At 47.4% G+C, this 141,777-nt stretch overlaps 3 protein-coding genes across 12 annotated transcripts; 2 read left to right on the forward strand and 1 right to left on the reverse strand.

Moving 5' to 3' along the window:
• Positions 1-4,448: 4,448 nt before the first annotated feature.
• On the forward strand, positions 4,449-47,536 carry CNOT6 (CCR4-NOT transcription complex subunit 6). Of its 3 annotated transcripts, none has more exons than XM_060197361.1 (13): positions 4,449-5,007; positions 16,245-16,368; positions 23,947-24,060; positions 29,429-29,615; positions 32,022-32,107; positions 33,500-33,589; positions 33,684-33,752; positions 34,725-34,882; positions 35,907-36,061; positions 36,633-36,787; positions 37,880-38,110; positions 41,178-41,380; positions 43,401-47,536. In XM_060197361.1, exons 1-13 carry the CDS (start codon positions 4,924-4,926, stop codon positions 43,611-43,613), a joined length of 1,869 nt encoding a protein of 622 aa, XP_060053344.1. In that variant the 5' UTR covers positions 4,449-4,923; the 3' UTR covers positions 43,614-47,536. The 3 variants fall into 3 exon arrangements, with proteins under 3 accessions (XP_060053344.1, XP_060053343.1, XP_060053345.1); XM_060197360.1 differs by having other exon boundaries at positions 4,454-5,007; positions 33,500-33,604; XM_060197362.1 differs by lacking the exon at positions 16,245-16,368 and having other exon boundaries at positions 4,457-5,007; positions 33,500-33,604.
• A 10,208-nt stretch (positions 47,537-57,744) lies between these two features.
• On the reverse strand, positions 57,745-104,762 carry FLT4 (fms related receptor tyrosine kinase 4). 8 transcript variants are annotated; one of them, XM_060197365.1, is made up of 33 exons: positions 104,645-104,762; positions 93,621-93,717; positions 92,946-93,190; positions 92,186-92,298; positions 91,905-92,064; positions 91,654-91,793; positions 91,151-91,319; positions 90,820-90,937; positions 88,474-88,628; positions 88,222-88,384; positions 87,101-87,227; positions 85,974-86,082; positions 84,180-84,548; positions 83,915-84,061; positions 83,678-83,809; positions 83,399-83,523; positions 83,021-83,156; positions 82,576-82,680; positions 81,476-81,589; positions 81,306-81,394; positions 81,083-81,230; positions 79,289-79,383; positions 78,964-79,086; positions 78,007-78,118; positions 76,725-76,824; positions 76,360-76,465; positions 75,812-75,960; positions 75,149-75,269; positions 73,235-73,320; positions 69,842-69,951; positions 59,326-59,428; positions 58,301-58,521; positions 57,745-57,870 (listed from the first exon to the last, which is right to left on the reverse strand). In XM_060197365.1, the coding sequence occupies exons 1-32, from the start codon at positions 104,700-104,702 to the stop codon at positions 58,341-58,343; spliced, it is 4,305 nt and encodes a 1,434-aa protein (XP_060053348.1). In that variant the 5' UTR covers positions 104,703-104,762; the 3' UTR covers positions 57,745-57,870; positions 58,301-58,340. The 8 variants fall into 8 exon arrangements, 7 of the variants coding, with proteins under 7 accessions (XP_060053348.1, XP_060053347.1, XP_060053349.1 ...); XM_060197364.1 differs by having other exon boundaries at positions 87,101-87,224; positions 91,905-92,067; XM_060197366.1 differs by having other exon boundaries at positions 83,417-83,523; positions 91,905-92,067.
• Positions 104,763-128,716: 23,954 nt separating this feature from the next.
• On the forward strand, positions 128,717-132,737 carry LOC132540278 (nuclear envelope pore membrane protein POM 121-like). The gene is made up of 2 exons (XM_060197047.1): positions 128,717-129,882; positions 132,559-132,737. The coding sequence occupies exons 1-2, from the start codon at positions 128,717-128,719 to the stop codon at positions 132,560-132,562; spliced, it is 1,170 nt and encodes a 389-aa protein (XP_060053030.1). The 3' UTR covers positions 132,563-132,737.
• Positions 132,738-141,777: the final 9,040 nt, after the last annotated feature.

Genomic DNA, 141,777 nt, shown 5'->3' on the forward strand with positions numbered 1-141,777 from the left:
TAAAAAAAAAAAAAGAGTCTAAGGTTAATGACTGCAAGATTCAAATCTTCTCCTACCCTGCCCAGGCCTTTGAGCATTTACCAGAATACTAGAGCAGTGCAGAATTATAATCTTTTCACAAGGGGTCATTTTTAAAAGAAGAAACACAAAAGCTCTTTTTGGTTACTTGTCCTGGGAACACAGCGCCCCTCCTTCCTTGGGACCGTTTGTTCTTAGGGCTTGGAAAGTTCCTCAGTGGGTAGAATACATGCCTTACCTTGTGTGAGGGCCTGGGTTAGATACCCAGCACTTCTTCTTCTTCTTCTTCTAGCGTTTGCCCATCTTCCATAGCCAGTCAACAGCGTCAGGTTGAGCCTGATGTAAAGTTTTGAATCTGGAGAGGTGGCAGTCGTTGACTATGTGGGTCATAGTCTGTCTGTAGCCGCAGGGGCAGTTCGGGTCGTCTCTGGCTTCCCGGCGATGGAACATAGCGGCACACCGGCCATGGCCTGTTCGATAGCGATTGAGGAGGGCCCAATCATAACATGCTAGGTCAAAGCCGGGTTGACGCTTGCAGGGGTCTGTGATGAGGTGTTTGTTCTTTACCTCAGCTGACTGCCAACTCTGTTTCCAAGAGTCTGCACTACATGAGAGTATCATAGATGACACTGACCTAGCTCCCAGGATGGTGGATAGTGCTTTGGTGTCTCTATTTCCCTTTGTAAAATTATAGAATAAAAATTGGGCTGGGGAGGATGGATGGCTTAGCAGAATCATGAATGGTTGGCACTGTGGGTTCTTCCCCTGATGTTGGAGAGAAAAGAAACAAAAATCTTCATGTTCATAATAAAAGTCTTTCTCAAACTTGAAGAAAAAAATCATGTACAAGTTCGTCAAGGAGTTCAAACCCACAATGCTCAAGGCTGACTTGTACTGCAATTCCCCACTCCCCCCTACACTTATGCAGGAATGAGAAAGTTTAATTGTATAAGAGGCAGGACAAGAGACCAGTAACAAAGACTTGTCATGTGGTCCGGGAGGTGATGCATTGGACTCTCAGGCATGAGGTCGAGTTCAGTCCCTAGCAACACATATACCAAAGTGTTGGATAGTATGCCAGCTCCCCCTGGCTTCTGCTTAACCAAGCACCGGTATGCCTATATAGGGATTGGTTTGATCCCATTCAAAGCGGTCTATTTACATAAATCACTTTTACATTTACATAAAGCACCACACTCCCTCCAGGGCATTAGTGGTTTAGTGGTAAAATTCTCACCTGCTCCGCCCCCTCTCCTTGTCACACCCTGATCCTCTCCTTGTTACACCCTGATCTTCTACCAGTCACTTTTCGCTCTACCCTCTCTATGTCACATCCTACTTGGAGAGTATAAAAACAGCTGCTCTTCTGATTAAAGACACTTGGAAATTGCTTTCCGGCTCCGAGGGTTCCAGAGTGTATCTCCTGCGAAGTTAGTGTGGCACGAGTTCCTGATCCCTCTCCCACGCAGCAGCCTAGATCCGCTCCAGTTGAGTTCTCTCCAACCCAGAGAGCACTAGCTTGGGAAGAAGCACCCTCAGGCTATCCCAGCACCAAAGTGATATCTGGTTCTTTTTCTTTCTCCTCCTATCTTTCTCATTAATATATAAATTAAATATTAAAGAAACACAAATATTGTCATAAGATAGAATAAAGATAACAGTGTACTGTCATTAAAGTTATGTGAAATCAAGATACCCCACAGTTTGTAATGTCCATTTCTTTTTACGATTTTTATGAAAACTAGAGGGAGAACAGAGCATCACTCTGGTATGATGTCAGGAATCTTCCCCTTGGGAGAGCCTGCATGGATCTTTCACTGTGCGTACTCAGGCCTCACACAGGTTCAGTCTCTTCCAAATACACTTTGGCATCTACTTCATTTGGCAGCCTCCCAAGCACCTTGTTACTATGGTCAGTCTGACCAGCCCTGCTTATTTCCCAGGACCTGGACTATTCTAGCAGCTGGATTCAGTGCGTTATGGACCACATCCTACACTGGCCCTGCAGGACCCCCAGTGAGACTGTCTAGTCATGCATCAGTGCCATGAGATGGAATACAGCTATTGTCTTACACCATGAAGCACTTGGTTATGTGGCTGGATGTCTCCTCATCCAGACACATGATGCTGATCATTCAAGGTCAGGAGCTCTTCTTTCTTTCTTTCTTTCTTTCTTTCTTTCTTTCTTTCTTTTTATTGTGGGGGCTCAGTGCCTGTACTATGAATCCACTGCTCCTGGAGGCCATTTTTTCCATTTTGTTGCCTTTGTTATTGTTGTCGGATAGGACAGAGAAAAATTGAGAGAGAAGGGGATGACGGGGGGGGGGGGGGAATAAGACACCTTCACTGCTTGTGAAGTGACCCCACTGAAGGTGGGGAACTGGGGGTTCGAACCAGGATTCTTACCCTGGTCCTTGTGCTTGGCATCATGTGTGCTTAACCCACTGTGCTACTGCCCAGCCCCTGGAGCTCTGTTTTCTATGCTTGGCATAGGTTTAGGCTCCTACCAGGGAAAGCTCCAGTGCCATGGGGTCTTTCCATCTCTCTTTCTCTGAAACTGTTTAAGTGAGGAACACTGAGGATAACAGTAAAAAAAGAAAAAGAAAAGAAAAGAAGGAAGAGGAAGAAGTAGAGGAGGAAAAGGAGAAGGGGAGAAAAGTAGATCATCCCTGAGCACATGAATTAAAATGTAACTCTTCAAATCACACTAAGTAAAATAAGCCAGAAGGAGGAAGAATACTGGATGATCTCACTTACAGATGGAATTTAAGAAACAAGGACAGAAAAGGGTAACAGGTCAAACTTGGGACTGGGTGGAGTATGTTGCACCCAAGCAAAGGACTCTGGGTTGGGGGGAGGAGATGGGAAGGGGTAGAGGAAGTGTTGAGGACCCAGCACACTAAGGTGAAGGACTTCAGATGGTAGGAGTGGTGTAGAGACATCTGTCTGGGGAGCTAAGAAATTGTGCCCATGCACATGGAGCTGGGTTCATGCCCCTGGTCCCCACCTGAAGGTGGAAAGTTTCAAAAGTGGTAAAGTAGTGCTGCATATGTGTCTCTCTCCCCCCTCCCTTTTTTTCCTTTTGCCTCCAGGGTTATCAATGGGGCTCAGTGCCTGCACTAGGAGTCTATTGCTCCTGGAGGCCATTTTCCCCCTTTTGTTGACCTTGTTTATCGTGGTAGTTGTTGTTGTTATTGCTGTCATTGTTGCTGGATAGGACAGACAGAAATCGAGAGAGATGGGAGGATAGAGAGGGGAAGAGAAAGACACCTGCAGACCTGCTTCACTGCTTGTGAATCTGGGGGCTCCAACTGGAATCCTTGATCTAGTCCTTGCGCTTTGCTGCCATGTGCGCTTAACCCGCCTAGCTACCGCCGTCCCCCCGTCTTTTTTTATTTCCCTCCCTCCTCTCACTTTTTCTCTGTCCTATCAAGTAAGATAAATATTTTTTTAAAAGTTGTGCCCATTTGTCAACAACTGTCTTGTAAAGCATTATTTCCCCAATAAAATGAATTGGGAAATAATTACCCAAAATGTAGTAGAAAACAAGCCCATTTCTGTAAAGGCTCAGCACAGGCTGCAGGGAATAGCACTCAAGGTGGTGGTGGTGGAGGAGGGGGGACAGAGGGACCAGGCCCCTCGGGCAGGTGGCACTTTGCAGAGCCACAGGCTGTCCAGCCCCAGTCCCCAGGCACTCAGTGTTGTAGGATGATGCCCCAGGCTAGTCTGTCTGTACGTGTCATCTCACAGCTCCTTTCCCCTGGGGGCGGTCTGTGCTGCCCTGACCCCCCTTTGCAGTGTCCTCTGCCTTGCAAAACTGGGCTGTCACTGCTGGCTTCTCGGCAAGTGGAAGCACCCGCCAAACAGCTTCTGCTCCTCAGTCTTTTCCTTGCTCTAAGGACTCTCCTGTCCCAGCAACAGCCACCCTTTCTCAGGCTCTCCAGTCCAAGAGAGAGGAGGTGTGTCTCGCTGGGTTACATTAATTGGTTCTGGCCCCAGGTCCGGACGCCGGCCTTGTCCAGCAGCCTGGTCCTTCTGAGCTCACCTCCAGTCTCCACCTGACCTCTGCACTCAGCTCGGGTCTCAGCACCACCGCTGTCCCTTAGGTAACCTGCCTGAATGACCGTGCGTGGCCCCGATACGGGGCAGCTAGTCCGTCGGTCTGCAGGCCGGTGGCTGGGAGCTGCCGGGTCCTGGGGCTGAGGTCAAGTCCAGAGCTAGCTGCGCTTCCACGTGATTGACAGGCGAGACGAGGGGGGAGGAAGAACTCGGGGGTGGGGTGGGGTGGAAAAGCGGGAAGAGAGGCGACATAACTCAACCGCCTGAAGGAGGAGAAAATAAATAAATAAATGAACGGAGGGGTGAGAAGAAAAGGGTGGGACAGAAGCGACCCGGCGGGAGCCGCGCTTGGAGAGCGGGAAGCGGGGCGGGAGGGCGCCGGGCGGGCTCAAGACCCGTGGGCGCGGAGGCGAGGGGGCGCGGCCGGCGAGGGGGCGTGGCCGGCAGGCGGCGTGCGGGGCGCCCCCCTGACGCCAAATGGTCGCGCCCGGCGGCGACGGCCAATGGGAGGCCGGGATGTTGGAGCGGCGGTGGCGGTCGGGGCGCTCGCTGGCTGGGGGGTGGGGGGGGACGGCGGTCGCCGCCATGATGCTTGTTTGCTTTCAATGAAAACGAGGGGGGCGCGGAGGAAGAGGCGGCGGCGTCGGTGGCGGCGGCGTCCGCGGCGCAGCAGCGAAGGCGGCGGTGGGCGCTGCGAGGAGAGCGAGGCCCGGGGCCCAGCGGGCGGGAGGGTGTAGCGGCGGCCCGTCGGGGCGGCTGAGGCGGGCGGCTGACAAGGTGGCGCTCGGAGGGGAAACAAAGAGCGGCGGCTGAGGCGGCGGCGCTGCAGCAGCGGGCGGGACTGGTATGGTGGTTCCACAGGTCAGACCCCGCTGCACTCACTGGCAGGAGGCGGCGGCAGCGGCGGAGGAAGGCGACGCACCCCGAGAGGTGAGCGAGGCTTCTCTTTCCCCGCACGGGCCCCGCTCGCCGTGGGCCCGGGACCGGGGCGCGCGGGTGTTCGGGCGAAAGCTACTTGGGTTTGGGGGGCGGCGGGCCCCGCAGCTCCGTCGGCCCGGCTGTTGGAGGTCCCTCCCGCCGCGGCGTCCTGGCACCCGGGGGCTGCGTCCCCGCGCGGGGTCCCGGGGGCGGGGGGCGTTGATTGACGTCGGGGCGGCGGCGCGCCGGGGGCGGGCGCCTGGCCCCAAGGACCCGGCTCTCTGGTGCCCGGAGGAGGCGAGTGGACGGCGGGACTCGCGGCCGGGACGGGTGGCAACTTGGGCGGCGCGGCTGCGGGGGATTGCGCGCCGGGTAGCGCGGAGGGAACTTCGCGGTTGCCGCCGAGCGGGAAACCAACTGCTCACCCCCACCCCCCGGGCTCCCCGTGTCCGTCCTGTCTAGTTGGTAGCGGGGTTTGAGGGTTGGGTGGGGTGACAGGGCCACAGGAGCACTTGGCACCGAGGAAGAGACATTTCGGATCTTACGGAGGGCCGGGAGGTGGTCCCTAACTTCTGGAAGCACTTTCCCTCCCGATTTCCCCGATTCACAATCTCTTCCTTTGTTATTTTGGAACAACAGGAGTTGGAATTTTCTTGGGAAATTCTTCCTCCTTCTTCTCTTTCCCCCTCCTCCGCCTCTTCTTTTCCCCTCCTCATGACTCTTTCCCTCTCTCATCTTTTCTCTAAAGAGCCTGCGAACTACTACCCCCCCCCCCCCCCGTAGCCTTTTCCTTAACAGTTCCTGCCAGTGCCAACATCGCGCCGGATCATCTCCCTTGACCTCCTTGGACTTGTTAATTGTGTTAAGCCGAGGTTTAGGTTTAAGTAATCTGCTTGAAGCCGAGTTGCTTCACTCCTGAGTACTAATAGTGCTGAGTCTCAGTTTCTCCTCCGTGTTTGGAGCTGTAATTTTTTTTTTAAGCCATTTATTAAAAAAAAAAAAACTGGTTTGTCAAATCGCATACACGAGCAGATACACAACTACGAAAGTGGCCCTGTAATAGACACCAGTGGAGCATTCACCACACAGTACCCGAAAATACAGCTAAAAGAAGGAGTCTGTTGATTGAGTACTTAATCTCAGCATCCTACTTGACTCCTTGTTGAATGACTTTAAATTAGCATATAAGTGAGTGAGAGGTAGAGTCCCAAGTATAAAGGCTGATGCTTCAGGGCACCATTTTAAAGAATAAAACTAAAAAAACCATTTCCCCCTCAGCATAAGGGAAACCTATCCTATTCTTTATTTTCTTTGTGAAAACAGAAGCCAAGTTTCTCTTCTTAAGTGGTTTAGCATTCCCAATCGAAGTGTTGTTGTGCAGTGAGTTAGGTATTGTGCTTCTTGCTTGAAATCTTCTTGCTTGCATCTAGTTTTCCTCCCCTTCTGATTCAGATTCTTCTTTGCATTCTGTAACCATTCAGCAGATTTCTTCATTTGGTCCAGAAAAACACTTTTGCCCTTGGCAACATGTGTTTCTTTGTACCACTTCAGTATTGCTTCTTAGAAATTATATCAGCTTTGAAATTTTGAAAAGAGAGAGTGGCTAGGAATAAAAAAGAAAATGCTGTGTGAGAACACTCAGCGCTTTCACAGGGCACTAGAATTAATTGCCTGTGCTAGAAAGAGTTTGTAAAGCTGCTGGAGCTGATGTGGCTATCGATCTAAAGATTTTGAAGGTGTTTTATGATCGGTATCAGAGCAAGTTCACGGTTTTGAGAATGTGACTTATTGAATAAAATTTGGTGTTTTTAGGCCAGTGATTGACCCGTTGACTTGCCTCTGACTTGCCTCAAACAAAATAGCTGGATAGCTGCTGGTGAGGAAACAAGACTAAGAAACCTGTTTACTTTGTAGGTAATTTCAGGTTTCTTATGCCTTGGTGGCAAATAAAACTAGTTACTGGGGGAATTTCACACTGTTTTCTTTAGGTTATAGAACCTGGTTGTACACTAAAGGGCTTGTGGAAATTTGCCTCCTGTACTTGCAGTTTGTAAGTAGCATTTTGGTTAATGCTTGGGTAGTGGAATGTATGCCTAGTGTTGTTAGATTAACTTTCTTATATTCTTTAAAGCATAAGCTGTTTTCTTAATCATAGGAAAGTAGACAGGGATGACATGCAAGGCAGGGACAATAAATAATAAGTGGTCAAGGCTGCTCACAGCTGTAGCCTTTGGTGCAAGAACAATGAGAAGATCAGTATCTTCAGTAACTTTCCCATTTGCAAGGCACATTGGTGGGGAAGCTCTGCTTTAAGGAAATGTCCAAACAGTTGCAATTCAAACACACATTTTAGTGGGCAGAACTCTTGGTTTTCTGGGCATGCAACACTGTTTAAGCTTTTGTTGTGATTGGTAATTTCAAATCCCTAGCTTCTAGAAACTCTTCTGTTTTACACACACACACACACACACACACACACACACACTCTATTGGATAGAGACCAAGAGAACTTGAGGGGGAGGGAAAAATGGAGAGATACCTGCAGCCCACTCTGAAGCTTTCCCCCTGCAGGTGGGGACCAGAGGCTTGAACTTGGGTCCTGTGCTCTAATGTGAGCGCTTAACCAGGTGTGCCACTGCTTGGCCCCTGATTCTTCTATTTTTCTTTAACGTTACCTGCTATGCACTTTTTCTTGTGAGGGTAGACATTTTAAGACTTAGTGTGACTAATAAAATGCTATGCATGTGAAATTAAATGTTGGATCGACTAAGTTTAAGTTAATTAAAATGAGTGTACCATATTTTGGTATTTGAACAAATAAAGAGGTTATTTAGATGTAAGCTGGAGACTTATTTAGGCTGCCTGCCCTTACCCTTCTTTTAGCTTTATTTTTTTTTCCTGCGTTGTTTTATTGATCACTACAACAGAGTTGGACCTTGAGCAGTCAGGGTCAGTTTCTGCCTTGGTGGTTGGTAGGCATAGTAGGTGTACAAGTACAGCAGAAGAATAAAAGCGAGAATGAGTAAATTTGTGGAAGGTGTAGGGGCAGTTTTCAGATTATCACACCAAGTAAGATTTTGCCAAATGGGGAGTGGGAAGTCATTTCAGAGAGGAGGACTTCGGGGTACCTGGAGACCCCAGGTGTTTATGGTAAAGCCTGTGGAGAGATGATAGTGAATTGGGAAGAACTGAGCTTACAAAGGTGCTTCTGGCAGAGAGAGTTTGAGGGACTAAGTTTGCTAAGCTAAAAGTGAATGAAGTTTATATCTTGCCTCGTAGCAGAAGGAAGAGCCAGAGTGGTAGGGGATTGGAGGAATTTTGGGGCCACTTTGGCTCGGTATGGAGGACAGAGAGGCTGTAAGTGTAAAAATCAAGTTCGTCAAGTTTGAGGTAGTTTGAAGTTAGTGACTGAGTCTGTTTTCAACTTGGCTATAGTGTCTCTTGTGTCTGTGGGCGTGAGAAGACTGCCATTTGCTGTATAATACAAGGTAATTTAAAAGTCAAATGTCAGGATGTTTTGGAACAAGTTAAAAGCAGTCGCAACAATGAAAGCCACAAAGTGGTACACAAGAAAGTTCAGACAGTGAGAACTTGTCTGCTCAGCTAGACTTGGGCAGGCTGTGGAGCAGAAGGTGGAACAAAAATCAGCCCTGTGCTCACCAGGAGAGTCACTAAGCTCAAAGATTATGAATGTTGATGGACTGTTGGGACATGGGCTGTAAACATTTTGTGACCCATGGAGGGGCAGCTGGTGGTGAACAGAAAGTTTTCTCTACAATAAACTACAGGAATCGGACTACTGAAACTTTATAATTCCAAGAGCTCCTCACACATCTATTAATGTATACGGTCAGTGCTACAAAGCAGCATATGGGGTTCTCAAATCGTGTTGAAGTATCAGCATACTAGGAAAACCTGTGCAGCAAAGCTATTGTGTAGGCTTTATGGGAAAAATGGGAGAGAAGCACAATACTCCTGACTTGTTTTTAAGGAATCTGACACAAATGACAGCTCAGGTTTATACATGTTAAATGGTTAATCATATAAATACTACAATAAATGAGGCACTTTGTCTTGAAAGGGATCTGGTTTGCTTGTGGAAATAGGCACTTGAAGAGTTGCTGACTTTGAGTTACTGTGAAGGTGGGGGGAAGTTGTAATGATACCAGATGTGGGTGGGTGTGGCATACACCCACACACCCCACCTGGTGAACTTGCTGAGCTGGAGATGTTTGAGTCTTGTGTACTTTCACTTGGTGTCTTTTTGTGGAAAATTAATTTAAGCAAATGGAAATTGCGTGTTCTTTTCAAATCCTGTACCTAATACATCAGTGACATTGGAACAAATTCACATTTTCAAAACAAGTGATGGTAGCCGAATTGGTTTGATTTGAATATAGCATTTGAAAAATACTGGGTTGTCTGAAAAGGTATGGAGTGTTTTTGCTGGGAACATAAAATGTGGTGTGATTTTTTTTCTGACAATCCAGTAGTTCTAGAACTCAGTTCCAAAACTTTTCCCCTCCTCCCAAATAACCATGTGTCAGCCACTTTGTTGAGATTTGCAACCTTTATGGGGCTTAGAGTGTTTTGACCCAAGTCTATTTGTAGTGGTGGATAGAGAAAAGCACTCATTAGGTTATACAATAATTAGGAATTACAGAGCATTTTTAGCATACTCAGGAAGTAGCAAGTACTCTGATGGGGAAAATGAGGGACTTAATACACACAGGACTTAAAACAAATTAGCCAGTGATCTTTGTATCCAAAATGAGTATTGATTTTTACTAGGTAGACATTTTGAGTTGAATATTATACATGTTGGTCAAAATTTCAGTTTTCAAACATTTCACTATTTTAGGAAAAGACATTTATCTGCTGCCCATAAGCAGAACTCCTTTGAACACTGTTGCTTTAGATTATTTTTCTCCCCCAGAATTTTCTGAAACATTCAGTGTCATTAGAGTTAATTTTTGATGATTTGGGGAGTCGGGCGTTAGTGCAGCGGGCTAAGTGCATGTGGCGCAAAGCGCAAGGACCAGCGTAAGGATCCCTGTTCCAGCCCCAGGATCCCCACCTGCGGGGGAGTCGCTTCACAAGTGGTGAAGCAGGTCTGCAGGTGTCTTTCTCTCCCCCTCTTTGTCTTCCCCTCCTCTCTCCATTTCTCTCTGTCCTATCCAACAACGACTACAACAATAAAATAATAAGGGCAACAAAAGGGTATAAATAAATAAAAATAAAAAATAAAAAAGTCAGCCTGGAGCAGTGAAGCACAGGCAGTGGCAATTAAATAAATAAATAAATATGTTAAAAATATCTGACGATTTGTAAACATTTCATAAGTCCTTTTAGGTTTTTTGGGGGGAGGGGTTTGGGGAGGAGTGGCATAGTGAGTCAGAACTGATTGCTAGTGCATTAGAACTTCCCAAATGATTGTGTCTGTGAATTTGCAGCTTGAACAAATGCTGTCTGCTCATTCCCACTAGGTAATGGTAAGTAGAATATTACGATTCATTGTAATAAAGGAAGGAACATGTAGATTTTAGAGGATCTGGCAAAAGATTTAAGACTTAGATTTCTCTTGGCAGCCATCATTCAGTGCTAAAGCTGAATGTATAATTGCCTCGTGTAAAGACACAGATTTAGGATTGATGACTCCCCTATGTTTACATTTTTTAATCTTTGAGAGATTTGCCACATGAATCGTGATTTTGCCTTAATACTCTGAATACTAGTAGGTATGGAGCTTTTGCTGATTTGACTATAAATGGTTTTTGTCTTGATATGTTCTTTTGTCCTCTCCATTTTACTTGACTTCTGGGCATTATTATTCCTAGGCTGGTATTTGTATTTGTTTTGATGTGGGGTTAGTGATTGGCCTATGTTTGGTATCCCTCTATAAGTTCTTTACAGTTGTACTTGTAGATGTTTGGTCATCTTGAGTAGTTTTATGTGATTATTGCAATACACTTTGAAGTTTTCACTGACTATTCACTTTTATGTTAGTTGGGCACATATACATGGTTTAGAATTGCATTTTATTTATTTTTTTGCTGCCAGGGTTATGGATGGGGCTCTGTGCCTGTAGGATTCCACTGGGTTTTCTAGAGTCTGGTGGGATGATGTGTAACATCTGAGTGGGTTGACATAAGCACAGATGCATGAATCTAGCTGTCTTGTAGCATGCCAAACATTAACCAGCTTTACAGACATTTAAGACAACCTCACTCTGCTTGATTAATTTTACTGCTTTTGAAAATAGTAACTTTTCACAAAAATGTTATTTGTTTGCATGTAGTGGGATAGACTTATTGTCTTCTGTGGGTTAATACTTTTAAATTTCTTAGTTCTCTAGTGTGGTAAATATTGACAGATATAGTCCACAGAATGAGAGTTCTTTGAGGTGCTTGTTAATTTTTAAAAGTGTTTGAGGCTCCCCAGCCAGTGTTGGAGTTCTTGACAGTTTAGTAGAGTTTGAGAGTGCAGACTACAGGCAGAGAGATTAGCTGGTAAAGGATCCATTTGAGAAGGAAACCAGAGGACTCACGATCTCAGCAACATAATATCCAGAGAAGGAACTGGTTCTACTTTCATCAGTGACTGAATTCTGGAGAGTTGTGTGTGATGTTGATGTGATAGACGACAGCTTTGCAGCTAGATTATTGCAGGTTCAGATCCCAGCCTTACTGTTTGTGAGGAGTGGGTGACCTTAGTCATGTTATTTAAACCCCGAGTCTCAGGGAGTGTACCAGCTTTGCCATGTGCTTAGTAGCCCAGCCCTGACTCCAAAGCTTCAGTGACTATCCGAATAGGTCAGTCGGGAGCTGACATTTTCAAAATAAGCCCTGAGTGTCAGTTTTCTCCTCTAAATCAAAACGAGTAGAACATCTGCCTTATGGATTGCTGTTTAAAGATGATATTGGTAAATTGCTGTGTGTCAGTTGAAAGCACAGAGTTTTGGATCAAACTGGATTGATATCATCTTCAATAGTTGTGCCACTAGTACCTCAAGCAGGTTACTCATTTGGACTTTTTTTTTTTTTTTTTTGTAAGGAGAACAATCTCTTTGAAAGGAGTCCCACAGGTTAAATAAGGCAATACATGTAAGTTAGTCAGGTGGTGAGTGAACGCTGTGCCAAGGCTTGCTGTTACATGCCTGGTGCAAGCATGGCAGGTGGACACAGAACACAGCTTTGCCTTCACCCATATCTGTGTGAGGTTTGCTCTTATTTTCTCATTGCATGTCACCAATAGGACACTTATACTACTTCAACCTTTAAGATAGTCCTTTTCTTATTTCAGACTATGCTGGAACCAGAATTCTCAGTCTTTGACCTTTAAGGTCTTCTTTGACTGGTTCCTCTAGATTTAGCTGCTAAGATTAGAAACCCAGATCTAACAGTTGCTCTACTTCTTTAGTACGCACTTAGGATATGTTTGCTTTTTATTATTATTACCACAGCTTCTTTCCTTGAACTCCTAAACTCATCAAGTCATCAAGTGGTTTTTTTTTTTTTTTTTGCCAGGCTCTCATGATTATTTAGGGTATAATGAGATTATATTATAGTTGGTGAGAAATGTTGAAGTATTATGGTAGGGTTAAGGAATCCAAAAGCAGAAATATTTTCAGAGCTCAAAATAACTCAAAGCAGGTAACAATAAACCTCTGTTTGAAAGGGATAGAGGAGGACAGGTTTGAAGCCCAAGTTCACAACTAGACTTTTTAGTAAGATGTTTTTGACACCTTACTTTCACTGGCTGTTGATTTTATCCCTCCTTTGTAGTCCATGAACCTTAATTTGAGATATCATATGAGTTGTAAGATACCTGCCATGGTATCTTTGGCTATTTTAATGGTAACTTTGAAATCCACAAACCCACAGTTTAGGACTCAAGTTTTGCCATTTATCAATAGATAAGAAGAGTCATCTTTTTTTTTTTTAATTTTTATTTATAAAAAGGAAACACTGACAAAAACCATAGGCTAAGAGGGGTACAACTCCACACAGTCCCCACCACCAGAACTCCATATCCTGTCCCCTCCCCTGATAGCTTTCCTGTTCTTCAACCTTCTGGGAGTATGGACCCAGCGTCATTATGGGATGCTGAAGGTGGAAGGTCTGGCTTCTGTAATTGTTTCCCTGCCAAACATGGGCGTTGGCAGGTTGATCCATACTCCTAGCCTGTCTCTCTTTCCCTAGTGGGGTGGGACTCTGGGGAAGCAGACTTGCTCCAGGACACATTGATGGGATCATCTACCCAAGGAAGTCCAGTTGGCATCATGGTAGCATCTGGAACCTGGTGGCTGAAAAGAGTTAACATATGAAGCCAAACAAATTGTTGACTAATCATGAACCTAAAGGCTGGAATGTTGCAGATGAAGATTTGGGGTCTCTGTTTTGAGGATAGCTAGTAGGCCTATTTTAGTCATATTCCAAAGGGCCCATGACTATACTAGAGTCATCTTTTGCAGTTTTAAAGTTCTTGTTTGTCCTGCCAGAAAGATATTCATATTGGTATCTTGTTGCTAAGGACAGTGCCTGTAAGAGCTTCACCATTTGTGTAAACTTTTAACTAGCAGTTTTGGGTAAGTTTGGAGAGAAAAAGAAGGACATGTGATGACATTAAAAGTCAGGGTTGGGACTGGGCACTGGTGCACTTGGTTGAGCACACATGTAGCCATGTATAAGTATCCCTGGCTTTGAGCCGCGCTTCTCACCTGCAGGGGGAGAGCTTCACTGCTGCACACCCACAGCCCCCCCCCCCCCACTCCTCTCAAAGTTATGGTGATTTGAGTTTAACGTGGGATGTGGAAGTACCTTAACTGACTTAAGACTGTAAAAAAGACCAAGGAATGTAGTTCAAGGGAGCCAACTGGGTTTACTTACAGTACAGCCACATTTCTTGCTTCCTTTCCTCCCTTCCTTTTTTATTTTTATTTATTATTATTTTTTATTTTATTTACTTACTAACAAGAGATAGAAGAGTGTGAAAGAGAATCAGATGTCACTCTGGTACATGCAAATCCGGGGATCAAACTCAGAACCTCATGCTTGAGAGCTTGATGCTCTAGCCACTGCACCAATTTCCAGACTGCCAGGCACATTGTTTTTCACCTTAGAATTCACCCACTACACAGGTGAATAATTTAAAGAACATTGCCTCATCTATAATTACCTCAGATTTAAAATTCTAGCCTGTTTCTATAAAATATGATTATTGTGTTTATGCCATATTTTGAATGTCTTGGTAGAAATGCAAGCTAAATTAGTATTTATTATTACACATATTTTTTTTGATGTACCTGTTAATGAAAATAGTTATTAGGATTGCATTCCTAAAAGGATGATTTTTTTTGTGACTATACTACTGAGTTAGTGTTTTTGTAATAATTGGAAATAAGTTATTTTTATTTAGCCTTCAGTTTCTTTTCTTTTTTTTTTAAAGTTATATATTTATTTATTTATTCCTTTTGTTGCCCTTGTTGTTTTTTTATTGTTGTAGTTATTATTGTTGTTGTCATTGTTGGATAGGACAGAGAGAAATGGAGAGAGGACATGAAGACAGAGAGGAGGAGAGAAAGATAGACACCTGCAGACCTGCTTCACCGCCTGTGAAGCGACTCCCTTGCAGGTGGGGAGCCGGGGTTCGAACCGGGATCCTTGTGCTTTGCGCCACCTGCGCTTAACCCGCTGCGCTACAGCCCGACTCCCTTCAGTTTCTTTTCTTTGGCTATGTCTTTGTCCATTTAAACTATTAGGAATGGGGAGCTGACACAGCAGTAGCACAGCATGGGCTGTGGTGAATTGAACATTATTGGAAATGTGCTATCTTGTATTTTAGTCTCAGAAGTTGTGGATTTCATATGCTCTGAAGAAAGACATTCAACAAGCTACTATTTATCTAGTCTGGTTGGTAGGCACTCATGGTTCTAGGGCAGTGGGGGGTTGCATGTGAGTGGCTTGAATCACCATGGAGGCTGGGGTGGGGGGGTCGGGGATAGGTAGGGTGTGGGTTGAGTAATAATTAAAACTAGCTTTGCAGAATGGATAGAATCTCAGTGTGGAAGTGGTATTACTGATGGTGTGGTGAGTGGGAAGCGTGGGGCATATTTTGAAGGATATCTGTGCTAGTTACATAGGAAAATTCAGAGAAAGTTTTGAGTTCTAAAATAAGGGATTTGAAATAAGGGATTTTGCTTCTAAGCAGAAGAGATCTTAAAGTTTAAGTAGGTTCACTATAAGTACTTTAGGACTTCATAAGGTGGTGTATAGGTGACTGGAGATGAGTGAAAAAATAGTTGACCAAGTCCAGTTTATAAAGAACTTTGTCTTTAGTAGGTAGACAAGAAGGGCTATCTTGGGTTTTTTTCTTAAGAGGGCAGCTGACGGTTGAAGCTTCTAAATGAAGTTGGTCTAAATTAACTTCACTAACTGAAATTGGAGAAGACAAATCACGAGGTGGCGTGCCCAATAGAGCACTCAGCTTACCACTCACAGAGCTTTGAATTTGAACCTCTGCACCATGTGGTAACACTAGACAGCAACAGGGGAGCTCCATGCATGTTGGAGCAGTGCTGTGGTGTCTCTGTCTCTCCTCTCTGGTTTTATTACTGAATATTGCTTTACAAAGCAAAGATCTTGAGAAGATAAAAAGCAGTAGGATTTAGTGAACAATTGAATAAGACTTAGTAAAAACTTGTATTGGATAAAGTATAATAAATTGGCATTATGCTTAGGTAGTGTTACTGCCTTTTCAAATGTGCCCTGATTTGTTGCTCAAAGAAACCTGATAAAATACCAGAACGGGTCTCTCAGAGCTCATGAATTAATTTCTCTCTGCTTCCCTTCATTTCTTCTGACCTCCCTCACCCTTTATGTTTGGGAGGAAGTAAAGCACAAAGAATGGAGAAGAAAATGTAAAAAAAAAAAAAAAAAGATGTACATACAAAGGAAATGAGACATCACAATTATTATAGTATTCTGTCTTGTTAATTAAAATTGACTATCATTCTGATATAATGAAAATACATTTTTTTAACTTCAGAGTACCTTTTAATAACAGTGACAGAATTTTTGGGTGTATGGTCAAAATAACATGACCCCATAATTACTCGTTACAATTGTAGCTAGGAACCAGGTATTATTTCTCCAAGCATCCACAAAATGGCCATTATTACTGATGTGTGGGTCCTGTATAAGGGCCAGTCATTGCATCTGTTTACATCCCATAATTCTCTTCTAATCTAGAATAGTCCTGACACCTGTTTGTTGAAGGCAGCAGACCAGTTATCCTGCAGGAAGTCCCGCATTCTTATTTTGTCCGATTGCTTCTTTGGTGTCATCTGGCCACGTCCTCTAGTGCTTAATCAAGGTAACCATTGTTGATGTGTACTTTCTGCTCCTTCACATCAGGTTTTTTTTTTTTCTTTTCCCATTTGTGTTGTTAACATTGAAGAAGATAACAGCTTTTTTCCTTCCTGGAATAATTCTCTACATTATGGACAGAAAACAATCTGGGTGGTGGTGTTTCTGTAGTATTATACCAGCTCCAATGATTGATCTAATGGTTTTAAGTTTGACTGTTAGGAATTAGAAAATCATGTTAACTTTTTTTTTCCTCTTTTCATTCTTCATTAGCTGTCAATCTTGTGAAGTAGGACTTTCTTCAATTGGGGCTGTTTGAAACACAGTTGCTATTGAAAGGATAAACACTTAAAACTTTTTATTTAGTTGCTAATTTTCATAGTTGAGTAGCTGGCAAATAGTGACTGACTTTTTACCTCCTGTAGTCTTCTCTACACTCTCTTTCACTGTCTCTCTTCCTTGATTCCTGCGTGCAGTTGCCCACTTTTTTTTTTTTGCTACCAGGGTAATTTATGGGGGCTTCATGCTAGTATAACTTAATAACTCTTGGTGGCCACCCTACACCCCTTCCTTCCTTCCTTCCTTCCTTTCTTCCTTCCTTCCTCCATTCTTTCCTTCCTTTCCTTCTTTCTTTCTAGAGAAGGTGAGGCACCTGCAACACTCCACTACTTACGATGCTTCCCCCATGGGTAGGGACCAAGGCCTTAATTTTTATTTTTTTAAATATTTTATTTATTAATGAAAGCAATAGGAGAGAGAAAGAACCAGACATTTTTCTAGTATATATGCTGCTGGGGATTAAACTCAGGACTTCACTCCTGAGAGTCCAATGCGTTATCCACTGTGCCACCTCCCAGACCACGTGTGTGTACTGAGGGAGCCATCACCTGATTCTCACTCATCCTTTTACATCACAGCCTGCTTTTTTTCTGAGCATAAGTAACTGTCATGTTCTGTGTATTTAATTCCATTATAATTAATGCTTCTTTTTACTCAAGTGGTTAAAACCTTGGCTAGTGGGGGTGCTTTCTGGCTCACTCCAGTGTTATGTTGATGCAACCTAATGACTCCATTGTACTTAGCTTTCTGATGCTAAGAGTCAGATAAAGGGCCAGATGGTGGCATGGCGCACGTGGTTAAGTGCACATATTACAGTGTGCAAGGACCCAGGTTCAAAGCCCTGGCCCCCACCTGCAGGGGTAAAAACCTCACAGGTGATGAAGTAGAGCTGCCGGTGACTCTTTCCCTCTCTACCTGTCTACCTCTCCTTACTCTCTCAATTTCTGTCTGTCTCTATCCAATAGTAGGTAAAATTTTAAAAAGAGAGATAAAAACATTTCCTAGGGGCTGAGTGAGGATCCAGGTTCAAGCATCTAGTCCCCCCAACTGCTGGGGGGAAGCTTGAGTTCATGAGCAGGTATCTCTACTTGTCTCCCTTTCTTATCTCTTTGTCTCTTGCTCTCTAGCAGAAAGAAAGAAAAAAAAGGGGGACAGGGAATGCCACTGGGAATGATGGAGCTGTGCAGGCATTGAGCCCCCAGGAGTAACCCTGGTGCCAAACAAAAACCAATAACAAACCTCCTTTCCCAAACTTGTTACTGACCACTTTAAAAAGAGCTTTGTTTTCTAGGTATTAGAGATCAAAACTGAGGGTTAGAATACTTTCTTATTCTAGAGGTAACATTACTGCTAGAACACTTAAGTGGATAGTTAGAAATAACTTTAAAAATTTGAGTTTCTGGGAGTTGGTGGTAGTGCAGCGGGTTAAGCGCATGTGGCACAAAGCACAAGGACCTGTGTGAGAATCCTGGTTCAAGCTTCTGGCTCCCCATCTGCAGGGGAGTTGCTTCACAAGTGGTGAAGCAGGTCTATCTGTAGGTGTCTATCTTTCTCTTCCCCTCTCTGTCTTCCCCTCTTCTCTCCATTTCTCTCTGTCCTATCCAGCAACAACAACAATAAAACAACAAGGGCAACAAAAGGGAATAAATAAATAAATAAATAAATATAAATTAAAAAAATTTTTGAGTTTCTATTAGTACTTTAAGTCACTTCTAGCATTTGTGCTTTTATTTCATTGACTTATAAATATATTCTTATCCTGAAAAATCTTTTTTTAAACATGGTTAACATTAGTACTTATTTGCTTGACCTTTATACAAACCAATAGCTAACTTGACATTATTTTCACAGCTGCTTGATTTTCTGTAGTATAGCTGTAGAATAACTTGCTTAACCATATGTTCACATTGATGGTTAACTAGGTTGTTTGCATTAATTGAATTGAACAATGCTACAGTATAGTCTTTAGAAAAAGCACATGGCTTAATACTTTTTTCTTGTTAACTGCTAGTCTGAAAATACCTATTTCACATTTGACCAAATGTTTGAAAATAGAATATTTTCAGTTGAGCTAAAATTTACAGAAAAAGAAATGTGTAGACTTTAAATCCTGTTTAAGACCGTATTTTCATTACTTTGTGTAAGTACAACCATTTTTGTCACCATAAATTCCTGTAAGTGGAGTATCTGGGGTTATTTTCATTCAGTACTTTGAAATTCATCCATGTATGTGTATATATTGCCAGTCCTTTTTAATTGCTGACTTATATGGCTGTATCACAACTTGATTATCCTTTTCATTAACAGACATAGTGTTTTGGCTTTTGGCAGTTATGAAAAGCTGTTAAGAACCTTTACATAGTGGTTTTGTAGTCCTATATTTTAGTTGTTATTGGGTAAATACCTAAGTGTAGATTTCCTAAGTTATAGGTTAGATAATTATTATCTTAATTGTTATATTGATCATTTGTTTGCTTTTATTTTGTTTTTCCATAAAAATATATTTTTAAATTCTGCCCAGCTTAGCTATTTGTGTGGTTGGAATTGTGTCCATGTATTCTTCTGTGACTCATCTTTTTTTTTTTTTTGCCTCAACCCTATTTTAGAGATTCTAATAGTTGGAAAAGTATTTTTCCTATTAGGTTTACACTCTACCTTTTAAAAACTCTCTGTCTTGTCCAATACTTCTTTCTTTATAGATTTTGATTGCATGCATACCTTTGATTTCTTTAAGCATGAAAAGGACTCCCCCCCATTTTTGTCTTTTTTCTCACCCCCCTCTTCACAGTAGTGATTTTGTATAGTTAGGCTGTGTGTGTGTGTGTGTGTCTGTCTCAGAGAGTGTGATTTGTTTGACATTGACTTCTCTGCTGATTCTGTCTGTTCAGTAATGCAGAGGGTAGGTTCTTTGGCACTCCTTGCTTTTCCCCTCAGAGATTGATTTTGAAGGTTAGTTAACTCTCCTGGGGTTGTGAGAGAGGCAGGCTGGAGCACATCTGCTGGGCTGTGACTAGTTAATGATTGGTGAATTTCAGCTCTGGGAGCATTTAGGTAATTGATTGTTCCCAATTTTGGTTCCTGACAGAACAATAGCTTAAGAGCTCTTATCCCTAACTAAAGAATGTTCCTATTCTAACAGCTGCTTTTTTGCAGTCACTCTTAGCCAGAGGAAGGTTAAAATAGGCTTAAATTAAGAGCTGTAACTAGGAACTGTTAATCTGTTGGGGGCCAGAAGTAGGAAGGGAGGATCAGTGTTTCTAGCCATGACCACAGAATGCAGTCTCAGACCTACAGGGATGCAGAGGTTACATAGGCTCCTGTGCTGAATATGGGCCCCAGATTAAATTGGTGGGGTTTACAGTTAGCAATATTTATACCCTTTCACCATATTTGGGAGCTACTCTCTTCTGTAATCCAGCTTTCTAGTCCTTTTTACAACTATGACACCATCTCTGCAGACAATAACTTGGGTCCACCTGCATATTAGATGTTAGGCGCAAGCAAAAACTAGTAAAGTCATGGGCCCCCTTGGAATATACCTAAAATAGACCTATTAGCTTTTTCCAAAACAGAGATCCCAAATCTTCTGCAATATTCCAGCCTTTAGGTTCATGATTAGTCAGCAGTGTGTTTGGCTTTATATGTTAGCTCTTTTTCGGCCACTAGGTTCCAGATGATACTATGATGCCAACCGGACTTTCCTGGGCAGACAACCCCACCAGCGTGTCCTGGCGGCCTCCCCAGACCCCTGCCCCACTAGGGAAAAAGAGTGACAGGCTGGGAGTATGGATCAACCTGCCAGCGCCCAGGTCCAGCAGGGAGGCAGTCACAGAAGCCAGACCTTCCACTTTCTGTACCCCATAATGACCCTGGGTCCATACTCCCAGAGGAATAAAGAATAGGAACGCTACTGGGATTGGGATGGGATATGGAGTTCTGGTGGTGGGAACTGTGTGGAATTGTACCCCTCTTATCCTGTGGTCTTGTCAATATTTCCATTTTTAAAAAAAATATTCCCTTTTGTTGTCCTTGTTTTATTGTAGTTATTATTGTTGTTATTGATGTTGTCATTGTTGGATAAGACAGAGAGAAATGGAGAGAGGGGGAAAGAGAGATAGACACCTGCAGACCTTCTTCACCACCTGTGAAGCAACTCCCCTGCAGGTGGGGAGCTAGGGGCTCAAACAATATTTCTATTTTATAAATAAAAATAAAAAATTTAAAAAAAAAACAGCAAAAGGAAGGGAGGATCAAACTTTCCACAGTATGTTTTAGTGGATTTCTTCATTCTCCTCTACTTTTCTAGTTGTTGTTTTGCTTGCTTTTTCACTCTAGATTCCGATAAACCCTTCCTGTCACCCCTGTGCCAGCCCTTTCCCTTCACTACACACGCGCACGCGCGTGCACACACACACACACACACGCACACACAGTATTTCTGGAACTATGGAGAGTAGATGAGGTGGATTCCTAAAGTTTTTTTTAGATAGCGTTTATTTGAAGTTTGTGGTGTGGAGTTAGGCCAACCTTGGTCAAGGGTGGGGAATGCCTGGCCCAGGGTTGTGTTTGGTTAAGGCAACTGCCAGCTGGACTGAAAATTTAATGAACCTAGAAGCTTTTTTCATAGCACTATTAAGTTCTAATGTTTACGTTGGTAATTTTATATGGCCATGGAGATATTATAAATACCCAAATGGCCCTTGGCAGAGAAATGGTATGCCTGTTCCTCTCCTGTCCTGTCTCCCCCCACCCCCACCCCATCCCTGTTTAAATGCTCCAGGATGGACTTTTATCTGTTGTTACAGTTTTTGATCCTGCTTTGTGCCACTGACTTTGCCTGCATGGTCTTAGTTCTGTCTCCTTAAGACATTTTCTAAAATACTTTATTAAAAATACATATTTTGGATAAAATTGGTAAAAAACAAAATGCCCTGTATTTTAAAGGTAAATCATTATTTAGCCACGAAAAACTGTTACTCAGATATAGAACAAGGACAGATCTTTTACTGCCAGGATCAGTAGTGACTGAAAGAACAGGAGACTTGACTAGTCAGGTGCTGTGTAGCTGCTAGCTGTGACCTTGCTACTACCTTGTAATTCTCTTCAACAGTTTTCAAGTCTGCTTTAGAAACCTTTAGTTCTTCTAAAGTAATCTTGCAGTAATATGCTGGGATGTCTTTTTAGAAAGCAAGATCTGCTTGTTGAATTCGAAACCACAGGCAGTTCCTAAATTGTTGGCGATTTTCTGTCTTGTCTCCTCTTCACCTAAGTCTCCACTGCTGTGTTTTGTCTGACTCCCAGTGAAGTGGGCAGATCTGTTCACCTTGCTGCCATGTATTTTATTGTGTTCTTGTTTTTATCCTACCTCCTAGTCCTCACTTAAGAGATTCAGGAAAAAGAACTCTTCATTGCATCTGCGTTTAGAGTAATGAGATGTCTCAAATTTTAAGACAACCCACTTCATCTCATCAAGAAACAATAGAGAATTATGCTTAGTTGCTTAGGCAGAAAATGTGATTCCTTGATAGAAATGACCTCAAGGTCCAGGGCCTGCTTTTCAGACTTGTTTGTTCAGTAACACTTTTATCAGTGCTTTGAGGTGTGATTAAATTGTTAAATGAGTAACTCACCTGAGATTGGCAAATCATCACTGAGAAATTAGGTGCTTAATAATAGGACCAAAAGCTCTTCTGGGCTAGACAAATGGATTCTTGGTATTATTAAATCCTATTTGGAAAAGCCAAATAAAGAGCAGATGATTATTTATAAAGTAGAATCTGGTCAGAATAATGACATTTGGGTGATCATAAGGAATGCCATCAAACTCATGCAGCATTTTTATTTGATAGCTTCTTACTGGTATATTCACATCTTTTCAGAAAGGGCACTTTCTCAGATTGTCCTTTTTACTGTGTAGCTCTCTGTTGGGGGGTATTTTGGATTAGTCTAAGAAATTTAGGCTTAATAATCTTTTAAAAAATATTTATTTCCCCTTTTGTTGCCCTTGCTGTTTTTTTAATTGTTATAGTTATTGTTATTGTTACAGATGTCATTGTTGGATAGGACTGAGAAATGGAGAGAGGAGGGGAAGACAGAGAGGAGAAGAGATAGATAGACACCTGCAGACCTGCTTCACCACCTGTGAAGGGACTCCCCTGCAGGTGGGAAGCCGGGGTCTTGAACCAGGATCCTTGAGCTGGTCCTTGTGCTTGGCGCCTCGTGCACTTAACCATTGAGCTACCGCCCGACTCCCTACTCTTAATATTCTGTACTAAAGAAAGTAACATAAAAGGGAACAGCTTGTTTTATCAATAATACTTAACAAAGCTATAAAAGTAGATGTACTGTTTTGTGCAAATGATCTTTGTTTATTATTGGATAGATAGAGACAGAGAGACACTTGCTCTGCTTCAGTACTTGTGAAGCTTTCCCCCTTGCAGGTGGGAACCAGGGGCTTGAACCCCGGTCCGTGGGCCACTGCCTCCCCTCCCCCCATTTCTATTTTTAAATTAGGCAACTCTTTTAGTTTTGTCGATTTCTGTAGACCTGAAATCCTACATTTCTCCAAAGAGCCCCTAATTCTCTTTAGTAGAAAATGATATTTAGAAATCATAATATGGGTGTTTGCTCTTTCAGAAGGTTTTGTGGGGTGCCTGGGAGATAACTCACTTGGTAGAGCACACACTTTCCCACGCATGAGGATCCAGGCTTCAGTCTCATATGGGGCACCGTGCATGGCACCAGGGGAAGCTTTATGAACAGCGAGTGCAGTGGCGCTGTGGTATTTGGTTCTCCCCGCTTCCCAATGTTCTTTTCCCATCTTTGTTTCTGTTTGAAATTAAAAGGAAAAAAAAATGTCTGCTGGGAATAGTGGATCCACTCAGGCAGGAAGTTCACCCTCACAGCCCCCTTTTTTATGTGCCTGGATGGTAGTTCACCCTGTAGAGTGCCTGCTCTGCATGTGGGGGCCCCTGTATGTGTGCCCACTATCATAAAGGAGCACCAGAGAACTGGGGGAAGCTGCACAGAGTGAACAGTGATGGTCTGCCTCTATTTTCTCCCCCCACCCCCACCCCCACCCCACAGCTTGCCCTCCCTTTCTTAAATTAAATGGAGGGGGAGTTAGCCCTGGGGTAGTAAAAATGTGCATGAGTAAAGCTCCAAAGCTGCTTAAAAAAAAGAACTTGGTTATTTTTAGTTATTTGACACCTCAGAATACTTATGGTTCCTTTTCTTAATTCAACAGGCATGCCCAAAGAAAAATACGAGCCTCCTGACCCTCGGAGGATGTATACAATTATGTCCTCTGAGGAAGCAGCAAATGGCAAGAAGTCACATTGGGCAGAGCTTGAAATCAGTGGTAAGACGTGCAAGCAATCACTTACCTAGAGGTTAAGATATGGTAGGATGTTATGGTTTCTAATATATAAGAGAACCAGAGTACATGCAATATACAAGAGAAGAAATGCTATATGGTGTCAGTGCGTATTTATTTTGGAAACAGGAAAAGTCGGTGGAAAAAACATGCTTTGAGTCAAAGTTCAAAACCCAGTTATTGCTTCTCTTAGTATCAGTGCTCTCAGAGAATGTGTATAGTATGAAGGATGGAATAAAAATAACATGAAATTCATTATGCTCAGATTTTGGTTTCATATTTAATTTTATGACAGTAGGACGGAGCTTTTGAATTATCAAATAACACATTTCCAGTGAGGTAGGAAACTCCTAGTGCAGGTTCTGGGAAATATTTGTTCTTTATTCATTTGCTTTTCAGTCTGAGTTTCTGACAGAAGCCTTACTCAGAAACTAAATCTTTTTTTCTTTCCATTTGACTCCTTTTTTTTTTTATTGGGGATTAATGGTTTATAGTCAACAGTAAGATACAGTAGTTTGTGCATGTGTAACATTTCTCAATTTTCCACATGACAATTCAACCCCCTCTAGGTCCTCCTCCGCCATCATGTTCCAGAACCCCCCCCCCTTCCCTTCCCCTTCCCCACCTCCCACCTCAGAATCTTTTACTTTGGTGCAATACACCAAACCCAGCCCAAGTTCTGCTTTGTGTGTTCTTATTTTTGAAGTTTTTAAAAAATTAATTAATTTATTATTGGCTAGAGACAGAAATTGAGAAGGGAGGGGGAGATAGATCCCTATAGACTTGCCTCACTGCACGTGAAGTTTCCCTCCAGCAGGTGGGGAATGGGGACTTGAACCTGGGTCCTTGTACACTGTAATGTGTGCACTTAACCAAGTGCGCTACCACCTGCTTAAAGTTTAAATTTTTTTTTTTTACTAGTGATTTAGTAGTGATCAACAAGATTGTAGGATAAGAGGAGTACAATTCCCACCACCAGAGTGCCATATCCCATCCCCTCCATTGGAAGGTTCCCTATTTATCCCTCTGGGAGCATGGACCAAAGATCTATGGGATGCAGAAGGTGGGAAGTTTGGCTTCTGTAATTGATTCAGAAACTAAATCTTAAGAATTTGAAGCAGATCTAAGTTCCTTTCTGTATTTAACTCAGTCTAGATATGTTCAAAGGAATATATGAGTCCCCAGACCCACAGAGAATCATCACCAGCTCACTGCAAGTGGGCAAGACACTTAAATATTTTAACAGGTGGTAAAGGGGTATTATTCTTTCTCGAGACAACCAGTGCTAGTTTGGTGGTAATGTTGGCTTAGTAGGTCTTCATGTTTTCCTGAAGCAAAATAGGGTAAATTAAGTGAAACAAATACAGTCTTTGTTATTTTGGAGCTTACTACATTAGGAAGCGACAGGGGGGGTGTCTTTAAGTATATTTAACTAATAGACAGAACATAACTGCCAAGTCTAGGTGGAAAAATGCTATGTAGGAAGCAAAAAGAAATTGCCATAACTGTGTTCCTTCATGAACATCTGTAGTTAGTTAACCTGTTGCACGTACCTGTACAGCCATACCAGTCTGTACCCCACATTGGTCTATCCCACTTTCTGGCTTTAATTTTTTAGACTACTGGCCTGAGTTAATCATCTTGGAGATGGCTTAGACATTGGATAACTTGATAGTGATGCTATGTGGGTGGGAGGAAATGTGAAATGGTAATCTCTTTCTGGGAGGAGGCAAATTTTAAAATGAAATAGGTGGTTAAAACTATAAAGACTCCAACCAGAGAATGAACCTAGAACCCTGTGTGTATGTGTGTGTCCGTGTCTCCACTAAGCTGTCTCTTGGCCCAATTTTCTAAAAAAAACCAACTTTGAGGGGCCTGGGCAGTAGCACAGCGGGTTAAGAACACATGGCACAAGACGGGCGTAAGGATCCAGGTTCGAGCCCCTGACTCCCCACCTGCAGGGAGGTCGCTTCACAAGAGGTAAAGCAGGTCTTCAAGTATTTATATCCCCCCCCACCCCCCAGTCTTACCCTCCTCTCGCTTTCTCTCTGTCTTATCCAACAACAACGGCGATACAAAGGGCAACAAAAGGGAAAAAATAGCCTCCAGGAGCAGTGGATTCATAGTGCAGGTTCTGTTGTGCATGTTAACGTGAGCTCAACTAGGTGCCCCACTGCCCAGCCCCCTCAACATCAACTTCTTGTATTTGAATCCCAAGTTGTCTCTTGCCATTATTTCTTGATTGTTCTTCAATATCCAATCCATCCTATTTTTAAGGCCTCTGATTATGCATATAATAGGTTATTTAGAGTCATTAAAGAATTTACTGACAATTTATTCTGAATATGTTTTTTGTTGAATTTTTAAAAATTTCTTTATTGGGGGATTAATGTTTTACATTCGACAGTAAATACAATAGTTTGTACATGCATAACAGTTCTCAGTTTTCCACATAATAATACAACCCCCACTAGGTCCTCTGTCATCCTTTTTGGACCTGTGCTCTCTTCTGTTGAATTTTTGATAGTTTCTATTACTGTGTCTTTGTTGTGAATACTAGTGAACTTTAGAATTTCGGTTTGTGAGTTGTCATTGCTGTCTTCTGTCTCTTCACACTTCTGGTCTTTATCCTCTGGCCATATATAATAACTTTCAGTATGTGTCCTAATTTTATCATGGACTGATTCCTGTTGTTGTTTTTTTTTTTTTTTGCCTTTGTTGTAGATTTTTTTGGCTTCTTTGCATGCTGTATCATTTTTTAATTAATTTATTTATTTTCCCTTTTATTGCCCTTGTTTTTTCTTATTGTTGCTGTAGTAGTTGTTGTTGTTATTGATGTCATCATTGTTAGATAGGACAGAGAGAAATGGAGAGAGGAGGGGAAGACAGAGAGGAGGAGAGAAAGACAGACACCAGCACACCTCCTTCACCACCTGTGAAGCGACTCTCCTGCAGGTGGTGAGCCGGGGGCTTGAACCGAGATCCTTATCCTGGTCCTTGCTTCGCACCACGTGGGCTTAACATGCTGCACTGCCGCCTGACTCCCATAATTTTTTTTGAATTGGGAGTCAGGCCTTGTGAATTTTTTTTCTTAGTAAATGATACTTATTTATGTGAGCAGTTTTGAGCTTTGTTTTGGGACATAGTTAATTGCATGCAGTGTTGTTCTTTTGAGGCTTGGTCTTAAACTTAGTTGAAACTACAGCAGCCTTTAGTGTAAGGCCAATTCTGTATTACTAATGAGGCAATGTCTTGTGAGTTAGGAGATTTTCCCTCTGGCATTTGGCAAGACCAACTGCTCTTGGTTCTTTGTGAACCTGGAGGTTGTTGTCCATCTCTGCTTCTTTTGGATGGTTTCCTCAGCCGCAGGCAGTTGCTCTCAGGCTTGTTCTGATCATTTACTGGGTTGAAAACTTGTAACCTCAAGTTCAGATTTGACCCCAGCTTCAGATTTCTAAACCTGCCCTGTTCATTTCTCTCCTTTCTGGTACTCTGCCTTTGTGAGTTCCAATCACTGTGGCTTCCTGCCATCACTATGGCACCTTAGATCTGCCTTCTGACCTCACTGGAGAGAGAGCACAGTACTTTGGTTGGTGCCACTTGTGCTGCCATAGTGGGAGAAAGATGAGAAAATTGTAGTGCCCACTTAGTTTACTTTCCATCTGTTAAGGGCTATTCACTGCATTTTTTTTTTCTTTCTTTCTTTTATTAGTGATGGTTGTTTTTTTGTTTTGTTTTGTTTTGTTTTTGCTGCCTCCAGGGTTATCACTGGTGCTCGGTGCCTCCTCTACGAATTCACTGGTCCTGGAGGCCATTTTTTCCCCTTTTGGTGCCCTTGTTGTTTATCGTTGTTGTTGGATAGGACAGAGAACTTGCGAGAGGAGGGGAAGACAGAGCCGGGGGCGGGGGGTGGGAAGAAAGATAGATACCTGCAGACCTGCTTCACTGCTTGTGAAATGACCCCCCCTGCAGGTAGGGAGCCTGGGGCTCAAACTGGGTTCCTTATACTAGTCCTTGCGCTTTGTGCCACCTGCACTTAACCTGCTGTACTACTGCCCGGCCCCTGGGGTTGATTTTTTTAAAAAAACGATTAACCATTCCTTTTTTGAATACTCATTTTGCAGTGTTTATTATTATTATTATTATTATTTCTACTATTTTTTTTGGGGGGCATTAATGGTTTAAAGTACAAATGGTGAGATGTGGGTATGATTACTCATCTCCCCGTGATAGCATCTGCCAAAGACTGGCATCCCCAACTTAAATCCTTTTCCACCATCATGCAGCAGGACCTCTAAGCCTCTACAATACACCAGACCCAGTTGAAGTTTTACTTTGTGCTTCTCTTTCTTTTCTTTTTATTTTAATTAATTAATTAATTAATTTGCCTCCAGGGTTATCACTGTGGCTTGGTGCCTGCACTACAAATCCACTGCTCCTACAAGTTATCTTTTTTTTTTTTTCCCATTGTTGTTGGATAGGACAGAGAAATTGAGAGAGATGGGGAAGATAGAGAGGGGAGAGAAAGATAGACACCTGCAGACCTGCTTCACTGCCTGTGAAGCGACCCCCTGCCAGTGGGAAGCTGGGGACTCAAACTGGGATCCTAGCACAGATCCTTGCCCTTTGCCCTGTGTTTGCTTCACCTGGTGCACTACCGCCCAGTCCCCCTTTGCTTTCCCTTTCTATCCTTGTTTCTCCCTCCCTTCCTTCTTTCTTCCTCCTCCCACCTGCAGGGAGAAAGCAGGAAAACTTTCTAAAAATAGATACTTTTCATGTCATAGCTAGGGCCACTTTAAAAGACTCATTTTAAAATTATTCATTATTAGGGAGTCGGGTGGTAGTGCAGCAGGTTAAGTACAGGTGGCGCAAAGCACAAGGACTGGCGTAAGGATCATGGTTCGACCCCCCCCCCCCCCACGGCTCCCCACCTGCAGGGAAGTCACTTCACAGGTGGTGAAGCAGGTCTGGTGTCTATCTTTCCCTCGCCCTGTCTTCCCCATCTCTCTCCATTTCTCTCTGCCCTAGCTAACAACCATGACATCAGTAACAACAACAATAATAACTACAACAATAAACAACAGGGCAATAAAAGAATAAAATAAATAAAAGGGAACAAATAAATGTATTTAATATGAAATATGTCAACTCAATAGATTTGATGTATTGCATTAGATTTTTTAGTATGCCAGCTCAAATTTATAGCAATATAGTAGTGAATTATTTTGAAATAGGTAATCACAGTTTTTCTGGGGTAAATTACTATTTGTGAAAGCATCTACATGCTATTTAATTCAGGAACGAAATTATAGAGTGCACTATATAATCCTTCCATCATTTTTTTCTCTTGCAGGAAAAGTAAGAAGCTTAAGCTCATCTTTGTGGTCACTTACTCACTTGACAGCTTTGCATCTGAGTGACAATTTTCTGTCCCGCATTCCTTCAGACATCGCCAAGCTTCACAATCTGGTGTATCTGGACCTGTCCTCTAATAAAATTCGGAGTTTACCGGCAGAACTCGGAAACATGGTATCACTCAGGTATGCAGATTTTCACTTAATATATAATTATATACTCCCAAAAAGCCAACTAAGCTAACATTTAATTAGTTAGGAAACAGCACTAAATGGTATCTGGGCAAAAGTAAATGTAACTATTCTTTAAGGGGAAAAAAATTGGGAAACTGAATGTCAGACTAATAAACAGTCGATCTGTTACCTGAAGTTAATTTTATTGCTGTGTTTTGTGTAAAAGTGTTTTGTCTGTTTTAATACAGACTATGGTTAAAGAGAATCCATCCGTGTTATCCCACATAAACACTACGATAGGCTGCTTTGTTATGTTTCTTTACACTAAATTCTGAGGCACCATAACACATGGTCCCAAGAAAACCTTGCCAATCAATGATCCCTTTTTACATTCCATGACTTCTTTGTAAGCTAGTAATAAAGCCTGTGATAGAAACAGCTAGAATTAGCTATTGAATTTAGGGAACTATGGTGTGGGGCTAGAGGAGGTGGGAAGAATGTAGAATCACACTGATCAGATGGAAGCCTGACTTGTCCATTTACATGTTGTGTGCTTTTAGGTAAACTTTCTATCCTTGCTGAATGTTTCTTCATTTCTAAAGTTGCTGTAATACCTAACTCAGCCAGGTCTGAGATGAGAAATAGTTAAGACAGTGTGCAACAAAACAAAAAACACAAAAACTATGAGTACCCTGCCTGGCACATACTGTAGTTAATAGATGGTAATTGCTAGTGTTTTAGCTAACTGAAATTTATTTACTTAATTTACTAGCTTGGCAGAAAAGCCGAGGCACCTTTCTGCATAGGAAAGTATATTATGACTTTCCTAACAACCCAGTATTTTTTTACCACAGCACTGCACAGCTCTGGTTTATAGTATGTGGAGGGTTGCATATCCATTATACTATCTCCCTCACTCAACTGCTAATGTTTTAAAATTACCTGTTTTATAAGGAAATTAGATTTATATTGCATATAAAGCAACTTTTAGCTTTTTTTTGTTCATTTTTGCTCATGTCAGTAGAAATATGTGACTTTCATATCCTTTGGCTTTTTCCTGTTATTCTACAGGCTTTTCTTTTTTTTGGTGTTTTTAAAATATTTTATTCCCTTTTGTTGCCCTTGTTTTATTATTACAGTTATTATCGTTGTTATTTGATGTCGTCATTGTTGATAGGACAGAGAGAAATGGAGAGTGGAGGGGAAGACAGGGAGAAAAAGACACCTGCAGACCTGCTTTACAGCCTGTGAAGTGACTCCCCTGCAGGTGGGGAACTGGGGCCTCAAACCGGGATCCTCACACCACTCCTTGCGCTTTGTGCCACATGCGCTTAGTGTGCTGCGCTACCGCCCAACTCCCTCTACTGGCTTTTCTATTGCCGTTGACCATTTGCTACATAGGGTCTTCCCCAGCTGAGCTGCCAGTATGTTTAAAGTAAAAAGTCAGTCATTTTGGATAAATAGTAATTGTAAATTTAATTGTGCAGCTATTATAATCTCTCTTGATTTGCTGCCTTCTGGAATAATTCATATGAGTTTCCTTATTTCCTTTTTTCTTAAGCATGCCTGGTAGATATACCCCCACCCTCTGTGTGCTGGAGCAGTGGTGATCTCTGGGTGGCCTTGCTCCATGTCTCTTTTCAAACTGCCACCAGTCTTAGGTGACATATACATAGCACATGAGAGTGATTATGTACCTGTTGAATCTAACTCTCTTAAAAATATTGAGGTTTGTGGTCTAGGAGTTAGCACAGTGGGTAAAGCACTGGACTCTAAAGCATGAGGTCCCAAGTTCAGTCCCCAGCAGCACATGTATTAGGGTAGTGTCTGGTTCTTTCTCTCTCTTCCTATTGTTCTCACTAATAAATAAATTAACTCTTGGGGTATGGGTGGTGGTGGGCCAGGTTAAGCATACATAGTGCTAAGTGCAAGGACTCACACAAGGATCCCAGCTCCCCACCTGCAGGGGAGGGGGCTCGTTTCACAAGTGGTGAAGTAGGTCTGCAGGTATCTTTCTATCTCTCCTCCTCTCAATTTCTCTCTGTCCTATCTGAGGGGGGCGGAGAATGAATGGCTGCAGGAGCAGTGGATTTATAGTACAGGCACTGAGTCCCAGTGATAACCCTGGAGGCAAAAAATTAAATAAGTAAAATAGTTTTTTAAAAATGAGGTTTGTACTTAGTTTTATTCTATCATCTCCTTTTTCTTTTCTTTGTTTTTTAAATTCTTCATTTTGTATTGGTCTGTGGGAGATCTGTTTTGGTTTACCTTGTATAGTTTGAGAATCACTGTATTAGATATTAGAATATAATAGAACATTCTGCTCTTCTTAGGGGCTTATCTTCCTAGAAGCTATATTGTTGGTTTTAGATAAAGGCTAATCTATCTTCTGACTTACTGGGATTTTTATATCAACAGGGAACTCCATTTAAATGACAACCTGTTACGAGTTCTACCTTTTGAGCTGGGAAAACTGTTTCAATTGCAGACATTAGGCCTCAAAGGTATGCCGTCCCATAATTATGCTTCTTATAGTTGGTATGCTTATCTCAGAGTCTAAATATATATGTCATAGGAGGAATCCTTTTACTAAGAGATTCATAAGCTCACCCCCATATGTATCTGTTTCTTAGCTATATTCTAATTGTAATTTAAACAAATTTGAGGAGAGCAGTGGTGACTTAGCCAGTAGAACATACACATTACCATGTGCCAGAACCTGGGTTCAAGCCCCCAGTCCCCACCTGCAGCAATGAGTGGTGGAGCAGTGCTATAGGTCGGTCTCTCTCTCTCTTTATCTCTCTTCTGTCAGAAAGAAAAAGAAATGGCCACTAGAAACTGCAATTGCCGTGCAGGCACTGAGCCCCAATAATAATCTTGGTGGCAAAAAATAAAGCAATTTGAAAAACAAGCACACAGTTACATTGGCGGCGGGGGAGAGGGACATACCATTCACCATTTTACTTTAGCTGCACTTATTAGAGTCATATGTAAGTGTCACTCTTTGGGGATGGATTTTATGTAATAAAAATCTTAGAAACCTTTTTGCACTAGAGAATAGTAAAAAGACAGTATTGTTAGACTGGGCTGATGACCTGGTACTTACTCAGTTAACTTCATTTTTCAAACTATCCTTAACAAAAGGTACTGGCCGCTTCCAGTAGGATGATGACTGAATGAAAACCTCAGGGCTTGGGGAGCTAAAAAGAACTGTATCCGTGTTAGAGAATGAACTGATGTAAATTGTCTACCCACTAAGACATACGTAGCACTTATAATAGTACATTTTCACCTTTATAATCCTTAGAATTCTAGAATCTTAAAATTAAAGTTGATCCTGAAGGTTAGTTGACATAGCCATTCTTTTCATGTAAGGCGAGTCACTTCATTTAACTTGGTTTAATGTTCACCAGCCTCTTGTACCCTGAGCTATGTTTTCCTCTTAAATTCTATACTGTGGTGCATATCTACCAAGTCTAGTTCACCAGAGAACAAGAAAAGTTCACTTTTCCCTCTGGGCTGTGATGATTCTATTTTCTGTATTCTTCCACTTTTGTTCATTAGATAAGGTTCAGATCTTGCTCCATTTCCATTTCTCTAGTCTGTAGAGTTTATTTGTATTAGTCTTAAAGGGAGCTGAGACATCTGGATCAAGATACACCACTCATGGCATGGATAAGAACTTTGTTGTGTTGATAGTACACTGGATTGTTATTTCTCATGTGTACACGAGATGTCATTCTGAGAAAATTTGAGGTTGTTAGAATACATGTAAAAATCTTTGCTTTCATTTTTATAATGTAGGGGACAGACCTGTTAACTGCAATAAATTTTCAGTTTTGTAATATTTTGGTGCTTGTCTTATTCGTATTTTTACCTATTAAAAATATTTCCAGGAAATCCACTTACACAGGACATATTGAACCTCTATGTGGAACCAGATGGAACAAGAAGGCTACTGAACTATTTACTTGATAATTTGGCAGGTACTGCAAAAAGAAGTAAGTGGTTATTTGTTTAAACCATTTTGCTAGCAAGATGTAAGAATATTCCTTAACTTTGTATTATATATTCAACCAGTTTCAACAGAACAGCCACCTCCAAGATCTTGGATTATGTTACAAGAACCAGACAGAACAAGGCCAACTGGTGGGTAGTCCTACTTTTTTTTTTTTTTTTCAAAGCACTTCTTTATACTTCGTCCATATAAATATTATAGTACTGTTGACATACTTTAGATTATGGACAACATTACACTAGAATGCTTAAGAGTGGTTCAATTTGAGAGACTTAGTTCTTGCTTGCTTGGCTTCTGTGACTACTGTGCATGCTATAAAACAGTGCTTCTAAACGAGATGAAAACACACACAAGCACACTGCCTGACAATGTGTGGAGACACATTTTGATTGTATGAATCAGAATTTCTGCTAGCATCTTGTGACTGAGATTAGGGATGCCTCTACAGCTTTTACAGTGCACAGCCCAACAGTTCCCCTCCACAAGGAATTTATGCACTCACAGAATCAATAGCATGGCTTAAGAAGCCCTGCTGAGGCCAACATCTTTCTTCAGTGGAAGTTGCCAAACCTTAGTTCATTTCAAATGTATTTGCTCCTTACTTGTGTGAAATTAAACTAAGGAGCGCCTCCTAATTGCCTTAGTCTTAAATTGTATAGAAAATGTCTAGGAGCTTCTCTGAAGGATGTAGCAGAATTTGCTCTATCTAGCCCATTTTCTTTTGTATAAGTTACCAGCAGTGCTTGCCAGTGAGAAAACTCCTTGTTGGGTTTCCACATCCTACATTAACAATTGGTGAAGTGAAGGGAGCATAGAAATGAGGAGCCCTGCTCCTTGAGACTCTAGGATCAAGACTCTTAGTCTTTTAGCTTCCAAACTTTTGTGTACATCTCTGTAGCAGGCAGGCACACATGGCATTCTAACTTGTTCACACATCTCCCTGTCCTTAACTATTTATGTCCCCATGACTGGCACAGAGTAGCATGTCAAGGGATATATATTGAGTGAATAAAGTCAGATAGTACATAGGTAAAAACTATTGGAATTAATTTGAGTTTATTTTCTGCCACGTGTGTGAATAAGTAAAGTTATCTTTCCTACAGCCTTGTTTTCTGTCATGTGCTATAATGTTCTTTGTGATAAATATGCGACCCGGCAGTTATACGGCTACTGTCCGTTATGGGCACTAAATTGGGACTACAGGAAAAAGGCCATTATTCAGGAGATCTTGAGCTGCAATGCTGATATAATAAGTCTTCAGGTAAGTACTAGAAATGTATTTGTTTAAATTGCACAAATACCCCAAATTTAATAAAGCAAATAGCAGTGCATAGCATTTGAAGTTCCAGTTTTAGCAGCTCTTAAAGTAATGATTTATTTATTTACTTATATATTTTTTTCTCTTTTCCTTCCTTCTTCTCGTCCTTCTTTCTAGTTATTAGCAAATTAGAGGAGCATTCACTACTGTGTTTTACAGCACTGTGATTCACCATTAAGTAAATGGGTTAAGCTGGGTTTTAAGTTTTCTGTGACAGCTAAATATTATCCTTTTGTCCCCAGTACCCCTGCTGTTTTTTATTTGGGTGACAACCTTGAAGTAGAGACATTATCAAAGTATAGTTTTGCTTCACCATCATTTGGGCACAGTGGAAAGAACACTAAGCCTGGTGTATCTTTCTGTTCTCACAATACTAAATAATTGATCTCTATTATTTGTAAAATGAAAAGCAGTGTGGTCTGGAAGGTGGCATAATGGATAAAGCTTTGGACTCTCAACCATGAGATCCTGAGTTCAGTTCTGGGCAGCACATGTACCAGAGTGATGTCTGGTTCTTTCTCCTCCTGTCTGTCTCATGAATAAGTAAATTCTTAAAATGAAATGAAATGAAAAGCAGTTAAATCTGGTTGATTTCAGATAAATAACTTTGAAAAGATGCTTAAAATTTCACTATCCAGATCAGTCCTTTCAAATTCTTTTATTTTGTTTATTAAATATTTATTAATTTATTAGATGGAGACAGAGAGAAACGGAGAAGGGAGGGGGAGATAGAGGGAAAGAGACAGACACCTGCAGCCCTGCTTCACCACTTGTGAAGCTTTCCCTCCTGCAGATGGGGACCAGGGGTTTGAACCTGGGTCCTTGTGCACTGTAATGTGTGCACTTAACCAAGTATGCCATTGCCTGGCTCCCATTCAAATTATTTTAAGCATTCACAGTACATTTGAAGTTAATGGATAAAGTTAATTTCTGTCTTAGCAAATAACTTTCATTTATGATTTTTCAGGAGGTTGAAACAGAACAGTATTACAGTTTTTTTCTGGTAGAACTGAAAGAACGTGGCTATAATGGATTCTTTAGTCCTAAATCTAGAGCTAGGACAATGTCAGAACAAGAAAGAAAACATGTTGATGGCTGTGCAATATTCTTCAAAACGGAGAAGTAAGTCATCTTTATTGTTCAGAAAAAATAGAAGACTTGCTCAGTATTTGCAGAGTATAGGCCAAGGTATTGAGGAGAATGAAACATTGTGTTATTATTTCAAGAAAACAATACTATTGTCTTAGAGGACTTTGTTATGGAGACATGCTGAAAGTACTGTTGTTTCTTCAGGTGTTCGCTAGGGTTTAATTCCAGTTGTTATTTGAAACACCATGTAACTAATATTCCCTCCTGAATGGCTGGGGAACTCATAAACCCAACCTTTGAAAATTATTATTTTCAAAAATTACAAAATGAACTATTCTGACATGAAATTTAAACAGTAAAAAATGACTACATTATCTGTAGTTGTCAAAAGTATTTCAAGATAATGTTTGTATTGGTTGTAGACTGAGAACAACTTTAAGTGGATGTGGGAAGCTTGGTGTTAAAGTGTGGAGAATTTTCCAAATGTGACTTTACATGTTATTCATACCTTTAAAGAATTTTGGGGAAATGGCATTTCCCACAAAACTAATATCTTGGTATCCCCAATTCTATGTGTGTTTGTGTGTTTTTGTTTTTGTTTTAGATTTACTTTGGTTCAGAAACACACTGTTGAATTTAATCAGCTAGCAATGGCAAATTCAGAAGGGTCTGAAGCTATGCTGAACAGAGTCATGACAAAAGATAATATTGGAGTTGCAGTACTGCTAGAACTTCGAAAGGAATTGATTGAAATGTCATGTGAGTGACCTTTTCACTTCCTGTCAATTTGACCTCCCAAATTTACTAGCAAACAGATTTGTTGCATATTCTTGTCTAACACCTGAAGAAACTCAGTGAGAATTTAAGTCTTTTCTAAAATATTATGTCCCCTTTTCTCTACCACAAAGTTTAGAGTGGTTAAGCATTGTCCAGAAAGCCTTTCAAATCATAAAGGCATAACACCAAAGGAAACATGGTGGTTTTCCACCTAAGAATTTTTCACATAATTATTAGTTAAAGAAACTGTTCAGAGAGCTCCATATATTTCTTTCATTCTTGACAGTAAAGCTATTCTGTGAGCTAACTCTTCTTCTTGACCTACTTGCCAGTATTATTTATTTTTAAATTTTATTATTATGAGGAGGGAGAGACAAAAATGAAGACTAGAACTCTGCTCAGCTCTGGCATAAGCCAGTACTGGCAATTGAACCTGAGGCCTTTGGAGGTTCATACATGCAAGTTGGTGCTTTAACATGCTGAGCTGTCTCCCTTGCCCATAATCATTATTATTTATTATATATCATTATATACATATATACTATATAACATTCATTATTTTGAAGGTCTTGAATTGTGGATAAATGGATCACTCGTTTACAATTAAAAGTATATTTAGTTTGACCATCATTTTAAACACTAAAACCTCTATCATATAAGGAACAGTTAAATATTTAACCTTATTGGGGATATTTAACCTTAGCCAAAAGGATGAACAGTGGGACTTGACTGTCTAAGAAATGGGGTATAGATTTAATATTGTGAGGCTTGATTTAGAACATCTAGTCTGAGATCAGATATTTCAAGGAGACAGTTGTCCCAAATAGAATGAACAGTCTTTGTTCAAGTAGTGAATGCCCCGTGCTCAAAGTATTCAACTTAAAAGGTTAGCTGTCTGTTTCTAAGGTTTGTAGTAGGGTAGATTTAAGTGATCAGGTGGGAGGTGTTAGTTAAGTGCTAAGGTCTTCTTTTAGTCCCAAGACTTTGAGATAATGCTGCTTTCAGACCTGTGAGAATAAATGGGCTGATGGGCAGGCTTCGACTGTTTGTTTGTTTACTTTTTATCTGCTATAGCTGGAAAATCCCATCTTGGAACAGAAAAACAGCTTATTCTTGTGGCAAATGCTCATATGCATTGGGACCCTGAATACTCTGATGTGAAGCTGGTTCAAACTATGATGTTCCTCTCAGAAGTAAAGAACATTATTGATAAAGCCTCACGAAACTTCCACTCCAGTACATTGGGAGAATTTGGGACTATTCCACTGGTGTTGTGTGCAGATCTTAATTCTTTACCAGACTCTGGTAAGAAAAGAATATTATTTCATAAAATGTGCTTTTATCTTTATAATGTACTGTTTCTGACAATTTCAAATTTAGTTAAAACAACAGTTCAGCTTGTAGTAGACACTGGTTATAGCTTTAAAATTTGTGTCTGTGTTTAGTAAGGGAACCATTATGAAAATGAAGTGTAGCGAAAACCTAGGAGGAATGATTTTATCATCTTAAATAAACACATAGGTTAGGTGATAACTTGACATTACTTTTTTAAATGCTACACTAGAAAATGAACCCACAACCTCGTAGTGTACATGTAATGCTACTACTCAGTGGCTTCCCCTGCCCAGTTCTGTTTTGTTTCTTTTCCACTACACCATCCATGAACCTCCCCCAGTGCTATGCATGGTGTTTATATGTGGTGGTGGTGCCCAGACTAAGGTTCTTGTGCACAGCTAGCTGTGTGTTCTTCTAGGTGAGCTGTCTGCTGGCCCGTGACATGATTTGAACCATCTACTTCTTTACCTCAGTGCCATATAATCCAGACAGCAAAGACTGTTATGGCAGCTCCTTTGCTTTTCCAGCAGATAGTAATATAATCCATTATAAATTTGCCTATATATTTACAGAGTCTCAAATTTTGGTGGGCTTGGTTAGATAAAGCATTGAGAGTCTTTATCTACGTGGTCAGATAGGTGATTTAAGGACAGACATTTTGATTTATCACAAAATAGAACATAGAAAATCCTTATTCTTGAACAATTTTTCAAAGACTGTGCAGTGAATAAATCTTCAGGTCTTATAATATCCAGGTGTAGTTATATAACTACCTATATCCTTTAAAAGTTTTTTTTTTTCAACTTTTGCTTGTCTTTACTCTCATATTTACGTAAAAACTTTTCCTTGCACTTACCTGTGTGCTGAAATGTGCATGCACACACATTTGAAATGCGTAAAGACAGTAGTAAGTACGTTATTGCCATCATGATAGATGAGTGCCATTAGAAGGAAAGAAACTTAAAATTTGTTTCCAGAGAAAACAAGAGTATGTAAAATTAATTATTTATTTTGTCCACGCACAAAGGTACTGCTTCTGGGCCACCTTTTTAATGTAATAGTGATTTAGCTTCTTATTTACTTATTTTTAGATATAGACAGTAAGGCTGTGTGTGTGTGTGTGTGTGTGTGTGTGTGTGTGTGTGTGTGTGTGTGTGTGTGTAAGAGATCAAAGCTTCCTTCAGTGCAGTGGGGGCTAGGCTCAAACCTGGGACACATAACATGGCAAAGTAGCATACTGTCCAAGTGAGCTATTTTGCCAGCCCAACATTTTCATTCAGGTAAACAAGAGGGAAGGATACCATAGCACTGGAGCTTCCCCTCTTGGTATGGGTATCACGGCACACACCTTACCAGATGAGCTATGTCTCCAGTTACAGGAGTCGGGTAGCCCCGTGGGTTAAGCACATGTGGCACAAAGCGCAAGAACTGGCGTAAGGATCCTAGTTCGAGCCCCTGGCTCCCCACCTGCAAAGGAATTGCTCTCCCCCTCTCTGTCTGTCTTCCCCATCTCTCTCCATTTCTCTCTGTCCTATCTAACAGTGACAACATCAATAACAATAATAAATACAACAATAATAAAAAACAAGGGCAACAAAAGGGAAAATAAATGAATATATAGAAAAAAAGTTTGTAAGTTAACGGGTACAGTTCCATGCAGCCCCCATCCCGTTCATCGGAAGCTTGCCTAGTCTTTATCTGGACCAGCATTCTTTTTGGGGTGCAGAGGGTGAAAGGCCTGGCTTCTGTAATTGCTTCTCCATTGCACATGGATGTTGGCAGGTTGATCCATACTCCCAGCCTGTTTCTATCCTTCCCTGATGGACTAGATGCCCATACGTTCTTAATCCATCTCATCACTTACCTGAGAAATCAATAAAGGTTCTCTAGCAGCATCTGAGCGCAAGAGGAAGACCTAGTCTTTTATACCCTTTAAGGACCATTTTGGTGTTTGAAAACTTATTTTAATATCAGACATGTGGAGAAATACCAGTCTTGCTAGCTAACTAAATGAAAACCTAATACTTTGAGAGCCCATCTTATACTTAGAAAATTTGAAGAATCTTGTTCAGGGATGGTGATGTTACTCTGTAACTAACTGGTGATATTTTCTCCTATGGTTGGTGGTATATATAGTGACACATTTAATCATATTCTTGGTGTTTTATGCCAGATAATTTAGAATTAGCAAAAACCTATGTAAACATATTGATTGTGGGATTGATTCTTACTTGAAAAGTAACCTAGATATGAGCAAAAGGAACCAATTTAGCAAATACTATTTATCAGTCTAGTTGTATCACACACTAATGCCCAAAATGATAACTGAAAATTGATGTCACATGTCACTGTAGGCAGAGTACATTAGTTTACAATTATTAAAATTGTGTAAAAATGAAGTAAAATATAAAAGTGATCGGGGCCAGGTGGTTGCACACCTGGCTGGGAGCACATGACACAATGCTCAAGGACCTACGTTCGAGTCCTGGTTCTCCTCTGCAGGGGAAAGCAAATGATGAAGCAGCTCTGCAGGTGTCTCTCTGTCTCTCTCCCCCTTCCCTCTCAATTTCTGGCTATCACTGTCCAATAAATAAAGATAGTAAAAAATTAAAAGAAAGTAAAAATGATTGGTGAAGCACTTTAGAAAGTGGAAATAAGGGAGTCGGGCGGTAGTGCATCAGGTTAAGCACAGGTGGCACAAAACGCAAGGACTGGTATAAGGATCTCAGTTCCCCACCTGCAGGGAAGTCACTTCACAGGCGGTGAAGCAGGTCTGCAGGTGTCTGTCTTTCTCTCCCCCTCTCTGTCTTCCCCTCCTCTCCATTTCTCTCTGTCCAACAATGATGACATCAAGAACAACAGCAATAATAATTAAGACAATAAAGCAATAAGGGCAACAAAAGGGAATAAATAAATATTTTAGAAAAAAAAGAAAGTGGAAATATGTGTAACCTCAGACTTGACTATCTAGTCTTTTTTTAGTTCTGTTTTGTACACAGTCTATTATACTGGAAAAGCACATCTATTTTTATTACAGGTGTTGTAGAGTATTTGAGCACTGGTGGAGTAGAAACAAATCATAAAGACTTTAAGGAACTGCGATACAATGAAAGTCTTACAAACTTCAGCTGTAATGGAAAAAATGGGACAACCAATGGGAGGATCACTCATGGGTTCAAGTTGAAGAGTGCCTACGAAAGTGGCCTGATGCCTTACACAAATTACACGTTTGATTTCAAGGTGAGTGTAGAGATGAGTCGTCTTTTCAAACCTCCACTGTATTACTCTACTGTAGAATTCCATATGATTGGTATCTCCTCCCGACTCTATAGATAAGTACTAGGATCATTTCCACAGGGTAAGGTCACAGATAAGAGACTGCTGGTAGATGTGGAGTTGACCACAATCATTTTGGAACTGTTAGGACACTTTCCTAATGCCTGGCTTTGACAGGGCGACCTCTAATTTAATGTCAGTTCACATTTCAGTTTATCTAAGACTAGTCTTGCATAACAAAATGTGGGTTTTACTAGCCTTTTTTAAGGTTGTTAAAATGTAATATTTACACGCTTCCTTTCCAACCAATACCATAGAGCATGCATCTTATTTTCAGCATCAGCAATTGTTAAGACTTGGATTCAACTGCATTTATAAATCCACCTTTGCCCCCACCTGCAGGGGAGTCGCTTCACAGGCGGTGAAGCAGGTCTGCAGGTGTCTAGCTTTCTCTCCTCCTCTGTGTCTTCCCCTCCTCTCTCCTTTCTCTCTGTGCTATCCAACAACATCAATAGCAACAACAATAATAACTACGACAACAATTAAAAAACAAGGCCAACAAAAGGGAAAAAAATAAGTCCACCTTTGCATATTTGCTCTCTTAAATTCTAGTTTTTCATCTCTAACATGCTGGGAAAATAATTATTCAGGTTAGATTGTTAGGAGTGTACCTACCAATGCTGATTCTTTTATTATTATTATTATTTATTTCCCTTTGTTGCCTTATTGTTGTAGTTACTGATGTCGTCATTGTTGGATAGGATGGAGAGAGGAAGGGAAGACAGAGAAGGGGAGAGAAAGAAAGACACCTGCAGAACTGCTTCACCGCCTGTGAAGCGACTCCCCTACAGGTGGAAAGCCTGGGGCTTGAACCAGGATCCTTACTCGGGTCCTTGTGCTTTGTACCACATGCACTTAACCCGCTGCACTACTGCCTGACTCCTTCCAATGCTGATTCTTAACTGGTGGGAGTGCTTTAAAAAATTCTTTGAGAATCTGTTAAAAAAAAAAAATCTGAATGCTTGCTTTAAGTATAGATGACCACTGTACTATAAATAATGGTTCCATCATGGGGACAGAGGAGTGTGTCAGTTTGAAGAGAGGTTGGAGTGGAGTGTGTTGACCTGAAAGAAGATGGGAACCAGCACAATGAAAGATGGTCAGGAAGAGATATTTCACCAGAGAGCTGGGTCAAAGAGACTAGCATGCGATGAATTGAAGAACTGGACAATATGATCCTTCATCAGACTGAAGAGGAAGGAAGGTGATAACCCACAAGTAGGAGAGATAACAGGAGAATAAAGCAGTAGATTTTTTTTTTCTTGAGAAAAAGTAAATAGGACACTTGGATGTACCTCAGTTCCTTTGACCGAGAGCATGTGGAGGTGAGACTGAAGTTACAAGCCAGGAGATGCTTATCTGTGTGCCGGGTCCATGCCTCACTACTGCTGGGAACATGGAGGGCAGAGGCAGCCGGGTGCTCGTGGTCTAGTGGGAGAGACAGGTCTCCAGAATCAAAGGCAGTAGGAGGGGTGGGGTGGGTGAGGGCAGGATTCAGCATGGTCTTCGGGAAGTGACTGGACAGTGAAGTTGCATTCAGGCAGAGAGGACAGCATGTTTAGAGACCCCTGGATGAGAAAGAGCGTCACGTCTATAAGGAATGTACTGAACCACCCCACCCAGCAAAAGGGAATATGCCTTGCTAGGCAGTGGAAAGTGAAGCAAGGCAAGTGTAGAGTAGCTAAGATTCCTGAAAAGGTCCAGATAGAAAGAAAAGAATGATTATCATCCCTAAAACTGCCCTAATTCTGCTGGATTTGGCATTGGACACCTGCTTGGTTTTGTACTACTGCCTTTTCGTACATACTAATCTGTTTCTTTATTAACCATCATTGTAAGGTTATGTCTTGGAAGTTCTTAGCATTTTGGTGTTATAATCCCCTAATCTCTCCACCCACTCCCCATGTATGTTCGTGTTTTTTAGGGGATAATTGACTACATCTTCTATTCGAAACCTCAGCTGAATACCTTAGGCATCCTGGGACCTCTGGATCACCATTGGCTAGTTGAGAATAACATCAGCGGCTGCCCACACCCACTCATCCCCTCTGACCACTTCTCACTTTTTGCACAACTGGAGCTCTTACTGCCTTTCCTGCCACAAGTCAATGGCATTCACCTTCCTGGCAGGAGGTAGTCAAGGACCTTCAGAGGATAACCTCAGTTTCACTTGTAAGCTCATAGAAATCTGAATTTAGGGGAGTGAGATATGGCCATTAGGATTTTTTTTTGGTCTTTTTTTTTTTTTTGTCTTAATAACAATTTAAATTTTCAATCAGATGATTTGATAAGGACATATAGTATGAAAGCCAGGTGCTAACAACAGACATATTCTGAGCCTGATATGCTTTATATACTGTTAGACAGGGGTCGGTGTGTTTGCACCTGTCTTTAATTTGTTACAAGTGATTTTCCTGTTTCTTCTCTCCAATGTAATTTCATGCCTTGAAATAGGAAAATGTTTGAACAGCATATTCTCTTTGCACAGAAATCCTGTAGCACTACTTTTTTAAGGCCAGTAATAACATCACAGACTATTCTTTCCATACTCTGCTCCCTTCTTTTTCAGACTTGTTTGTAAAATAGTAGATTTGAATTTAGCCTTTATGATTGTATATGATCCACAGAAAACCTGATTTATTAAATTTTGTACTAAAAAAATCAGATTTGGAAATGATTGTATTGTAAAACTAAGGCTAAGTTGTTGTTGTTGTTGTTGTTTGTTTTTGTTTTTTTAAAAACCTGTTTCATGTGTTACAAAGGCCAGCTTGTGAAAGAAGTTGCAACAGACTTTTCTCTGCTGATGATTTGCACTGTTGGGGTTTTGTTAGCCCTGTTGTACTACTTTATTTTAAATTGAGAACATTGCTCTTTAAATCTAAATCTGTTTAAAGCTTCTGACATTTTCTCAGACCAGAGATATACTCATGAATTCCTGGGTTTTTACAAAAACTATACCAGGACAGATAAGCTGAGCAGTGATTATCTGTAGGCATTTATGGACTGAATGTAATGGTTGATATATGTACATTCTGATATTTTTAAATCTTTAAATTTTTTTTTAAGTTTAAAAAAATATTCCAGCTGCTTAGTACAGCTTCTTAACTACTTTTTGAGACTCTTGCTGTCCTATCTCCACTGTGCCTGCCTAAATGTGTTCTCACCAAGCACTGCCTGTGCATGCAGAGAGAATCTGTGCATCCTCTTTTATATTTTTTACATACTGTTTAACATTCATAAGAATTTTATAAAACTGCTTTTGTATGAGCTGTGGCTTCCCGTTTCCCCACCCCCCATCGTGAAATGTTGAATTTCACATTTTGGAACATGTTCCTAGGGTGGGTCCCTGGGTCTTTGCTAACCAGACCCAAGCACTGCTTATTGGTGTCATTGTACAGTGCTTGCTGCTCAGGGCATCAGAATCTCGTTCAGTGCTGTCACCCAGAATACTACTATCATGTGAATTTGTTTTTGTTCTCCATATATTCCTTAGTCCCTGTGATGGAAAAAAAAAAATCATTCCTTTTTATAAATATATATATAAACATATGAAATATGTAATTTTCCGTTTATGAAGCAGTATAAATGAGATGTATTTTCTAAATGGGTCCCTAAGGCAATTATTCAGATCATTTTTAAAGTGACTGTTGTTTTAATACATCTACCAAGATAAAAGTTACATTGTACCCCAAATTTTGCCCATAGTGCCATTGGTAGATATATAGACTGAGGCCTGCTTTCACCTTGTAAAGTTAACCCATATGTTTTCTGTTGTCATTTACTCATTCTCTCAAAAATCAAATGAATTCAGAGGGAGCTTGGTCTTAACTGCTTTTGTTTCAACTGCAGGCAGGGGAGCAAAAGGAATAATACCATGTGAGCATGAAGAAAAAAAACCTGTTGAATGTTCTTAGCAATTTTTATACAGAGAGTGAGTCATTTTGAATAATGACTTAAATTTTATGAAAAATGTTTAGCACTTAAACAGTGCTTCTTCTGTTTTTAAGAGAAAATAAAATTACATACTGTTTAAATAATTGATTTTTTTTTTTTTTCTTTTTAAAAAATTTTCTGAAAAGGTTTTTGATCTTGAGTCTTTGGGACCTGGTTTTTCCTTTGTGTTTTTTTTTTTTTTTTAAAGATTTTGTTGTGATAGTTTATTTTATTTTTTTTGCTTTTTGTTTAAGTTTTGCTGACACCAAACACATCCAGTTTATAATTAGTACATTGGAAAGCAGTTATTATTGATGTAGAAGCAATGAATAATTTTTAGGGGACTTTGTCTTATTTTATTTTTTTGTAAAGTGTGAATAAAAGATGTGTTTACACATTTTTCCTAAACACTGTGTTGGTAATGTGCATCATGACAATTTCTAGCGAGAAATTGAACTGGGGCTAGTTGGACTGATGTCATAGATGAAATCAACCGCTTTTCCAATGATCCGAATTACGTAGAAACAGGTCCAAGAGAGCTTTATAGAAGGGGCGGGGGAGGTACTTACTCAATTTGTATTTGTTAATGGAGGACGTGTTCTTTTCATAGATGCTGGAACACAGTGCACTTGTTAGAGGCTAAAGGTTTGAGCTTTACACAAAATGTTTCCATCTGTATTTGTTAATTGTCAACAATGTATTTGAAAATGGGGGCAGCACAGTAAGATGTAATAGGCCCTTGTGTCTTGAAAATACTTATTCTTGCCTCTTGGAGGCACACTACATTCTGTGGGTCAGTTTGAACAGCATCTCCACATTACTTAGGTGGTGATAAATTGAACCAGGAGTATAAGATTTGCAACTGTCGCCTACAGTAAAAAAAAACATTTTGGGTCTACAGAGAACAAATGGATGGTCACACCAAAATACATTTTGATACTCTTGTTAAGCAGAATGTTGCGTTTTAAACATTTTCTTTGTCCCAGGTAATTCCCAGTCATCCATATGCCCTAAAAATGCAATAAAAGTGGGATGTTTTCACAGTATAAGATTTCTCTTCAAAATTTCTGTAACAAATACATCTAATGTACTATTGTCATGTGTTCTTGCTGGATAGATTCGTCTTAGGAAGACTTTACAGAAATCTTGGCTGATCATCTCTGTTATAACGATCACAAATTTGGAGACTTGATTCCTTATGACTCTTGAAGTACAGTTTACTAGTGATATTTATGCTTTGAGATTTTTAAATAATGTTCAAAATTAATTTATGGCATAATTTAAACTAAAGTTGGAGAAACAAAGGAGATAGGCAAGGAATATCTCTGAGAAAAAGAAGTTCCTATTTTTACTTGATTCGGTTACTACCAGGAAGACTTATTCTGAAATAGCACTTTGAAACTTAAGGATATTATTAAATTGGGTGGGATGCACTTCTAAACGTTGATATGAAATATTTCAAAGCTCTTCTTTTACAGTTTCAGGTTTTTCCAGTTTTAGTAGTCTTTAATACTTTTTTTTTTTTTTAAGCTCATAGAATTAGTTTTCATAGTGACTTTTTAAGGTTTTGGGGTCATGTCACTTAAGGACAGAAACCAACCTAGGCAAAAACACTGCTGTTCTTTAATGACCTAATGAGAATACTCAGTACAAATGCTGCAGGTAATTCAAGGAACACCTTTAGCAAGGGTTTCTCCCCTGTTCATAAACAGTGTTTAAGATGTTCGCTTTGCTCTTCTTTGGGATTACAGAAGTTTTAATTACTAGTATGTTGAAGTAGTGTCTAAAATATAGTTATCTAGTGTTTTTATTTACAGTACATTATATGGTGTAATGCACTGGACTAACTTTTGTTTACCATTCTTGTAACAAATCCCAGCACATTATCTGCACTAAGCTCAAAGAATGTCTCATTTGCCTAGGCAGCTCTTCAATGATAAGGGTAGTGGGGAACTGAATAATTACCTATAGACTGGTGGCAACAAGGGCTTTTACTGTTCTTTTCAGTGGAACCTTTTGGTCAAATTGTAACTAGCTAGTATTATATTTATATACAGGGTCTTTTTTCTTTACCAATGTATTTTCCTACTCATAGCCAACCAATAAATTCAATATCTGTTTCAAATATTTTAAAAGTGTAATTTGTTTAGCTTTATCTGCATGCAAGTACCATTTAGTACTGAGGTGGGTGAGTGTTAATTATTAGACCACATTGAAAATTCCAGGTTGTCTGGGACAGGGTTATAACTCACCCTTTGAAAGAGAAGATTAAATAATGGGTAGCAGGGCCATGATATTGGGAGATGGTATAAACCTAAAGATATCCTTATTGGCTGTGTTATTCTGTATAGCACATCTTTGCCAAAGTTCAGTTCTTTAGACAACTGATGGCCCATTTGCATTTAGAATTTATTGTTACTATATACCTCATTCATATTAAAACTGTGGGCTATGGGCCGGGTGGTGGCACACCTGGTTAAGCACACAAATTATAGTGTGTAAGGACCCAGGTTCAAGCCCCCTGGTCCCCTCCTACAGGGGGAAGTTTCATGAGTGGTGAAGCAGTGCTGCCGGTGTCTCTGTCTTTCTCCCTCTCTATCTCCCCCTTCCCTCTCGATTTCTCTGTCCAATACTAAATAAGTAATATATTTTTAAAACCCGGTGGGCTCAAGTATCTTCCATCTTTTGGGAGGAGATTGACATTTTCAACAAGTTTTTTTTTTTTTTTTTTTGCTTCCAGGGTTATTGCTGGGGCTCAGTGCCTGCACCATGAATCTACTGATCCTGGAGTCCATTTTTTTTCTCCTTTTGTTGCCCTTGTTGTAGCCTTGTTGTGGTTATTGTTGTTGTTGTTGATGTTGCTCGTTGTTGGATAGGACAGAGAGAAATCGAGAGAGGAAGGGAAGACAGAGCAGGAGAGAAAGACACCTGCAGACCTGCTTCACTGCCTGTGAAGCAACTCCCTGCAGATGGGGAGCCGGGGGCTTGAACTGGGATCCTTACGCTGGTCCTTGCACTTTGCGCCATGTGCGCTTAACCCGCTGCACTACCACCCGACCCCCACCGTAAGTTTTTTTTTTTTTAATACTGTAGCATACATTGTGTTGGTGAGGTTATACTAAACATTCAAAGCTTGACATGTTACATGTATAGTTTTATCATACACAAACTTTCAACCCTCTAGAATATTAATTACCTCCATTTTCTTTTAAATATTAATTCTTAGGGCACCAAATAAAAACCCTGGGTTGAGGGTGAGGGTGGATGTTCAACTTCATGGAAGGAGGGGAGAGGATGGGGCACAGTCTTTTGGTGGTGGGAATGGTGTTTATGTACACTCCTATTAATTTATACTCATATAAATAAATCACTAATTAAATGAGAGGGGAAAAATCAGACTTCTTAATGTACAGACCATAGGCTGAGTCTGATACGTTGACTCTCTTAAAAGCTTAGACCGGGGAGAACAGAAGCAACTGGTGGCACAACTAATAATATCAAAGGACAAATAAATATTATATACAAATAATATCAAAGGACATAAATTATGGTGATGTTGTATATGATACAGCAAATCAACAGATTTTTCAAAGTTAACCCAATTGCCAAATAATGTGATTATAGCAATAACTATTGCCTTCTTAAACTCTAAGACAGCAGGAACCTCCCACTTCCTGTATAGAACCTACATTTTCCCCAGTCCTGGAACCTTAAGAGTGGGGGGCTCACTTTCCTGCATGCTTCTCTCAATTTATACCAAATAATATTGCATCTGCTGATCCCAACCTAATCAACATGAGTACCACCTAGGTATGCTTCACTTCAGACTGTCCAGAGACATCAGGCACGGAATGTCAACCTTTCAGCCTCATTACTTGGGTGAGACCTTTCCTTTCATAAGATTCTCTTAATTCCATTTTGGGTGGTTCACTTCCTAACAAAATCCCAAAACCTAGATAGATATAGAAGAGGTCTCATGAGACAGAACATATGTTCACATGTATCCATAAATTAGGGCAAAATATATATCTGAAAGCAAAAGTACACAATAATCTACAGTGAGTCAGTATGAAGTTCATAATGAAATAGTGTCTACTTAGACTTAGATACCCTCCTCACCTATTTCCTATTATACTTCCCTCACTCAATCCAAAGCAATCCTTATCAAGTAAGAACTGTAAAAGCTGAATAAAGGCAAGAGACTGGCATACTTTAATCATTATCAGGCCACCCCATCAGCTTAGCCCTAATTGGGGAGTCCTGAGATTCCCAAAAAGACATGATGGGACTAGAATAAATCCCTCTCTCCATTGTTATTGGTGATCTCTATCAGGAATAACAAAACAAACCCCTTTGTGGGCCCCCATAAGACTTTGCCCTCAACTTGGATCAACAATGGTAGAGAATGTTCCATCCTCTGAAGGGAGGCTGGACAACATACTCTGTTACACCTGAGCAAGATGGGTCCTGATACTGGGGCAGCTTGGAATGTTCCTACTCATGGCCACAGAATGTGAGTTCATATCTACAGGGATGCAAAGGTCACATAGGCTCCTAAGCTGAATATGAGCCCCAGATGAGATAAAAAAAAAAGATGGGGTTTATAGTCAACAATATTTAAACACTTTTCCCATATTTGGGAGCTACTCTCTTCCCTGATCCAGTTTTCTGGTCCTTTTTCCAGCCATCATCTCCCCAGGATTCACCTGCATATCAGATTTCAGGCTGGGGGTGGGGGTAGTATAGACAAAGGCCCTTTGGAATATAACTAAAATATGCCTACTAGCTATCTACAAAACAGAGGACCCCCCCCCCCCCCTTCATCTGTACTACTCCAGCCTTTAGATTCATGATTAGTCAACAACTTGTTTGGCTTTATATGTTAACTCTTTTTTCAGCCATCAGGTTCCAGATGCTAACATGATGCCAACCAGACTTCCCTGGACAGACAACCCCACCAATGTGTCCTGGAGCTCGGATTCCCCAGAACCCCACCCCACTAGGGAGAGAGGCAGGCTGGGAGTATGAATTGACCTGTCAACGCCCGTGTTCATTGGGGAAACAATTACAGAAGCCAGACCTACCTTCTGCATCCCACAGCGACCATGGGTCCTTACTCCCAGAGAGTTAGGGAATGGGAAGGCTATCGGGATGGGATGGGATACGGAGTTCTGGTGGTGGGAATTGTGTGGAGTTGTACCCCTCTTCTCTTATGGTTTTGTCAGTGTTTCCTTTTTATAAATAAAAAAAAAAAAGATTGATGAGCAAAGCCAAAAAAAGTAATTCTGTAACATGTCAAGTTTAATGTAAATCCTGGGTTAGATCATTTAAAATCAAAACACAGTTACAATAAAGTGATTATTTGCTGAGGTGTCTTGCTTTGAAAAATGGACATTTCTTTAATTTTTTTTTTTTTGTTTATCTATTTTGAATAGAGACAAATTGAGGGAAGGGGTGAGCAAGACACCTGCGGCACTACTTCACTACTCCTGAGGTTTCCCCTGCAGATGGGAACTAAGGGTTTAAATAAAGGTCTTCCTAATCCTTAATAAGTGTATTTAACTTCTATATCAGAAGTCCCTTTTTAAAAATACTTAATTTTACTTTTTTTTAAATTAAAAAAATTAAACATTTTATTTTATTTTTTTTGCTATCTTTGTTTACTGGATAGAGACAGTCAGAAATCAAAAGGGAAGGGGGTGATAGGAAAGGAGAGACAGAGAGACACCTGCAACACTGCTTCACCACATTCCCCCTGCAGGTGGGGACTAGGGGCTCAAACCTGGGTCCTTGTGTACTATAACTTGCACTCAACCAGGTGCGCTACCACCTGGCCCCCAAATACAATGACAGCTGAAAGGAAGAGAGAGAAGACATATTTTGAAAAGAGAATGAGTCTCAATTCCTGTCACTTGTGAAGGGACACCCCCCTTTTTTTTTGCCTTCAGGGTTATTGCTGGGGCTCAATGCCTTTACTACAAATCCACTGCTTCTAGAGGCTTTTTCTTTTTTAATTTTTTTATTATCTTTATTTACTGGATAGAGACACCCAGAAATGAAGAGCGGAGGGGGTGATAGAGTGGGAGAGACAGAGAGATGCCTGCAACAGTGCTTCACCACTTGCAAACCCTTCCCCTGCAGGTAGGGGCCAGGTGCTCGAACCTGGGTCCTTTGTTCACTGTAATATGTGTACTCAACTAGGTGTGCCACCACTCAGCCCCCAGGCTTTTTATTTTTTCTTTCCCTTTTTTGTTGCCCTTATTTATTGTTGTTGCTGTCGTTGCTGGATAGGACAGAGAAATCGAGAGAGGAGGGGGAGACGGAGAGAAAGACACAGGACTGCTTCACGCTGTGAAGCGATCCCTCTGCAGGTGGGGAGCCAGGGGCTCAAATCAGGATCCCTGCACCGGTCCTTGCACTTGGCACCATGTCCGCTTAGCCCACTGTGCTACTGCCCAGCCCTCCACCTTGTTAAAAAAGATTATTTTTCTAGATAGAGACAGAAATTGAGGAAAGAGGAAATAGGGAGAAAGACACCTGCTGCATTGCTTCACTACTCATGAAACTGCCCCCTGCAGTTGGGGACTAGGGGCTTGAACCTGGGTCCTTGCACACAGTAATGTGTGCAGTCAGCCATGTGTGTCACTGCCCAGTCCCCTTTTTTCTCCTTTACTGACCAACATGTAATACGATCTGTTTCTCAGGATGCACTAAACCCTCACCCCCACCAACATTTTTTTTTAATGTTTAAAAAAATCATTTTCATTTATTAATGAGAGGGATAGGAGAGAAAGAACGAGAACTAGACATCACTCTGGTACATGTGCTGCCAGGGATTGAACTCAGGACCTCATCCACTGAACCACCACCACCACCCCCTTTCTCCCCTCCTGTTGGCGCATTCATTAGTCTACACAATTCACTGCTCCTAGCACTCCACATCCTTTCAGCTTCAGAGTAACACCACCTCACCACCCCACCGTGCGTGGAGCTTCTTGATGTTGTGCGTGGTGTTCCCACGTGGTTCCAGGCGCTTGAACCCTGGTCCTCATGTATGGCAGTTTGTGCTCTTCTGGGTCAACTATCTCCTAGCCTCACACTCTGTTCATTTAATTTTTTTTCTTTTGGTCACTGCTGGGACTTGACTGTTCTGGGTCAACTATTACGCAGCAAGGGAAAGAAGGTGCAGTGCAGGGGGGCCCTGGTTTGAAGCCAGGTTGTGTGCACAGCAGAACAGGCAGCCCGCCCAGCGAGCTAGCTATTACAACAGCCCTCCCTCCCCATGTGTTTTGTTTGGATTTTTGTCTGCAGAAGAGGTCAAATGTGCCTCCACTGAAGTTCAATAAATCGAGAAAATAAGACAATATTTGATTCTAGTTTAGTTCTACTCCTTATATATTTTTTTCTTTTTATATATTTTCCCTTTTGTTGCCTTAGGGTTTTTTTTATTGTTATTGATGTCATTGTTGTTAGATAGGACAGAGAGAAATGAAGAAAGGAGGGGAAGACGGGGAGAGGAAGACAGACACCTGCAGACCTGCTTCACCGCCTGTGAAGCGAATCCCCTGCAGGTGGGAATCCGAAAGCTTGAACCGGAATCGTTATGCTGGTCCTTGCGCTTCGCGCCATGTGCACTTAACCCCCTGTGCTACTGCCCAACTCCCTACTCCTTATATTCTTTGAAAATACTTAATGTGTAGAAAGACTGCCCCTCGAAGTTACTCAGTCAGAGTAGACATTAGAAGATACTTTGACAAGAAGAAAACATGTAACAACAAATGGCCAGTATCCAAGAATTCTCAGGTTAGTTCTTCCTGCTGTGCCCATTGTGGTAGCCTCTAGTTACATATGGTTTTCGAGCTTGTGAAATATGGCTAAGGTGACTAAAACTAATGCTTGCCTGCTAAACAAAAGTGTAATTTTGGTAGGATTGCATTTCCATTTATCTGCTGCACTGTGTTAAGTTACAGAACTAGCTTGTATTGTGTACAAGTACCAGTTGGTGAAACAACTGATTGCATTATAACAATGTTTTACTAACCAAAAGTACAGTATATGTTCATTTGAATGTTTTATGCAAACAGCATGAGTTACCGCATGTAAACACTAACAAGTTAAGATGCTGATTCACTTAAATTATTTTTCTTGTTTAAAAAAGTAATCGTGGAGGGCCGGGCAGTAGCGCAGTGGGTTAAGCACACATGGTGTGAAGTGCAAGGACTGGCGCAAGGATCCCGGTTAGAGTCCCTGCCCCCACCTGCAGGGGAGTTGCTTCACAAGCAGTGAAGCAGGTCTGCAGGTGTCTATCCTTCTCTCCTCCTCTGTCTTCCCCTCCTCTCTCCATTTCTCTCTGTCCTATCCAACAACAACAGCTATGACAACAATAACAACTACAACAAGCGCATCAACAAAATGGGGAAAATGGCCTCCAGGAGCAATGGAAAATGGCCTCCAGGTCCAAGCCAAGGGCCTCTCACCAGAATGTGTGTAGTCCTCAAGGGCACACACACAGACCATGAGCCCCTTCAGGAAACGTAGTGTGGTTGATTGAGAAAGGAAGCTGCAGGAGGTCTGGGTGGTAGCGCAGCAGGTTAAGCGCACATGGTGTGAAACCCAAGAACCAGCACAAGCATCCTGTTCAAGCCTCTGGCCCCCTATCCACAGGGGGGGTCTCTTGTCAGCCAGTGAAGCAGGTCTGCAGGTGTCTATCTTTCTCTCCCCCTCTCTGTCTTCCCCTCCTCTGTCGATTTCTCTCTGTCCTATCCAACAGCAACAACAATATTAACAACAACAATAAACAACAAGGGCAACAAGAGGGAAAATATGGCCTCCAGGAGCAGTGGATTCGTAGTGAAGTCACTGAGCCCCAGCGATGACCCTGGAGACAAAAAAAAAAACAAAATCCATCATTCTGTTCATCTTTTTTTTTTTTTTTTTCCTTCTCCAGGGTTATCACTGTGGCTCAATTATCACTATGAAGCCACAGCTCCTGGTGGCCACTTTTTTCTTTTTTTTTTTTAAAAAATAATCTTTTATTTCATTTTATTGGGTAGGACAGAGAGAAAGTGAGAGGAGGGAGAGAGAGGGAGAAAAAAAGAGACACCTGCGGACCTTGCTTCACTGCTTGTGAAGTGTCCCTGTTGCAGGTGGGGGCTCGAACCCCATTCCTTGCGTGGATCCTTGCATATAGTATTAGGTGTACTTAGTCAGATGAGCCCCATTTTCTGTCCACCTTCTTCCCTCTTCCCCCAGGATATGCTTGGTCTCTTTTTCCCAGGAATCTACAAAAGGAAGAAGGCTAGCCATTGCAGTTAACCTCGGGCTTCAGATGAAGCCCTGGATGGAGTCCCAGGGTCTCCCTCTTCCGCTGAGCTCTGATTCCCCCTCCCATGATTTCCTGGAGAGACCACAAGTGGAAGTTGGCAAACCCACCTAAGGGGCACAGAGAGTTCTCAACCATCCCTCATGCTGTGGGCTTCAACAGGTTCTTGTAGCCACTGTTATCTCAATGATTCTCTTGAACATTTTTTTAAGGTTTTAGTTATTGCAGGCCAGGCAGTGGCACACCCTGTTAAGCACACATTACCATGTGCAGCGACCCAGGTTTGAGCCCCCCTCCCCCACTTGCAAGGGTGACACTTAACTAGTGGTGAAGCAGGTGTGCGGTGTCTCTCTAGCCCTCTTGCAACTTCTCTCTCCTATCAAATAAAATAGAAAAAAGAAGAATGGCCCCATAGAGTGGTGGATTCATAGGACCGGCCCAGCTATACCACCTGTGCAAAAAAAAAAAAAAAAGAGAGAGAGAGGAGGAGAACCAGAGTACTACTTAGGGATCAAATTTGGGACTTCATGCCTAAGAGTAGGACACTTTATCCATTGTTCCACCTCCCAGGCCACTTTCCCTTGAACATTATAGCCCAGCACAATCACTGAGCAGATAGCCACAAAAGGTGGTTGGGAGGGCTGGGCCAGGGCCAAGTCAGGCCATTTCTCCCCAGTTCCCATCCACCACTGGCATGGAACAATTCATAGACAACTGGTTTATTTTTGTCCAAAGACTAATGCAAAGGATCCTTGAGGGCCATGTGTTGATTGTGAGATTTAAATTGATGCTGGATCCAGGTGGTAGCCTACCTGCTCTTAGTTGGACAATGTGTGAATACAGCCCCTCCCCCCCCCCATTTAAGTCCCTGAGTATTCTTGTCAAAATAGGCCAGGACCACGTTTAAATATCACATGGATAAAAAACAGATTTTGGGAGTCGGGCAGTAGCGCAGCAGGTTAAGCACAGATGGCGCAGAGCGCAAGGACCAGCATAAGGATCCTAGTTCGAGCCCCTGGCTCCCTACCTGCAGGGGAGTCACTTCACAAGCGGAGAAGCAGGTCTACAGGTATCTCTCTTTCTCTCCTCCTCTCTGTCTTCCTCTCCTCTCTCCATTTCTCTCTGTCTTATACAACAATGATGGCATCAATAACAACAACAATAATAACTACAACAATAAAACAACAAGGGCAACAAAAGGGAGTAAATTTTTAAAAATCTTTAAAAACACACAGAGCCTTGGTGTGTTGGTAGTTACAGCAGGAAAGATCCTTTCCCAAGGCAGGGGACTGTGAAGTAGAGTTAGGCTTTTTGAACTGTGACTCCCCCCCTACACACACTTCTTTTTTTCTTTCTTTTGTCATCTCTGGGGCTTCGTTGCTCTGGGCTGCCTATTTATTTATTTATTTATTTATTTATTTATTTATTTATTTATCATTTACTCCCTTTTGTTGCCCTTGTTGTTTTATTGTTGTAGTTATTATTGTTGTTGTCATTGTTGGATAGGACAAAGAGAAATGGAGAGAAGAGGGGAAGACAGAGAGGAGAGAAAGACACCTGCAGTTCTGCTTCACCTGCTTGTGAAGCTACTCCCCTGCAGGTGGGGAGCTGGGGGCTCGAACTGGGATCCTTACGCCATTCCTTGTGCTTTGTGCCACCTGCGCTTAACACACTGTGTTACCACCCAACTTCCTGGGCTGCCTTTTTAAAACCCCCACCAAGGTTAATGCTGGGGCTCAGTGCCTGCACCACTAATTCCCTGGTCCCCATGGACATTTTTCCTTTTTTTATTATTTTATTTTATTTTTGATAGGACAGAAAGAAATGGTTGGTGGGGGGAGATAGAAGAGAGACACCTGCAGCTCTGCTTCACTGTTTGTGACGCTTTCTTTGCATCTGGGGACTGGGGACTTGAACTCTGGTCCTTGCACATGCTAACGTGTGCTCAGCTGGGGTCACTACTTCCCATGCTCCTCCCCTTTTTCCCCTAGACAGGACACCAGGTGGCTGGGGAGATAGCATAATGGTTATGCAAACAACTTTTCCTACCTGAGACTCCAAGTTCCCAGGTTCAATCCCCAGGATCACTGTTAGCCAGAGTTCAGCAGTGCTCTGGTCCATCTCTCTATCTCTCATTAAAATAATAAAGGGGGTCTGGCGCACCTGGTTAAGTGCACATACTAAGTGCAAGGACCTGGGTTTGAGCCCCCACTCCCCACCTGCAGGGGGAACACTTCATGAATGTGAAGATCTTTGGGTGTCTCTCTACCTCTTTCTATCTCCTCTCCTTTCTCAATTTCTCTTCTGTCAAATAAAAACAGGAAAAAAGGGGGAATAAGGTGGGGAGGGAGTGACCCCTGGGAGTGGTAGATTTCTAATGCTGGCACTGAGCCCCAGCGATAACCCTGGTGGCAAAAAATAAAATATTTTTTAAAAATAAGGAAAAACAAAGTTTTCTTCAATGCAGTAGGAGCAGGGCTCAAATCTGGGTCAAACACATAGAAAAGCAGCATACTATCCAAGTGAGCTATTTTGCAGGCCAGAGCTGTCATTTTTCAATAATACCCTTGATGGGGTACAACACCATCCCTGAGGGTTAGTCCAGAAATGGTGGATCCTCTGGTAGAATAGGACACAAAAAGCCACAAGATGATTTCTGTGAAACCAACAGAAGCCACAGGAAGAAGGAAGACAACATAGATCCCTGTCATCAATCCTGCCCCATTCTCGGGGAAAAAAAACGATTGGCCACAGGTGGCTTTGCTCCTCTAGGCTCTTATCTAATCTGCAAGGATTAGATAACTCCTGTGCTTCATAAACAATCACAGCATAACGGGGAAAAAAAGACATTTCCCAACCATATAGTTTTCAGTTCCAGTCTCATTCTGATATGTGTCCCATCCCTGTCCCCCTCAGTTGCTTCAGGCCACCTTCTGGGTGTCAGGCTCCCTCTCAGACCTCGGGGAACATCCTCTGTGCTGGGCACAAGGCAGGAAAAGACCAACTCCAGAACTGCTCTTAGCCATGTTTATTGAGAGTAGGGGAGGGACTCTGGTGACCAAGTCTCAGCAGCAGGCCTCCTCCTGCAGGTGTCAGCATCTTGTCCCTAGAGTTCTCAGCCAAAGTATGTCAGAGCCCCCTGCAAAGAAAAGAAAACCCAGGTTGGGGAGACAGCATATTGGTTCTGCAAAAGACTTTTAATTCCTGAGGCTTTGAGGTCTCAGGCTCAATCCCTAGGACCACCATAAATCAGAATTGAGCAGTGCTCTGGTCTCAGTCATTCTCTCTCTCTCTCTCTCTCTCTCTCTCTCTCTCTCTCTCTCTCTCTTCTCCATGTATGTCTCTCATTTAAATCATATATGGGAACTTGAGGGTGCTCTTCCTCTTGCTGCCACTGGAGGGCATCTCTAAGCCGGGTTCCGGAGCTTCTGGCCAACCACCTGATCACTCAGGCTCTCCACAGCCACCCATAGCCATGGCCATGCTGGTTCCCACCTCAGGACTCCAAGCTCCCTTGGGGGTGGGATCACCCCTGTGTGATGTCCAGGGTGGTGGTGGGGGGCACTCACCAGCAGAGTCTTCACAGCCCCCACAGCCTCAGGGCCCAGCTCATTCACACACTTCCTGGAGCCCTCCACAAGGTGGTCCACTGGGATGCCCAGTCCGGCCAGGATGAACCTCAGAGGGTTGAAGCCCATGAGCCAGGGGCTGGCCACAGCTCCGGCCCCATCCTGCACAGTAGAGACGACCTTGGAAGGGTCTGGGGCCTTGCCCAGGAAGAAAGCAACAGCTGCAAATAAGCACAGAATGTTCACTTCCTGAGACAAGGCTTGGGGGTTCCCTCCTCCAGGAGAACTAAGAACCCAGGGTAGCTTTTTCCTTTGCCACCAGAGTTATTTCTCGGGCTCCCAGTGGCCAGTCCTACCCCCTTTTATTTTTCCTTTTATTTTATTCCATAGGACAGAGAAATTGAGAGAGGAGGGGAATATAGGGAGGGAGGAAGAGAGAGAGACCTGTAGACCTTCTTCACCATTCGTGGAGCATCCCTGCCTCAGGTGGTGGGGGTGTGGCTCAAACTCCAAGTTCTTAATGGGGTGTACCAGTGCTTCCCTCCCTCTCCCCCAGGGCCTTTCCAACCTGCCCAGACCCTGGAAGCACCTGCTTCCTCCCTTGCTGACTGCTTCCCTATGCTGAATAAACAGAGGCCCAGCAAGGAGCTGCAGACAGGGGGAAGGAGGAGGTGACTGAGGGCGGAAGGAGGGAAAGCCCTGTGTGAAGTCCAGCGTGGGCTTCCCAGAGGAGGGAGCACCTGGGCTGAGCCTCGAGGGAAGCAGAGAGCAGATGGAAGTCGGCAAACCAGGCCCCAGTGCCTAGACTGGGAGGGGCTGGGGGGGATGCATTAGAGAGGTGCAAGACTCTCGCAGGAAGGCCGCCCAGGGCTGTGAAGGCCTCGGGATGCAGGGGGGGGGGGGGGGGAGACTGCAGGAGGGCTTCCTGCCCACAGGGGAGCTCTGGACAGCAGCAAAGTGAGGACCAGCCACAGTGGGGCTGGAGGCAGGGCCTAAGGAGGTAGCCTAAGGCAAGGGGTGCTCACCATTGCTGCTGAGCAGGGCCACACAGAGGACCAGGAAGGCAGCAGCGAGCTTCATGGTGGAGGGAGTGCAGCCTCAAGGATGCTTCTGGGAACAGACCCAGGCCTGTGGGCTTCATATATGGGGCTCTTAGCCCTTGGGGCAGGGGGACCTCACCCACCCGAGAATCACGCTGTTTGCTCAGCTGACAGGCAGAACCCTGCCAACTTCCCGCTCAGGCAGGAGGGCCCTGGGAAGTTGGTGCCCCCCGACCCCGCCTTGGTCTCAAGGACTTCCTCTTGGCAGGGGCCCCAGGCCCTTGGGCATTTGGGGAGAGCAGGAGCTGAGATCAGGCTTTGTCTTTGCAAGGCCCACCCAGGCCCGAGCCCTTCCAGGGCTTTCTGGCCTTGGGTGGGAACAGGAGGGACCCATTTGTGATGCCCATCCTCCCCTGCTCTCAGCTCATTGGAGAGACATGAGGAAATGCAGGGGTGGGGAGCCCTCTGTTTTTTTCTAGTCCTGGGGTAGGGGTATAAGGTATCAGATGGGAACTCAGGACACCGCCCCCCCACCCCTGCGGTGGTCAGGCCTCACTTAGGGCCTCCTCCAGGTGGGGCCTCCAGCAACATCCAGTATGAACAGAACCCAGTCCAAAATTCTGTGGTGGGAATCAGTCTGCACGTCAGAGAACATCACCTGCAGGGGATGATGAGGGACACAGGCTTCTTTTGGGAGGAGCTGACTTTGCAGCTTGGTCTTTACAGGGGAGTCTTGGCCTTTGCAGCCTAGAGGTGCCCTACCCATCCCAAAGGCCATAGCTGACCTCTGCAGAGGCCTTACACTGAACCATTTGTGGACATACAGCCAAGGACATTCAGCATGGTCACCATTTGGTTCCCACTCATTTCTATGCACACCCTGGATTGTCTTATTTGGTGTTTTTTTTTTTTTGTTTTTGTTTTTTTGCCTCCAAGGTTATCACTCGGTGCTTGTACTACGAATCCACTGCTCCTAGAGGCCATCTTTCCCATTTTGTTGCCCTTGTTATTATTGTTATTGTTACCATTGCTTTTGTTGGATAGGAAAGAGAGAAATAGAGAAGAGGGGGAAGACAGAGAGGGGGAGAGATAGACACTTGCAGACCTGCTTCACTTGCGACCACCCTGCAGGTGAGGAGCCTGGGGCTCAAACCAGGATCCTTATGCTGATCCTTGTGCTTTGTGCCATGTGCACTTACCCCACTGCACTACTGCCCAGCCCTCATTTGGTGGGTTTTTAAATTTTGCATTGTAGATATCTGTTTTTTGGGGTCATCATGGAAGTAATTTCAATGGGAAATGCATTTTATTTACTTATTATTTATTAATTTATTTTTTGCCTCCAGGATTATCACTAGGGCTCAGTGCTGGCACTATGAATCCCCTGCTCCTAGCAGCCATTTTTTCAACTTTATTGGATAGGAGAGAGAGAAACTGAGAGAAGAGGGGGAGTTATAAAGGGAGAGATGGAGAGAAAGACACCTGAAGACTTGTTTTACTGTTTGTGAAGCATTCCCCCTGCAGGTGGGGACTAGGGGCTTGAACCCAGATCTTTGTGTGGGTCTTTGCACTTAGTACTATATGTACTTAATTGGGTACACCACAACCTGGCTCCAGAAATGAAATTTATTTTCATGAGACAGAGGGTGATGCTGAGTTTTGAACCTGGGCCCTCAGGCAAGCAAGTCCTATGCTCTGCCACTGAATATCTCCCCAGTCCTAGGAAATGCATTCCCAACTTGTGAAAATGAAGGATTTTTCTGGAAAGAAAGAAAAGAAAACCTTTTCCAGAACAAAGCTGGCTGTTTCATGGTAGGCTCAGCAGGGTAGAGGGTAGCCTGCCCTACAGCCCCAAACTTAGTGCCTGAACCTGACCTCTGCAGGGGTGGGGAATGGTCTTTGCTGCATGGACATTGCTTTGACCAGACCCCTGTGCCAAAATTCTGGGCTGGCAGATGCATCCTCCTCCCTAACCCCCAGACTCTGCCGTTCTCACAAGAGGGTACAAGAAGGAAGCCTCCTCTATCACCTTGTGGAGGTCTGAGGACCCCCCAAAATGGTGGCTGGTTCTGGGCTGAATGGGGGTCATGGCAAAGATGCTTCAAACAGATGACATGTAGCTAATCCCCCACTTCTCAAGTCCTGTGGGTCTCTTGGGCCCCACTGAGACCCCTTCTGGGGGCACCACCTCTACTTGGGGTGGGGGATGTGTGCTTTGAGGAGAAGCTGCTGTGGCATCAGAGTCCTCCACCTTCGTCTGTGTGTGTGTGTGTGTGTGTGTGTGTGTGTGAGTGTGTGTGTGTGTGTGTGTGTGTGTGTGTGTGTGTGTGTGTGGTGCTGGTTCCAGGACATTCCCACATGTCCTCAGTCCCTTTGAGACATTCTCTCAAGAGAATGTCTGAGCTCAGGGTTAGGGAGAAGTGTCAGCAGCTCCTGGGATTGTCACCACCCCCTCCTCTGTCTCAGTTGAAGGACCCCAGACCTCACTCACTCAGGGCCAGGAGTGGTGGGTGTGAGAGAGCCAAGTGACAGAGGCAGAGATGGGACAGCCATTTGGTGTGGAGACTTGGCCTTCTTCACTGAGTGTGGTTGTGGGGATCAAGACACCACATGCTGTGACATGGTGGGATGCACCCAGATCCCATCACTGGGTCCTGGTCAGAGAATAGCCTTGTCCACCCACCTCGGGCTAGACAGCTGAGCATGATTCCAGATCAGAACAGATAGCACTCAAGATATTCCAGATGGAAGATACACTTGCACAAAAATTAAAAAAAAATTTTAAATATTTATTTATTTATTTTCCCTTTTTGTTACCCTTGTTTTTTGTTGTAGTTATTGTTGTTGTTGTTATTGATATCATTGTTGTTGGATAGGACAGAGAGAAATAGAGAAAGGAGGGGAAGACAGAGAAGGGGAGACAAAGACACCTGCAGACCTGCTTCACCACCTGTGAAGCAACTCCCCTGCAGGTAGGGAGCTGGGGGCTCGAATCAGGATCTTTATGCTGGTCCTTGCGCTTTGTACCACGTGTGCTAAACCTGCTGCACTACCACTGAACTCCCTTGCACAACAACTTACCTGAATTGTATGTTTGGAAGTAAAATGGTTGCATTTCATCACTTTAAAATAACTTAAGGCTGGGGGGTTGAAGAGAGATAGCATAGTGGTTACTATGCAAAAATCCTTCTCGCCTGAGGCTCTAAGGTCTCAGGTTCAATCCCCAGCACCAACATAAGTCAATGCTGAGCGGTGCTCTGGTATGCCTACCTCTGTTTCTCTCCCTATATCACTCTCATTAAAATAAATAAGACATTTTTTAAAAAAAAGTCCACTAGGGAAAGATAGAAACAGGCTGGGATATGGATCAACTGGCCAACACCTATGTCCAGCAGAGAAGCAATTACAGAAGCCAGACCTTCCATCTTTTGAACCCCATAAAGAATTTTGGTCCATACTCCCAGAAGAGGAGAAATGTTAGGGGAAAATGTCCAGAGGGCTCTGAACTCCAATTCCATCAGGATCTGGAGAGAGAGAAGAGAAAAAAGTAAGGACACTCAGAAGTAGCAGTAAGTGTAGGTGTGACTTAGAAAGGAAGAGAAGGCAGGACCATAGAAAAAGTAGGCAAAAATATAGATAGGTGAATCGACAGATGGTTATAGAAATAGTAGTCAACCCACATATGTGACTTTGGGAGAAACACTGCAGTTTCTAGTGGAGGGAATGAGGACAGAGCTCTAGCGGTGCGGAATTACATCCCTATTACTTGGTAATTCTGTAAATCACAAACTTCAGAAAAAAAACAACAAACCTTTATGGGGGGCGGGGAGAATGCACCTAGTTGAGCACACAAATTACCATGCACAAGGACCAGGGTTCAAGCCCTTGCTTCCCACATGCAGGGGAGAAGCTTCACAAGAGATGAAGCAGGTCTGTAGGTAACTATCTCCCCCTCCTCTCTCAATTTCTCTCTGTCTTATCCAATAAAAATAAATAAGTAAGTAAATAAATAAATAAATAAATGGCTGCCAGGAGCAGTGGGTTCATAGTGCCAGCAGCACTGAAGGCAAACAAATCAACAGGCAGACAAACACATTCAAAGCCTCAGGAATTGGGACCTGGATAGTTTCCGGGTGCCACTCAGCCTACCACACCCTCCAAGCTGTGTTTCCTTCCTTACCAGCCAGTGAAGCACCCAGACTTGGGGGGGTGCTGTCAGATCCCACCAGATCTGGGGAGGGGAGGGGTGTTCAGGGATGGTGGCAGCTGGCAGCATCCACTTGCCTCTTGCAGGAAGAAAGCTGGGTGACACCCAGGTGCCCCGTCACACACGACGTGATCAGCCTACCCTAGAATGTTTGCAGGACACCATCTGGGCCAAGACAAACATTGGCTTTGGATCCACTCTTCCAGGAAGAGGTGCTGGGTGAAGCCAAGAACTCTGATGACTCCAGGGAGTGGGCCAAATACTGCATTTGGGGCTGTGGAAGATCTGGGGGGCTCTCAGGTAGGGGCACTCTGGCTGGGCTTTGGCAAACACCTGCAGAAGGTGCTGGGCAGTTGTCTCCATATCGTGATATAGGGAGCCCCCTCATGTGTGCTGGAGCCACCAGACTCGGTACCCCCAGCCCAGAGGAACTCCCTCTTTTGGTTCTTTTCTCCTCAGATCAGCATAAGTTTCTGCTTATGGCCCAGCTGAGTAAGTCACCGGGCACACTGGAGTGGGCTCTGGACACCAGTTCCACCTTAGTGAAGTTGGAGACCTTTTTGGGTGGTGAGTCAGGCCTGCTCTTCACACCCATGTCTTTGTTACCATGGGGAGCATCATGGTTACCACATGAAATGTCCTGGTTACCATGTATAGCATCCTGGTTACCACCTGAGGCATCCTGGTTACTACTACTACAGTGTTCTGATTACCATGTTCTGGTTACCACACGAGGTGTCCTGATTACTGTATGTGGTGTCCCGGTTACCTAACATGAGTCATCCTGATTACCATATGTGGTGTCCTGGTTATCACATAAGGTTTCCTAATTACTGTGTGTGGTATTCAGGTTACCACCTGAGGTGTCTTGGTTACCACACAAGGTTTCCTAGTTACTGTGTCTGGTGTCCTGGTTACCATGTGTGGCATTCTGGTTACCACATAAGGTGTTCTAGTTACTGTGTGTGGTATTCTGGCTACCACATGAGGCATCTTAGTTACCATGTATGGTGTCCTGGTTACTACATATGGTTTCCTAGTTACTGTGTCTGGTGTTCTGGTTACCATGTTTGGCATTCTGGTTACCACATGAGGTGTGTCCTAGTTACTGTGTGTGGTATTCTGGTTACCGCCTGAGGTGTCCTGGTTACCACATGATATTTCCTGACTCTCCTACTTCCTTGGAGTGGTCCCAGGGGTCCTGGGTGCCTACCTTTCCCTTCTGTTATGATTCACTGCCAAGATGTCTCCCGTGGTCATCCCTGCTTTGGCTTAGCATGGCCATCTTGTGCTATGAAGTTGCTCCAATATAAATAGTACTTTGTCTCTAGCCTATGTCCACACAGCCTAGACTCAGTCCTGTGGTGCCCTTCCTCATTCCTGCCCAGTGTCTTTCCTATGGGAGGTGGACATGGGTGGGTAATCCTTCCCTTTTCTGGGACTCTACTATAGCTTGATGGCAGAAACCCCCAGGTCACCCTGTCCTCTCCTGGGGATGCCCTCCTGGGCCAAGACTTCCATGCTGTCATCTGAGTCACCACTGCAGGGACAGTCCTGTCTGGGGTTCTGCCATGACTGAGATGAGGCCTGCTGTGGTAACCATCTTGTGCTGTGAAGTTGCTCCAACATAAATGGCCCCTGGGGCTTTCTCTTGCACAGGAGCTTAAAAAAAAAAGAAAAGGCACAGCGATGCCTTTTGGGACTCTCCTCCTAGGCACACAGAGCTGGTGTGTGTCCTCTCTAGGGGTCTCACTGTGGAGCCCAGCCAGCACCCCACTTCAAGCTTTTTCTTTTTCCTGGACTATCTGAGCCCTGGGGCTCTGGGAGAGTGGCTAGTGTGTCCTGTTTCCACATCTCGCATTGGGTCAATATTAATCCAGCTCCTGATAGCACTTCCTGCCTGTCCCTATGTGGGCCCTGTACATCAGAGCAGGGCAGGGCAGGGCAGGGGCCATAGCTGTTTTGTTTGGGCTCAGGGCAGAAGTGCGGACAAGCTGGCCTGTGTGGGTTATGCAAAGACTGACATTTTGGTTTCTCAGAGAAGTGCCCACTGGATGACAAACCAACCATAGACAGTGTGCCAAACCGCAGACTCTGGCACAAACTGCTGTGCTGTGACCACAGTGACGCTGTTCCCATGTAATATCACTTTGACCCGAATCCTCTAAAAGCAGGTTTCTCCCTTTCCCTTCCTATTCTTCACTCCATACTCGATGAGAATGCCTCATCCCTGTCCTCAATGGCTGCCGGCCCAAACGTCTGTGATACTTGAGGGGGTGTCCCTGTGACTGGGTGAGTGCTTACCTTCTATGTTGCTGATGGGTGTATGAGGAAGTGGGGGTGGGGGTGGGGGAATGGATAGACATGATTGAGTGCAGGGAGGGGTAGGAGGGATGACTGGGTAGATGGTTAGATAATATGGATGAGTGGATGAACGGAGTTTTAGATGGGCAAATGGATGGATGAATGGGTCAATGGATGGGTGGATAGATAATATGAATGGGTCAATGGATGGGTGGATAGATAATATGAATGAGTAGATAGGTGGATGGTTGGGCAGATGGATAGGTGGATGGCTTGCTGGCTGGATGGCTAGATGGGTAGATGGATGTGTGGATGGATGGATAGATTAGATAGATGGATAATTGTATAGATGTATAGAAACATGGATGGATGGATGGACAGACAGATAGGTTAATAAAGAGCTAGGTGGATGGTTGGATGGATGATAGATAGTAGGATGGATGGATAGGTAGATGATTGTATAGTTGGATATATAAGTTAGATAGATATATATAGATAGGCAGATTAGATAGATGGTTGGGTAAGTGGATAGGTAGAAAGATGGATAGATGGGTGGATGGATGGGTCTCAATGCCTTCCCAGGTATGAGGAAGCTATGAAGATACTACCCACATGGTCCCCGTGTCTCTGTCCTGCCCTTGTCCTCCAACACTGCCCCTGCACCTCCTCCTGGTTTAAGATGCCCTGGTCTCACAGTGTGGGTAGAGCAGGTCTGAGGACTTGCTTCTATAGAAGACCCACTTTAGGAAAAGGGTTTTTCCACATCTCCAGCCTGAATAAGCACCCAGAGGCCACAGAGCTCTCTGTCCTGTCCTCTGCCTTCCAAAGGTGTCCCCTTCTGTCTGCCTTCAGAGTAGTCAGCCTCCCCCACGGAGCTATCACTGAATCTGGAAGGCTCCATAATAGTGTTTCCAGATGCTTCTTGAAGCATGAATGTAAATTAGGGCATCTCACCCCTTCCTCAAAATGTCCCCCTGGCCTTTAAATAAGAAACTCCTTAATTTGGGGCCCCTCTCCTATTGCCTCCCTTGCTTTCCTCTTTTTTTCTTAATAGTTTATTGATTTATTTATTAGATAGAGACAGAGAAAACTTGCAAGGAAGGGGGAGAAAGAGACTGTTTTGCCATTTGTGAAACTTCCCACTGCAGGTGGGGACCAGGGGCTTGAACCCAGATGCTGGAGTACTGTAATGTGTGTGCTCAACCAGGTGTGTCACCGCCTGGCCCCTCTCCTCTCATGCCCTCACCCACACCTGTCTTCCTTCTTCCCTGGGTCTAGTCACACATTGTCCCCCACATGGGGGGACCCCATATGAAAGCGCTGAGGAAACAGGAGCTCTGGCCTTCCTAGGGTCCAGGCCAGTGTGTGGAGCCCAGCCAGTCCCAGAAGTCCCACCTTTTGACTGTGCCCAAAGCTAAGAGACTGTGGTAACATCAGGACCAGCATCAAGGGACATTCATATTGTTCTCTACCCAATGATGCTTCAAAGAAGTGACTTTCACCTCTGTCAGTAATGACCAGGAGTGGGGACTCCCAGTGGCAGGGGGATGGGGGGCCTGAGAGTAGGGAAGGTTTCTGGGATGCAGGAGGGGCTGGGCATACCATTTCCTGGTGGGACTGTCTGTTCCCAGAGCTCTCAGTTGGCTGGGACAGGAGGCGCCTCAGCTAGGGGCAGGCAGGGTCCCCCCCACCCAAGACTGGAAGAGCCTAGAGGGGGCAGGCACAAGTGGCTTCTGAGGGTGGCCCTAGGCTCCTGCCTTCAGCAGGGCTCCTTGGGTCTCCCCTACTGGCCTACCCCCATGGACTCTGAACCCAGCTGCTGCTCCTGCCTGGGGCCAGGGAATGTTCTCTCTTTCCTTTGAGTCTCAGTGGCTGCTGCTAGGCCAGCCTGTCTAGATGCCTGCTATAGTGACCTCCAGGCTGTGCCAGCAAATGGGCATGGAGTTCCTTCTCCTCTCCCTAGAGGTGGGACAAGAAGATTGGAGTTGGGGTCCCGCCTTAGGCCTCCCTGACTTCAGAGTTCAGGTGTGTGCCCCATCTGGACTGGGGGTGACCCTGGATACCTTCAGGGACCCAGCCTTGGCAGTGCTTCAGAGCTGTGGGACCCAGGGCAGCACTGGGTCTGGCAGGAGGGAACAGAGTACCAGTCAAGCTGATTGGGGGGAACAGACTCTCAGCACTGGGAAGCCTGGCTGGGCACTGCCTTCCCACCCTAAAGCCTCCCTGCTCCCCTCTGCTGGTAGCTCTGGGGAACTGCAAGCTGAGTGGGGTAGGGAGGAGGTTCCAACTCAGCTTCCTCTCTACCCCCTTTTCACCTGTGGCCCTGGCGGGCTGCCCATGGGGCTGGAGGAAGGCTGGAATCAGCACCCAGGACCCAGTCGCTGTACTTCAAAGACTGGCATCAGGTTTATTATTATCCTTTGTTAAATATTTCAGATCTTTCCAGAACACCTGGTCTACAAGGGGCGGGAGGTTTTCTTCCAGGTACGTTTTCGAGAGTGCGGTTATGTGACAGGAGTGGGGGAGATACACGGCAGGAGGGGCTGTTGGTGGTCTTGAATCCATGTTTACCCCCTCAGGCTAGCAACTACTTCTGGACAGCCCACCAGATGGACCAAAAAGCCCAGCCTCACAGTCAGGGGACATCAGGGGGGCTGGGGGGGGGCAGTCTCACGCGCATTGGGCACACACATCCTAAAGGCATGATACACATGGGGGCAAGGGGGCTGCTGGGTGAGCCCTTGATGGCCATGTGGCCGCCTGTCCTGCAAGCGTCTTGCGGGGGTGGGTGGGGCTGGGGTCCATCTCCACGGTGCTCCTGCCTGCCCTCCAAGGGGGGTGGGCTGGGCACTGTGAGCTGTGACGGGGGAGCTGGGTAGAACAGCAATGGCCTTCTGAGGCTCCTCAGCTGTCCTAGAACACCTGCTACTGGCCCTGGCCTGGGGTGATGCCAGGGGCAGGGTTCTCTGGCCCCCAAGCCTTCCACAGTGGCCCCCATGGGGTTCATTCCTCCTGAGGATGCCCATGGCATTGGGGGGAAGCTGGGTGGCACATCAGGCACTTCTCAAACAGCTGCAGCTCAGGATCTGGTTATTCGGATTCTAGGTAAGGCAAGTGGGACGGTGGCAATGGCAGTCTGTCCCGGACCCACAGCACCTGGCATGGGGTCTGAGACCAGATGCTTCCTGATCTGGGTTCCTTTCAGATGAAGTGTTAAAGGCGAATCCCTCCCAGCAGCTCACAGTGCAGCCTTGAAAGCACTGCTGAAAAACCAGTCCACTGTGTGATCCTTCTCCATGCCAGGGAGTTCATAATGGTCAGCAGTGAGGCTGGGCTCACCAGAAGACCCACCTTCACCTAGCAATTCCTTCTTTGTTTCTGTGACCTGGAAACACGAGCACTTTCTCTTGAGCTTTAGAGAGGCAGTTGAAAAAAGCAGGCCATTCCTCACAGGAAATGGAGGCCGTGAGGAGAGACAATGGGGGGCTGAAGGCCACCTCCATCACCCTATGACGTCAGACCCTTAGATTCCCCACTGGGAAATTTGGTCTCATCACCACCTGCCATGGTAGGAAGAGGCAATCAAAGAGACGGTGCCCAGCCCAGGATGACTTTCCTGGAGAAAGCTGAGAGAAATAGAATATGGAGTTGGAAGGGAGACGGGCCCCAGGGGGCTGCCTGGTGCCCAGAGCATGTGTGGTGATGAAATTTTGGAGGGGTACTGGAGCCTGAGTTTCTCTCCTCTCAGCCAAGGAGGCTGCACAGGGAAAAGGAAATACCCCTGAGCCTGAGCCAGAGGAGATGAGTTCCCAGCCTGGACTTTCAGCTTCTTCTGGCCCCTTCAGGCATGGCACCGCCAATGTCAGAGTCCTAGGGCTCGGAGGCCCTGCCTGGGGCTGCCTTAATAGCTGCTGTCTGTGAAGAAGGGCTCACGGCCAGCCAGGACACGCCCGTCCTCCTCTCGGGGCCCTGACAGGTCCCCGTACTCACTGTTGTAGAACACCTGTCCCCCATGGCTCCCCAGATCTGGTTGCCGCACCCTTCCTTGGGGCTCAGGGGGAGCCCTGGTCTCTTCCACATTGCAGCCGGGTCCTTTACAGCTGTTGAGACAGGAAAGGTGGTGTCAGTAAGCAGAGAAGAGAAGGAGAACTCTTTTGAGAGCTCCTTTGAAAGATCGGAGGCTGAATGAGGTGGAGGTCTCATCAGAAACCATCCAGATCCAACCCAGGTGGTAAGTGACGGCAAAAACCATGGGAAATGGACACACTTGACTTAAACAGCAAACCAGATGGACATGACTGCAGGCAGACACTCCCTGGAGCTGTCTCTGAACGATGTCTGGGCAGGCGACGGTGGAGAAAGCTCATCTATATGTCCCCTCCCCTCCTTCCTCCCAAGCTAGTACATTTATGTTTCTCCCAGCCTTGCTCCTCACAGGAAATGGCACCAATACTGACACCAGGGCTCAAGTGTCTGGCTGGCATCCTTGCTGCCCCCCTTTCCCACACTTTTCATATTCAAACTGTCCAGAAGTCTTATCCCTTTTGAGTCCAAAATGTAAGTGTACCCCACTCTCCATGCCTGTCCCCACCACATGTGAGTGAGCTGCCACCATTGCTGTTTTTGTTTGTTTTCCCCAGAGTACTGCTCAGTGCTGGCTGGTGGTGGTGCTGGGGATTGAACCTGTGGCTTTGGAGTCTCAGACATGAAAGTCTTTTTTTACAGAACCACTATACTATCTCTCTGCCCTACTGCTGCCTGTTACTCGTCACCCTCTACTTGCCTCCCTGCAGTTCACTCTTCAGAGAGGTCCTTTAAGCTACATGATGTCCTTCTCCTCTTTTGACCCACTTTCAATGGCTTCGAACTACAGAATTTGACAGCATGCTGCACTTTAAGGTGTTTCTGAGCAGCCACCAAGGGGCCGGATGAGTGACCTAGAAGAGAGGATCCGCATCCTATCTTCACATTCATTCATTTTTATTTTTATTTATTTACTTATTTATTTTGCCTCCAGGGTTATTGCTGGAGCTAGGTGCACGCAGTATGAATATACTGCTCCTGTGGCTATTTTTTTCCATTTTCTTGGATAGGGCAGAGAGAAATTGAGAGGGGAGGGGAAGATAGAGAGGGAGAGAAAGAGAGACACCTGCAGACCTACTTCACCACTTGTGAGGTAACCCTTCCCGTTAGTGGTGAGTAGGGGGCTTGAACTGGGATTCTTGTGTGGGTTCTTGTGCTTCTCACTATGTGTGCTTAACCAGGTGTGTCACCGCCTGGCATCCCTTCTATTCATTCTTCTGTTTGGAGAATGGTAGAAGGGTCTAGTCACTCACAATGGCATCCTTTCACTCTCAGAATGAAATCATCTGACTTCCTAGGTCCCAGTCTGCCTCCTGATGGCTTTACAGTCCTGTTTCCCCGCCCCATCCCCCCCCCGTGATGGTGGCCTTTTGCTTTGCACAGTGCTATTGAAAAAGCTGACATAGATTTAATTCTTTTCATTCTTTCTTTTTCCATTTTCTTTTATTAGTGACTTAATTTTTTTGTCTGAATTTCTGGATTTTTGATCTTTCAAATACAACAAGGATCTGCCTTTACATTTACCTCAGAGTCACTGTTCTGGTATTCTTGCACTATGTGGACCCAGGCCTTCTCTTATTTAAGAGGGTTGTCTTTAACTGCAAGTTCGAAATACTGATTCTAGTCCACTGTCAGCATTTGCTTCCTCAGAGATTCTAATTGTTCATGCACTGGATTCTCACAACTCCCTGTTTATACTGTTTTTTCTCACTTTTTTGTTTAGTTTTTATTATTATTTTTACATAAGGAGAGAAAGCCAGAGCATCACTCTGGCACACGTGATACTAGGGACTAAACTACTCAACACACTAGTCTCCTGGGTTGCTCTGACCATTTTCTTTAACACTTAGTTTTAATTTCTTATCTCCTATGTTCTACACTGTAAGTGTGATCATATCCATCACCCTAATGCAACTCAGGCATCCAAGTTCGACATCCTCAAGGAAACACTCACAAAAGACATGTCTCTAATATCTGATTACTGTAAAAAATGGCGACTAATCCCTAGCACTGCAAAAACGGTATCATCTGTTTTCCATCTAAACCATGCCTCGGCCTCGCGTGAGCTTGGCAATACGAGAATCCGGCATGAAGCCCAGCCAGTCTATCTTGGCGTTACTCTCGATCGCACTCTGTCATTTCACGAACATCTCATAAAAACTGCAGCAAAGGTGGGCGCGAGGAATAACATCATTGCAAGACTGGCCAGCTCCTCATGGGGCGCGAGCGCTTCCACACTACGATCATCATCTCTGGCATTATGCTATTCCACTGCAGAATACTGTGCCCCAGTATGGTTCCGTAGCCCCCATGTCCACTTGGTCGATTCCAAATTATATTCCTCCATGAGGATAATTTCTGGAACCATCCGTTCCACCCCGGTCCCATGGCTTCCAGTTCTTAGCAACATCGCCCCGCCAGATATTCGTCGGGATGTGGCATCATCTAAGTTCATTTCCCACGTCTACGCTCGACCGGACCTGCCAATATACGTGGATATCTTTGCCCACCCTGTCCAATGCTTGACGTCTCGTCACCCAATCTGGTCCCCTATGCCTACACTGAACTTCTCTGTTCCAGTCTCTTGGAAACAGAGTTGGCAGTCAGCTGAGGTAAAGAACAAACACCTCATCACAGACCCCTGCAAGCGTCAACCCGGCTTTGACCTAACACGTTATGATTGGGCCCTCCTCAATCACTATCGAACAGGCCATGGCCGGTGCGCCGCTATGTTCCATCGCCGGGGAGCCAAAGACGACCCGAATTGCCCCTGCGGCTCCAGACAGACTATGACCCACATAGTCAACGACTGCCACCTCTCCAGATTCAGAGGAGGTCTCGAATCTTTCCATCAGGCTCAACCTGACGCTATTGACTGGCTACGGAAGAAGGCCAAACGCTAGAAGAAGAACCCTAAGGCATCCCAGTCTGTATGGGCACATGTGAGGTCTTCACTGTAACCATTTCCTTATCAGCAGAAGGCACTGGCCTGTGACAGGTTCCTGAAGTCTCTGGACTTAAGAGCTGGGGCTAGGGAAGTGGTGGCCTGGCCAGGGGACAGGTGCATCCTCATGCTGGGCAAGACAGCTCAGACACAGTTTCACAAAGAGGTGGTGTCTTGGAAGTGCTTGGAAGGGGATGTGGGGACCAGTACCAGGTACTGCTGGACCAGGACCATGATGGGGAAGGGGATACATTTGAGAAAAGGGAGATTATCAGAGTGTTTTGCCTGGGTCACTTGAAGTGGCTGCAGATGCCACAAGGTTTTGGGTAAGAGAAAACAGTGGGGGTGGTCCCTACCTGAGCCCGCCTTCTTGCCTGTGCCTGCTCTCCAGCCGCTCAAACTCTTCCGAGGCCAGCACCATCCCACTGTCTGTCTGGTTATCCTGTACAGAGAGAACGGGGGGCGGGGTGTGTGAGGCTGTGCTGGTTTCTATGGGTCTCCTATTGATTTAATGCCAGCCCTGTGGGACAGAGCGGGAATGCGCCCTCTTATCACCACTGTGTGCAAGTGAGAGTCACAGACCCCATCTCCAAGGAAGAAACTGAGGCCCAGGAGGGGCAAAGCTGTGCTGCCCCATGCTGAGGGACACCACAGAGCAGCCACAAGTTTGGGGCAGAGCAGGAAGGACAGGAAAAAGGGGCCACAGAGGGAAGAATACAGAGGCACCAGGTTCAGTGGAACTTGGACAAACCCAAGTCATAGGTGAGAGTGAGCGGGTGTGGTTTTCATTTGGAATCACACAAAGGTGGAGTGTTGTCTTCATCTGGCCCTGGTGACAGGAGCCCTGTGCTGGGTGGTTCTGTCTAGGGCTCACACCATTGCTCCTCGGGTCAGCATTCACTGACCAAGCTTGTCATGGTGGAGGCTGGGAATGGAAAGTTCTGGGCTGTGAGCTGTGGGCTCAGTCTGTGCTTTTACAAAGCAGACTCACTGACTCCAGCCTCGAGGAGTTGAGCCTCTTGAGGGCAAGGTGGTGACTGGACCCTGTCCTGCCTGAGTGACATAAGCCTCTTGGGCCATGTGACTAGGTGACTGCCCAAGGTGGGGTCTGCTGGGAGAAGCTGTCCTTCTTCTGCTGGGAGAAGCTGTCATTCTTCTCCTTCTCCTCCTCCTCCTTCTTCTTTCTTCTTCTTCTTCTTCTCCTTCTCCTCCTCCTTCTTCTCCTTCTCCTTCTCCTCCTTCTCTTTCTCCTCCTCCTCCTTCTTCTTTTTTAAATTTTTGATCATTTATTTAAAATTTTTATTTATTTAGTGAATAGAGACAGAGAAATTGAGAAATAAAGGGGAGATAGAGAGGGAGACAGAAAGAGAGAGACCCACAGCACTGCTTTACTGCTCACAAAACTTCCCCTTTGCAGGTGGGTACTGGGGGTTTGAACCCAGGTCCTTGAGTACTAGAATGTGTATACTCACCAACTGCACCACTACCATGCCCAGAAGCTGGCATTCTTCTGGGGTTTCTGTAGTGCTGGGAGAGGCATAGGGGCAGGGAGGGAAGGCCCCATGAGTGCATGACTGAGACCCTATTTTTTTATTCTTGGAGGCAGAGAAAGAGAGAGAGTAGGAGATACCACAGCACCAAAATGGAGGCCAGGATTGAACCTGGGTCATGCGTATGACAAAGCAGAGCAGTATCTAAGTGAGCTATTTCACTGGCCCAGGACTTTTTTTCTCTTCTCTTTTTTTTTTTTTTACCAGAGCACAGCTCCACTCTGGCTTATGGTGATGCAAAGGGTAGGGGATTGAACCTGGGACTTTGACACCTAAGAAATGATAGTCTCTTCACAGAACCATTATGCTATCTACCCCTGCCCTTTTTTAAAAAATGATATTAATCTTATTTTATTAAACAGAGAGAAATTGAGAGGGGAGGGGGATAGCAAGGGAGAGAGAGACAGAGAGACAATGTGTAACACTGCCTCATCTCTTGTAAAGCTTTCCCCCTGCACGTTCAAGCTGGGGCTTGAACCTGGGTCCTTATGCATAGTATGTGCATTACACCAGGTGTGCTACCACCCAGCCTCAGACTCTACTTTTTGACCTGCAACCTGGACTTGGCATTTCAAGGAACAACTGACCCTTTCCAGATAGAATCAGGCTGAGCTGGTTTCTGCCACTTGCTTTGAGTTCCTGAGTCTGCCTCCACTCCTCTCCCAGAGCACAGGGCCATGATTTGAGGTGCCCAGACCTCCTCCCCCTAACCCCACTTACTGCTGAGGCCTTGTAGGTGGTTGGGGTCATGGGGAATTCCTCGAACGTCTTCATCCTGGAGGGGCTGTGGGTCTGTGTGCCCCGGGTCAGGCACCCAGGGAAGGACACGCAGTTGTAGTATCTGGGGAGAGTACAGAGAGTGCTGCAGGGGTGCACGCAGCTGCCTCTGCTTCCGCCTCCTCTTCCTGGAAGCCTTCGGGGCTGGGTGCCACATGGGGTCCAGAGGCTCCAACCATGGGCAGGCAGTCCTGGAGCTCCAGGCTCATGCATGTGTGAGCACATGTGTGCACGTGTGCTCATGGAATGGTGGGCTCATGGAACGCAGGCCCTACACTGGGGTGGATGGAAGATGCCTCAGCCCATCTCTGCATGCTGGGTGGGGCTGTGAAGACATGGCATTCCCGAGTGTAGATAGCCACCAACAAGAGACTCCTGATCACAACTTTGAGAACTGGGCTGCAAGCCCATCTCAGGTCCTGAGGGTGACTAGTAGGTGGCCTGCCCTGCTCCCAGGGTCCCTGCTGAGAGCTCCAGGGACTCACCGCCCCCACATCCTCTTGAGTCCCTGTGGCTCATTCTCCCTGGTGACCCACAAGGGCCAAAACTGCAGGTTCACGCTTCCCCCTGCCCAGGGTGTGGGTGCTGAGGAAGGGGGCTGCTGACCTGGCAGCCAGGCTGTGCCGGTGCAGACTGGGGGGGCTGTCCTCCATGTCCTCAGCATCGGCCACGTGCAGGGCAGTGGTGGATGCCTGCAGGAAGCTGTCATCCTCCAGGCTTTGGGAGCCTTGGGGGGCCAGGTGGTCCTCTTCGTCCTAGAAAGATCCGAAGGAAATGCTGGATCAGAGGCTCACCTGCCCTGGGCGCCAGGGGTGGGAGTTGGAGGTCCTCACCCTCCAAGGGTGAACCAACCCCCCAGTTCTGGGCACAGGCACAGCAGAAGGACCCCAATGGAGGACCCCCTTCCCATTTCATTCTTTAGCCCTAGGGACCAGAGCTTGCACTTCCAGCCTCCTCATGGGGCAGAACTGGTTCCCCAGTGCCCACTCCCCCAGCTCATTCCTCCACCTCAGATGAGGAGGTTGAGCAGGTTTGGCTCTGTCCTCAGTCCCAGGGAAATAGAGGAATAGGGAGAAACTGCATCTTCTTGGAGACATGGATGGACCAGCCAGGGCTCAGGTTGGGGTGCAGCGGACTGGACGAAAGGGGCTCACCTGGAGGGCCCCTCCCTGCAGCAGGTCCCCCAGGATCTCCACCAGCTCTGAGAAGGCAGGCCTCTCTTTGGGGTCCCCAGACCAACAGCTCAGCATAACCCTGCGACTGTGGGGAGAAACGGCAGCTGGACCTCGGTCCCAGCATCCTCGCTGCTCCAGCTGCCCCCACCCCCACTGGACTCTCGCTCCTTCCCCAGCTCAGGCACCTGCTCCAACCTCCCCCAACCAGCCTAGGGGGAGATGGCTCATGGGTGGTCGGCAAGGAGAGATCCGGTCTCCAGCCTGCCTCCTGCACCCACTTTCATGCCCACTCCTCTTTCTAGCCCCCCCCCCCCAGCAGTTGTGTGACAGGCCAGGGGACTCACATGGCAGGAGAGGCCAACTCAGGAGCCCTCATCCGGGTGCCTTCTTTCAGCCGCTGGCAGAACTCCTCATTGATTTGCACCCCGGGGTACGGGGAGGCGCCTGGCAGAAGGAACAGAAAGGGGGTGGGTGGGTGGAGAGCAGGGGTCCCCACATTGCCTTGGTTATACCTCTCCCCCATGGCAGGTGCTCCTCCGTGAAGTCACTGTCACTCAGAGTGAAGGCCCACAGGGGCTGCAGGGGATCCCTCCACCACCACCACTTCTGAGTACAGCTCCTCCTCATCTGATCTATGACTCACCAGGTGCTGGGCCTAGTGTCCAGTTGCCTCCCACACCTTTCATGGGCACCACTGAACCCTTAGGCTCAGACACACTTCCTGTCCCTCTGGGGTCCTTCAAGAGGTTTGGTTTTAGTTGTTGCTGCTGGGGCTTCACTGCTCTATGCCAACTTTTTCAGACAGAAAGGGGGGGAGAGAGAGAGAGAGAGAGCAAGGGCGAGCAAGATAGCATAGTGCCAGAGCTTCCCCCAGTGGGCTGGAGGCCAGGCTCAAACCTGGGTGACACATGGCTGACCATATGCCTTCACAGGTGAGCAATCTTGCTGGCTTTATTTATTTATTTGTTTATTTATTTATTTATTTTTACTTTAATGAGAGAGATACAAAGACAAAGTTGAGAGCACTGCTCAGTTCTGGCTTATGGTGGTGCTAGGGACTGAGCCTGGAGCCTTTCGTGTCTCTGGCCTGAAAGTCTGTTTGCAGAACTATTATGCTGTCTCTCCAGCCCTGCTGGTAGTGATAAAAACTTATTTTATTTTATTATTTTTTTTATCACCACCAGGGCTATCACTGGTGCTCAGTGCCTGCACAATGAATCCCCTGTTCCCAGTGGCCACTTTTTATTTCTTTTATTTTGATTGAGACAGAAACTTTGTGAAGCTTCTCTCTCACATGTGGAGACTGAGGACTTGAACCTGGGTCCTTTTACATGGTGCAGGGTAGACCGCTGTCCAGCCCCCTATTATTATTTTTTTAATGTGGTGTGGTGACCAAATCCAGGACCTCACATACTCCACCACTGAGCCCCTTCCTGGACCAAGAATGTTTTTTCCTAGTAACAGCATTCATCCTCACTGGTATTTTCAGCTCTTACTGACCATGTCTTACCCCTCGTGGGGGATTCCCTCTTGAACCCCCAATGACCTCACTGGCCTGCCCCAGGGGTGCACCTTAGGCCTTGGCCCTTGCTCTCAGCCTTCCCCTGCACCCCACCCCACACTCACCCAGGGAGAAGATCTCCCAGAGTAGCACCCCAAAGGACCACACATCGCTCTGTGTGGTGTAGACCTTGTCAAAGATGCTCTCAGGAGCCATCCACTTCAGGGGTAGGCGGGCCTGCAGGGGTGGGGGTGGGGGAAATGTGTCCCAGAGGGAAGAGAGGGGCCAGGATAAACCCCCAGTCTCCCCAGGGCCCCAGAGCCACATCCCAAGGAGGGATTTTTTTTTTTTTTTGGCTCTAGCTATCCAGGTATATTCAGAGTTTTCTGGGGGCCCCAACCCCCATGCAGATGCCTCCATGTTCCTTGAAGGCCCTAGTCTCTGGAGTCCCTCTGATTATTTCTCTCTCTTCTGGGCAGCACGTGCACCCCCTCCTCCAGCCCCTCTGCCTGGAGAACCCCAGGAATCAGTACATTGCACAACACCACCTCAGTTGTCACTTGATTTCCATGGCTGAAGACCAGGATGACCTCTGACCCCAACTACTGTGCCTCTCAATTCACTGTCCCCACCCTTTGTCTCCTTCCCTCCAGTGGCCTCTCTCTGGGGGCCCTCAGGGCACAGCCAGGGTCCCTCCTGTTCCTCACCCACCCCCTTTCCTCCTCCTCCAGCAAGCCCCTCAATCAGCTATGTCCCCACCTGCTCCCCGCCCCCCGAGAGCCACCTAGACACCTGTGACACCCTCTATGACTGTCACAGGACCAGGCCTTCCCACCCCCAGGGCAGATTCTCCAGGGCCACCTCTGTGTGTCCCCTCCACTAGGTGGTTCCAGAGAGTCAGAGTCCCACTGGGGCATCCTGGTCCCTGCTCAACAGTCACCTATCTCCACACCAGCCCCAGGTGCCGGGGCGGGGGGGGGGGGTGTTCCTTAGACACAGGCCCCCAGACTTTCCACGTGGATGTCTGAGACCCCCATTTCACTCCTGACTGTGGTGGTGGGGGGGAGGTTCCCTGCACTCACGCTGCCCTTGCGCACGTAGTCAGGGTCTTTGTAGATGTCCCGGGCCAGGCCGAAGTCACAGATCTTCACCACGTCGCTCTCGGACAGTAGGATGTTCCGAGCAGCCAGATCTCTGTGGATGCACTGGGGGGGGGGGGGAGTGGGAGGGCTGGTGGTCAGTGCAAAACCTCATCGTCTGCTCCAGCCACCCTGGCCCAGAGCTCCAAGGGGCCCCATCAGAGATTGCACTAGGGCTCCAGGCTAGCACGTGGCTCATGGATGGGTGTGCACTCCCCCACCCCACCTCTCCCACCTCTCCAGAAGGGGCTCCCTCCTGGGCACTCACCTTCCGAGAGGCCAGGAAGTCCATCCCGCGGGCCACCTGGAAGCTGTAGCAGACGAGGTCTTCCATGGTCAGAGGGCTCAGCCACAGGTCCTCGGCTGCAGGGCAGTGAGGGGGATCAGCAGGATCCCTGTCTGTACCCCAACTCCTTCCCAGCCCCGAAGGGACCCAGGCTTGACTGAGGCCCTCGTGATTCACCCCCAGAAACCCCAGACACTAGTCAACAAGCATGTGGGCTCTCAACTGCCCCTCAGCTTCTACCTGGTGGCATTGTCTGCTTATGACTCCCAGAACTGTAAACTCTGGGAGTTTACAGCTGCCAGTGCTACTCAGGGTCTTTGAACCTGCTACTTCTGAAAGATTTACTTGTCTTTTATTTTTCTGAAGTCTTTTTACATTTTTAAATTAACTTATTTATTTGTTAATGGATAGAGACAGAGAAATTGAGATGGGGAGGAGGAGATAGAGAAGGAAAGTGACAGAGACACCAGCAGCCCTGCTTCACTGCTTTCCCCCTGCAGGGGGGGGGGGGTTGAACCTGGGTCCTTGTGCACTGTAACGTGTGTACTTAACCAGGTGTGCCACCGCCTGGCCCCTTTCCTCCTTCTCCTTTTTTTTTTTTTTCCTTTTCTTTTCTTTTACTAGAACATTGCTCAGTTCTGGATTACAGAGTGATGGCGGCCTGAACCTGGGACTTTGGAGCCTCAGGCACGAAAATTGCCTTAAGATTGATTTCTTTATGAGGGGTTGGAGGAGAAAGGAGCAGAGTACTGCTCAGCTCTAGCACAATGTGGCTCTGGGGATTGAACCTGTGACCTCAGGCACCCATGTTGGTGCTCTAACAGGCTAAGCACTGTCCTCATTGCATCTGCTATTTCTGACTAGACTGTTACCCCACTTTGTCTACAAGCCAATTCCTATTCATCCAGTGATGGCCAAAGCAAGCATCAGGTGTCCTTTTGCTTTCTTTTCCTTCCTTAAAAAAAAAAAATGAAGTCGGGCGGTAGTATAGCAGGTTAAGCACACGTGGCGCAAAGCGCAAGGACAGTTATAAGGATCTTGGTTCGAGCTCCCAGCTTCCCATCTGCAGGGGAGTTGCTTCACAAGCAGTGAAGCAGGTCTGCAAGGTATCTAGCTTTCTCTCCCCTTCTCTGTCTTCCCCTCCTCCCTCGATTTCTTTCTGACCTATCTAACAACAATGACAGCAATAGCAACAACAATAATAATAGCAATAATAATCATAACAACAAGGGCAACACAAAGGAAAAAATGGCCTCCAGGAGCAGTGGATTCGTTGTGCAGGCACCAAGGCCCAGCAATAACCCTGGAGGCAAAAAAAAAAAAAGAAAAGAAAAAAAAAAAGAAAAGAAAAAGAAAAGGAAAGGAAAGGAAAGGAAAGAAAATATTGCCACCAAGTATATCAATGGGGCTTGGTGCCTGCATGATGACTTTATTGCTCCAGATGGCCATCCCCTCTTTTTTCTTTAATAGGACAGAGAAACAGGGTGAGGGGGAAAAGAGATAGAGATGGAGAGAAAGAGACCTGCAGCACTGCTGCATTGCTTGTGAAGCTTCACTCCTGCAAGGTAGGGACCAGGGACTTGAACCTAAGTTCTTTCTCACGATAATATGAGCGCTCTACCTGGTGTACCACCTCCACAAGCATCTGCCTGGGTGGAACCTGGCCCTGGGGGAAGTGAGAGGGGTGGTCTCCTTCCTAAGGTGGGGAGTTCCTCTCCACCAGGTTCACTTATCCCTGGGCCCTCAAGGGGGCAGAGGGTGGGGTGGGCACCCTACCTTCGGGGCCCTGGAGGGCGCGCCCTGTGCCACCCCTGCCAGCCAGCAGCCGGCAGAGCAGTGCCCTGTCGCCACCTGGCCTCCTGCGGTCAGCCCGTGTGCCCTCCACCATGGCACGGAAGCGCCTCCGCTGCTCTGGGGACTTCTCCTGCGGGTGCAGTAGGAGGGTATGAGGGGGCTGCACCCCACTCCGCATCCCCAGACCCCCGCAGGCTCCGCCTACCGCGTAGGGGTTGAAGGCCTCCCGCTTGGCGCGCAAGAAGTTGGAGAGGTTGCCATACTTGCAGAACTCCACGATCACCATGAGGGGGCCTGGAGCAGGGCAGGGAGTTGGGGTGACACCGCTGCAGTACCCTCGAGCCCCACCCCGAGCACCCCGGGAGCCGCTCCTACCGTTGGGCTTGGTGCACGCCCCCAGGAGGTTAACCACGTTGAGGTGGTTACCAATGTGGATGAGGATCTTGAGCTCGGACATCAGGGCACGATGCTCGCTGGCTGTGGCGCCCTCTGGAGGGAACACAGGAACTTAGCTCCCCGGGGCCTCAACTCACGACCCTCCTGGGGTCACTCGCCTTAAATCACTGAGGCACAGGCAGCGCTCCAGGCCCCCCTTCCTTTGTGTCGCCCCCCATGTAGGGGGGTTGGGTGGGACCCACATTACTGACTCGTGAGCCCCAGGTCCTGCCACCACACCCACTCATTCCCTGTCGTCTTTAAAGTTATTTTATTTTAATGAGAGAGTAATACAGAGAGAAAGGCACAGAAAGATGAGAGCAATGCTCAGCTCTGGAGTATGGTGGTGCCTAGGGTCTTGAACCTGGGAGATTGGAGGCTCAGGAATGAAAGGCTTTTGCGTAACCATTATATTGTCTCCCCCAGCCTTCCCTGTAGGTACAGGACATTATTATTTTAATGTCGTCTTTAAAATATATTTATTTTGGAGAGAGACAGAAATTGAGAGGGAAAGGGGAGGTAGAGGAGACCTACAAGCACTGATTCATCAGTTGTGAAGTTTCCCCTGCCTACAAGTGGGGGCCAGGGGCTTGAACCCATGTCTTTGTGAGCTGTAACTATGCACTGTAACCTGTACACTCCACTGGGTGCACCACTACCCAACCCCCTTATTCTTTTTATTTGTAAATTAATTATTCTATTCCTAAACCATTGTGCACTGCTTAGCTCTGGCTTATGGTGGTGCTAGGGACTGAACCTGGGACTTCAGAACCTGAGGCTCATATGAAATTCCTTTGTATCACCATTGTGCTATCTCCCCAGCCTTATTATTATTTTAAGAGGCAGAGGCACCTCAACCCCCACCCCCAACTTTTTTTTTCCAGTGCATTGTGGTGCACTGAAAGCTCAAACCTGAGTTCCTTGAATGGCAAAGCAGATCCCCTCTCCCCCGTGAGCTGTTTCCATTGGTACCCTTGAGTCAGAGACGACTCTGAACTTTAGGTCCCATTGGCACCCACCAGCCCAACCTCTGTCCCCACCTTTCAGCATCTTCACAGCCACCGTGTCACAGCTGCTGCCCTTGTGGATACCAAAGGCCGAGGCTTCCACCACCTTCCCAAATGCCCCGTGGCCCAGGACGCGCCCTGTGGGGGGCATGGAGCCGGCACCAGGTGAGCTGTTTGGGGCTGTCTGAGGGTGGAGAGGGTTTGGAAGGGGGGCAGGAAGGAAGGCTCCGGAGGGAGTCCCCCAGGCCAAACAGGAAGCGCGAGGCAGGCAGGGAGAGAGGGAGTGCACAGCCACAGGAAAGCCTGCATCCTCCCCGCAGCAGGTGCGCCTGGGCCCGCCCTGCACCACTGCGGGAAGTGACCCTTGGGGCCTGGGAACGGGGAGCCCTGGCTGGGGGGGAGGATGGGTGTGCTGGCCCAGCTGGCCCGGCTGGGCCAGGAGGAGGAGCTGCTGGCACCGGTTCTGAGGGGTCCTCACCCAGGTGCAGCCGCTCTCGGGGGAACTCCCACTGACTGGAGTCATAGGACAGGTACTCGCACTGCTCCTGCAGCGGCACCTCGCCGGGGTCCATGATGATGGACAGGTAGCCCGTCTTGATGTCTGCGTGGGCTGGCTGGAGTGGGGTGGGTGGATGAGGACAGCTTGCTGAGGTGGCCAGGCCACCTCCGCTTGGGGAGGAGGGGAGGCTCACTTTGGGGGACTCGCCGTCGGGGGGAGGGGACAGCTGGACAGAAGGTCTAGTGGTCAGAGTCACGCTCAGGGAGGTTCCTGGGTGAGCCAGGTTTTGGAGGGGGGTCTTATTCTTTATGGGCTAGCCGGAGTGGAGAGACACTCCCCACTCCCACTGCAAATAACCTTGGGGGAGACGCTGACCCGCCTCATGTTGCAGAAGATGAGCAGCAGAAGGATCCAGAAGAAGACGGCGATGACTCCTGTACCCACAAGGATCACGATCTCCATGCTGCCTTTGTCCTCTGAGCCTGGGTGGGCAGAAGGGGAGTGGGGGTAGTGAGTCCATCAGCGGCTGAGCTTTCAGTAGGGGGCGCGTCTTACGGGAGGCGGCTGCCAAGGGGCGCCCCGTCGGGTGTGGTGGTGGGGTGGCAGGCGGCGGGGGGCGGGGGGGGGCGGCCTCACCTTCCACGGCCAACGTGGCCGAGGAGTTGACGCAGCCCTTGGCATTGCACACGCTGCACAGGTAGCGGCCCGCGTCCTCCTCGCGCACGCGCTGGATGCTCAGCTTCTGGTTGGACTCGGCCAGGTCGATCCCTGCAGCGGGTGGTTGAAGGGGGTGCGGGGCGGGGTCAGGGGAGGGGCTCCAGGAGGAGCCTCCAGCTACCCCCATCCGTACCCCGGGTCACCCCCTTCCCCTACCGGACTCTTCCTCCAGCAGCCTCTCGTCTTTGTACCACACGATGCTGGGCACGTGCGCCCCCGCCACCGGGCACCGCATCTCTAGCGAGTCGCTCACGTTCACCAGCCGGTCGGTCAGGTTCTGCGTCAGCCGTGGGGCTTCCAGGGCTGGAGGACGGATAAAGATGGGGGTGTGAGGGGGAGGTGGCTGAGAGGGGCTGCGGAAACCCTGGGGACGGCGATGGCAGAGGGGCGGGTGCCCCGGGGTGGCCTCTCCCCGCCTCACCCTGCACGGATAGGTATTTCTTGTGGCAGTGCTTGTCGTGGCTGCGGCGGTCCCGCACCTCGCACACATAGTCGCCCTCGTGCTCGGGCGCCACTCGCGGGATGGTCAGGCTGAGCGTGGCGTGGCGCTCCCCGGGCGCCGCCTCCTCCAGGCGGGCGGCCAGTGGTGTGGCGAACAGGTGCACGTTCTTGCAGTCGAGCAGCAGCGGGTTCCCGTGCGCGTCGTGCAGAGCCGACAGGTTGAGGCGGTACCAGCGCAGGTGCTCATACGTGTAGTTGTCGGCCAGGCAGCTCAGGCGCACCGGCTGGCCCTCCAGCGGCGGGGGCTCCTCTGAGGGTTCCATCTCGATGCTGAAGCCGTCGGGGATGGCTGCGAAGGGAGGGGATTGCGGTGGGTGGGTCTTTCCTGCCTTGCCTGCTTCTAGCTCTCAGCTGGAACTGGCCCCAGGCAGGTGCACAGGTCACCAGTTGAGTTGTGACCAGATTCAGTGGGGTTTTGAACCCATCTTCCCTGGCTGATGGCCACACCCCAGCCATGCCCACAATCCTCTCCTTGAAACTTTTTTAAAAAAGACTTTATTTATGTATTAATGAGAAACATAGGACAGAGAAAGAGCCAGACATCACTCTGGTACATGTGCTGCCAGGGATTGAATTCAGGACCTCATGCTTGAGAGTCTGATGTTTTATATACTGTGCCACCTCCTGGACCACTTTTTTTTTTTTTTTTGAGTCAGAGAGAGCACCACTCAGCTCTGGATAGAGATAGAACCTGGGATCTTCTCAGTGCAAGTTCTGGGCACCACCACTATACTGTCTCTCCCTCCACCCCCATCTTTACACTCCACCACCTCTTTGCAGTGCCTGACCCCTGATTTCCATTATTTTTAAAAAAGCTTTATTAGCGAGAGTGTGAGGAGGGGTAAAAGAAAGAACCAGGGCATCATACTAGCACAGGCAATGCTAGGGATTGAACTCGGGACCTCACGCTTGAGAGTCCAATGTTTGATGTGCTGGGCCACCTGCGGGGCTGCAGCCCTTAACTTCCCGTTGTCTGTCTGACCACTCTGTGGCCTCTTCAAGCACCCCCACACCCCAAGTGTGCACGTGTTCCACCTGTCTTCAGCTCTCCTCCAGATGCTCTGTCTCCCTCTCACCATCACTCACACCCACCCGCCTCCAGTGGTAGTCAACTTCATGGGCTTCTTAGCTTTCTGGGGGGGGGGGGTCATGAGCACATCTAAAATAGCTCTTGGTGCTCACATGGTAGAGTGCCTATAATGTTACCATACACAGGGCCTGGGTTCAAGCCCCTCAGTCCCCACCTCTGGGGGGAGGCGAAAGTCATGAGAAGTGAAGCAGGTCTGCGGGTGTCTCTCTTTCCTCTCTCTATCTCCCCCTCCCTTCTCGACTTCTCTGAGTGTATACTAAATTTAAAAACAAACAAAACAAAACAAACAAACAAACAGATAACAAAACCAAACCTGGCCCTTCTCCCTAGGGTACATTGCACATGTGAGCCAGATGCAGGGTTAGGAGGAAGGAGCTGGAGTTAGGTGGGGCTGTTAGGTGGGGAGAGAGAGGGCACCCCTGAAGGACTGGGGACAGAGGGTGCCTTGCCAGCACATGGGCCAGCATCCCAGCTGAAATGTTGATAGTGCCTGATGTGTCTTTCCACCCTCCCCATTCCCCTTCCCACTCTGGCCCCATGGGCCTTGCCTGTCTCTCCTGACCCTGCCTGGGTTTCTGGCCTCCCCCAGCCCTCCCCTGGACCCCTGGGCCCTGAGACACTCACTGGTCACGTAGAAGTAGATGAGTCGCTCGTCCTGACCCACTTTGTTGGACACCAGACACTTGTACATGGCGGACACATTGGCATTCTGGATCACCAGCTTGCTCACCGTCTGGGCGAGACACAGAACAAAGGTGCACTTTGTGCTTTGAGCCCCTTGCCCCCCGTGTCCCCCTTCATGCAAGGAGGCTGCTGTGTCCCCTCCTTCTAGAGTAAGAGGAGGGAAACTGAAGCTCCAGTCTGGAACTGATGGGAACTCAGAGACAGACGGAGCAGGGCTGTGAGGCCAGGAGAAGGCAGGGCCCTCAGGCAGCAGACAGCTGACTGCTTACAAGAGCTGGGGGACAGCACTATGGATGGCAGGTCTTGGGGATTATTGAGGGTTGGGGGGGTGCCAGGCGTGAACAGACACCCCTCTGGCACTGGGTGGATTTAGGTTGTGACCATGGTGCAGAGGGGATAGGGGCCTAGTGGCAGGCTGGTCCAGGTGTGGGGTCAGGACTGGGCTGTGGCATATCGCTGTATCCACTTCTGCCCACAGCTGCCCGGGCTACTCTCCCAGTGAGCTGGTAGTGGGGAGTGGAAGCTTGGAAGCAGGGGAGGCCCTGCCTACCATCCAGAGACCCCCCCCAACCCCCCTTAATCCAAGCCGGGCACTTCCTGGCTGGGCCTGGAACAGGAAGAGGCTCTGGAGGTGTGTAGGAAAACAGGAAGTGACTGGAGGAAGTGGGTGCCTTTGTTCGGCCCCTCTCCCCCGCCTGGCTGCTTCTAGGCATCCCCCCCACACACACTTCAACCCCCCCGGGCTGGGCTGGTGGCTCCGTAGCCCTGTAGGGGACCTGGCCTGCCCACAGTCTGGTCCCTTATCAGCCATGGGGAACATGGGCAGCAGGGACCCACAGCCTGGTCTGCACATCAGCTCTTCAACAGGGGAACAGCTTAGGGCACAGTGGCCCAGACCCCTTGCAGGTGGGGGAGTTGAGGCCCAGAAGTTGCAGAAAGACCACCCATTCTTGTGGGGCTCTGCCTATAGGCTGCTAGGCTCAGTGGAACCCAAAGAAGGCTTGGGAAAGGCCCCACACCACCTCCCTGCATTCTGGCCCCTGCACTGTGGCCCCACCAACACATACCTTATTCTTCCCCTCCACAAACTCAGTCCAGGTGTCCAGACTTTCGATGGGGTTCAGGGCATCCTGCGTGGTCACCTCCCTCCAGTCCCGGCACTGTGGCATCCGGTCTCGCTGCTGCCTCCGGCTGCTGGGGACGAGGGCAAGTCAGGGAGGGTGTGAGGGCCCTCATTGGGCACAGGATCAGGCCCTGGTCAGGGTCAGGTCAAAGATGGCCCTTGGGCCTGGGCCTCTGTATCTGGAAGTCTCCCTCTCATGCTCAGGGCCTTACTAGCCATCACTGGGGGCCACCCACTCAGCCTTCCCTATAGCTGGCCTGGGTCTGCTGCCTGCACAGCTGCATGATTTTGGGATTCTGGGATTGCCCTCTGGCCTCTGAGCCCCTTCCTGCAAAGCCCATCCTGGTTTCCCCTGGGATGTCAGTGGGTCTCTCCTCCCTCCCCCCAAATGCCTAGAACATGGCAGCTGGTACAGAGAATAAATTTAAAGGTGTCAGAAACTCTGTGGTCTAGAAGAATCCTTGGACCTTACCACTCCGTCAGCCCCTGGCTCTGACCACATGGGAGCCATGGCTGTGCTGCCCTCTTCCCTCCGATGGCTTCCAGCCGCTGGCCTCCTCTGACTCTCCTTCTTGCTCTGTGGGCTCTGCCACACCCCTGCTTAGCCTCCTTTAGGGGCTCCCTAATGCCTCCTCTCCCTGGCATCAAGCTCTGTGGAGGGGCTACTGCTGTGGCCTCTGGGACAGTCACATCCCTTCTCTGACCCTCCATCTCCCTCCTCTCTACGGGATCACTCAGCAGAGATGAGCAAAGGAGGCATGGGGCCTGCTGCGTGCCCTGTGGGACAGAGCACATGTGACACAAAACCTGTGGGAGAACTGGTCCTCTCTGGGTGTGTGTGAAGAGTAACTGGGGGGAGCTTGCTCTTGAAGAAGGTGGTAGGAGCCTGCCCCACCCCAGTTCCCAGCCCAGCTGGGCCCAGCCTGGAGAGTGTGAGCCTTGCTGAAGGGGCTGAGGTTGGGGTGGGGTTCCAGGGGTGAGCAGGGCTCTGGGGAGGGGTGCAGGCAGAGAATGGGAGGGGTGGTTCACAGATAGGGCTGGGGTGACAGGCTGGGCCACACTCACAGGCTCCTTTGGGTGAAGATCCTGCAAGGCGTCCAGGGCCGCCAGTACCACTGGACACTGAGGGGTGGGGGTACCCCGTAGGCTGTGCAGGTGAGGGCCTGGCGGCTGTGGCGTGAGTAGATGCTGGGGGAGGAGGCCTCCTTCTCGTGGATGTGGGGGGGCACTGGGGGTAAAGGCCGGCAGTCAGTGGCACCCTGCCTGTCCCCCACAGCTGCCTGCCCTCGCCCCTCCCTTGGGTCAGGTACCTCCTACCATTGACCACCAGCTCTAGGCTGATGTTGCACTGCAGGCCGGCGGCTGAGTTCCACAGTGCCAAGGTGTAGATGCCTGCACTGGCCTCCGTCACATCCTTGAGCACCAGGGCGTGGGGACTGTGGCGGCCGGACAGCGCCTTTCTATCCTTGTACCTGGTCCGGGAGGGTGTGCAGGGGGCAGTGTGGATGAGCTCCAGCTCACTCCCCCACCTCCAATTACTGCAGGCAGGAGGGGACTGGATAGCAAGGGACCAGCTGCCAGAGCAAGTAGCCTTTCTTAAACCAGCTCAGGGAGGGGAACGGGGTTGCAGGGGTACACTCTGGTTTGGGGGGGACAGATGGCCTGGAGACTCTGGGGATGGGCTCTACTCAAGGATGGGTTCCCTGCTGGGATCTCATAACACTTGTATATTGGGCAGGTCTCCTCTGCAGACTCCCGGAGCCCCACTATTAGTGAGGAGCTGCTGGGAGTAGCCTGGGGTTCCTGCCCCCCCCAACTGGTTCTCCACTTTTTCCAGCCCAGTGGGTCTTACTAATGTTCCCACTGGGCTCTTCCCCACCCACACATCACCAGCTGCCAATGCTCCAGCTGCTGGATCTGAGTGTGGAGGTGCGTCCCCCAGAAGCAGAGCTGTGACCCTATCTCACTCTTTCTGCAACTCTCCTAAAGCAAGGCCTCTTTGATGGCAGCCCCCAGCTTCACTCAGGGTTTGACTGCTCCATCTCCACTCCTCACGCAGCTGCCTCCCTTCTACAGTCACTCAGCTAGGAGGTCGTCCCCACCAACCTGGGTACCCTGCCCACCCTGCCCGGTCTGCCTGCTGCTCCCCTGCACACTAGCAATGGACTGTTCCCCAAGGCTGTGCAGGGACTGTCCCCCACATATGGTGCTGCGACTGGGTGTGGGTTTGTCACATATGAGAATACAGAGGAGTCCCCCTCTCTCCCCTGAACTCATGACCACCCCACCCTCCGTCTTGAACTGAGAGTGCAACTCCACCTGGAAATATCACGTAAAGGCTGGACTACCCAGTTGAGCACATGTTAGTTACAGTGCCCAAGGACCTGGGTTCAAGCCCCTGCAGGGAAGCGAAGCTTCACAAGTGGTGAAGCAGTGCTGTGGGTGTCTCTATCTCTCCTTCCCCTATCAATTTCTCTCTCTCTCTCAAACAAACAAACAAGAAATATTGTCACATCTTCCCACTGGCAGGTGCCTAATCTGAGAGGTGCTTGCAGAGGTGCCAGCACAAGGCAGAGACCAGCAGAGAGGGCAGTACAGGCCCCACCCCTTAACTGGATCCTCAGCCCCCATCGGAGGGATGCCTGGGATCACACCGCAGGGTGGTCGGGGAGAGCCCAGGTCACTGGTGGGGAAGCCCAAGCCTGTAGCCTGCTGCCTGCATCTGTCATCCCAAATGTTCCCATGGAAACACAGGGGCAGGAAATGCCCCTCCAGGCAGGGGCCCAGCACTCAGGAAACCTCAGGAGCCAAAGACCAGCATGTCTGACCAACTGTCCCTTAGACCACCACGTGACACCCCAGAAGAGTGGCCACCCCACGGGCAGGGGGCTCAGAGGATAGTGACTTAGCCAAGCCCTTCCTGGAGGCAGGTGATGGTAAGGTGGGAAGAAAAGCAGTCATTGTGGTGGAGGCCTTATGGGTAAGCCCTAGATGGGTGGGCAGGGTAGAGGGCCCCCTGTGAGAGAGGCTGCCCCAAAGACCCTCATTTTGCACCAGGTGCCCTGATGCACCTGAGCTGGTGGCCTCAGTGGGGAAGGTCACATGAATCCCAGGGTCCCTCCCAGAGAAGCCTCCACAGAGGACCCTGGCTGAGAACAGCTGGGCCCTTTCTGGCCCAGCTTCAGGCTTCCAGAAAAGGGTGTACTGCCTGGAGGGAGGTGGCTGGGCTGGAACAGTGAGGCTTCTCTGGGCTGCCAGTAGAGGAGGGCACCTCTAGGAGGGTGTCCCCAGGCCTTAGTGTCCTCATTTGGAAGATTAGGGGCCAGGCTAGTGTGACCTGGACTGCTCAGAGGACCCTTGGCAGTGTGTGTGGGTGCTGTGTCTCTCTGAGATCTCTGAGACTGCCTGGTAGGTGGTTGGGGGGGAGCAAAGCCTCTGCTGAGGAGTTCCCCAACTGACCCCTGGATCATGTGGCAGGGAGGCCTCTCTCTTGGTACAGGAGGAGCTGGAAGCTTCTGGAAGTGCTTGTCTGCTGTCACATAGTCAAAGTTATGGACACCTCTCTTAGAATGTGTGCAGAGGGGCCCCCCTTGGGGGCTCAGGGCACAGGGGACAGAGGCTCTGCCTTGCTTGGGGCCTGGTGGGGAGGGCTGGGGCTGGTACCATTGGAAATCAGGCGGTGGGTATGCAGCCAGCTTCACGGGCAGCTTCACCACCCCATCTCCTGCTGTGGCCTCCAGGACCGGGCCCTTGAGCCAGTCGACACTGATGAAGGGTTTTTCTGCCAGAAGGGAAACAGACAAGTAAAGGTGGGGGGCCCAGGGACCCCCAGACCTTGCCCTGTACCCCCAGACACCTGCAGATTGTGGGAACTGGGCTGGTGGGCCCTCCCTTGCCCTGGCTGGACTCCACAGCATGCAGGTGCTCCCAGACCTCTGGCCCCAGGCCCACCCTGCACCCATTGCTCCCCAGGCCCAGTGTCCACCCAGCACACCATGCACGATGACCTCTGTGCTGTCCCGGAAGCTCTGTATGCCGTTGTTGGCCTCGCATACGTAGGGGCCCAGGTCGAGCTGGCTGACGTTGTGCACTGTCAGGATGCTGGACAGCTCAGTGTGCGTCTGCTGTGAGCGCCGCTCTGGCACCCACGTGCCCCGTTCTGCCTGCCAGCGGGATGCCCGGGTCAGAGCAGGTGGGATACATGGCACAGAGCCCATAGGCACATGCCCACCCCACCCACAGAGGCTCTGGAGTCTTGGACCACCCAGACCCAGCTCTTCTTCTGGGAGAGAAGTTTTCCTGTCACACTCAGTTCTTGAGGTTGTGTGGGGCTGCTGCTCCCACAGTGGGCCTGGCTGGGAGGCCAGGGGGGCTGGGGGCAGTGGTGGGACTCCTGGGGACAATGAAGGAGACTCCCAGGGACAGTGTGGACACAGGGTGGGTATGGGCAGTGACCAGGACTCTGGAGGACAGTGCCGGCACTCCCAGGGCCCTCACCTGCTTGCCAGGATAGTCCCAGTGGAAGGTGACGCCCGAGTTGAACTCAGCCCACACAGTGCAGTTCAGGACCAGCTTCTCCCCGACCAGCAGCTCCAGAGACTTTTTGGGGAACAGCTGGATGTCATAGAGCTCGTTGCCTGGTGACACATGCACAGTGACCTCCACGCCCCTAGGGAGCCACGCTGCCAGGAATTGGGGGTCTCCACGGCCCCTGTAGTCCCAGGCCTGGGGGTTCCCGGGCCCCCTACCTGTGATATGCACGAGGAAAGGGTTGGACTGGAAAGCCTGGCCAGCATGGCTGGTCTCGCACTGTAGGTAGAGGGCATCTCGCAGCAGCGGTGTGGGCACTCGCATGCCCCGGCGGTCATCCCACACCACCTCCTGCCCATCGGGCTGCAGCACTGAGTTCTGCTGCAGGGCAAGGTGGCCGTCAGTCCCCTGCCCTCCTCCTGGCTGGCAGCCATCTCTCTGAGGGACAGGGGATAGGACACAGGGCTGGGGTGGGAAGGGGACGGGGTTGGGCTTATACCGAGCGCAGTGTAATGTTGAGGCCTGGGATGGATACCCGGCAGGGCACCCACATGGCGTCCTTCCTGTTGACCAGGAGTGTGTCTGGCTTGTTGATGAAGGGCTGCTCCCAGTCTGAGGAGAAGGGGCCAGTGATGGTGGTGGGGAGGTGAGGCTGGGGTGTGGGCAGCCCCACAGGGTTGGGAGGTGAGGGTGCCTACCACCCCTGCAAGATTCAGGGTTCTCCCTGAGTGATACATGCAATGATCTCCACAACCCCAGGAAGCCACACTGCCAGGAATTGGGGGTCTCCACAGCTTGGGCAAGATGTTCCCATGCCCTCCCACCTGTGATGTGCACAAGGATGGGATTGGACTGGAAGGTCCCTTCCTGCTGGATTCAGGAACCCAGTATGCCCAGGACCCCACCCCTAAGAACTATGCCCTATAGAACCCAGCACCCTGTTTTAGAGGACCCAGGAACCCCGTCTCCTCCATCCCCAGAACTCTGCCCTACTGACCTGAGGCCCCAAACGAACCAGTGCTCAGTTCACAAGACCCAGGATCCATGACCCCCTGGTCCCAAGTATCCCTTCTTGCAAGACCCAAGACCCCTTCCTGGGCCCTCATTCCCGCCCCACACCAGAATCCACCCTGCAGAACCCAATGCCTCTCCCTACAAGACCCGGTTGCCCGGACTGCCACCCCCATCCTCTGCAAGCCCCCCCCCCCGAGCTCAGTGCCCAGCCCCCAGGACCCAGGCGGAGGCGGGCTGCCCCTCACCTCTCACGAACACGTAGGTGCTGGCGGCAGTGGTGCCCTCTATGCGTGCCTTGATGTACTTGTAGTAGCATAGGTAGCAGCCTGTGTCGTTGGCCTGGGCCGCCCGCAGCTGCAGCACCTTGCAGTAGGGCCGTGAGTCGGAGCCCTCGCAGTCCCGCACCAGCCCTGTGTCCTCTCCGTCCTTCTCCCCCGTGGCGGGTGCCTCCGGAGCCCCGGGCCAGGCCCACTCGAGGGGGTGCTGTCCACTGGCAAAGGCCCAGGACCGCGGGTCAGGAGAGGCCCGGTGACAGGCCCTGCCCAGGCCTCACCTTAGCCAAGCTCAGGACAGCCAGTCTTTGGGTCCTCTGTGCACCTGGCAGAGGGGTATGGGGCTGCTGGGAGGGTGACAGGGCTGGGGGGTCTGTGCCTGGATCCCGGGCCCATGAAGCATGACTAGAATTAGGTGCAGGTGACCTAGGATGGCCGGGGGCTCATGTGGGGTGATCTATGAGGTATTTAGGGCAGGGTACCCACAGGCACCCAAGGCCAGACTCGTGAAGCTGTTCCCATCAGCTCTAGGCCTTTCTACCTGGGGAGGGGCGGTATTTTGTGCCTCCCTATTCAGTGAGCAGTCAGCTTGGCCTGACCAGGAAGGGGTCCCTGGCACCCCTGGCCCTGCTGGCCAGGGCTGGGTACCTGCAGGAGATGGACAGGCTGTCACTGGCGTCGATGACGTGTGTGTCCTCCGTGATATTCAGGGTTGGGGGGGTCATGGAGTAGCCACTTGCCAGGCCTGAGAGGGGAGGGTGGGGACAGGAGTTTTCACACACCAGGCACTGTTGGTCCTGCCCTGCCCTGCCCAGGGCAGTGGATTCTCCCCAAAGTAAGGAGCAATTCAGCTCTGGTGAGGCCTCAACATTACCCAGGGGGCCCTGGCTTAATGTCCTGCCCATCCAAACCTGCCCTCCTGCCCTGTCTGCAGATGGGATCCAGCCCCAAGTGAACCTTGATCATGGTCTCCAATGAACTCCTGTTCTGCCTCTGCCCCTCTTATAAACTTCAGACCCACAGCCATACTCATGAGGGGGTCCTGCCTCTGACACCTAGGCTGGGAGGATGGCTTGACTTGTTAGAGTCCAAGAGTTTTGAGTCTGTGGCCCCAGAGGTCTGGGCTTCTATCCCACAAGTAATGTTAGCCATTGCTCTGGTCTCTCATAAAAACAATGATTGTACCCCAGTGGGGTGGTGTGTGTGTGTGGGAAGACGCTGTTCCCAGACGCTGTGTCTGTGGGGCTGGCATGCATGTGGTATATGTGCCCATAGGTGAGCCTTGCATGTGCAGGTGGACATGTGTGGGGACCTCGGTGGGGGTGGGAGCAGGCCTGGGGGCACTCGGGGCCTGGCGCTTTGGCAGATGTATCCTGCCAAGACCATGCTGAGACAACAGGAAGAGAGGACTGCATGGCCAGAAGCTGAGGCTGCGTCCTGTCCCTCCCCCCGGCCCTATCCCCATCCTTGTTCTCCCACCTCAGCCCCTTCCAGCCCCAAGGGTCCAGCTCCCCGAGGCCCAGGTCCTGAGGCCCTGGCCATGAATGGCAGGGGACAGAGATGGGGGGGGCCTGCCCCTAGCTCTGCACATGGCCCTAAGTCACTCATAGGCATTTCATAGGCTTCTTCTGAGTGCCAGATGCCAGGGAGGTGGAGCTGGAAGGCTCTCATGGAGCCCCATGTACAGACTGAGAAGTGGGGGGGGGGGGGGGGCTTCCTGCCAGCAGAAGGCAGCCCCCATAGACTGGTCCCAGTGGCCCCTGCAAAACCCTTCCAGAGTCTGCATCCCATTTGTCTTCTGCTGGCACTCAGGCCAGTGGGCCTGCCCAGGGGTCCCCCAGATAGGAAGGTGACTCCCTGTACCTTCCCTAGGGAGTGCAAAGGTTTCTTCCTCTGGGGTGCATGTTCAAGGCACACAGCTTGCACCCCTGTAGTGAAGCTGATGAGGCAAGCGTCAGCCCAGTTTCCTTGGAGGTAAACTGGGGGTACTCCAGTCTCAATTCCTGACTCATCTCTAAGAAGCATGTCCTCTCATCACTGGCACAAAGTACCAGGCACTGTATCTTGGAATCTTTGCCTTGGGCTTCTGTCCACCTCCCCTCTCCAGGACTCCAGGAACTCCATCTTTCAGGCCCCGTTTAGTTTAGGTGCTCCTTTCCCAGGGAGCCACCACCCTCCCTCTGCAGCCCTGGCCTCCTGGGGGTCCTGCTGCTAGGACACCCACAGCTCTGAGTTGGTTCCTGGTCACATCTGAACAGATGCTGCACTGTAGCCATTGTTCTCAGCTCAGCACAGAGGAGGGCACAGCAAAGACAGGATGGATTCAGGAAGGGTAGCGTGATGGGTGGGTAGATGGATAAATGAGTGGGTGGTGGGCAAGCCGGAAGGAGGATGGGTGGCTGGATAGTCTATTGGTGGACTGTAGATAGGAGGTGGCAGTAGGTGAATGAATGCATCAAGGTGAGTTGATGGTGTATGCATAAGGATGTGGGTGGATGGACAAATGAATAGATGGGTGGATGGATGGATGGATGGATGGATGGATGGGTGGATGGATGGATTGGTGGATGGATGGATGGATGGATGGCTGGATGGATGGATGGAAAGATGGGCTGGTGGGCTGGTGATTAATCAGATGGGTAGGTGACTGGATGGACAAATGAGTAGGAGGTAGATGAGTGAATGAATGGATGGGCAGATGGAGAGGTGGATGGGAGGATGGCTAGATGGATGGGCTGCTGGTTGTGGAGTAGATGGGTGGGTGGGAGCATGAATGAGTGGGAGAATGGTGTCTGTAAGTGCTTCCTCCCTAGAGGTCATGGGTCACACAGAGGAAGCACCTGCAGGGCTGCACTACACACAGGGACCCACCACTGTGCCTGTCACCCGTCTGTCCGTGCGAGCCTCTCCTTTGTTGTCCCCTCTGCCTCATTCACTTCACTGGGCCCTGAATGGTCAGCAGTCTTTGCTGGTGACCTCACGGTCCTCCTCCATGTTTCCTGTCTGAACTGAAACACGGCTCCTAAGGCTGCTGCGGGCCCTGGGGCGGCACTGCCACCTCCCGTGCTCCCCACTAAAGCTGTCATCAGTGCTGTCCTGGTCACTTCCTCTCATTCTCTGCTGCTGACTCCCCAGCCTCCTCCAGCCCAGCCCGGGCTCAGGGCTCAACACCCACAGGAGTGATTCAGCTGAGCGGTGGTCCTCTCTGGGGTCCTCCCTCCTCTCTCCTCGGCCTCTTACTTCCCAGGCACACCCTGGATCTTGTCCCAGGCAGAGTCTGCACCATGAAGCCCTGAAGCCTGGCTTCTCATGCTTCTCTCTCACCTCCTCTGGGCCTGTGTCCTGGGCACCACTGCTGAGTCCATGGGCCTCCTCAGAACACCAGCTCCAGGGACCCCTCCTCACCTTCACCCACACATTCTCCTTGCCATTGTTCTGGTTGTTCCCCTTCTCCCACCTAGCACCTCAACCCAGAAGTGGCCCCCACGGCTGCCCCCTTTCTCTTCTTGTTGTGAGACCTGCACAGCACTCACTGCTCTCCCTGTCAGCATGCAGGAAGTGGTCACATGGAAGTCTGCCAGCTTTCCCCATCCAGTCTCCATGCCCCCCACCTGGGCCCTTGACACCCTCTGCCATCCCACCTCCCAAGGCCAAGCCCTCCATCGTGCTGGAGACCTCAGCCCCACCAGCCCAGGCTCCTTTGCTGCTCCTGCCCTCTGGAATCGTCATAGAAACAAAGACACTCAGACCCAGTTCCTGGGTGCTGTGTCCCTTCCTGCTGTGGATCCCTTTGTTGTGCCCTTCCTGAGCTAAAGCTCTGCTTTTCACCCCCCCTCAGCCTCTCCTCGGGGGTGCAGAGGCACCCCCATCTGCTTCGTAGCACTGCTGGTCTAGGCATTCTGTGACAGCTGTGCAGCCAGGTCAGGGAGCAGAGCTGTCCTCCCTCACCTCCTCTGGGCCTGGCCTGGTGCTGCCCTCACTCCTGTGTCTGGGAAGCTTTCTGCATGACTCCAGCTGCTACCGCACTCTGTCACCCCAGACACCCTGAGTTCCACATTTCCAAAGGCCAGTCGCAGAGCTGCACCCCTGCCAAAGGCTCCTCCTTAGGAGCTCCCACCTCCCTAGGTGGGGTGGCTCTGAGCCCATCTCTGCCCAGACAACCCCCAACTTCTTTCCCACCAAAGCACCTCAGAGTCAGCCCCTGCCCTTCTGCTGGGTTGCACCTGTCGCCATTGTGGTTCCCAGTCCAGCACACTTTCAGGAAAACCCAGACTCTGGACTGGGACCTCATCCCCATCCACCTCTCCATACCCTTCTGGTCCCCTCTGCCCTTGTGTCAGCATCTTCCCAGCACCATGACCTCTGGGCTGTTCCTTCCTGCCCCAGGGCTTTTGCACATGACCCTCCTCCTCATCTGCCTCCTTCCATGTGGCCTGTACAGCTGACTTCTTGCCTTTAGGGTTCAGCAGAGACATGCCTTTTCCACTCCTCCAAAACCCTAGTCCCCTTGAAGCTCCAGCTCTTTCTCTCAGTTGCCTCCTTGATTTCTCTCTCCTCTCCTCTCCTCTCCTCTCCTCTCCTCTCCTCTCCTCTCCTCTTTTCTTTCTTTCTTTCTTTCTTTCTTTCTTTCTTTCTTTCTTTCCTCCTTTCTTTCTTACCAGATCACTGCTCAGTTCTGGCTTATAGTGGTGCAGGGGATTGAACTTCAGACTTTGGAGCCTCAGGCATAAGAATCTTGTGTATAATCATTATGTTATCTACCCCCACTCTATTTTTCTTGTCACAATTTGTAAATATTTGATTTACTAATTTGGTTAAGTTGTGTTGTGCACATTTCCCCATTAGGCAGCGGTTTCAGTGGGTCAAGGACCAGAGCAGACGCCTTTTCCACACCACACCAGGCCAAGCCCAGCTCCTGGAACACAGTTTAGGCTTGAGGAATGCTTGTTGAATGATTACACAGGTGGATGAGTGGATAAAGAGAAGAAAGGCTGCTGAGGTGGAAGGGCTGGTAGATGGATGGATGGACAGAAGAATGTGTGGATAAACAGAAGGAAGGATGGCCAGGTGGAAGGACAGATGGACAGATAGACAGACTGAAGGGTGAATGGAAGAGTGGGTGATGGACAGCTGGGTTACAGGAAGATGGAGAACAGGTGGATCAATGGAGATCAAGGAAAGACAGAGGGAGAAAAGCTAAACAGACAGGTAGAGAGGACAGACAGATGTATAAAATGATGGTTGGGCAGATGCGTGCAGAGATGAGTGGATAGAAGAATGGGTGGATCATGGCAGAAGAATGGGTGGAGGGATGGGTGGAAGGAAAGATGGATGGACAGATGAATAGTAGAAGGAAGGTAGGAAGCTGGTGACTGGCTGCCTGGACAGATGGATGAATGGTGGGTGGACAGCTGACTGACTAGATGAGCGTCTGAGTGGACCTTTGGGATGGAGCTGCGTCAGACCCTGTCACTCTGTTGGAAAAGATGTTCCCAGTTTTCAAGGACAGACACCTGATGACTTTGTCTACCACAGGCTACAGCGGCTGGTGTTGCCTCGAGGGGGGCCATGCCCAGAGGCTCCCAGCTGCCCGCCTAGCCCTGACCCCCTCATCCCCATCCCCATGAAGGCAAAGAAGGCGCATCCTTCCTGTCTGCTGTTGTCTGTCCTTCTGTCCTTCCCTTCCCGCAGCAGGAAGCACTGTCATCCTGGCCTCTCCCGCGCTCCCCCTGCCTTCCTGTTCCTGGCCCAGGAACTGGCTCCTTCCTTCCCCGGCCACTGGCCCCAGCTCCCCAGCCCCCCGGCCTGAGGTCAGGGAGGCCAGAGTGCACACCTCCTCTGGGGGCAGTCCGCATCCTTGGGCTGTGGGCGCCCTGGCGTCAGCCCCTGCTGCTGACTCTGGGGCAGTAACCGGGGAGCCGGGGCAAGGGAGGGCAGGTGGAAGCAGGAAACCCCACGAGCTGGGGACTGACGACGGCAGCTGCTGCTCAGACCTTCATAGCAGCCTGGGACAGAGGGCTGGACAGTGGGGAAACTCAAGCTCCAACTGGCTGGGTAGGATCCCAAGCCTGGCCCAGCCACCCCACTGTCTCCTTCTTTCTCACAGCCCCCCAGAGCAGCCTCTTTCCTCCCCGACAGCTTCCTTCCAGGCCTCTAATCTGTTCCTCAGCTGCGATGGACAAGATGGCTGAGGGACAGCTTCTCTGGTGGCCTCTGGAATCACGTGTGCCCTTGGTCTGGCCATTAGGGCACTGTCCTCCTGGCTGGTCTCACCATTCAGTGCTCCTGCCAATTCCCACCAGTCCCTTCCCTGCTCCTGCCTGTTCTCAGGTATGGCCCCAGCCCCTCCCTGCTCTCAAGGGGATAGCACTGTCCCCACCCACCTGACCCACCACCAGGGCAGGGGCTGACATGGGGTGGCTCTGTTTATTGGTCCATTTTGGGGTCCAGTTGGGCTGACCCAAGATGAACAACAGTTGGATGGTCTAGAGCCCTGCACCCCCTGTCCTCCTGCCTGGGGGACAGTCCTGTCGGGCATGACCCACACTCTCCTTGGTGGTTCTGCCCTGGAGGTCAGAGGCAGCAGGGACCAGCCCAGGGCTGCAGACTGGAGGCTACTCCAAGGAGAAAATTAGGGAGCAGCCAGTAAGGTAAGGCTGGACTTGGGGTGTCTGAGTGTTGATGGGGGGGGGTCCAGAACCCTCTCTTTCACTATCAGGCTCAGGGGAGAGGACTACAGGGTCCTTCTGTCCTGGGTCTCAACTCCTTCCCCAACCTGGCTGATAGTCTCTGCATCTCCAGACATCAAGGTTGAAGAGGCTCATACCCCACACTCTGAGTTTATGGCCATGGACAGGTCACCTCTGCCCTCTATGCCTCAGTTTCTATGGACTGAGTATGCTCCCCAGAATTACTGGGATGGGGAGTGCAGACAAAATGAGACCACAGTAAGAGCCAGTGTGGACAAAGCTCCTGCTGTCACCTGCCTGCTGAATGCTCCATGCAGCTGTGGCCACTCACTGTGACCTTGTGTCTGTGAGGCTGGGAGGGCTGTGTATCAAAGGAAGCCCTGGTGGTGGTGGTGTGTGTGTATGGGGGCACTTATTTGAGCCAAAATGGGCTTTGCAGACTGAGTAGGAGAGGGCCAGGTGGTGGTGTACCTGGTTGAGTGCACATGTTACCATGTGCAAGGACCAAAGTTCAAGCTCCCCGTCCCCACCTGCAGGGGGAAAGCTTTGCAAGTGGTGAAGCAAGGCTGTAGGTGTCTTTCTGTTCCTTTTCCCTGTTATCTTTCTCATCACTCTCTATTTCTCTCTGATTTTATCCAATAAATAAATAAGATATTAAAAAAAATAGACTGAGTAGGAGTCTGTGGGCTCAGGAGCCCAGGACACACAAGACAGAGGAATGCCTACAAGGTCAGCATGTGGGGGACCTCGGTCTGCATGATGTGGGGTGATGGGCATCGGCCCTCTGAGGACACTGCCTAGCTCACCTGAGCACAGACCCCCTTGGGATTCCTCCTGGGTCCCCTCAAGCTCTGGGGATCCTGATTCCCAGACTTTGCCCACAGTGCTCAGTCACAGATCAAACTCACACCTGGGCAGGGTGCCTGGAGCCACAGGACACAACACTGTCTGCCTCCAGATGTGGGTGGCCCTGTCCTTAAGCAGATGAGCACCCTAAGGCACACAGGGGCCAGCCTGCGGGGGGGGGGGGAGGTGCATTGTGTGTAGGAACTGGCTCTTGGGCTTCGAGGGTCTTAGGGAGGAAGGTCTCTCCCACCAGCCCCAGATATGCTGCTTCCCTCGTAGTGGTCATGTGCCAGGCATTTCTGATGCCACTTCACCTGCCTGCCCCTCCCCCACAAGCCAGCCAATTTACAGGTCGAGCCTTTCCAGAGCCAGTGCTAAGACAGAGTGTTCAGCCTTGCAACAGAGTCTTCTTCCACTCAGGGGTCCAGCACGGTCTCAGTGATCTTTCTAGAACCCATTCTGACTAGGATCATTCCAGGCCTCTCTACGATTGGGGTAGGTGGAATCTGAGGCCCTGTCACTTGCCTTTGCCCCCCTTTCAGCCCCAGCCAGCATGCTGAGCTCTCTCCTTGCTGAGGGCCCTGGTGGGGGGCGGGGAGCATTGGTAGCTCGTCTTCTTCCACAGCTCTGAACCTCTCAACTGCTGAGATATCCAGTGAGCTGTGCACACCTCTATCTTCATGTCTAACCCCCCCAAAAAGGGGGGGGGCATAGGTGGGTTTGAGTCCCAAGGCTTCAGGGAGCAGAGTGCGGGGCCATAGGAGCAACCACTGTCCATGGAGGTATGGCCACTGCCAGGAGCCCCACTGTGTGTGCATGTGTGTCCCATGCAATGTGGCTTCATACAGTTGAATCCCACTTTAGAAACTGTAGCTTTGGGGCTACTCCCAGGGTGGGAGGGGGATAGGCCTGGATGCCCTGACAGGCGCTGAGCTCTGAGCATGGCTGTGGGTGTCACCGGCTGTGCCAGGCAGTGTTCATGGGCTTCACTGCTCAGGGCTCTGCTCTGAGGTGGCAGGATGGACAGACAGCCGGGTGGACGGGTACACAGCTGGATGGGTGTTATCACACAGCACAGCTGGCTCAGAGGTGGCCCCCCAGCCCTGCTAAATCGGGGCCGTGGGCTCCTGCTGCAGGAAGAGGGAAATGCCGGCAGGATGTCCTCTCCTGGGGCTGACCCGTCCTTTCCCATGAACCCCTGATGACCTCACAGCCACGTGGCGGGGCTCCCCCACTCACCACCCTGACCCTCCCTGGCTGCAGGGGCTACCCACACCCAGGACTGGAAGGGGGCTGAGGTGGCCTGGGGTTTTAGGAGCCTGGCGTGGGCACGCCCGCTGCTGCCCATCCTCTCTGGGCCCAGACTCCTCCGGAAAGCCCGAGTCCCAGAGGAAGCTTTCGTCTGAAAGGGGTCCGTGCAGGAATCCCTACTCCAGCCATGCATGCAGGGACGGAAGCTCTGGACCCCCCTCCTGTCACCCCTCTGGTGGGGGACACGGGGCAGGCTCTCCTGGGGAGGAAGTTACCCCTATAACAGTGCCAGGAGTAGTGGATGCTGGACCCTGAGAATGTCCCTAGTGGCTGAGACCCCTCTTGCTTTCCCTGGGCTCCCCGATCCCCGACTGCCCTCAAGTGCTTCTCATTTCCTTCCTAATCTGGCCTAGCTACACCAGCTGGGTCTCTCCCGGCAGTCCTTGTTGGGGGGCTTCCACCTGGAGGACCTGCCTCCCCCGATGCTCTGAGTCCCCTCCAGCAAGCCATCTTGTAACCTGTTCTCTTGCTAGAACCTGCCACTTGTCCCTCACCCTGCCACTCAGAACTTCCCCTTTCTGGAGTGCTGCTGGCTCTAGTCACCTCCACCTGTCTCCCCCTTCCCCTCCCTCCTGTGGCCACCCACGTGTTGCCGTCTGGACTTTCCTGTCTCCGTGTCTTTGAGAGGGTCTGCATCCTTCTCGGAACTGCCTTCCCTGCAGTCTGCAGACCCCTCCAGGAAGCCCCTGAAAGTGTCACCTCCTTCCTGTGTGGCCCCACTGGGCCTGGCACACTCACCACACAGTCACCACTGGTGGCTCTGTCCCCGGGCTGTGGACAGCTAGCTGGAGGCCCACTGTGTTCCTGCCAGCCCAGCACTTGAGATGGGGGATGCCTGGGCTGGCGCCACAGCTGGGACCTTCACAGAGCTGCTGCCCCCTTCTCTGGGTGGCCAGGGCCCCACTCCTAAGCTGCTTGCACCCCACATCACCCTACTACACCCCTTTGGCCACACCATAGGACCTTGGAAGAGTGATAGCAGAGATCTGGGATGGACATGGAGGCTCAGCCAAGGGCAGGGGCCAGCGTTCTCAGGTGGTCAGGCCAGATGGGCTGCTCTGGTAGGAGGTGTCACCTGTGTCCCTTTCAAGTCCCCTAGGGTGCAGCATCCTGGGGATGGCTTGGGACACTGTACATGAAGTCAATCCCCAGTGCTGCCTGTGACGTTGCTGTGAATGGGGAAAGTGAGGCAAGAGAGTGGAGCCAGGGCTACACAGCCAGGCAACTGGGGGTGAAGCTGGGACCATAATCAACTTCCAGGACTTAGGGCAGTTCCCTGCCCAGCCTAGACCTCTCTGTCTCCCATGGGGCTCGGTGCTCTTGGGGGGCCTCCTCGGGGAAGGGACTCCTTGCTAGCCACTGTCTGGTCCTGCCTGGATCACCAGCTGACATCCTTTCCAGTCCCTTCTTTCACAGCCAGATTTTGCTAGAATCACCTGCTGGCGGCAGGAACTGGCCATCTCCCCAACCCTCGGAGGCCCCCCACTAGCAGGCCCCCCATTAGCAGGACCTGTCCTTACACTGTGTGACTGTTCTTCCATGCTTGTCTCTCCCCTTCCCCCCAACACCCAAGGGTGGGTGAAGGAATTCTACCACTTTGTCTTCCTACCAGGATCCCCAAACCAGGCTCCATTTCCTCTCCCCTTCCCCTCTCTCTCCTCCCACCCCCTAGAGCCAGGAACTCCTCCACTGCTGCCCCTCAAAGCAGGCGCCCTCACTAGCCTTTCAGTCACTTAACCCCACATTTACTCAGTCACTCAATCCACACTGGCCCTGGGCTGGGTGCAGGGAATCCACCAAGAACTTGGAGACCCAGAGGCTCTTCCCCCTTGGAATTCGTTCACCTGACCCCATCCCCAGCTAGGGCACAACTCAGCTCCCTGCAGACCTGGACTGGCCTCTGGCCACATGCGGGTCAGCCCCATGACTCACTGATCTCACCCGCTTCATCTGTAAAAGGGGTCTATGCCTCCCCTTTGGGTACTGAGGAAGCCAGTGTTCAAAACTAGGAGGTTCCCTCTCCCCTAGAGACCCCAGCACTTTCCCCCTCATCTCTGGGGATCCCTTGCTCCACTCTGATTTTCAGATCCTTAGCTCTGTCTTCAAGGCTCTCCATCAGAACCAGTGCTGGTCAGATGCTTCTCTCAGCCCTGCATGTCGCCCCCACCCCACCTAAGATCCGCCCCCAAGTTCCAACAGATATTTGTGCTCAGTATCCCCCAACTCCAACAGGCATTTGAGCTCAGTACCCCTCAACTCCAACAGCCACTTGCGCTCAGTACCCCCAACTCCAACAGGCATTTGAGCTCAGTACTCCTCAATTCCAACAGCCACTTGCGCTCAGTACCCCCAACTCCAACAGGCATTTGAGCTCAGTACCCCCCCCCCAACTCCAACAGGCATTCGTACTCTGTATCCTCCAATTTCAACAGGCATTTGAGCTCAGTACCCCCGCCCCGAATTCCAACAAGCATTTGTACTCAATACCCCCAATTCCAGCAGGCGATTGTACTCAAGTATCCCAAGTCCAACAGGCATTCGAGCTCAGTGTCCCGAGGGCGCCAGATCGGGGATGCGGCCACCGCCCAGAGCGCCCTCTGAGGGGACCCTCCACCTCAGTGTGGGGACATCCTGGCCCCCATCCCCCCAACCCCAGGTCTCTTAAGTGGGGCTAAGGGCCGAGGGATGAGGCTCTGGGCTCCCCCAGACGAGGGCTGGGAAGCCAGGGATCCAGACTGGAGGGGGCACCCGGGGAGCCCCAGAGCGAGGTTGGGACCCTCCCCCGTGCTCACCCCACCCCGGGTGCGCCCCTGGGAGCCCGCTCACCGCGCAAGAGTTCCAGGCAGAGCCACAGGCGCAGGCCCAGCGCGGCGCCCCGAGGCATCTCCGGCCGCTGCTGCGGGTCTGACCAGCGCGGGGGCAGCTCCGGGCTGGGAGTCAGGGCGCCGGCGGGAGGGTGGGGCGGTGAGGGGGTGGGGCCTGGAGGCGGGTCCCCGCCCCCCCGCACCTCCACGCCCCTCCCCCAGCCTGGGGTCCAGCGGAGCCCGGAGTGCCACCCCTGCCCGCCCTCAGGGGAAGGCGCAGCCGTCCAGGCTGACCTTCACTCAGCAAACAGGAAGAAAATAATAATGATAATGATAATAATAAAATAGAAAAGGGGAGATAGCCTAGTGGTTCTGCAAAAATAAAGTAAAATAAGATAAGATAAACTAAAATAAAGTAAAATAAGTCCAATACATCTGATTTCTCAATGACAGCACGTCCAGCCTTGCAGAACCTTCGGGCAGTACCGGGCACCCAGGCTGACCCACCTCCACCCTGCAGCCCGGGTCTCCGCCTTCGCGCTCTCTCAGATGTTTTCGCTCTGAGCTCATTCGTAAGTCCGTTTATCAGGTGACATTCCGCGGGCTGACTTGGCAGACTTCCTTTCTCTTTTTAGCACTGTCTTTAGAATTTTCTTTAAAAAATAAAATAAAATAAAATAAAATAAAATAAAATAAAATAAAAAGAATAAAAGGAATCTCATGATGGCTGGGCAGCGACCCTGCCCGCTCTCCCTCCTACTTCCTCCTGCCAGCCTTCACTTTCTTAACTCTCAGCTGCGAATGAGAATTGAATGGACTGGGAAGTGGGATTCACAGAGCAGGGGGCACAATGGAGATGGTTTCATAAATAAGGATGGGGAGACAAGGTAAACAGACAAAGGAAGTTAGCTTCTTTTCTCAACCACATGGCGATTTTCTGTAAAAACAAACAAACAAACAACCTTTTTTTTAAGTAAAAAAAAAATAGGGGCCAGATAGTGACGCATCTGGTTGAGCGCAAGGACCCAGGGTTGGAGCCCCTGGTCCCCACCTGCAGGTTCACGAGTGATGAATCAGTCTCTCTATCTCTCTCTCTCTTGCCTCCCGGGTTATCTTTCGGGCTTCCTGCCGGCACTATGAATTCACTGCTCTTGGAGGCCATTTTTTCCATTTTTTTTATTGGTAGGACAGAGAGAAATTGAGGGGAGAGGGGAAGATAGGGGGAGAAAAAGACAGCTGCTTCACTGTGAAGTGACCCCCCTGCAGGTGGGGAGCTGGGGTCTCCAACCTTGTGCTTAGTGCTATGTGCTTAGCCCAGTGTGCTATCGCCCAGCCCCCTATATCCCTGTCTCTCTCCCTCTCTATCTCTCCCTTCCCTCTCTATTTCTGGCTGTCTCTATGCAATAAATAAATCAAGATAATAAAAAATTAATAAAATAAAAAATGGAGCTATAACATGGGAAATACATTATCAATGCATTGTGTTTATTGTTTTATTAGGAAATAGTAATTTGCAAGACAGTTATCACGTGAGTACTGTTTCTGTCTCCCTTTCTTTATCTATTGGATAGAGACAGAGAGAAATCAAGAGAGGAGATAGAGAGGGAAAGAGACACCTGTAGCATTGCTTCATCACTTGTGAAACTTTCCTCTTGCAGGTGGGGCCTGAGGACTTGAACCCCAGTCCTTGTGCATTGTAACATGCACTCAACTGAGTGTGCCACTGCCTGGCTCATGAGCACTATTTCTTATCTCCCTGTGATAGGCGTCTACACACCACTCCTGCCAGCAACATAAATCCTCTTCCACGGTTCTGCACTGGGTCCCCAGTGACCTCTTACACTCCCCCCCCCCCACATATCAATGTGTTATGGATGCATCAGAACCTATGCTTCTGTGGGCCTCCCAGAGAAGAATGGCACTAAAATTCCAAGCACCTTCCTCTTTCCAACACAAACTCCTCCTCCCTAACCCCCAAGTGCTGGTTTTACCATTTCTCTGAGTTGCCTCTTCATTTCATGACCCACATATTTATTTTGCTTGGTTTTCAAGCCTTGTCTTCAGTGGATTCATTTTCATATGCACATTTTTTATAAAAAGTTTTCTTTCCTTTCTTTCTTTCTTTCTTTTCCTTTTTGTTGCCCTTGTTGTCTTTTTTGTTGTTGTAGTTGTAGTTATTATTATTGTTGTTATAGATGTCATCTTTGTTGGATAGGACAGAGAGAAATGGAGAGAGGAGGGGAAGGCAGAGAGGGAGAGAGAAAGACAGACACCTGCAGACCTGCTTCACCGCCTGTGAAGCGACTCCCCTGCAGGTGGGGAGCTGGGGGGCTCGAACCGGGATCCTTCTTCCGGTCCTTGCACTTTGCGCCACGTGCGCTTAACCCGCTGCGCTACCACCCGACTCCCTATGAAAAGTTTTCTTAAAGATTTATTTTTATTTGTTACATATGAGAAGGGTTTACAGGAGACAGAGGGAAGGAAGAGGAGGAGGAGAGAGAGGTCAGAACACTATTCTGGTTTTTTTTGGCCTCTAGGGTTATTGCTGGGGCTTTGTGCTTGCACAACGAATCCACCGTTCCTGGTGGCCATCTTTTTTCCCATTGTTGTTATTGTTATTGCTATTATTGTTGCTACTGTTGTTGTTGTTGTTGGATAGGACAAAGAGAAATAGAGGAAGGGAAGACAGAGAGGGAGAGGAAGATAGACACTTGTAGACCTGCTTTACCACCTGTGAAGTGAGCCCCCTGCTGGTGGGGAGCTGGGGGGCTTGAACTGGTATCCTTATGCTTCGTACTATGTGCACTTAGCCCAGTGCGCTACTGCTCAGCCCCCTCTATTCTGGTTCTTATGTTGCTTGGAACCTCAGACATACAAGTCTGACACTCTAGGAGTTGAGTCATTTTTCCAGTCGCAAAAGGTTTATTTATATATTATGAGGGAGGGAGGGAGAGAGAGAGAGAGAGAGAGAGAGAGAGAGACAGAACCAGCTCAGCTTCCAGTCGCAAAAGGTTTATTTATATATTATGAGGGAGGGAGGGAGAGAGAGAGAGAGAGAGAGAGAGAGAGAGAGAGAGAGACAGAACCAGCTCAGCTCTGATGCTGAGGACTGAATCTGGGACCTTTAGTACCTCAGGCATAAAGTCCTTTGCAGAACCATTATGCTGTTTCCCCAGCCCACCTCCGTAGACATTTCTGCAGTCACTACTCTCTAATGTTCACTGCTAGGAACATACATGTTCTTGGTGTGCAAGTGCCCCTAATTTCCAAGTTGCGTATCTGAGAGTGATGATGTGAAGTCATTACATGTCTTTATGTTTGGCTGTGTCACTTAATTATCCTTATTTGTTCCATTTTGCTCTCCACAGCAGTATCACTGGTTTTCTGTGTTGCCCAGAGACTGTCTTTACTGAGAGTTTTCAGTTTTAAACTGTGACTTCTCTCACTGCATTCTGGTGGCCCCTCGTTATGACTTTCTTTCGCTTTCCCCCTAATTACTGTTAGGGTTGAATATTTTTATATTAGGCCATTTTGGATTTCAAGTCTTTTGATCACCTACCCAAGCTCACTGTCTATCTTTTTTAAAAAAGTTTTTTTATTATCTTTATTTATTTATTGGATAAAGACAGTCAAAAATCAAGAGGGAAGAGGGAGATAGAGAGGGAGAGAGACAGAGAGACATCCGCAGCTCTGCTTCACCATACGAAAAGTTTGCCCCCTGCAGGTGGGGACCAGGGGCTTGAACCTGGTTCCTTGATCACTGTAACATGGGAGCTCAACCAGGTGCACTGCCACCCTGCCCCCCCCCACTCTCTATCTTTTAATTTTATTTTCTGTATGAGAATCCCTGGCACATTCTGGATATGAGTCCTTGGCAAGTTTTGAGTTACTACTGTGTGTAGTCAATGGCTTCAGAATGCAGCAACAGGAAACAGCCGCTATTTTATTTTGCTCAGACTTCCAAGAGTCTGGACTTGGAGAAGGGCTCTGGCTGGGAAATGTTCACTTGGGGTTTCTCTCTGGGATGTTGTCAGCTATCTGAAGGCTTTAGTGAGTTGGTTGGGTGGCAGCTAATGCTGACACTGTCTGGGATAATTCTTAATTGTTTTATTCTTTCATATCTAGAGCCTTGGGATAATTCTTAATTATTTTATTCTTTCATATCTAGAGCCTTGGGCAACCGTAAGTGCTTTCTGTGTAGAGTGTAGAAAAAAATACCAGGCTGTCCCATAACTCTGATGAAAAAAACCCTTACTGTGGTAAGCATTCTATTTTGTGTAGACTGTAACTCAGTATTGCCCAGTGACCTGAACCCCAATTCCAGACACCTTGTCTCCCTTGACTCTATGCTCTGTTATCCCAACTCAGCAGGTCACTATCCTTTATTTGAGTTTCTCCACCCTTTGCCGTGATCCAGGAAGTTGAAAAGTTTGTGTGAGGCGAACGTGATAACCACTACACTACAGAAACTATAGTAGAAGTTGAAAAGTTTGTTAGACTCAGCCAGAAACTCAAAGTAATTTGTAGAACTCACCAGGTTTTATGAACAGTAGCTGAAAAGCATTGTTAGTTTAAGTTGTTTATAGTCTCTGGATGCAGCTTTGAGGTCATGCAAAGAGTCATTAAAAACAAAACAGGAGGGGCTGGGCAGTGGTGCACCTGGTTGAGCACACACATTACGTAGACAAAGATCCAGGTCAAGTCCCCAGTTCCCACCTGCAGGGGGAAGCTTCACAAGCAGTCAAGCAGGGCTTCAGGTGTTTATTTTTCTGCCTTTCTATCTCCTGACCCTTTTCAATTTCTCTGTGTCCTATCTAATAAGTACATAAATAAATAAATAAAATTGAAACCAAAACAAAGCACCAAACTTAAGAACCTGTGACAGCTGATGTACAGCCCATTCTCTCCCTCTCCTCCCCCCAGTTTGAGTGATGGGGAATCCACTCCTGGGGCCCTAATTGCTCTTGTCCCAGCTGTTTGCAATGTGGAGGTTCCACATGAAGAAAGACAAACTAACCTAGAGCCAGTGGCTCCCTCTCTTCTTCTAGGGCTCAGCCAGACAGAACAGGTGTTTTTCCCTGAGAGAAACATGCCTCCATCCCGGGTCCCTGCTCTTGAGCCCAGTCTTTGCCTAGAAGCAGACATAAGACAGAATGCTTTGAAGCTGATCCAAAAGGAACTGAGTTCATTTGCAACAGAGAGTAGGAATGTTCAAGCCCAAGGGTATGTTCAAAACCAGTGGAGGTTGTGGTAAAAAAAAATAATAATAAGAGGGGAGACTGTTGTATTTGTTAGAAATTTAAGCCAAGCAATAAGGTGCCTAGTTTGCCAGGGGGACTGGGAATAAGACTGTTAAGAAGAGCCATGGTCAATCAGTGCGGATGAAGCCCCAGGTCATTATTAAGACAATGGTGCAACCGGTCCTGGACTCTAGCATCTGGGTGTGGGCAGGGCAGACAATCACTGTTGCTCCAGGACCTCAGTGTACAAAATCTGAGCTGCAACCTCCAGGGAACAATATCAGAGTCTATACTGCAAAGGAGAAAGTCACTACAATGATCCAGTGAGTCACTAATAAGTAACAACACGTTTTGGAGAAGAAGAGGGGAGAGATCAGCCAGGTTGCTGCAATCTATGACTGAAAAATGTCCTAGTTAAAAAAATACAAGACATGGAAAAATCCACAAAGCTTTGACCCTTACATGGAGAAAGAAGGTCACAGAAACTTCCTGTGAGAAAGTCCAGGTGTCTGATTTTACAAAGACTTCAAAGTAGCCACTATAAATATCTTCAAAGAATGCAACAAAACCACGCTGAAAGTGAAGGAGGCATGATGGCACTGTCTCATCAGATACAGAAATCAGTGCAGTAGAGATGATTAAAAAGAATCAAGGAGCAGAGAAATATAACTGTAATGGAAAAATCCACTGCAGTAGCCACAACAATATATTTGGATAAGCAGAAGAGAGAATTAATGAACTTGACAGATCAGTATAGGGTTTATGATTTTTTTTTTTTTTATGTAAAGAGAAAAAATAGTGGCTTGGGAGGTGGTGCAGTGGATAAAGAGTTGGACTCTCAAGCATGAGGTCCCAAGTTTGATTCCCAGAATTGTTTTTGCTAGAGTGATACTCTTGTTCCCTCTCATAAATAAATAAATGAATCTTTTTTGAAAAAAAAATAATGAAGAAACATGAAAAGGTGAACAGAGTCTGTTAGAAATGGGGCGTACCCCGTCATTTGGGCTCTAGTTGGGGAGTCCTGAGATTCCCACAAAGACATGATGGCTCTAGACCTCAAATAAATCCCACTTTCCATTGTCACTGGCCATCTCCATCAGGAACAACACAATAGCCCCTTTGTGGGCCCCCATAGGACCTTGTCCTCAACGTGGATCAACAACGGTAGAGAATGTTCCATCCTCTGAAGGGAGGCTGGACAGCATACTCTATGCTACACCTGAGGAAGATGGGTCCTGAAATTGGGGCATCTTGGAAAGTTCCTACTCATAACCATAGAATGTGAACTCAGATCTACAGGGATGCAGAGGTCACATAGGCTCCTAAGCTGAATATAGGCCCCAGATAAAATCGATGGTGTCTACAGTCAACAATATTTATACACCTTTTCCATATTTGGGAGCTACTGTCTTCCCTGATCCAGCTTTCTAGCCCTTTTTCCAGCCATGACATCATCTGCCCAGACAATAACTTGGGTCCACCTGAATATCAGAGGTCAGGCTCAGGAAAAAAAAACTAGTATAGTCATGGGCCCTTTTGAATATAACTAAAATAGGCCTACTAGCTATCTTCAAAATGGAGATCCCAATTCTTCATCTGCAATATTACAGCATTTAGGTTTTTGATTAGTCAACAATTTGTTTGGCTTTATATGTTAACTCTTTTTTTTTTTAGCCACCAGGTTCCAGATGTGACCATGATACCAACTGGACCTCCTTGGGCAGACGACCCCATCAATGTTTCCTGGAGCCCTGCTTCCTCAAAGCCCTGCCTGAGTAGGGAAAGAGAGAGACAGGCTGGGAGTATGGATTGACCTATGAACACCCATGTTCAGCAGAGGAGCAATTACAGAAGCCAGACCTTCCACCTTCTGTACCCCATAATGACCCTGGGTCCACACTCCCAGAGGGATAAAGAATAGGAAAACAAACTATCAGGGGAGGGGATAGGGTACGGAGTTCTGGTGGTAGGAATTGTGTGGAGTTGTACCCCTCTTGATCCTATGTTTTTTTCAGTGTTTCCTTTTTATAAATAAAAATAAAAGGGGGGCATGTGGGTCAGGTGGAAGCATAGTGGGTTAAGTGCACATGGTGCAAAGCACAAGGACTGGTGTAAGAATCCTGGTTTAAGCCCCCAGCTCCCCACCTAAAGGCCTAAAGGGGATCTCTCTACGAGTGGTGAAGCAGGTCTGCAGGTGTCTATCTTTCTCTCTCCCTCTCTGTCTTCCCCTCCTCTCCCCCGATTTCTCTCTGTCTATCCAACAACTACAACAAACCCCAGCAATAACAATAATAACAGTAACAACGACAAGGGCAACAAAATGGGAAAAATGGCCTCCAGGAGCAGTGGATTCATAGTGCAGGCACCAAGCCCCAGCGATAACCCTGGAGGAAAAAAAAAAAATACAGGGCACCATTAATTTCACCAACATACATGTAAGGAGAGAACCAGAAAGACAGGAGAGAATGAAAACAGAAAAAAAGCATTTGAAGAATGAATGACTGAAGATTTCCCAGATTTGGAGCCCAGGAAATAACTCAGTCAGCAGAACACGTGTCTTACCATGTGTGTGACTCTGTGTTCAATCCCCGATACCCCATGGGAGCACCATGGACAGCACCAAGGAAATTCCATGAAAGCTGGAGCCAAGTGTTGGTGTCTGCCTTTTCTCTGCTTGTTTCTCCCTCTCTCCACTTCCCTCTGAGAATACAAAATTTAAAAGCTGTTTTGACAAGGCCATTTGATATTATTGCATAGTCACCAGCTGTTGCATTTATTTCCCATCACTGCATTAAGAACAAAGTAGAAGAAAATTTCACAATTTTGAAGAACTTTATGCATTTGACAGTGTCAATGAACTTTAAGCATGAGAAACACAGAAGTACATAAGCAGGCACATGACAGAAAAAAAGTGTCAAAGACAAACAGAAAAATCTTTTTTTTTTTGCCTCCAGGGTTATTTTATTGCTGGGTCTCAGTGCCTGCACTGTGAATCCACAGTTCCTGGAGGCCATTTTTTTTTTTTTTTAAATTCATTGTTGTTGTTGGATAGGACAGAGAGAAATTGAGAAAGAAAGGGAAGAGGGAGAGAGAGACCTGCAGATTTGTTTTGTTACTTTTCAGATGACTCCCCTGCATGTGGGGAGCCTGGGGCTCGAGCTGAATCCTTGCACCAGTCGCATCTATGTTCATCAGAGATATTGGTCTGTTGTTTTCTTTTTTGGTGTGTCCCTGTCTGCTTTTGGTATCAGAGTGATGTTGGCTTCATAGAAGCTGGAAGGGAGTATTCCAGTGTCTTCAATCTTCTGGAAGACTTATAAAAGTAGAGATATTAGTTCTTCTTTGAAGGTTTTGTAGAATTCATTTGTAAAACCATCTGGTCCAGGACTTTTATTTTTGGGAAGTTTTTGATAACTTGTTCAATTTCATTAGCTGTGATGGGCCTGTTCATGTTATCTACTTCCTTTTTACTTAGTTTTGTAAGTTGGTAGGTATCTAGGAACTCGTCCATTTCTTCCAGGTTCTCTAGCTTGGTGGCATATAGTTGTTTATAGAAGCCTCGCATGATATGTTGAACTTCTGCAGTGTATGTTGTGATATCTCCTCTTTTATTTATGTTCTGATTTATTTGGGCCTTCTCCCTTTGTTGTTTTGTGAGTCTAGCTAAATGTTTGTTGATTTTGTTCACTCTTTCGAAGAACCAACATTTACTTTCGTTGATCTTTTGTATGGTTTTCTTATTTTAATGTTATTGATTTCTGCCCTAACTTTAATGATTTCTGTCCTTCTGGTTGCTTTAGGGTTCCTTTGTTCTTCTTCTTCTAGGTATTTAAGATGTGCAATCAGGCTGTTTATTTGTGCTTTTTCTTGTTTCCTAATGTGTGCTTGTATAGCTATGAACTTCCCTCTCAGTACTGCCTTAGCTGTGTCCCAAATATTTTGATAGCTTGTGTCTTCATTTTCATTGAACTCTAGAAACATTTTGATTTCTTCTTTTATTTCCTCTTTGACCCAGAAGTTGTTAAGAAGTGTACTGTTGAGCTTCCACATTTTGGGACTATTACTAATCTTTTGTGGATTGTTAAGTGTTAGTTTAATTCCACTGTAGTCTGAGAAGATGCTTGTGATGATTTCAATGCTCTTGAATTTGCTGATGCTGTCTTTGTGGCCTAACATATGGTCTGTCTTTGAGAATGACCCATGTGGACTTGAGTAGAATGTGTATTCCAGTTTCTTGGGATGAATGACTCTGAAAATGTCCAATAGTTCTAGTTTATCTATCTCTTCATTTAGCTCCCTTATGTCTTTATTGATTTTCTGCCTGGATGATCTGTCATGTTGAGAGAGTGGGGTGTTGAAGTCCCCTACTATGACTGTGTTGCTGTTAACATATTGCGGTAGCTCTTTCAGTAGATTTTTGATGTTTAGATGGCTTCTCATTGGGTGCATAGATGTTAATAATTGTTAAGTCCTCTTGATTGACTGATCCTCTGAGCATTAAGTAGTGTCCATTCGTATGTTTTTAAATCTTATCTATTTTAAAGTTTATCATGTCAGATATGAGAGTAGCTGTTCCTGCCCTTTTTCGTGGGCCATTGGCCTGTATGATAGTTTTCCATCGTTTCACTTTAAGTCTGTATTTGTCTTGTTGAGTTAGGTGGGTTTCCTGTAGACAGAATATTGTTGGGTTGTATTTTCTGATCCATCTTCCTACTTTGTGTCTTTTAATAGGTGAATTCAGGCCAATGACATTTATTGATATCAAAGATTGAAGATATTTTAACACCATTCTTGTAGAGTTTTAGAGTGTTCTGATATATGGCTTATTTATGGTTTATAGGAGACCTTTCAGAACTTCTTTCAGGGCAGGCTTGGTGATATTTGATTCCTTCAACTGTTGCTTGTATGAGAAGGTTTTTATGCCTCCATCTAGTCTGAATGACAGTCTAGCAGCATACAGTATTCTTGGTTGAAAGTCTTTCTCATTGTGTACTCGATAGATATCTTGCCATTGTCTTTTGGCCTGTCGTGTTTGTGTAGAGAAGTCTGCTGCTAATCTTATGGGTTTTTCTCTGTAGGTGACACTTTGTTTTTCTCTTGCAGCCTTCAGGATTCTTTCTTTATCCTTATTCCTTTCCATTCTGAATATGTGTCTTGGTGTCTTTAAGTTTGGGTTTAGTCTGTTTGGGACCTTCTGGGCTTCTTGAATCTTTATGTCTTTGATGTTGATTAGACTAGAGAAGTTTTCACCTATTATGGCCAGAAGAATGCCTTCTTCTTCTCCCTCTCTTTATTCTTCTGGTAAGCCAATAATGTGTATATTGTTTCTTTTGAAGTCATCCCATAGGATTCTGTTGTTGTTTTCAGTATCTCTTAATCTCTTTTTGAGATCTCCTACTTCTTTTTTAGTTGTCTCTAATTCATCTGCAATCTTGCTAATTCTGTCTTCAGCCTCATTGATTCTATTCTCTCTGCCCTCTACTGTTTTCTGGAGTTCATCTATTTTGTTACCCTGTTCTGATACTGTTTTAGCTTGTTCAGCCAGTTGTGTTCTTAGCTCAGCTATTTCAACTTTCAGCTCTCTAATAACCTTGAGATAATTAGTGTTTTCTTCCATAGTTTCATTTGTTGTTCCTGTATTTCTGATTACAATTCTTTCAAACTCTTTTTTAAAAAATATTTATTTTATTTATTCATTCCCTTTTGTTGCCCTTGTTGTTTTGTTGTTGTAGTTATTATTGTTGTCATCATTGTTGGATAGGACAGAGAGAAATGGAGAGAGGAGGGGAATACAGAGAAGGGGAGAGAAAGACAGACATTTGCAGACCTGCTTCACCGCCTGTGAAATGACTCCCCTGCAGGTGGGGAGCCAGGGGCTTGAACCGGGATCCTTATGCCAGTCCTTGTGCTTTGCACCACCTGCATTTAACCCACTGTGCTACAGCCTGACTCCCTCTTTCAAACTCTTTACTCACTCCTGTGATTATTTCCTTAGCTAGTGTTTGAATGTTGACCTCATTATTTTGTGCTTCACCTTTTGGGGGGATTTTAGCTGGACTCTTGTCCTGGTTCATTTCTCCAATATTTCTTCTTGTTGGTTTCACCATTTTATATATTATGTTATGAGTTCCCTCTGTCAGTAATTTTCAAATTACTGATCACTTTTGTCTGGATTGACTTGTGTCTAAGTAAGGTAATTAAAAGGTTCACAGTGGTGGAAGTTAACACTTATTTCAATAGTATTTTAATCCCTGATTTGGAGCTCAGTGGCTTAAAAGCCTTTTTTGTGCTTTTTCTTCCCTGTAGGTTAAGGGAGCCTGAGGGCTTTTAAACTATAAGTAGGCTTTTTAGCTTAATCACTGACTCCTGACCAAGAGATAAAGCAGGGTGTGGCAGAGATAATCCAGTGGTTATGCAAAGAGACTTTCACAGCCCCACCGATATGCCAGAGAGGTATCGGTCTTCTCCTAAGTTTCCTGGTTAGATCTCTGTCCCCTGGTGTCCCTCCCTGCCTCTCTGCTCCAGATTCTGAGAGCAGTAGCAATAGAGACTCAGAGTTGCACTTGGTGAGTCTCCGGGGAGTCCTCTCCTCCCTTCAGCTGTCCCCTTGTTGGTGGAACAGACTGGAGGTGGTGTCTCAACTGATAAACTGCCGGACTGTTACCAGCCACTTAATCTCTCCCTAGGCTCCTCTCTGTTCACCAGCCATGTGTGTTTGCACTCAACGGTGACTTGGTGGTTCCTGAAGTCCTTCTAGTCCTGTCTTGTTTCGGTCCCAGGTGGTCTCCTTTGGTATTCCTAGTTGATCCAAGAGAGAGGAGAGGAGAGGAGAGAAACAGATATCCAGTTTGGGATTTTTTTTGTTATTCAAAAGAACCTTTTTTTTTTTTTTTTTTAATTGCCACCAGGGTTATTGCTCAGGCTTGGAGCTTACTCTATGATAATCTACCACTCCTGGCAGCCTTCCCCCTTCTTATAGACACTAAGAAAAATTGATGGGAAAAGGGAGGGAAAAAGAGAGAGAGGGAGAGGGAGAGGGAGAGGAAGAGAGAGAGGGAGAGGGAGAGAGAGAGAGAGAGAGAGAGAGAGAGGGAGAGAGAGAGAGAAGGGGGGGAGAAAGTGAAACCTGCTGCACTGACTGTTTCACCTTTTGTGAAGCTTCATTCCTGCAGGTGGGGACTCGGGGTTTGAACCTGGGTCCTTGTACATGATAATGTGTGAGCTCTGCTAAGTATGCTACCACCCACTCCCTTAAACAATCTTTATACTCTTTAGCTACCACTCTCAATTTTTATTATTATCTGATTAACGTTTCATCTTTTATTTGTGCTGGAGATTGCAAAGGCCAGTGCCTCTTATCCTATTATTTATTTTTTAATAGGACAGAGCAAAATTGAGGGGAGGTAGGGGTGAACAGGGGTGATAGAGAAGGAAAGAGAGAGACACCTGCAGCACTGATTGCTTTACCTCTCATGAAGCTTCCTTCCTGCAGGTGGGGACCGGGGACTTGAACATGGGTCCTTGCACATGGTAATGTGTATGCTCAACCAGGTCCACCACTGCCTAGCACCTCCCACTCCCTTTTCAATATAGATAGATGCGAGAGAGAAAGAGTGAAAGAGACCACAGCAGTGAAGGTTCCTTCAATGTGGTGGGGGCCAGATTTGAATCTGGGTTGTGCACCTGGCAAAGCAGCCCACTATTCAAATGAGCTATTTCACTGGCCCTATATAATGTTTTTTTTTTTGTTTGTTTTTTGTTTTTTCTCTAGTGGTGCTAGAGATGGAACTTGGGACCTCAGCGCCTTGGGCATGAGCGTCTCTTTTTGTAACCACTATGCTACCTTCCCAGCCCCATGTTTTCTACAGTGTGACCTTATGACTTTAGATCCTCAAGAGTTTCCCTTGATTCCGACTTCCTGTTCCCCTTGGTGATGAAATGGTTACTTGATTTCTGTTGGCTAAAGACTTTGGCAAGGGGGGGCATAAAGGCTGTGCTTTTAGAACCCACCACCAGTTCCTGTCATGGGGGATCACCCTCTCATGACTCTGACTGAGTGGTTAGGTGGAATGTTCTATAGCTGGGGGCAGAAGAAAAAAAAACAAAGCAGCCTCAAGAACAGGACATATCTGATGCACCAATGCTGGGAAGCTACTCTGAACTCCAGAGGAGGCCTGGCGGACATGGGGGCCGCAGGGCTTATGACATGAAGCTGCAGAACAGAGATGGATGGCATCGCTGCATCTGAACCGTGTCCCCGGCAGCCATGTGTGTCAAAGGTGGGCTGACAAAGAAGCATCCTCCCCACCCTCCTGAGTAGGAGTCTGAAAATCCAGTAACTGGGCCCCACAAGGGCCAGGAAGGGGAGGTCTTGAGGGGATGGTTGGGGTGGGGAAATATTCCAAGCACAGAGGCTGTGCCTTGTTTATCTGGGTGCTGCCCAGGAATAAGTGTGTGTGTGTGTGTGTGTGTGTGTGTGTGTGTGTCACAGAGAGGCCATGCAAGGAAGAACCTGGAAATGAAGCTCAAGGCTGGCGCCCCTCCCCTCCCTGTCCTCCAAGGACCCTGTGTCCTGAGTGCCAGAAAGGCTGGGCTGGGTGCCTGGATATCCCCACAACACACCATCAGCGCATATGATTTCATTGCTCTTGCTTTTTACCTAGAGAGACAGGGAGACACACTGAGAGAGAGAGAGAGAGAGAAAGAGAGAGAGAGAGAGAGAGAGAGAGAGAGAGAGAGAGAGGAAAAGGGAGAGAGAGACTAACAGCACTAGAGCTTCCTCTGGCATTACAGCACCTTCCATGTAGTGCCAGGGTCCCAAGAAGCTGGGCTGTGCCCATGGCAAGGCATACCTTCTACCGCAAGAGCCATCTCTTGAGCCCAGAGATGATCACTTTGCTTACTTGAGAGAGGATGGGAGGCCAAGCCCTGCTCAACTCCAGCATGTGTGGTGCCTGGGGCCTCAAGTGTGCAAGTCCTGTGCTCCCCTGATGAGCTATCTCCTCACCCCAGGGGGTCATCTTCTCCTCACCAATAGGGGGAGAGGCCCGTGAGATCTCATGGGTGGAAAAGAAAGCAAGAGACAGAGAGAAAGTTGTGTGCAGTCTTCTCTTAGTGAGAAGATGGTGGGGAAGGAGGCAGTGGGCAGGTCAGGGGACTGAGGCCAGGGTCCTGGAGGAGGACTGTGGAAGTAGAGGAAGCCCCCACTCAGTGTAGGCACTGCTCTCCCACACCCAGTGACCCTCCTATCCCTCAGTTCACCCCTCTCCTCAGCATAACCCCCCTGTGAATAGCCCCCAGCTGCAGGGAGCTAACAGGTTGCTGTGGGGAACAAATTGGATGCCTTGTCCAGGCTCTGGGGGCTCACTAAGGACCCCTCTCAATTTTCCAAGTGTCTCATCATGTGTTAAATGTATTTCTGAAGATCCAACTGGGGGCTGAGAGGCGGCTCAGCCAGGAGGGTGCCTGCTTTCTCAGGTGTGTGACTCAGGTTCCAATCCCCAACCCCCCAGGGCACCAGGGGAGCCCCTGTGCTAAAGCCATCCTCCTTTCTCCTTTCTCTGCCTGGGTCTCTTATTCTTTCCCATTTTATGGGGGAGGGGTCAATGGTTTATAGTACAGTTGTTGACACATGGGTATAATTTCTCATCTCCCTGTGATGGATGTCTGCAAAACAGTCTCACACCCGACTCAGGACCCCAAGCCACCCCCACCAAGCCTCTCTCTTCCACTTCCTCTCTGGAGTCCTTTGCTTGGGTGCAGTGCGCCACTCTCAGTGCAAGAAGTACTTTGTGTGTCAGTGCGCCACTCTCAGTGCAAGAAGTACTTTGTGTGTCAGTGCGCCACTCTCAGTGCAAGAAGTACTTTGTGTGTCAGCGCGCCACTCTCAGTGCAAGAAGCACTTTGTGCGTCAGTGCGCCACTCTCAGTGCAAGAAGTACTTTGTGTGTCAGCGCGCCACTCTCAGTGCAAGAAGTACTTTGTGTGTCAGTGCACCACTCTCAGTGCAAGAAGTACTTTGTGCGTCAGTGCGCCACTCTCAGTGCAAGAAGTACTTTGTGTGTCAGCGCGCCACTCTCAGTGCAAGAAGTACTTTGTGTCTTCCCTTCCAGTTCTTGTCTCCCAAGTTCCACCTACAGGTGAGGTCATCTGGTATTCAACCCATCTCTCTTTTCCTCTCTGCGAAAGTCATCTCTGAGTGGCAGAGCCTTGGCGATGAAAATTGAGAAAGATCCTGAACAGCTGAAGTCCTGGGTTCAATCCTAGTGTGGTGCTCTACTCTTATACAGAATAAATAAGTCTTTTATTTGTTTTCTTTTCTCTCTTTCTCCTTCTCCTCCTTCGTTTTTTAAAAAAGTATTAATTTATTTTTATAAATTTTTATTATATATATTTATTGGATGGAGACAGCCAGAAACTGAGATGGTATAGGGAGATAGAGAGAAAGAAAGAGACACCTGCAGACCTGCTTCATCGCTTGCAAAGCTTTCCCCCTGCAGGTAGGGACCGTGGGCTTGAACCTGGGTCATTCCACACTGTAACATGTGCACTCAACCAGGTGTGCTATCACCTGTCCCCTTCTTTTTTCTATATCACTGCTCAGCTCTGGTTTATGATGGTGCAGGGAACTGAACCTGGGATCTCAGAGCCTCAGGAACGACAGTCTTTTTGCATAACCAATATGCTGTCTTCTCAGCCCTTAAATCATTTCTTTTTATGAGTGATTTTTCTCTGAGACCTGTGAAAGTTCTGGGTGCCCTCCATCTGGGCGATTTCCTTCCTTTCCTGCTGGAATATAACTTCTCCTTTTTCCTGCTCAATAGACAGGATGTCTATTCAGGTCCTTTCAGGCACTGCTTACATTTCTTAGCGCTTCCACTGATGCTGTCACCAGTGGACAACTAGACTGTCTGGTGACAAGAATTGTAACAGCAGCTCAGTCTCAGAAAAACACCTGCTAGAAGTCAAGTGTGAATGGACTCTGGAGGCCTGGATGACTTAAGACTCCAAGCAACCAGGCAACAGGGTGGTTACTGCCTAATTGGCGCCACCGTGTGGCCACACCGTGCCATGCGGCCACACGCCCCAAGTCTTTTCTTCTTCTAGCATTTGCCCTTCTTCCGTAGCCAGTCAACAGCGTCAGGTTGAGCCTGATGTCAAGTTTCGAGACCTCCTTTGAATCTGGAGAGGTGGCAGTCGTTGACTATGTGGGTCATAGTCTGTCTGGAGCCGCAGGGGCAGTTCGGGTCGTCTCTGGCTCCCCGGCGATGGAACATAGCGGCGCACCGGCCATGGCCTGTTTGATAGCGATTGAGGAGGGCCCAATCAGAACGTGCTAGGTCAAAGCCGGGTTGACGCTTGCAGGGGTCTGTGATGAGGTGTTTGTTCTTGACCTCAGCTGACTGCCAGCTCTGTTTCCTAGAGTCTGGAACAGAGAAGTTCAGTGTAGGCGTAGGGGACCAGATTGGGTGACGAGACGTCAAGCGTTGGACAGGGTGGGCGAAGATATCCGCGTATATTGGCAGGTCCGGTCGAGCGTAGACGTGGGAAGTGAACTTAGATGATGCCGCATCCCGACGAATATCTGGCGGGGCGATGTTGCTAAGAACTGGCAGCCATGGAACCGAGGTGGAACGGATGGTTCCAGAAATTATCCTCATGGAGGAATATAATTTGGAATCGACCAAGTGGACATGGGGGCTATGGAACCATACTGGGGCACAGTATTCTGCAGTGGAATAGCATAATGCCAGAGAGGATGATCGTAGTGTGGAAGCGCTCGCGCCCCATGAGGAGCTGGCCAGTCTTGCAATGATGTTATTCCTTGCGCCCACCTTTGCTGCAGTTTTTATGAGATGTTCGTGAAATGACAGAGTGCGATTGAGAGTAACGCCAAGATAGACTGGCTGGGCTTCATGCCAGATTCTCGTATCGCCAAGCTGCACATTAAGCTCACGCGAGGCCGAGGCATGGTGTAGATGGAAAACAGATGATACCGTTTTTGCAGTGCTAGGGATTAGTCGCCATTTTTTACAGTAATCAGATATCAGAGACATGTCTTTCGTGAGTGTTTCCTCGAGGATGTCGAACTTGGATGCCTGAGTTGCACAGCAGATGTCATCGGCGTAGATGAACTTCCTTGAAGAAGTTTCTGGGAGGTCATTGATGTAAATATTAAATAGCGTAGGAGCCAGAACAGAGCCCTGGGGGAGACCACTTGAGACAAGTCTCCATCTGCTAGACTTGTCACCCAGATGCACCCAGAATCTTCTGCTTTGGAGAAGAAACAATATAGTGTTGGCCACCCATGGAGGCAGGCATCTTGAGATCTTGACTAGGAGACCGCGGTGCCAGACCGTGTCATAGGCTGCTGTGAGATCAACAAAGACAGCACCTGTCTTTAAATTCTTCTGGAATCCATTTTCAATGTAAGTTGAGAGGGCCAGGGCTTGTTCGCAGGTAGATCTTCCTGGGCGGAAACCAGCTTGGGCGGGTGATAGGAATTTCTCTGTAAGAGGAGAAATACGTGACAGAAGCAGCCTCTCAAGGAGTTTCTAACACACGGAGAGGAGAGAAATTGGTCTATAGCTGGCGGCCAGTGTTGGGTCTTTCTTTGGTTTCAAAACTGCTATTATCTTCGCACAACGCCAAATTTTGGGCATAGATTCAGATTGCAAGATGTGGGACAGGAATGAAGTGAGCCACTTCTTTGCTTCTGGGCCCAAGTTAAGAATGAGTTCTGGGGTGATGTTATCATAGCCAGCAGCCGTTCCTGGTTTAACCCTCTTCAAAGCGTCTTCCAGTTCAGACAGTATAAAGGGAGAGAGTTTTGGAGATGGACAAGATAAACGGAAGTGGGATGACCACTCATGGGAAATTTCTCTTTTCCAGACTGGGTCGATCTTAGCACCAAGTCTTTAAAAACCACTTAAACGTAGAGGAATCTGTATTATCTTCATATTTAAGAAACCACAGTTTAATTCACAGGAATTCAGATTTCCCTCTTTTATTATATGACTTCTGTAGCTCTAACATGTTATATTTGAACTTTTTTGAGTAAATTAAAAAAAAGAGACCATAGGAAAACTATTATGGGAGGGGATGGGATACAGAGTTCTGGTGGTGGGAATTTTGTGGCGTTGTACCCTTCTTATCCTATGGTTTTTGTCAGTGTTTCCTTTTTATAAATAAAAATAAAAAACAAGGAATGCTCACAGGAGTTATCCCATAGGAAAAAATAAAATAGACTATTTGTTTATTTATTTATTTTTAAGATGGAGAGAAATCAAGAAGGAAGGGAGAGCTAGAGATGGAGATGGAGAAAGCAAAAGAGACACCTGTAGCACTTTGTAGTGCTTTACCACTCGTGAAGCTTCCCCTCCAGGTGGGGACCTGGGTGCCCATGCACCACTACCTAGCCTCTTGAGTTAATTTTTATTTATGGTGTAAAATAAAGGTCCAGGTTAATTGCTTTATTTATTTACTTTTATCAACTTCAGTACCACTTTACTGAGGGAATTCTGATTTGCAGATTGTTCTTGTTAGGAAATTATTTGATTTTTATGAGGCACCGACTGGGGGAATGATTCCAGGACCTCATGCATGCACTCAGCAGTCTCTGTAACACAATTATTATTATTTAAAAAATTATTTATTGGTTAATGAGGGAAGCAGAAGAAGAGGAGGATGAGGAGCAGGAAGAGGAGGAGGAAAATAGAGACTTACTCTGGCATGTATGTGATGTTGGTGATGGAACTTAGGACCTCATGCTTGAAAGTCCAGTGATTTATCCACTGGGCTACCAGGTGACCTGTTTCCTAGCCCAATAAGAAAGAGATATATTTATTTCATATGAGGTAGAAGAGAGAGAAAAGAAGAGGAGGAGGAGGAAGAGGAGGAGGAGGAGGAGGAGGAGGAGGAGGAAGAGGTGGAGGAGGAGGAAGAGGTGGTGGTGGTGGTGGTAGTGGTGGTAGAGGAGGAGGAGGAGGAAGAGGAAGAGGGGATGGAGGAGGAGAACATAGACCACATCACTACTCCAGTACAAAGGATGAGCATGTCAAGAATTGAACCAGAAGCCTCAGGCATGCAAATCCCTACTTTCTCTATCAGTTGACTTATTCTCACGACTGACTGGTCCAGTATTAGAAGATATTAGTAGTGATTTACAAGATCATAAGACAAGAGGTATAGTTCTACACCACACCCACCACCAGAGTTCTGTGCCTCCACCGCCCAATGATCATCACCATAAATTCATGTGTTTCTATTCTTTTTTAATTTTTAAAAAAACTTTAAAAATATTTATCTATTTATTCCCTTTTGTTGCTTTTATTTCATTGTTGTAGTTATTGTTGTTGTTATTGATGTTGTCGCTGTTGGATAGAACAGAGAAATGCAGAGAGGAGGAGAAGACAGAGAGGGGAGAGAAAGATAGACACCTGCAGACCTGCTTCACCGCCTGGCTCCCTGCAGGTGGGGAGCCGGGGGCTTGAACAGGGATCCTCACGCCAGTCCTTGCACTTTGTGCCACAGGTGCTTAACCCGCTGTGCTACCACCTAACACCCCATGTGTTTCTATTCTCTAGATTTCACATATGACTAGCTGTCTTTCACCTCTTTATTTACTTCATGAAGCACAATCTCTTCCAGATCCAACCATTTAGTGTAGAAGGACACTGTACTAACTTTTAAAATTTCATAACAGTACTCCATGGAGTATATATACCATTACTTTTGTTTTTTTATCCAGTCATCTGTTGATGGGCATTTAGGTTCTAACTCAATATTTTATTTTGGGGGAGAGACACACACAGAGAAAGATACCCCACCATCTATGGTGCTCCCATGTGGTGCTCTACTCTCTTCGGACCTCCAGTTTCATTAATTCACATGTTGAATATCCTGTTTCCTCAATATCATTTGTTTTAGAGATTACTCTTCCATGTATCATTGTCATATAGACTGAAGAATCAATTCACTGTAGATGATTTAATTTCTGGACTCAATAAAACTGGTTTAAAAGTTATGATTGAAAAGAAATATTCATGATACTTTAAAATTGTTTTATTTATTATTAGACAGTAAGAGATCAAGAAAGAAAGGGAAATAGGGAGGGAGAGAAAGAGGGGGCTGGGTGGTGGCGCACCTAGTTAAGTGCATGTTACGATGTGCAAGGACTGGGTTTGAGGCCCCGGTTGCCACTTGCAGGGGGAAAGCTTAGGAAGTGGTGAGGCAGTGTTAAAGGCGTCTCTCTGTCTCTCCTACTCTCTATCTCCCCCTTCCCTCTTGATTTCTGGCTGTCTCTATCCAATACATAAATAAAGATAATAAAAATTTTTTAAAAAGAGAGAGAGAGAGGAGAGACACTTGTAGACTTGCTTCACTGCTTATGAAGCTTTCTCCCCTATAAATGGGGGCTGGGGACTTGAACTTGGGTCCTGGTACATGGTAACCTGCACACTCAACTAGGTGCACCACCACCTCGCTCCTTCACACTTTTGGTTGCCTCACCGAGGCAGCTTCTAATTGACATGGATGTGCTGATAATTAGCATTAACTTATTTGAGAAATAGACCTTTCAACAGCTGTGACAATTCCATTCTTCTTCTTCTTTTGCCTCCAGGGTTATCACTGGGGCTTGGTGCCTGCACCACGAATGCACTGTTCCTGGAGGCTTATTATTATTATTTTCATTTTTTTGCCTTTGTTGTTATTACTGTTATTGTTGTCATTGATGTTGTTGTTGGATAGAATAGAGAGAAATGGAGAGAGGAGGGAAAGACAGAAGGGGAGAGAAAGATAGACACCTGCAGACCTGCTTTACCACTTGTGAAGTGACCCCCTGCAGGTGGGGAGCCAGGGTTTCCAACCGGGATCCTTATGCTGGTGCTTGTGCTTTGTGCCACGTGTGCTTAACTCAGTGTGCAACCGCCAGACTCCCGACAATTCCATTCTTATGACAGAAATGTGTCTATCCAAATCATGGATTTCTCTATTTCATTTTTTTTATTGCCACCAGGATTATTGCTGGGGCTCAGTGCCTGCAAGATGAAAATCAACCACTGGAGATCCTACTATGTAGTCAGACCTTCAAGGGCTGCCCCAGATCGTACCCCATATGGTCACAAGCCCTCAATTGCCCAAGATAGCAACTGTGTTCATAACATTTGCATTGTACTAAGTATCGTGCTAACCTAGAGATGACTAAAGCATACAAAAGGGTGTGTATAGATCAGACAATTTTTTATTTTATTTTTATTTAATAATGAATGACAAGTCTTTTGGATAAGAGGGATACAATTCCACACAATCCCCAACATTAGAGTTCTCCATCCCAGCCCCTCCATAGGAAACTTTCCTACTCTTTATCCTCTGGGATCATGAACCCAGGATCATTATGGGGTGCAGGAGGTGGAAGGTCTGGTTTCTGTAATTGCTTCTCTACTGAACATGGGCGTTGGCAGGTTGATCCATACTCTTAGCCTGTTTCTCAGACACAAATTCTATACCATTTAATTGAGATGTACATTAAGTATGGAGAGACAAGTTTCCATGAAAGAGAGAGAGAGAAAGAAAGGGAAGACAGGGCAGCTTCTGACACATGGGTTGCTGGGGACTGTGTGAGGAACTTTGGACACGTGAGTCCAGCTGTTTTCCTACTTCAGAGTCATTTTAGAGCAGAGACTTGATCAGAATGCTGTCCATGGGAGGTGCTAGAACTGATTTTTTTCTCCCCATCATGTGGGTTGTACACACTGACAGGACTCATTTGCAAATGACCTAGTCCAGTAAAATTAGGTCAGTCTTGCACTGATTATGACAGCAATTCCAGAGAAAGTAAAAAGATTGGGGCCAGGCAGAAGCACACTCAGTAGAGTGCACATGTCACAGTGCACAAGAGCTTGGATTCTAGTCTCTGTCCCCATCTGAAGGGTGGGAAGATTTATGAGTAGGGAAATTTCATGAATAGTGGAACAATGCTTCAGATATCTCTGTCTCACCATCTCTCCTTCTCTCTCAATTTCTATTGAAAACAAATAAATAAAATATTAAAAAAGAATATCATTTAAAAAAGGTAAAAAGTGGGGCCAGGTGGTGACACACCTAGTTGAGTGAACATGTTATAATGAGCAAGGACCTGGGGTCAACCCCTGCCCCCACCCATCCATACCTGCAGGCAAAGAAGCTTTGTGAACGATGAAGCAGGTCTGCAGGTGTCTCTCCATCTGTCTCCCTCACTATCTCTCCCTTCCTTCTTGATTTCTGGATTTCTCTATCCAATAAATAAAGGGGTTAAAAAAAACACCAAAAAATAAAAATAAAAAACCACGTAAAAAAACCTCCCCAAAATTGTGGGTGTGATTACTGCAGCATTACCCAAATCAAACAATTTGAATGTCTTTATTAAGTTAATATTTATTTATTTTTTACCCCTGCAACCCTCAGCTCTGGTTTATGGTGGTGCTGGAGATTGAAATCAGGACTTCCAGGTGTGAAAGTGATTCTACACATTGCTTATTCTGCCTGACTGTTGTAATGTGTCTACTGGCAATCACATGACTAATACTCACTTTAGTCAGTTTGCAGGGAGCCAACCCTGAGCTCCAAACCTGAAATCCCAGGACACTCTGCCAACCGTGGATTTTATGAAAGGGGGGTGACACCAGGGTTCATGGCATCTACAGATATCAGGGACCAAAGTGACAGCAATGCCAGGCCATCAAGACAGAAACATCCCTATCTCAGGGGCCTGGCTGCCTGGCTGCCTGGCTGCCTGCCCCTGCTTCTGGCTGCCTGGCTGATTATACAGAGAGCAGTTCAGGGGCAGGTGGTGGTGCACACAGTTGAGTACACACATTACCAAGTACAAGGATCTGGGTTCAAGCCCCGGGTCCCCACTTGCAGGGGGGAAGCTTCATGAGGGGCGAAGTAGGTCTGCAGGTGTCTTTCTTTCTATCTCAATTTATCTGTTCACATCTGTCTCACTTTCTGGTCAATATAAATTGCCTAGAATCCCCTCATGTTTTCTCTCTCTCTCTCTCTCTCCCCCTTTCTCTTCCTTTCTTTCCTCCTCCCTCTCTCCCCTTTTTCTCTCCCTCCCTCTCTTTCCCCTTCTGTGTAAGTAGGGGTGCATGGAAAATAAGACATCCGAGGGGGGCAGGACAGGTGTGACACCTGATTAAGCTCACATAGTGTGAAGCGTGAGGATCCCAGTTCAAGTCCCCGGCTCCCCACCTGCGGGGGGATCGCTTGACAAACGGTGAAACAGGTCTCAGGTGTCTCTCTTTCTCTGTCCCTCTCTCTATCTCCCCCTCCTCAATTTCCCTGTCTTATTAAAAAAAAAAAGAAAAAATAGCCACAGGAGCAGTGGATTCGTAATGCAAGCCCCAGCGATAACCCTGGAGGCAAAAAAAAAAAAAAAAAAAAAAAAAGGCTCCCTGAGCAGAGTAGAGAGTGCAGAGTGCAAGGCGAACTCTGCTCTGACCTGAGACCCCGCCCCGACAGTCCCCATCACAGAGGATCGCGCGCCCTCTGCCGGCCACTCTGGGAATAGCAGCAGGCTCCTTTGGGCCCGGGAACCAAACCCCGCTCTATCTGGGCTGGGTCCCCCGCCGCCCCTCTCGAGTTGCACCTTCCCCCACTACGGCAGGTGACTGGCGGCCAGGGATGGGTCCGCGGCTTCCCGCGAGGCCCCGCGCGCCGGTTCTTTGGCTCCCGCATTCCAGCTTCACGTCACAGACCCCGCACCCCAGGGTGCGCGCTTGGCTCTGCGCCCCTGTCCCTTCGACGGCTAACGGACACCTATCCGAGTCCCCGTCTCCATTTGCGGTCCCGGTGGTGCAGCCCTGAGCCCCCATGGGCGGCTACCTGAGCCAGCCTCCCCCGCAGCCGTCGCCCCTCGTGGTCCTCGACGGAGGTCCCCCGGACAACCCGGAGCACCTGGGGCAGGCACACCTGCTCCCCGCGGCCTGGAGCCCGTACCTGGCTCCCCGGCTGTGGGAGGAGCTACAGCCGCCCTCGCCCAGGAGGCGCCGTGGTTTCCGCCGTCGGGGCGCCCCGGTGCAACGCCGGGGTTCCCCCAGCCTGCAGGCGCGCTGTCTGTTCCTGGGGGTGCTGGCTTCGGCGGCTCGCGGGGGTCTGCAGAGGAAGCCGGCCCTGTGGGACTGCGGCGCCAGGATGCTGTGCACGTCGGTGGTGCTGAGGCTGGCGTCGGCCAAGGGCAAGCTGTTGCTGCGCCTCGCCCTGCAGCACACCGTCACCTGCCTGTGGACCTCGCTCTGTGTCTACCTGCCCAGCCCCTACGTCAAAGAGGCCCTGGCCAGGGCCCTGGAGAAGCCCGGCCCACCCAGCCTCCAGAGCGACGAGCACCCAGGCACCCAAGAGGAAAGCCGCTTGGAGCCGGGGGGGCATCGGGGAGGAAAGACGCTGGGTGAGCACTGCGGGGCTTCCGATGGCAGCCAGCGCCCCAAGTCTGCCTTCCGGCGCCTGATGGTCCACGGGGTTCTGTCTTCCTTCGAACCCAGGCCCGGGCCCCTGAAGAGAGACGTGGCTGCCCAGAGAGCAGACAGCAAGGCGAGGAGGCCCTCCCACTCCGGCGCAGTGAGCTTCCGCGGGCCCCGCAACGCCATCACCAGCTCGTACAGCTCCACGCGCGGGCTCCCGACGCTGGGGGGCAGCCTGGAGCGCGCCACCGAGTCCCGGGGCCCCGCCTCGCCTCGGCCGCCCTGCACCCCCCGGAGGGCCCCCCGGACCAGCCCCCCGCCCCGCATCCCCGCCTCGGCCCAGCCGACACCCAGGCCCGCCTCGGACCCCCCAGTGCTGGGGTCCGATGCAGGGCGCCGCTCCTCCCCGGACCAGGGCTCCAGGCCCCGCAGGCGCCGCACCTGTCTGCTGCTGCCCGCCAGGAGGGAGGACGCCCTGTGCCTGCCCCTGCCCCCACAGCTGGGCTACGGGGTCACCCCAGAGGACATGGACGCTGAGAGGAGGGCGGCCATCCAGATGATCAACAGGATCCTGGAAGGGTAAGGGTGCCCTCCCAACACCTGCAGGGAGCACCCCCCTATCCAGCCTCCCACCTCTCCAGACCGCTCACCCTCCCAGCCCCCAGCCTGCTTCCACCATAGAGCTTGCCGCAGGCGCGGGGACCTCCCACTGTCTTCCAAAGTTGCCTCTGTGGGCTGTTTGTCTGTCTTGGGTCTCCCGAAAATGTTTTTTTAAATACTTATTTAATTTAAAATTATCTTTATTTATTTATTGGATGGAGACAGCCAGAAATCGAGAGGGAAGGGAGTGACAGGGAGAGAGGCAGAGAGACACCTGCAGCACTGCTTTGCCACTTGCCAAGCTTTCCCCCTGAAGGTGGGGGCCAGGGACTCAAACTTAGGTCCTTGTGCAAATATGCGCTCAGCGAGGTGTGCCACCACCCGACTTCCCAAAAGATTTATTTATTTATTGGATGGAGACAGAAATGGAGAGTCAAGGAGGAAAGAGGGAGAGAGAGACACCTGCAGTACTGCTTCAGTTTGTGAAGTTTTCCCCCTGCAGGTTTTCCCTCAGACTGGGGGCTTGATCCCGGCCCCTGAGAATGGTAACACATACATTCCACAGGTTACCTTTGGGACTTGGTGCCTGCACAGTGAATCCACTGCTCCCTGGTGGCCACTTTCCCCTTTTCTTTTCACTTGACAGGACAAAAGAGAAATAGAGAGGGGAGGGGAAGAGAAGGAGGGAGAGGGAGAGAGGGTCACCTGCAGACCTGCTTCACCACGTGTGAAGCTTCCCCCCTGCAGGAGGGAACTGGGTTTATTTTTAAACAGATTTATTTACTGTGAGAGAGAGTGAGCACAAACTTCACATGAGACAGAGAGAGACAGTAGAGCACCGCTTGAGTACATGCAGTTCTGGGGATCGAACCCTGAACCTTAAACATGAAAGCCTGGTGCTTTCTCAGCTAAGCCACCTCTCCAGGCATGCTGCCTGCACCTTGACCTTGCTAGTCCTGCCCTGAAAAGAAAAGGCAGGAAGATGGCCTCCTTTCCTTCCACCCAGTGTGCCCCTCAGTGCTTTGCTGTCTGGTCTCTCTGGCTCCTTTAAGAAGCCCCAGAGGAGGGGGGTCGGGTGGCAGCGAAGCGGGTTAAGCGCACATGGCACAAAGCTCAAGGACCGGTGTAAGGATCCCAGTTTGAGCCCCCAGCTCTCCCCACCTGCGCGGGGGGAGGGGGTGCGGGGGCACTTCACAAGTGGTGAAGCAGGTCTGCAGGTGTCTATCATTCCTCCTCTCTGTCTCCCCTCCTCTCTCTATTTCTCTCCGTTCTATCCAACAACAACAATATCAATGGCAACAAGGGCAACAAAAGGGAAAAAGAGCCTCCAGGAGCAGCGGATTTGAAGTGCAGGCACTGAGCCCCAGCAATAACCCTAGAGGCAAAAAAAAAAAAAAAAGCCCCAGAGGAGAGCAGCAGGTGGGCTCCATCCCCTCCTGAATAACAGCTTCTGCCACTTGTCCCTACAGTTGCAGGGATGGGACTTGCTAGGCTGGCTCATCTGAGTGGGTAGGACTTGGAAAGAAATGGGGGAAGTGCTGGGTCAGTTTTGCTGCCAGAGGAGCAGGCAGGGTCTCCTTTCTCTCGGCCATCTCCCTTGGACCGTGCATGTGGCACACCTCTGCCCTTTCCGTGGGAGCTGTCTCATTTGTTGGCCTGGAGTCAGCGCTCTCAGTCATTTGTTGCCTTCAGTGACCTTTCCTAGACTACACTTTTGAAAGGTAGTGAGCACAGGGCTGACACATGTGCTGCCCTCCTGCCTTGATGTCAGTGCACGTGTACCTGAGGACCCGAGGGGGCTGAGTCTGTTGGGACGGCACCTTTCCCAGGATCAGATGTTTGTGTCCTGGTGTCAGAATGAGTCACTGAAATGTGAACCCCAGTATCCCATCCGGGTAACCCCCCAATCCTCTGTCTACTTCCAAAGATCACGGAGTGGGGCTGGAATCCCCAGTGAGAGTCAGAGAACTTACAGAGTCCTTCTTCCATGTACAGTGTTTTGCACTTATCGCTACTCTATTGATCTTAACTTCAACACTTTAAAAAAATAATAATTTTTTTTTCCACTAGAGTTATTGCTGGGGCTTCGTGCCTGCACTATGAATTCACTTCTCCTGGTGGCCATTTTTTCTTTTCTACTTTTATTGGACAAGACAGAGAGATATTGAGAGGGGAGGGGGATATGGAGAGGGGCATAGAAAGATAGACACCCATCCGAAGACCTGCTTCCCTGCTCACAAAGCTTCCTCCCCTGCAGGTAGGGAGTGGGGGCTCGAACTCTGGCCCTTGTGTATGGTGATATGTACACTTAACCTGGTGCGCCACCACCTGGCCCCCATCACTTTTTTTTGTATTTCTTTTTTTCTATTTTTTTATATTTATTCCCTTTTGTTGCCCTTGTTGTTTTATTGTTGTAGTTATTGCTGTTGATGTTATTATTGTTGGATGGGACAGAGAGAAATGGAGAGAGGAGGGGAAGACAGAGAGGGGGAGAGAAAGACACTTGCAGACCTGCTTCACCGATTGTGAAGCGACCCCCCTGCATGTGGGGAGTTGGGGGCTTGAACTGGGATCCATATTCTCATCCTTCTGCTTGGCACCACATGTGCTTAACCCGCTGTGTTACTGCCCGACTCCCACTTTTTTTTTAAACAGATGATGGAGCTAAAACCCGAAGCGATTAACTAGTGAGGTGACATGGTGACTTCGTGACCATCTGCCTGTGAGCTGACCCCGGCTCCTGAGGGTCTCAGTTGCACTCTGAGCCTTGAGTGCCATGTAAGACCCTCGTAGGCTAATTTTGATACTTAATAAGACAATTATCTGGAGTGCTAGCTGCAGTGTCTTGTGTCTGCCTTATTCATAGGTATTGGGTCTATGCTACTGCTTATTACTTATCCCACACCTCATTGGCCTGGGGGAGCATTCCTTCCTCCTCCTGGGGGGTCTTCTACCCTGTACCCTGTCTCTGAAGCTTCTGCCTTTATGTCCAGAGCATTCACCCCCCCCACTCACATTCATGTGGATCCCCGTCAAGCAAGTTGAAGATGACCTAAGTCTGCTATCTTGCATATGCCCTGCTCTCTTGCCTTCAAGAGGCCAGGGGAGAGGCAAAGTGAGGTTCCCTTTCCTGGTTCCCAGGATCTCCTGCCCCAGGTATGTTGCAGTGGCAGCTGGCTGTCTGGGGGCAGAGAGGTGGCCATGCAGTACCCACAATGTCCAGCAGGGACCACACTCGTGTTATGGCAGGCTCTGCTCAGTCCTGAGGGCAAAGGGGCTGGGAAGCAGAGTGGTGGGGAGTCCCAAGAGCTGGAGCCTGGGGGACACACCCCCACTCTGCCTCCCTGTCCCTGGGCTTCCATTTTGGTTTCTTCTCAAGCTGATCTGGCTTGTGTGTCAGGGCACATAGATTTTCTCCAGACTGTGGGCACTGCTAAGACCTTGCTGAGGGTTTCAAGCTGGGCCTGGTTTTGCTCACCTTCAACAGGGCTTTGGCCAATTGGTTGTATCTCAGGTCCCCTCCTCCCTCTCAGGCAAGGGTCCCCACTGGGCAGGCAGCAGGGGGCCAGCAGGCAAGACCCAACCTTACTTACTGAAGGTTTGAGAGTTTGAGTGAAGACAGATGGGGAGTTACCATTCCTCCCCAGACCAAGCAGGAGTCTGGTGATCTGAGACAGAGCCTCAGGGACAGGTCAGAGCACTTCAAGAGAAAGGGGCCAGGTGGTGGCATACCTAGTTAAGCACACATAGTAAGTACCAAGTGCAAGGACTAGAGCAACGATCCAGGTTTGAGCCCCCGGCTCCCCACCTGCAGGGGGGATGCTTCACAAGTGGCGAATCAGGTCTACAGGTGTTATCTTTCTCTCTTCAACTCTATTTTTCCTTCCCTTCTTAATTTCTCTCTAACCTATCCAATAAAATGGAAGAAATGGCTGCTGGGATTAGTATATTTGTAGTGCTGGAACTAAGCCCCAGTGATAATCCTGGAGGCCAAAAAAAAAAAAAAAAATCTATCTACTAGTTAGCTGTGTCTCCTATTGTCCCTGGGTCAAGGAGGAAAATCCACTTCCCTGTTCTTCCTACCCTCCAGTGTTAGCCTATGCATCTTGGCTGTGGCCCCTACCTGCCTCTTTCTCTCATCAGACAGTTTTGCTTCTGAGGGCATCCTGTCCCTCCTCCTCACAAGGACCGTTATGGTCAGCTGAGTCCACCCTGCTATTTCAGGATGACTTATCCACACCCACAAAGTCCCCTTTGCCACATGCAGTCATTTGTTCCTAGGTTTTGGGGGTGTAGCACTCAGATTGTCCCGCCCTCCTCACACTGGACACGTTGGCCTAAACTGGGGACAGTGGGAGGTGGGCTTTGTAGTCAAGGAAACCAGGGGACAGATACTCAGCAGAGATGCCTGGGGAATGGGGTACAGGTGGTAACTGCAGTTCACTGTCCCCAGGTCAGTCCTGAAGGTGGGGTGGGCACAGGTGACAGAGTTGCGTTGCGCTGTTTCCCAGGCCAGTGCTGACTCCTGGACATTCTTCTTTCAGAGAGGGGTGGCATCAGCTGGAGTCCCAGTATCAGCTCCCGCTAGTCAGCAAACGAGCAGGAGCTAGCCCCCCCTTCATTCTTTTCCCTCCTCCATTTTCTGAGGTTCCCAGGTTGAATCGAGTCCTTAAAGGGGTAGCAGGATGCTGCTGGAGCTTTGGGGCTTATCCTTATCCCTTCACTCCTCCCGCCCACCCCTCTCATTTCTTCCATCCTTCTCATGCATTGAACCTGGGGGTCTTTGGAGCCTCAACCATGAAAGTCTTTTTGCAAAACCCATATGCTGTCTCCCCAGCTCGAGAACGTTAGACTCCATCTTCCTGGCGGCTGGCAGGCAGCCAGAACTCCCCCCCCACACACACACACATCCTGATCCCCAGCTGTATGGCTGCCCGCGCCTGCCCATTGACTCTCTGCATTAGGGTTCAGCCTGACGCTGTTAACTGGCTACCGAAGAAGGGCAAACGCTAGAAGAAGAAGGGTTCAGCGCCCTGAGGTGTCCCCATCGTTATCGACGCTACTCGATTCTGACCACACGGGGGCGCTGACCACCCGCATTGGGGCCTCCCAGCCGCTTCTGCAGAGCTCTCAGGGCGATGTCAAGACTCAGTACCCAGAAGTGGGGACTGGGGCTGCAAGCTTCATCTGTACTCCCCAAGACCCTGGGTCTTCCCCGGGTCCCACCTGGCCTGGAGTTGAACCTTGGTGGAGTGGAAAGTGGGGAACTCCCTGGGACAGAGGGTGAGGAGGGCTAGTGGGGATTGCCCTGCAGCACCGAGGAGCTGGGGTCCTGCCTCGTGACACCCAAGGTGGCCCCACCATCCTCCCTGACCCCCAGGCTCTTTCCCTTTGTGTCATAAAACCATTTGAGAGAGGGAAAGGGGATGGGAAGAGGGAGGAGGACGGGGGGGACTTTTTGATGGTAAACCTTTCTATCTTGTTGAACCTTGATGTTCTTAGCCCATCCCTCGGATCTTCTGTTGGGATGTCTTAAAAAAATGGTTCTCAGGAAGGGGAGATAGCATAATGGTTATGCAAAGGAGCTTTCGTACTAGAGGCTCCAAAGTCCCGGGGTTCAATCCCCTGCATCACCATAAGCCAGAGCTGAGCTCTGGTTGAAATTGGTTCACTAATGTGTGGAGTGCAGATAACTAACATGAAGGAAAAATTAAAAGAGAGAGAGAAAGACAGAAAGGAAGGAAGGAAGAAAGAACGAAAGAAAGAAAGAAGAGGAGGCTAGCCAGACTTTTGTAAAATGGGGTGAGGGGAGGTAGTAGGAGGCAGGACAGAATTTTGGTGGAGTGTGTGTGGTAACTCAACTAGCATATGAAACACTCTTGAAATCTGATTATCCTGTAAAAGTCTTAAGTCATGAATAAAAAAATACCTCAAAATTCGATTCATTTCATTTCTTGAGCATTTCTAGTCTTACAGAAAAGCTGAGCACAAGGCACAGTTTCCATACTCAGCCTCCCTCTGAGTCCCTCCTAACTCTATACCTCAGATTAGTGCACCACCACTGTTGGAATTGAAAAACAAATCTTGCTACACAAAGTTCTATCAAAACTTAGTTTGATTAGGGTGCACTCTTGACGACACACAACCTACTGCTGAGGTGTGAGCACTACTGCCACCACCGATGCTCTAGCTTTGCTGCTCTAAAAATCCCTCAGACTTTCTCTGTTCAGTGCCCCCCCCCCCAACGCCCTCCCTGAGCCGCTGCAACCACTGATGCTTTCACAGTCACACAATTGCCTTTTCCAGAAGGTCATAGTTGGACTCACACAGAGTAATCACAATGAAATATTTTTTTTCCCCCTCCAGGGTTATTGATGGGGCTTGAGTGCTGACACTATGAATCCACTGTTTGTAGTGGCCATTTCTCCCCCCCCCCCCATTTTATTGGATAGGACAGAAAGAAATTGAGAGGGAAGAGGAGATAGGGAGAGAGAAAGACAGACACCTGCAGACCTGATTCACCACTCATGAAGCTTCCTCCCTGCAGGTGGGGAGTGGGGGCTCGAACCCAGATCCTTTGCGGGTCCTATACTTAGTACTTTAACCAAGTGTGCTGCCATCAGGCCTCCACAGTGAAATCTTTTCAGACTGGCTTCTTTCATTTAGTCCTCCTTCATGGCTTGATAGCTTCCTCCTTCTCTTCCTTTCTTCTTCCTTTCTCTTTTTCTTCCTCTCTTTATTATTTTTATTTATTTATTTTTTATATATTTATTTTATTTATTCCCTTTTGTTGCCCTTGTTGTTTTTTTATTATTGTAGTTATTATTGTTGTTGTTGTTGTTGGATAGGACAGAGAGAAATGGAGAGAGGAGGGGAAGACAGAGAGGAGGAGAGAAAGATAGACACCTGCAGACCTCCTTCACCGCCTGTGAAGCGACTCCCCTGCAGGTGGGGAGCCGGGGTTCGAACCGGGATCCTTATGCCAGTCCTTGTGCTTTGCGCCACCTGCGCTTAGCCCGCTGCACTACAGCCCGACTCCCGCCTCTCTTTATTTTTTTAAACTACTTATTGGCTCAGACTTACTGAGAAGGAAGACGGAGACAGGGAAAAAGAGAGACAACTGCAGCCCTGCCTCACCACTTGTGAAACTTCCCCACCCTCAGGTAAGGACTTGAACGGTAGAGTTCATTTCTTCTCTAGCCAGCCCTGAGAGAACATGGACTGAAACCAGTCATTTTTGAGTTTCTGAGATGCAGAGTTATTTGTGTTTTCCTCTTTGTGTTCATGGCCTGGATGGGAATCTCCTTCTTTGGGCATCAGGTATCTTTTTCTCTGTTACTCAACTCTCTGTCCTTTGAGGCTGATTAACATTTATAACATAACAGGAACCCCTGCCCCCAAATTTTTGAGTTATTATGAGTAGGGTTCATAGTTCTCAGCCTCCTGAGAAGTTGGGTGGTGCCTGCTGCACCTCAAGATTTTACAAGAGGACTTGCATTTCAAGACAAGGTTGGACTTGGGGAATTGGAATAGACTGGCTTTTAACTTAGCAATATGTTCTGATGGTTCAGCCTTTGTCTTTGTATGTCTCTCTCTCTCTCTCTGTGTCATTACAGAACAGTATTCAGATGTCTGGGTATACCAGTTTACTTATCCATTCACTTACTGAGAGACCTCTTGGTCACTTCTAGTTTTTGGTGATCACCAATAAACATTCACATATAGATTTTTTTTTTTTTGTGGACATGTTTGCAGATCAGTCTGGTAGTTAGACTACTGGACCACAGAGTAAGATTATGCTTATCTGATTTTAAAAAAAATTTAATAGTATGACTAAACATTATTTTATTTGATTGGACAGAGAAATTGAGAGGGAAAGGGAAGATAGAGAAGGTGAGAGGAAGAGAGACGCCTGCAGTCCTGAGTCACTGCTCATGAAGCTTTCCTACTGCAGGTGGGGAGTGGGGCAATGTGTGCACTCAGCTAGGTGCACCACCTCCAGTTCCCTGGGTTTAAAAAATTTTTTTTTAAAACTTAAAGTACTAATTGACTAAGTACAGCTGATTTTTAAAAATTTATGTTTATTTTTAGAAATAACAGTTTCACAATAAGTAACAATGAATGTCAGAAATAGTACTGAAAGTCAGGATATACTCTTCATGTGAACGATAGAACAAAAATCACAACAAAAATGGTTATATAAAGTTATCTTCAAAATAAAAAACATTTTCTGGGAAAGTAAAACCAAACCAAACCAGAGTTAATCTACTTAGGTAGCCACAAGTGATCTTACTCATTCAATCAGTTGAGTCTTATTGTTCTAATTAAAGTAATGGGTTAGTTATATTTTTAATTTTATTTTTTTCTGTCTATTTATTTTTTATTTTTAATGTTTTTTATCATATTTATTTATTTATTGGATAGAGACAGCCAGAAATAGAAAGGAAGGGGGAGAGAGAGAGAGGGAGAGAGGCAGAGAGACATCTACAGCCCTGCTTTACGACTTGTGAAGCTTTCACCCTGCAGGGGGGGACTGGGGACATGAACCCAGGTCCTTGTGCACTCAGCCAGGTGTGCCACCTCCCACCCCCCCTTAAAAAATTTTTTTTTTAAATTTCTTTATCGGGGAATTAATGTTTTATATTCAACAGTAAATACAATAGTTTGTACATGCATAACATTTCTCTGTTTTCTACATAACAATAAAACCTCCACTAGGTCCTCTGTCATCCTTTTTGGACCTGTACTCTCCCCCCGCCCCAGAGTCTTTTACTTTGGTGCAATACACCAACTCCAGTCCAAGTTCTGCTTAGTGTTTTCCCTTCTGATCTTGTTTTTCAACTTCTATGAGTGAGACCATCCCATTTTCATCCTTCTCTTTCTTACTTACCTTACTTAACATGATTTCTTCAAGCTCCATCCAAGATGAGGTGAAGAAGGTGACTTCACCATTTTCAATAGTTGAGTAGTATTCCATTGTGTATAGATACCACAACTTACTCACTCACTCATATGTTGTTGGACACCTGGGTTGCTTCCAGGTTTTGGGTATTCCAAACTGTGCTGCTATGAATGTGGGTATACACAATTTTTTTTGGATGGGTGTGGTTGGTTCCTTAGGATATATCCCTAGGAGAGGAATTGCAGGGTCATAGGGAAGGTCTACTTCTAGTCTTCTGAGAGTTCTTCAAACAGCTCTCCACAGGGATTGAACCAATTTACATTCCCACCAGTAGTGCAAGAGGGTTCCTTTGCAGCTGGTATTTTTTAAAAATATTTTATTTATTTATGAGAAAGATAGGAGGAGAGAGAAAGAACTAGATATCACTCTGGCACATGTGCTGCTGGGATTGAACTCGGGACCTCATGCTTGAGAGTCCAAAGCCCTATCACTGCGCCACCTCCTGGACCATAGCAGCTGATCTTTTTAAAACTAGGTATTTGCCTGGTAAATAGTCTTTTTGTTAAGAAATTTCACTTGTGACTTAATAACGATTTATAAGATAATAGGGGTACAATTCCATAAAGTCTCCACCACAGAGTTCCAGGTCCCATAGCCTCCATTGGGAAGTTCCCTATTCTTTAATCCCTCTGGGAGTGTGGCTCGATATTCTTTTTGAAGGTCTGACTTCTGTAATTGCTTCTTTGTTGGACATGGGTGTTGACAGGTTGGTCCATACTCCCAAGCTGTTTCTATCTTTCCCTAGTGTGGTAGGGCTCTGGAGAGGTGAGGTTCCAGGAAGCATTGTTGAGGTCATTTGCCCAAGGAAGTCAAGATGGAATCATAGTTGCACTTTCAGAATTTGGTTGTATGAGACTGAAAAGTATGTTAATTTTTACTGGGTAAATTGACAGGCTAGAAAATGTGTAATATTTTGCAACCTAGCCTTATTTGTGTTCCTTTGAAAGGATCTCACTGTATAAAGCCAGCCAGAGTCACTATTATGAGCTTCAAACATCTTACTATTATTATTTTTTTCTCACCACTTCCATCACCAAAGCTCCCCACTCCCACCCCCTTAGATGACCACTATAGTTCTCCCACAGACTTAGATATAGGTTAACATATTTTTTTCACATTCATATGTTCAGTTATCTATATTTTGCATGTGAAGGAACCATCCAGAGTTGTCCATCCACCTTCTCACTTGCTTCACTAAACACCATCTTCTCCAACTTCATCCACTTTATCCCAAAGGACACAATATCATCTCTCTCTCTCTCTCTTTTTAAAGATTTTTTTTTATTTGTTATTGGATAGAGACAGAAATTGAGAGAGAAGGAGATAGAGAGGAAGAGAGAGAAACACCTGCAGACCTGCTTCACTGCCTGTGAAGCGACTCCCCTGCAGGTGGGGAGCCAGGGGCTTGAACTGGGATCCAAACTGGTCCTTGCACTTTGCACCACGTGTGCTTAACCTGCTGCGCTAGTGCCTGACTCCCTCTTTTTAAAGATTTTATTTATTTATTAATGAGAAAGATAGGAGGAGAGAGAGAAAGAACTAGACATCACTCTGGTACATGTGCCGCCAGGGACTGAACTTGGGACCTCATGCTTGAGAATCCAATACTTTATCTATTGTGCCACCTTCCAGACCACCACATTATCATCTCTTTTATTGCTCAGTGCTACTCCACTGAGTATATGTCCCATAACTTTTTTTATCCAGTCATGTGTTGAAGGGCATTTTGGTTGTTTCCAAGTTTTTGCCATAGTGAATAAGCTGCTATAGAGATGGGGGTGCACATATCCCTTTGAATCAGTGTTGTTAAATCTTTTGGGTAAATGCCTAGGAGTAGAATTGCTGGATCATAAGGTATTTCCACTTGTATTTGTTTAATGATTCTGCAGACTGTTCTCCATAACAGCTGTACCAACTTGCACTCCCACCAGCAGTGTAGTGGAGCTCCTCTCTCTCCATATCCTCGCCAACACTGATCTTTTGTTTTATTGGTGGAGGCCATTCTCATTGGTTTGAAGTGGAATATCAATGTAGTTTTAATTTGCATTGCTCTGATGATGAGTGAATTGCAGCATTTTCACATCTCTGTCTCTCTCTCTCTCTCCTGAGTTTAATCCCTGGCAGCACATGTACCAGAGTGATGTCCAGTTCTTTCTCTCTCTCCTCCTATCTTTCTCATTAATAAATAAAATCTCTGGAGAGAGAGAGAGAGAGAGAGAGAGAGAGAGAGAGAGAGAGAGAGGATATTGTGTCCTTTGGGATAAAGTGGATAGAGTTGGAGAAGATGATGCCTCCAGGGTTATCACTGGGGACTGGTTCCAACACTATGAATCCATTGCTCCTGGCAGCTATTTCTTTCCATTTTATTAGCTAGGATAGAGAAAAATTGAGAGAGGAAGGGAGATAGAGAGGGAGAGAAAGACAGGTACCTGCAGACATGCTTCATTGTTCTTGAAGCAGACCCCCTGTAGGTGGGGAGAGGAGGCTTGAACTGGGATCCTTGCGCGGGCCCTTAAGCTTAGTATTATATGAGCTTAACTGGGTGCCCCACTGCCTGGCCCCCTGTGTATCTCTTCTTCTTCTTCTTCTTCTTCTTCTTCTTCTTCTTCTTCTTCTTCTTCTTCTTCTTCTTCTTCTTCTTCTTCTTCTTCTTCTTCTCCTCCTCCTCCTCCTCCTCCTCCTCCTCCTCCTCCTCCTCCTTCTTCTTCTTTTTGTATCTCTTCTTTAGAGAACCATCTGTTCATATCTTCTGCCCACTTTTTTTATTGGTCTATTCTTTTTTTGTTTCAGTTGAGTTGTATGAGTTATTTATAGATGTTTAATATCAACCCTTTGTCTCAAGTGTAGTGTACAAATGTCTTTTCTTATTTGCTGGGTTTCCTGTTTATCCTTATGGAATTTTATTTTGATGT

This window comes from Erinaceus europaeus, chromosome 9, assembly GCF_950295315.1.
Source record: "Erinaceus europaeus chromosome 9, mEriEur2.1, whole genome shotgun sequence".
In the NCBI taxonomy this organism is placed as follows: Eukaryota; Metazoa; Chordata; class Mammalia; order Eulipotyphla; family Erinaceidae; genus Erinaceus; species Erinaceus europaeus.

What these genes read in the sequence shown, in the direction of transcription:
- LOC132540278 (XM_060197047.1), top strand. Translation starts at nt 128,717, where the DNA reads ATGGGCGGCTACCTGAGCCAGCCTCCCCCGCAGCCGTCGCCCCTCGTG.
- CNOT6 (XM_060197360.1), top strand. Translation starts at nt 4,924, where the DNA reads ATGGTGGTTCCACAGGTCAGACCCCGCTGCACTCACTGGCAGGAGGCG. An exon ending in TAATTCTTTACCAGACTCTG is followed by an intron (nt 38,111 to 41,177) that starts GTAAGAAAAGAA and finishes TTTTTATTACAG; the next exon opens with GTGTTGTAGAGTATTTGAGC. An exon ending in ATTACACGTTTGATTTCAAG is followed by an intron (nt 41,381 to 43,400) that starts GTGAGTGTAGAG and finishes CGTGTTTTTTAG; the next exon opens with GGGATAATTGACTACATCTT.
- FLT4 (XM_060197363.1), bottom strand. Translation starts at nt 104,702, where the DNA reads ATGCCTCGGGGCGCCGCGCTGGGCCTGCGCCTGTGGCTCTGCCTGGAA. An exon ending in TTGTGGAGGGGAAGAATAAG is followed by an intron (nt 86,083 to 87,100) that starts GTATGTGTTGGT and finishes TGTCTCGCCCAG; the next exon opens with ACGGTGAGCAAGCTGGTGAT. An exon ending in GGCTGTGAAGATGCTGAAAG is followed by an intron (nt 81,590 to 82,575) that starts GTGGGGACAGAG and finishes TGTTCCCTCCAG; the next exon opens with AGGGCGCCACAGCCAGCGAG.